The following is a 110452-nucleotide window of genomic DNA, read 5'->3' as shown; positions in this document are numbered from 1 at the left end:
TGAGGGAAGGAGAGGATATGTGTTGGATCTGGAGATATGAAAAAGAATGAGATTTGCGAATATCAGCTTGTGTGTGAATGGTGTGTGCCTCTTACTCTATTTATTTACAATTTTCACATAAAAAGTGATCAGACTTTGAGGACACGTGTCCACTCCTGGTTTGACGTAATTTGATCCGAAATCTTAGATAAGATTACATCAACAATAACCGTTAGATTGAATAGTATGCAAATGATCTGGTCCGTTCAAAGATGTCGGTGGTTGTTTCAAGCGTTTCAAAAAAATTGTCGGTGGTGCCTTCACTCATTTCAAGATAAATTGTTGGTTCATAATTTATCCACCGAAAATATTAGAAAAATAGTAAATTACATAATTATGACATTAAGTATCCATAAATCTCTATTATTATCATTAATTTACATCAAATATATTTTAAATTTTTTCTAAAATAACAAAAAGTAATGAACAGTAAAACACTCAGTGAACAATAGTCGATGAACAGTGAAAATAAACAGTCTTGACTAGTGAAGAAAAAAAAACAGGTGGAAACCCATGTCCAGTTACAGTGAACAGTTATTTAACTGGTCGACGCCTTGACATTTCTTGACTACGGGTGGATATGCTCTTACAGAGCAGTTGGTTTGGAATCTTTAGATAAACGGTCCAAAGGAATCAGACTATACAGAAACAACAAATATGAACAAATCGTACCCAGAAAATTTTGAAATACATATAAAGTCAGCAGGGACGAGTTTATTATATTCATCTGCATGTAATAAAGAAAAGATAACGAAGAAATAGCTGGATTTGAGATGAATATTTGCCTCTCTCGTACCCTAGTCAATGGAGAAGAAGGCTACTAATTATGAGAAGCTTAATATAATAATACCATCCCATGTGAGCTCTTGCCAATTGGACCTCCTCCTTCAAATTTCAAACCTAGGAAGAATAATAATCATATTCTTTTTTATTTTTTTCGATTGATAATAATCATATTCTAAGGAGCTGATTTTTTTCCTTTTTTTTTTTTTTTGGGGTCCTCAAAATATAGTCTGGGTTTGGTTTCTTTTTCTAAATGTTATTGTCAGGTAAAATGTCCCAGGTCAGGTCCTGACAACCATGCAGCATTTCATATTTGAACATGCATACCCTCCACCAGCTCACCTTATCTTGAACCATTTGCCGGAACCATACTTTTCTTCCCACCAAATTTTCACACTCTTCGCTGTCATTCCTTTCCATCATGAGTTCATCTTTCTAGAATTAACAACCATTCGTTTCTTATTACGTTTTTTTTTTCAGTCTATAATGCATCGCGTTTTGTCAACGTTTAAGATAATGTATGTATGAGAATCACATGTCAACCGAAATTTAAAACCGAAAATCTTTATCTTAATTTTCCATTTTTACAACCAACATATTATCTCTTTTCTAAATTAACACAGCGATATAAAATTCCCATCATGAGGTCTTCTAAACAACTTGCAACATCCAAGTTGGCAAATCATTATGGTTACCAATTTGAATGAATGTACGCATCAACGCATGCATGAGAGGAATTGAGAGGTTAGGGAAGCTTCCGATTCACGAGACAGAGAATGAAGAATGAGTAAAAGGATCATGAAATGAAACAAAACCCTAAAAATAAACATGAAATAATCGCCGGCAAATCCATTGCAGACCTTTTATGAATCACGATGTTATTGACCAAGCTTCTCTTACCTACAAATGGCTCTTCTTCTTATATCGACCGTTCCAATTATTCTATTCCATCAAAAATTCTCAGAAAAACCAAAACCAAATCCAACTCTAAGCATCGTAACTATTCTTATCTGCCATTCGGTTAGACGTGGGATTAATTAGAATCTAATTGCTCCTAAAGACGATTATTGTCAAAGCATCAAATGTGATTTGTATAATTGAATTGGTTGGCATGTCTATGTTTAGGTCATGTCCAGCTGCACTGGTATGGTTACTTAGAGTAACAGCTACTGCCCTACTCCATAAAAAATGGCTTAACAAAATTAATTACACCAATTAAAGAAATTGGATCACCTAATTCATTGACTTGATTTATTTGTTTTTGATTATCATAAATATTTTTCCTTTCCTTTGATGCAGCTTTCTGGGTTTACCTTGTTGATGGGGTTTTGTTTGTACAACTCACTTTCATACTGAAACTCTCTAGGTAGACAAAATTTACGCGTATTTGCCTTTATATATATGGAATTCTAGTTATAATGGAATCAATTATGGAAGCAAAGACCAATAGAGTATGAAACTATTAGTGGACATTCCAAGTGAGTGTGAACATGATCATAATCAAGATCTTTTGGGATTTTCACCTTCCTGGTTTTTGGTCTGATATGCATATACATCACTTTCCTATTACAGAAAAAACAGTATAATGATTTGACATGGGTATTTCCAGAATGAAAATGTCGATGACATGATAATGCGTTTCACTTGCATTAATAACAAATTAACTAGAATGGATGTTCGTCTTTTATCCGGTGTTGTGAATCTTGTACATGTAGAATCCGCGAAGTCATAGGTCATGCTTTTCATGATCTATACTTATTGTTCTTTGTTTATTTTTAGTTTATTACTCAAATGACTGTTCATTGTCGTACTTTAAATAAGTAGATCATTATATATTTTGCTCATTATGAATGAATTGACATTCTCTTTATAAAAAATGATAAATTTTTTTAATTTGAGTTGAGACTTGAGAGTGTTGAGCTGTATTTTAGTTTTTTTTGTTATTAGATTGGATGGCATAACCTATAACCGCTCCTCTATTAATTTGATAGGTTTTGATTTGGTCCTTTAACCAAGTTTAAAATTAGGAAGAGGCAACACTTAAGAGAAGCAGCAATTTGGCTTGTGTATAGTAGTGTGGCTTCTGGAATACCTACAAGTATTGTCCCATACATGTTTTGTTTCTTCCTCACTTGGAATTTTGAAACTTAATTTGGAGTTTCTGTCTGGAAAATTAGATCCAACTGATCTAATGGGGGAGGAATGTGATTGGATAGCTAAAGCAAACAGAATCAATTCCAGTACTATCACATGACAATTTTAATCAACTGCTATCAACCATTCCTTGTCATAAAAGAAGATTGGAATTCGTTTATCTTTGGAATCCTATATGTGACCTTTCCTAGGGAAATAGATCACACCCATGGTAAATACCTATTTTAAATTAGATTGGAGATCTTTGCATCATAGAATATACTTTCGATTTTGGGTAGCATTCTCCACATAAACCGTGTTTTGACTTTTGAGGTAGTGTTTTGGTTATAGTAAAAGTGATTTAGGGCATTATTGACACTACCAAAAATACTAATTTTAAAGAAATGATTACAATTCAAGATTGATAAAAGATATAAAGAAAAAAGAAACAAACATCATAAATTTATAGCTTAAAATATGAGATTAATTTGCACGTCAGAAGAATTTAGATTGAGATACAGTGATTAGATAAAGACTTCAATCCAAACTTCTACTACATTTTCAATATATTAGACTTTTGCATTTGGTGTGATTACAAAGAGTCTAGATTCCAATCACAAATGTTCATACTTGCACAATGAGTCGACGACAAACAAGTGTGTAACACTAAACACCTTTCTGTTATAGAACCTCATGATCATTACTCATTAGCCAAGCTCAAAGCCTCAAACTTTAATATCTAATTATTTGATCGCTATCATGAGTGTCATTTTTTCATCTCTCAAATTCTATACTAATTAATTAGCTAATGTAATAAAGTTAGTCAAGCAGTTTAGCATGAAATCTCCATATCTAGCGTTTGAGTCTCAACTCTCACAAGTTTGCGTCCAAACATATTTTAGGGGTTTTTTATTTTGTTTTGCTGTGATGGAGGATTAATTTGGCTTTCCTAGAATACTCTTGTAAATCTCGGTGCGAATATTAACTGAGTGGATATGTTACTAATTCATTAATGTAACCGATGTGCCTTGCTATCTCACCCCCTCGATAATTTTTAAAAAAAAGCAATTAAGAGAAAAAAAAAAAAACAAAAAAAGCCGTCCGAATTTAGTCAATTTACCAATCAAACAAAGGAGGAATGAAAGTCTCGGCGTTAATTGAGACGGAGTGAGTAAAAGACGGAGCAACGCGCGCGGACCAATCGTGTAGACCCCACACCACAACAGAAGAGAAGAGCAGGAACTACTACCCTACACCAAAGCAAACAAACCATCTCTCTCTTTCTTCTCCTTCTTCTTCTTCTTCACAGTCTCACACACCCAGCTGGTCTCTAAAACCACACAGCACATTAGAGCAAAGCAAACACCAGATAGATGAAGATGATGTTCTCTCCTCTCTCCTACCTCACCACGTGAACAAGAATTAGTATTTCTCAAAAAGGAAACACAACCCAAAAAGCAAACGCACCTAAAGCTTTTCACAATTAAAACATTCTCTCCATTTCTCTCTCCTCCTCTCTCTCTCTCTCTCTCTCCTTCTTCAGAGAGAAAGAAAGACTCAATCTTTCCCACATTCTCACACACCCATTAGCAATGTCCACTACTCCGGCGCCCTCCTCGCCGCCGACCAACACCACCTCCCCACCACCCGCCGCACCGGCCCCCACAACCCCAAGCGCTCCTCCGCCAACAACCCCAAGCGCTCCTCCGCCAACAACTCCCGCCACTCCTCCGCCGACGACCCCCAGCGCGCCGCCGCCCGCGACTCCGGCATCCCCACCGCCGCCTTCACCCCCAGCGCCCTCCACCCCAGCTCCGACATCTCCGGGGTCCTCGCCGCCGCCGCCGTCCACCCCAACCGTCACATCGCCGCCTCCCCCCAAAACGCCGTCGACGAACAAGAGCCCTCCGCCGCCCAAGTCGCCGTCGACAACACCGTCGCCGCCGTCATCGTCATCGGGATTGGATACTGGGGTTATAGTGGGAATTGCTGTTGGGGCTGTGGCGATTCTAGTGGTGCTCAGTCTTTGCTGCATTTTTTGCTCCAAGAAGAAGAGGAGAAGAAGAGAGGAGCCTGTCTATTATGTGCCTCCGCCGCCGCCTCCAACCGGGCCTAAAGGTATAAGCTTTGCTTCAATTTGACATAATTCTGTGATCTGAGATTGCTTATTTTTGTGTGTGTAAGTTGCTAGATTCAGTGCATGTTTGGACCCATTTGATTACTGAAAATGTGCTTTCGATCTAGTCGAAAATGATTTGATTTCTACTGATTAGGAATTTAGGATGAAGACTTAGTGAATCTGTTATTGTATAGTTCATATGGATTAATAGTGTGCTACTGTAATAGTCATTTTCTACTGTTTGCTGGTATTTTTCAGGCGAAATTTACTACGGTCCACCACGCCCGCATCAAAATACTCCTCCTTCACCTGCAGATCATCATGTAATCACAATGCCTAAGCCACCTCCTGCACAAGCTGTAGCATCCAGGCCACCGCCCTCGCCAGGATATACACCGCCACCGCAGCCATACAGCAGTGGAGGTTCTGGTTCCAATTATTCAGGGTCTGAAACTGCACTCCCACCACCTCCACCACCGGGGTATTCCTTGGGATTCTCTAAAAGCACGTTTACTTATGAGGAACTGGCTTTGGCAACAGAAGGGTTCTCGGATTCCAATCTCCTTGGACAGGGTGGGTTTGGATATGTTCACAAAGGAGTTCTTCCCAATGGGAAGGAAGTAGCGGTCAAGCAGCTGAAGGCTGGAAGTGGGCAAGGGGAACGTGAATTCCAGGCAGAAGTTGAAATTATTAGCCGTGTACATCACAGACATCTGGTTTCGCTGGTTGGATACTGCATGACTGGATCCGAGAGACTACTTGTCTATGAATTTGTTCCAAATAACACTATGGAGTTCCACTTACATGGTATGCTTTTTCCCTGAGCAAGTAATTCAAGTAAAAGAGAGATGTTTACCATCGTCCACACTTCTGATTGCAATGATCTGATCAAATATTCATATTGTAGGAAAAGGGAGACCTACCATGGATTGGTCCACAAGACTGAAAATCGCTTTAGGATCTGCAAAAGGACTGGCATATCTTCATGAGGATTGTAAGTACTTTGTTGGCATTCACAATCACATGTGCACTCAAAGTAATAGCAATTGACATTGGAACTTGAGGTTTTACATCAAAATAATGTGTGCATGCAGGTCATCCTAAAATCATTCATCGTGATATCAAAGCAGCTAATATACTTTTGGATTTCAAGTTTGAGTGCAAGGTATGAACTGCGCAATAATTAATAAAGGCATTCCATATTTACATTTCGTGAAAAAAAAAAAGTTACCATTTAATCCCTGAATGGCAAGTAGTGGCTTCCTGAATTTCTTGTCGATATAGGGTCAACTCTTAGTTTCACTTATAAAATTGTTACTTAGATTGTTCTGGCCATTATATAGTATATATAATGTTCTGATTTGATCAGTGCAAGGGAGTGTTTACAATTGAATGTCTCTATATCTGGTGCAGGTTGCAGACTTTGGTCTTGCCAAGCTTTCTTCTGATCTTAATACTCATGTTTCCACCCGAGTGATGGGGACTTTTGGGTAAGATTCAAGAGACCCATTCCTTTGTTATTAAATAATCGCCAGTGGAACTAGTTATCATTATTGACTTTAGCCTGACATTGACCCAAAGTATAAACAAATTTTACTGTTGTTGCTAGCTCTTCCCAAATGTGCGTTTCTATGCTAGAGCTGATTCTAGTCATTGTTTATTGTAGAACTAATAGTTTGTATGTTTGGTTTAACACTTGAGACCAACTGCAATCATGTGCTCCCTCTAATTTAGAGGTCTCAGTTTCTCAAATTTTTTTGTAAAAGTTAATAAGGTGACTGGTGTCATGACCAGATCTTTCATCTTTTTTGTTCTAGTCTAGAATGACTAGCATTTTGTGAACCATGTTATATGGCTGCAGTAGATATATGATTCATTAATCTTTTTGTTCTCACTTGCTTTTAGGTATCTAGCTCCAGAATATGCTTCTAGTGGAAAACTCACAGACAAGTCAGATGTTTTCTCATTCGGGGTTATGCTTTTGGAGTTGATTACTGGACGCCGCCCAGTTGACGCATCTCATACGTACATAGAGGACAGTTTGGTAGAGTGGGTGAGTTTGCATCCATGCTGTGGACCTTGAGACTTTCTTTTTCCATAAAGAACATTCCTGATTTCATATTTGTATTGCAGGCAAGGCCCGTTCTGACTCGAGCTTTGGAATCAGATGACTTTGATGAACTGGTTGATCCTAGACTGCAGAATAGTTTTGACCACAATGAGATGGCTCGCATGGTTGCTTGTGCTGCAGCTTGTGTACGACATTCTGCAAGGCGTCGACCACGAATGAGTCAGGTAAAGTTTTATTCACTAAGAGCTTTAGTTTTCAATTTGTAGAGTGTTTTGAGTTCTAACCAATATTTTGCTGGATACGTCAAGCAGGTTGTCCGTGCTTTAGAGGGAGATGTGTCTCTGTCTGATCTGAACGAAGGAATCAGGCCTGGGCATAGCAGTGTCTACAGTTCCCATGGAAGCTCAGACTATGACTCAAGGCCTTATGACACAAAGCAACGCAATCTGGATATGATAAACCACAGGAAGATGGCATTGGAAAGCCAGGAGTACGGCGCTAGTAGCGAGTACAGTGGTGGTCGCACCACCAGCGAGTATGGTTTGAACCCATCTGGTTCAAGCAGTGAAGGCCAACGAACCCGGGAAACCACCAGAGAAATGGAGCTGGGAAAGATGAATAAGAACAATCGAGGTTACAGTGGAAGCTCCGAGTATTAACACAGCCGATGCACCAGTTTTCTTGTAAAAAGCTACCAACCCCCCTCCCCCAATATTTCCACACTTCTAAATCGCCATCAATTTCAACGACAGATTGGTTTACACAACTAAGTCTATTATTGATTATTTTTTTTCACCGTCCGTGTTAGCCAGTTTACCATTGCTTTCACAAGAGTCATATAACTGAACTCGTCCAATTCTTTTATTCGTTGCTTATTCTTTGAATGAATACAGCTGTGTTCAAGTTGTTTATCATTACATTATTGCCATTGGATGCTCTTTCCCACCCAAAATGGTTTGGACTTTTGAACCATTAACACAACACATGCGTGCACGCTTTGAATGATGCTTAGGTCCATTTTTCTTCTTCCATGACCAATTTTGCTCAATGCTATTCATTATGAATCCGGTTCTTTTTCAACTGGTAAAAGCTGATCACATGTGCATCATAAATTCATAACCCAGAATAAAAAACAACTTTTGGGTTGAATGAGATGACTACCCACTCGCCCATGTTTGTTGCCCTTTGGGACTGCAATATTCATGTTAATTAGCTTTTATTTTTTGTCATTACCCGCAAGTTTTAGTGAAGTTTTTTTACACCAAACCCGAGGCCTTCATATTTAGCAGGGGAGATTTGATTCAAGCTTGAAAAAGAAGGTATACCAAGTGATTACCAGCTTGGATGGATACAAACTCATTTCCTGCGCAGCTGACATTAACACTCGAATTAGTGAATTGATGTTACAAGAAAATTTGTGGCAGTGTAATTGTATGAGAAGAGCAATGCTATTACAAATATGAGGCCTACAGAAGAAAAAGGGCTATTGGAAAAATCCTCCAGAACTATAAATTAGAATATCGACCAGAGCTAGATCCTTTTCTTCGTCGTCGTCGCTTCTGTCTAATTCTCCAGAAGCTCAAAAATACCACCAAACCTATACATAGCAGCAACATAACTTAATATAAAATGAAATCTAAATATATGTATATGCTTCTTTTCAGAAACTGGAAAGTCAACGATCACTCACCAGTTACGGCAATTATTGCAGGAACAAGCCAGTGACTAGCAACTAACACAGGCATATCAAGCTGCAAGAGAATCACAGAAAATCCTCAGTATGTTCCACGTTAGACAAAATATATGATTCTCAATCTGAGTATAAAACTACAATAACCATTCTAGCCAGCTATTTTGTTTGCTTACCTCATCCCTATATCCCGAAGGATCACTTCTATTTCCCAGTGTCAACTTGGAATGCTCCAAATGGGAAGCCTCGACAGTAGAATTCAAACCCCTACCTGGATTAGACACAGAAGAGCCTGGTAATCTTCTGTTTGTTCCCCTGACCTGTAAACTGTAACCTTTAGTCCCCCATATTTCAAATACAGAGTCACTCCCACAGATCAATTCCTTCCCCACTACAGCGGAATATGTAGAAAAATTCACATCTGTTCTACGAGAAGGTAATTGGTTATCTTCCATATATAAAGGTGAACTTTGTTTGACCGAGCTTGAAAAAAGCACAGGATCTCTGATGTTTCCACCGGTGAAATCTAACATTTTTCTCAAGAGCCAATAACAATTAGTTACCATATGACTGCTGTCCAAACAGTTAGAATCTCCATACACTACAACACGACCTTCACCCACCTGTACAAGACCAAGAATGGGAGAATCTGCCTGCATTTACCAATTGACACCTTCGTCAAAACCAAATATGAATAAGTGTAACTGAAAATCAACTTTTGTTTAATGACTTGCAAAAATTACTAATGTGAATACTTCAGTTGCAAGTTATAATAACATAGTTATTATAGATAACTGGCCAACACCCTTCTATGGCTCATGATCAACAATAATAAAATTAACAAAAAAGTGAATAAGTAGCTTATTTGCTCACCATTGTCACCTCAGGATCCCGAAGTACATTCTGAGTGGCCCCACTTTCAGAGCTATCCAGGAAAGGGAACTTGTGTACATAACCCCCTTTCGGAAACCTCACAATATCCGTTCCAGATGCATACCGACTTTGCTCACCATTGATAGAAAAATCACCATTCAGAATCTTATCTCCAAATGCAATCCCAAACGGAGCCAGCAGGTCGTTCAACGCTGGAACATTTGCACCTCCAGTGACTGGAGTCCACCAGCTACGTGTGTTATCATCAAAGAATCTCATCTTCACCATCGTGTCTACATTATACCACTCAGAAAACACAACCAATCCCAGTCCAGAATTAAGAACATCATCTCGCAGCTTCTCAATCTCCTCCTGAAAGTACTCTTCTTCAAGATCTACCAGAAGAAGTGTCCCATATCGAAGAGCATCAAAGCAAGTAAGAGGCGAACCAAGTGTTTCTACATAATACCCAGCATCTCGTAACATGTTGAACATAATGTGAAAATTTGTATGCAGGTGATCTCCATGCCAGTCAAGAATGTCATTGCGAACATCCAAAGAGTCTCTAGGGATGTAACCTGGAGGGTATTTAATACTGTGAAACTGGTCCCACAAAACTCGTTTTGATCTTGGTGGAGTTGGAACAATCTTCAATCTTAACTGAAGCACACAAGTGCTAATCCGAAGATTCTTTTCTCCCGGAGATGGAGGACTGTATACCCTAAGAGTAACATTGCCATTAATCTCTCCTGAAAATTGTGCACCTTCGTCCTTAATTTGCATGTGAAGCGCTAAATAACCAGTCCAAGGCCAGATAACATTAGAATATGTAAAGTGAATACTTAGAAGATTCCCTACTTCATCTGAAGGATGCCAAGTTGGTGGACTTTCAACATAGCCAATTACACCCATTCCATTTAGAATGGTAGCATTGAAGATAACAGGCATGGCACCAGCATAAAGTGGCTGACGACAGAAGGGCCAAGAGTATGGGCAGTCTGTATAATCAAGAATACTAGGGAAGATGCTGGCACGAGGTTGGTAATTCTTCAGGATTTCATATGATTCTAACCTGACCAAAATGTTATAAATTAGGACTAAAACCTGCAAATGCTGATAATAAGTATAACAAACCAGTAAATAAAATCTGCACAAAAAGATCATAGGAGACATAAATCAGGGAACTTACAGATCAACCCTCCCTGCACCCTGCTCATACATATTTGGACCACCGAGTTTTGCAGCACCCTCAACCAATGCTTGTTTCATGCTTGCTGGATTTAAAGTATCCTTCCGACTGCTTTCAGGGATAACACTCACAAGCAGACAAACCATACCAGCAACCACAGGACTTGCCACACTAGTGCCAGATAAGCTTTTACAGCCTGTACTGATCTTGGATCCCATAATTTCCCGTCCATATGCAACGACATCTGGCTTAACACGACCGTAACTGTGTAAAGAAAAGTTACACAGTTAACATTTTGCACACTTACTAGAATAGCAAAACTGCTCATAGGCTAAAACATAACAATTGACTGAGTATGTTAAGAATATAAGATCAGGGGGGAAAAGAAAGGAAACAACAATAATTAAAAGAATTTCAACTGCAAGACTTTGTATATACGAAGACACAAAACACCAGAAAGTATATATCAGCATTAGTTTCGAAGGAACACAAAAGGAAAATAAAAAGGAAAGGAAAAACAAATAAAACAACCATAAGAAGTATGAAGAAGCCATAAAAAAAACTACCCGTGCGGCATCTCCCAAGTACTCATGCCTCGTGAGGAAAAAGAAGCAATGTGATCACTGTAGTCGATGCCACCAACACCAATGACATCACTTTGGTCTGCTGGATTATTTAGAGTCCCATAAAGTGGTCCATCATTTCCAATTGCTGAAACCATAATTATGTTGTTTGCTGTTATTTCCCAGACCTGGTGCAAAAATAAGCAACATGAGTTAAGCAAATAAGTTTCACATCATACGCTCACAAGTGCTTGAGTAGAGACTGTATTGGTTGACGAAGGTCCAAGGCTCCAAGCAACCACACTAAAAAGTTCTTTATGCAATTTGGAATATTAATAATAAAAAAAGGCCTACCTTCTCCACAAATGGGAGGTCCAAGTAATCAGGTCCACCTATGCTCAAGTTCAGTACATCCATATTGGTCGCAATGGCATAGTTGAATGCATCAAGGAACCATGATGTGTATGATACCTGCAATAAGCTGAATACAAACTTCTCATAATCTTGCTACATTTCATCAACTAAATGAACAGTATTATTCAAATTAGAGCTTGACGGCAATTGGCAACTTCATAGGGATAGAAAGACAAATGTATATGCAACTTCACAGTTTACAACTTGGTGGGTTATGCATTCTAGTCAGAGTGTCATGCTAAAAAAGTCTCCCAATGTGCGAAGTCATTACCTGTGCATCTGTAAACACACGAAACGCATATATCTCTGTATCAGGAGCAAATCCAAGACACTCTGCATCTACACCAGCAACAACACCAGCAACAAATGTCCCATGTCCAAGATTGTCATTTAATGTGTCCTCATTTGTCCAGTTTGTCCGCTCCTGCATAATCGTTTAAAAGTCAAAACCAGCAAATCAACTGAAAACTTGTATTAAAAGTAACATAACTGTAATTCCCAGGGAAATAAGGGTGATTAACTCCGACTACAAAACCCACAGTGACAAGAGACTGGGACATCTTTTTCCAGAAAACAATACCTTAATATTTCGAAAGTGCGGGTGATTAGCTCGAATACCAGTATCAAATATGGCCATTTTCACTTTCGTACCGGTATACCCTTTTGTCCAAAGAAAATCCGCTCCAAATAATGAAGTTATTTGAGATCTCTGCAAAAAGTAGAACGGTTCTAAGAAAAAGTGAACTAGGCATAAATACTAAGGACCTGTACAAAAGAACCAACGCAGAAAAAGCTCTCAAAACCGAATTCCCAAACAGCCTGTTTTCGAGACACACAAAAACAGACTTCTCCGCATTAACATCTCCAACTTCACTGACAGCAACAAAGTGAACGTAACACTTGAATATGTTCCCCCATTATCAAGTTCGAAATCACATGCATCATGAGCTTCCACCACAATACCAACTATAATCACAATCAAACTAAAACTTCTTCACTAAAATCACAACCAACATCAGCCATTTTCTACTTGATATGATAAACAACCATAACCCGAAAACAAAAAAAAAAGTTGTCAACTTCAAGTTCTTTCTAAATACAGAAGCATCAAAACGACACTCACCTCAGCCAAGAGCTCCCTTTTCCAGCTAACAGAGCCATTACTCACTGCTCCGTCGTCTTCGCTAAACGACATCGCCGTGAACATCTTCCCCGGCCGCTTCTCCCCATCCACAAAGGCCCCAACTTTCTCCTCCTCACTAAGCAAACCCCTCCCATACCTGACGTCAGCATTCACATCCTTCACCATCCCCAATTTCCCAATCTCCCCAATCACCAATTCCCTGGCTCCATCGTCAATCCGCACCAGCCCGAAATCCGTCGGGTAATCCATGGCCGGATTGTTCCTCTCGATCCAGTCCCATCCCTCCGCCGGCACACTCGATTTCAGATACTCCCGGTGATCCTCCCACCTCTTGTACTCGACGAATCGAACGACGTAGTTTTGCGGTGGAGGAGGATCTACGGCTGCGGGGTTCCGGTGGGGTTTGTAATGGAAGAGAGAGATGGAGACGGCTACGGCGATGGAGACGATGATGAAGAAGAAGAAGGATAGTGATGACGTGGCGGTCAGAGGAGTGGTCATAGTGGGACGGCGACGACGGCGGCTACGAAGATTGGCGCCGGGGCTTCATTGATTTGGCGGGAAAACTCCAATCGGAGAAAACAGAAAGTGAGAGTCTTTCCGGTGAAATCTAGCAATCTTCAATTTAAAGTCTTCAGAACACTTCCTACTCTTTATACTTTGTCTTGTTTCGGCGACTTTTTCAATATTGCAACGGCCCAGAATGGCCCATTAAGCCTAATTAAGACCCTCTTCTCAGATTTTATTTATTTATTTAGTTTTAAAGTCAAACGCACCGTTTCAGTGGCTCTATATGCTTCATCTCCTAACGCAGTAGTCTACTTCAGCTTTGTTTCCAATGGCGGGAGGGGTTATCCTATCGTCCCAAACCACAACCCAAACCTTACTCTTTTCCATTCCCAAAATACCCTTCCCACTATGGAAGCTCCCCTTCATTTCCCGCCAATTTTCCTGCAAGTGCTCCCAAACCACCCAAGTCGCAGCAGCAGTGGACTTGGCCAAGTACAAAGAAGCTTTCTCTAGACGAATGGACATGGCCGGCCTCAAGCCCCACCACCGAATCGGTCTGTAACTCTCATCTTTCACTTTAAAGTTCAAACCTTTTGCTCAATTATGCTCTGCAAAATTTGATTTCATAGTGAAAAACTTAAAGGGTGGATTTTTATTTTGGGTCGTGAAATCGGAGGCAATGAAAGATTGGTTCTTTTTTTTGTGATTTTGTGTATTAGCTATTGGAGTTTCTGGAGGTCCGGATAGTATGGCCTTGTGTGCTTTAACTGCGTACTGGAAAGGACAGGGGTATGATGGTAAATGTGATGAGGGATTCATTGATGGGGTTTTGGCTATAATTGTGGATCATGGGCTGCGAGAAGAGAGCACGGAAGAGGCCAGCATTGTTTCCAATCGTGTCGCGAAAATGGGTACTTTTGTTTGTTTGTGCTGATACATTGTTCTGGTTTAAGTTTAAGATGGTGGATTTAGTAGAAGGTGGAAAGCTAATGTGAGGTTTGTGTAGGAATCAGAAGTGATGTTGCCTGTTGTGATTGGGAGGATGGTAAGCCGAAACAAGGTCATGTGCAAGAAGCAGCTCGCGAAATGAGGTGTGTTACTGGGAATGGATGGATGCATTACACTTAATTAGACTGTGAATAGAGCATTTAATTAGCAGCTTTCTTAATTTCTTAATGTTGGATTTGAATACAGGTACCAGATATTTCAGAACGTTTGTATCAAGAACCAGATTGGTGTGTTACTTACGGCACATCATGCTGATGACCAGGTTTCTCCAACAACCACTTAGTTTAACTTTCTTTCTGTAGCTGTGTACGTGTTAATGTGTTTGTTAGTTGTAATCTTAGAATGAAAGACATTATTAGGTTATATTGCAATGATATAGGTATTGCTTCCTCTTCTGTATTGATTTCAATTTTCCAGTGTGTTACAGATGCTAGACATATAGTGATTGCTAGAAACAATGCAGGCTGAGTTATTTGTTATCAGACTATCTCGCAATAGCGGTATTCTTGGACTTGCTGGTATGCCTTTCACATCTCAAATTTTCTCCTCGCACACCCATTCTCATACTGAAGTTTCTAGAAACTATGGTATTCTTCTTGTGAGACCACTCCTGGATTTTTCAAAAGAAGATATGTACAAGGTTAGTTTGATAGAGCTTAGTTAGTATCTGTTATAAGATTATGAAATTATTATGAGATTGGTACCGTTATGAGATTTTGTTTATAATTTCTGAAGATATGCCAAGGGAGTGATCAGGAATGGGTGGAAGACCCAACAAATCAAAGCCTGTTATATGCTCGTAATAGAATTCGAATGTCCTTAAGGGACGCATCATGTGAGTTCTGAGGAACAAAGTCATAAATCTTCTCTTGCATGTTTTGTTAGCTTCATATTACCCCCAATGGACTGTCGTTCTTCTTGTTTGCAAACACAGGCTTGGCATTTTCAGACTACTAACTCTTATTCTATTCCTCCCAGGTGCATTCAAAAATGAGCTACAAGCAGTAATAACTGCTTGTCGGAAAACACGCGTATATATTGATCATGTTTGCCGTGCTTTGATGTCTAAAGCAGTGACCGTTTCTCATGTAAGCATCATTTGATTTTAATACCTTTTGACCATTCCTTCTGATACCTGATAACAACTTTTAGCCAACTAGGCATTTGGTTATAGTGTAAACATGTCTGAAGAATTTTGAAAAATTCATTTAATATTGCTACCTGCAGCTAGGATATGCGGTTATTGATTTAGAGATTCTTAATCAATCAAAAGTGGAGGACATATGCCTGTCAAAGTTCATTTCCTTAGTTTTGCAGGTAAGAAAGTTATTAGCATACAGTTGTTTACTTGTTTAATACCATAGTTACTTTTCTTAGAACAAATTATTTTACGAATTATGTTCATGCTGTAACTGATGCTACTTTGCAGTTCATCTCACAAAGGCACAGACCACTTAGAGGTAATACTTCAAAATTGCTTGTTGGTTACCTGCGTAGTTTCCCATGCAAGGTACGCTTGCTTTCATCAACTGACACTAACCAACTTGATATGCATCATAGTGTCGAAGCTGTATCTGGTATTACTTTTAGTTTCATTGACATTTCATGCTGTTTTACCTATTGTGCAGACATCTGTTACTGCAGCTGGCTGCTTCCTTTCTCCAGCTCCTGGGTCTAGAGGCACAAAAGCCCTGGTGTGCTGTTCTGTTGATTCTCCTCTGCCTTCAAATATAGGGTTATCCCATCAACACTTTCAAGCAGTACAAGAACACTCTACTCCAGATGAGATAGAGCAAATTATCGCTGATGGCAAATCCTATGCAGATCACTTGGTTCCAAATGCATCAGATGTGCCTTTCTTAGAAGTAACATCTAAATCTGTTTTAACTGAAGCGAGGAGGCTTGGTATGATTAGTGAGGCAACCCATACAAATATTCTTTCATTGCAGAAGGAAGAGATCGAGCATTTCAAGTCCAAGAGTGAAGTAAAAGCTGACTACAAGTCAAAGCATGGAGTCAAATCTATTAGTACATCACCCAGTGAACCACTTCCCCCCGGGCAAATATGTTGCTTCATGAACCGATTTTTTATCACATGGAAACTGAGTGAAGTTTCTGAGGAAGCTTTGGAGGGGGAAAGTCGGTGTGGTGGCAAATCTTGTATTGGCCATGACACAGTGCTTGAGGTGCGGAACATGAGTGAACAGGATTGGCTGTATCTTTCCGACTTGTCAAAGTCTCATACTTCGGGGAACCTTCAAGAACAAAGCAACTCTTTGGATAGGAAGGTAGAACAAAGAAAAGAGGAGACAGACACTTCTCTAGACTATGCAAGGATTTCAGCACAAAGAGCTCTTCAATCCCTGAAATCTATTCCTGCTGCTGCAAGAAGGGGCCTGCCTGTTCTGGTCAATAATCAAGGACTTCTGCTAAGCATACCAGTATGTTTTACTCTTTCCCATTTCATAAATCAAACCTCCAAACTTTTCTACATTTCTCAGTTAATGTTGAATGATGTTTCACTTTTCAGAGCATCGACTTCCAAGGCTGCTCATGCTTAATGGTCTCTGCGACATTCAAGCCAAAAGTACCACTTGGGGGAGACCATAGTTCGTTCATCTAGTCACGGTAGTTTTAGTTTACCTAGTCTACCCATTATGCACAACCTGAATGCTGTCACAATCATTGGATTTGGATTGCCTTCAGATTGTGTTGCAATTTGCAGAGTAGGTTTTCATGTACTTAACCTCGGCTTTGCTTGTGAACTCAACCCCAATTTTCCCGGTGGGGAAACATTTTGTATAATTGTAATATTACTGAGGTGATCTACTTGTAAGTAGGATTTAAAGCACCGAGTTCTATTCCGTGTTTACAATATTTATTCCAAGGAAAATGAATTGGTAACAAGGTGGAGCCATACTTATCACTTTGTATGGTTCTAGGGGGAACACCAATATGGGAATAACTAGATCAATATTGTTTTCATTTTTCAAAGTCAGAATATTGAGAAAATACTCAAATAGTATAAAAAAAAAGTCTGACCTAGTTTGGATATTCTTACTATTTGGTAAACCATGATTTTTACCGACCTAAAAAATCTCGACCCCGTTCATTCTTATGATTTTTTCGATTTTCTGATTTGGAAAATCATAAAAAAAAAAATCGGATTGATATTTTTGATGTCCATAAGTTCTAGAATTGCTTAAGAATTATAATTTATCAATTCGAAGATTTTGGTGAGAAAATAAGAATATGAGTTTTTGATTAAAAAAAGTGTTATAGTCTTCACAATTTTGGATGAAAATCATGATTTTAGACAAATTTCCGGAATTAGTTCCCAAGAGGCAGCAAAATCACACAATATCTTTATGTGTGATTAGCCTCGCTTGTTTGCATTTGCCTCCCTCGCTTTCATTGGTATCAAATGTAGTTGGAAAATTTCAATTAGTGAAAATAATGAAATACCAAAGAGGCAATTAATGAGATTATGAGCCATCTCTCATCACTTGGTTGGCATTGAACAGATTGCTAAAGACTATTACATCCAAGCGAATGACCTGTCAAATCAAAGGTCAAAGCTGTGTTGTTTCTTTCATTGTATAAGTCACAGTGAACACATGCAACTAAACAATTACATCAATCTCCAAAATCCCAACATCAAAAATGCAAGTTTTAGCTGTGGTGGGCACTAAACTTCTTTTTTAAACACATTCTCTTGGTTTGCAGTACACTAAACTGAAGAGAAGGAAAGAAAAACATGAGTGGGGAAGATGATGAATCATAACCTACCCTAACCTTATCGGTCTTTAAAAGATGCAAAAGATGTTAACCATTGCTTCCAAGCAGCATCCTTTTGTTGCTCGACCCATGACAAAAAGGCACTGTCCAACAGGCAGAAGATATTAACATAGAGGAGCTGATACCTCACAGGAACATATCTGAAATTTGCAACTTGAACAATTGGCCACACGCCACCCTCCAACATGAGGGCTGGTATGAAATCTCTCTTCAAATCTTCCTTCACTTGATCAGCATTCTTGCCAGTGGAAAATCCCATGTAGGTGAAGAACACCAACAAATCAAGGGGGCCAAAGATAAGACCATCCATTGCCACTTTAGCAGCAACAAACCGGGCTGAGTTAGGTTTTAGGTGAAGCTTCAACTTTATGAACTTATCCAAGTTTTCGTACCTGTAAACATGAAATGTTATTAACTAATACTTTTTATTTTATGGCAGACAGGTCAGATTTCAGACCAGGAGCCTCAAGGAAAAGAAACAGGAAAAGTAAAACATACCAGAAATGGCCAACGGGTCCAACAAAAGCAAAGCCAAATGTACTTGTGATAGCTACTCGTTTCCAGTTAACTTTGAAATCTTCAGCTTTGTCGTGCTGCATAAGATAGAGGATCATCATATATATGCAAAGGAAAGGGATGGTGGAGGAAAAACTACAACTAGTTTCACCACAAAGATGACTTGAACTTATAACCAATCAAGTTCTTGCACAAACTTGAGCTGCATTCTTTAAAGTTAGGTCTACCACTTGCCAAAGTTCACATGTAACAATTCAGTGGAGAGGCAAAAGGCCACAATGCTTAGTCTGATACAATATACGTCAAAAGAACAAAATGAAGAGCTACGCATTTGGATACACCCATACACATACTTACAAGGCATTAACACACACAAAAACAGAGGGATCTTTATAAGTTGTACCTGACCTCATCAGTTCAATTTTCATTTGAAAGACTTAGTTACTAAACTTAAGTTTATTTCTGCCGCCTGATTAAAAGTTGTTCCTTGACTACCAAGTAGAACAGAGCCAAATGTACAAAGGGCATTTAAGAATTCCTTTTAACCATCAATCTATAGAACTGAAATCATTTGTCATAGACTCATGGTGATGCAACCTCACGTTATGTCTATAAGAGCCATAGGAAAGAGGTTAAAGCTCAACCAGAAAACTAAATTATTCCTCGGTTTATTGACACACCCTTGTTCATGGAGAAACAGAAGTTATAGTTCTCCTCATCATCAAAACAACAGAGGTGAAATGAAGGCATTGGTTGGGATGACACCTATTTTCTGCAATGGCACTGCTCGATTCGAATTTGGCCATCATCAATCTGAAATGCTTCTATTTCTATGGTATCCTTATTCTAGATGATCAATATCAATCATTTCCTTAGAAATCTGTATAAATAATGGACCTTCACAAATCTTCAAATGGACTCAGAAACAATCACAATGGCACCTAATTCTGAATAAAGGCCAATGCTTTGAAGCAAAAAAACTAGCCAAATGTTACTACCAAGCTAAAACATGTGAATTACAACACTAGCCAAATGTCAGTAAACTCAATCATCCAAACCACACAAACTCCAAACAAGATTTCAAAGATGCTACAATGGCACTAAAGCAATGCAAAATCAAAAACCCAAACCCAAAATGAGGCAGTTGCAGCAAACCCAGTTGCAGAAACCACAAAACCAAAGTAAAATCAAGACCCACATTCAGGGTTTTCCAAAATGGGGGAATACTCACGGAGAGCTGAAGACGGTTTCTTGTGGTGGAGTGAGTAATGTACTGGGCAGCAATGTCGCCGACGCCCCAGAGGACGCCGGAGCTAATGACCTGGGTCTTCAATGGATGCTGAGAGAGGCAGCTCTGGTACCATTTCCAGACCCTGAGCATCATCCAAAACCCTAAACCCTGTGTTGTGGGTCTGTGACAGACCGATGGCTTTTTGAGAGCGGTTGTGCTATTTATGAACAGCCAACACCTTTACCTTGCTAGGGGTTCTGTTCTGACAATACCGCCTACTAACCTCATTTTGATTTTGATTTTTCTCTCTCTTTTTTTGTAAAGAGGGAATCTTTTATTTCATTATTGGGAAATTTAATAAATATGCACTAAATATTTGTCAAAATGAGACAAATTTTTTTTGTTTATTATGTCAAAAACGACAGAAAATGTTATGCACCATCGATGTATAGAATAATTTCCACCTTATTACTAAAAAAATGTGAAGCCAAAACGATTACAAAACATAATTTGAACAAAGATGATGTGTTTGTGATGATCACATGGAACCTTTTTATGTAACATATTAGAAGAATTTTATCATTGTAATGCAAAAACATTTCACAATTAAAAATAATGATACATTTTAATAAATGTATGGACAGAAGTGTTTCTATTCTAATAATCGGAAAGTTTTCTTCTGTCACAACTCACCCACTAGCTAGGAATTGGTGTGTTTCAAAACTTTGATATTTTCTTTGGACTAAGATGGGTATTTCTATTGGATTTCTTAGATTGGTTTTAAATGGTGCAAATCTTGTAGGAATTCCTTCGCACATTCTCGAAGTATCTCCCTAAAAAGGTACTGTAAAGAGACAATGATGATCTAGGCGACCACGTAGTGAGGTATATAACAGTATGGTCTTCTAAATTTTAGCCACCAAAAGAGTATATGCATACTTTTGTCTCCCTCCTTAACAGCCTCAAAAATTTATCCAGAATTTCATTCTGATAATATTTGTGGATAAGAATCCCCAGTGGATGTCACAACACAAACCACACCGCTAGACTACAATACAGTTCTGCCACTTCTAATTTTACACATTGCAATTGGGTGACATGCATAACTGGGCAACCAACCATGAACCTCCACCTCTCCTTCTGAGCTCTGCCACTCTCAGCTCAATAGGTAAACTCTAGCAGCTTATTTAAGAACATGAAATTTTGAATCCATTGAACTAATTTGCACCTAGAGCTATGTACTTTTGAGCATTGATACTTTGGTAGTGTTGAACTGTGATTGTTTGCAAGAACCCATTTGGTATTGGGGTTTGGATTTCAGTTCTGTTTGTCTTGAATTGTTGGGCAGATATGTATGAGTGGTTATTTTGGCTTTGAGTTGCAGAAAAAGTTTTGAGTCTTGAAAGAAGTGGATTTGGTTTGGATGTTTCAAATATCTTAATATTAACATAGTTTAGTGACTGCAAATCCTCATGCTTATTGTTTTTCTTGCTGCATAATAATTGAGTTCTTTAAATGTCCAATCTTTCCATAACAATTGGCTTCAGTTTACTTCATACACATTTTATTCTTGCTGCCAGAATTTTGGTATGTTAGAACTGGGCTGTGGATGAGTGGTGGTTTCCTTAGTTCTTTTATTCATTCTGAAAAATCTCCTGTAAAAGCACCAAGCTAAAACCTTTTCCTCTTAAAATCAATCATGTTGCTCAAAAGACAAATTTCATCCCTCCTGTAATGAAATCTAGTAACTATACTTTTCAACTTTCTATTATAAGCCTTTCCGTCACTATAGGTTTTTAGGGACCAATGGGGGCCTCGAATAATCTCACAGCATTGTTTTATCACTGAGAGATTAGAACTTTTTGAACTACATACTAGTTACATTTGAATAATCTCACAGCATTGTTTTATCACTGAGAGATTTGAACTTTTTGAACTACATACTAGTTACATTTGTGTTTGCAGTCAATATACCTATATATCTGTGCTTATGCTGTGGGATTCTCATATTGATCTAGTTATTCCCATATTGGTGTTCCCCCTAGAACCATACAAAGTGATAAGTATGGCTCCACCTTGTTACCAATTCATTTTCCTTGGAATAAATATTGTAAACACGGAATAGAACTCGGTGCTTTAAATCCTACTTACACGGAATAGGGACCAATAGGGGCCTCGAATAATCTCACAGCATTGTTTTATCACTGAGAGATTAGAACTTTTTGAACTACATACTAGTTACATTTGTGTTTGCAGTCAATATACCTATATATCTGTGCTTATGCTGTGGGATTCTCCATTTCTCCATAGGTTTCATCTAGGAGGAAATGACCAGCTAACTATCCCCTCAGCTCTAAAGCTTTGACAGATTCCTTGGCATGGTCTGCAACGCGAAATCTAAATTTGATCAGAGAAGGTAGCTCACGAATTGAGGAACAGCTTGGGGGATCTTGGTGCTTGAAGAATCATGGGTAGACACCAAGAGGGAACAATTAGTAATAGCGCATCTTCACTCAGGGTATCATATTGGTCATGAACTCATTTGTTTACTAAATCTTGCAGCTTATTATTATGGTACAATATGCATTCTATTTCTTCATTAACTTTGTTACTTCCACTAATTAGAATGAGAATGACTTGGTTCTTTTGTTATTCTTTATTGGTTTAATTGAGTGAACTCCATTAGGCATAGCTATAGTAACATGTTTTTAATCAAGTTTATTGATCACTGTGAACTTCTTAGGAACCAAACCTGGGCAAGGACAAAGTGAAATCAAGCTCAACTCCGGTGTCTCGCTGCCTTGTTTGTTTGGACAAGAACAGTTGTCGAGTAGTTCGTTCGAGAACAAAGCTGATGAATAATTTGATTTCAAGAGGGAAGCCTCATGAAGCTCATTCCATCTTCAATAATTTAGTAGAAGAAGGACATAGGCCAACTCTTATAACATACACAACTCTAGTTGCTGCCTTGACCCGCCAGAGGCGTTTCAAGTCAATTCCCTTGCTCCTCTCTGAAGTGGAGGAGAATGGTATGAAGCCTGATTCAATACTTTTCAATGCCATGATCAATGCTTTCTCCGAATCTGGAAATGTAAATGATGCCATGAAAATCTTTCGCAAAATGGAGGAGAGTGGATGTAAGCCCACAACCAGCACTTTTAACACCCTTATCAAAGGATACGGAATTGCTGGTAAACCTGAAGAATCTTTAAAATTGCTAGAGCTTATGTTGCAGGATGGGAATGCGAAACCGAATGACAGGACATATAATATTCTAGTTAGAGCCTGGTGTAACAAGAAGAGATTAGATCAAGCCTGGAATGTGGTGTATAAGATGGTTGCTTCTGGGATACAACCTGATGCAGTCACTTACAACACATTGGCAAGGGCTTATGCTGAGAATGGAGAGACCAGTAAAGCTGAAAGGTTGATGTTGGAGATGCAACACAACAAAGTTAACCCCAACGAGCGTACGTGTGGCATTGTTGTAAATGGATATTGTAAAGAAGGTAACATGACAGATGCTCTGAGGTTTGTATATAGAATGAAGGATCTTGGGGTGAAGCCAAATCTCGTCATTTTCAACTCTCTCATCAAGGGGTTTCTGAACATTACAGACACTGATGGAGTTGATGAGGTGAGTTTAATTTTGGATCTTCAATGAACTATATTATTCTGTTTATGTAAATTCTGCTACTTTTTACAGACGAGTACTGAAAGATTGGTTTACTCACAAAAAAGCATAACTTGGCAGGTACTGACATTGATGGAAGAATTTGGGATAAAACCAGATGTGATAACATTTAGCACCATAATGAATGCATGGAGCTCAGCAGGGCTAATGGAAAAATGCCAGGAGATCTTTGATGACATGATAAAAGCGGACATAGAACCAGACATCCATTCATTTGGCATTCTTGCAAAAGGCTATGTGCGTGCCGGTGATCCAGCGAAGGCCGAGTCACTTCTGAGTTTCATGGGCAAATCTGGTGTGCATCCAAATGTTGTAATCTTCACAACCATCATGAGTGGGTGGTGCACAGCAGGAAAAATGGAGCATGCTTGGGGTATCTTTGAGAAAATGTGTGAAATCGGAATCACCCCAAATGTGAAAACTTTTGAGACTCTAATATGGGGATATGGGGAAGCTAGACAGCCATGGAAAGCAGAAGATTTGCTTCATATAATGGAAGAGAAGGGTATTGTTCCTGAAATGAGAACAATCGAGCTTGTTGCTGAGGCTTGGCGTGCTATAGGTTTAATGGATGAAGCGATGAGACTCCTCAATGAGTCAAAAGAGGATCCGGAAGTCATACTAAACAAGGCACCTGAACAGAGTTTAGAGGCAATTAGTCGAAAACAAAGCTTGAATACTTCTTATCCTAATGCTTTGCAGATACCTGGAGTAGTTGTTTCTGATAATGGCAGCTCTGCTGCTAACATTAGAGGCCAGATGATTTCAAAAAGATTCGAGTTTTCATCTGAAAGTATGCAGAATGTTACTAGAACCATGTGTGTTACTCGTACATCTGCACTAAGAGTGCAGCCACTGGTTATGTGCAGGAGGCAGTTTCAAAGTCAAGTTGGGATATGCAGGCAGTTTGAAAATACATGTAGAGTGGTGTATATATGTTAGCGAAGAAGAAACAACACAATCGTGATACCACGCACATATATGTTCTTTCTTATCTTGTTACTCGTGATGTGGAACTCTTACATTCTTCCACATTCCCATAAACAGTTCCATGTGGTTCCTGCCTTTGAAGATTTCATTGGTTCTTAGATTCAGATTGCTCATGATTATTTGGCCTAGCCAGTACTTTTTGATTAACAGGGATACTTCTTTCCCTTTCTATTGGTGTAGCTGATTGTGCAAGTTAAAGCTCCATGAAATGTGTAACACATGTTGGATAGTTCAGGGATCAACCAATAGTTTCTGTTGATATGGAAGTGAAATTAAAGTATATGTATAAAATTTCGAAGTTGATCAGAGCAGAGTCTAATATTTCTTCCAAAATGAGTATGAGACGCATTCCACACTATTTGGCAAATTTGTACTGAAAATGAGTTGTGCTGACCCTTTTGTTCAGTAAGTTTTATGTTTCTCTTAATATTGGCAAAGATGATCTGAAAGAGAACAGGAAAAATACTTTGCTCCACTTCTCATAATCCTAAACTCAGAAAACTATTTCATTCTGTATTACATTGCAGTGAATTAGCAATTACATATGCTTGTGAAGTCCCAAAGTCATTAATTGGCTCGGTAATTCTTCAATGCATATCAAACGGAACATTGATGTAGAAGTTGACTTTTACTTGGTTTTGGGCAACATGTCCATGTCTGTCGCAGGTCGATCCTTGATACCTGAAGTTTTTCCTACTTCCTTGAGAAAATCCTCAACATTGAATTTCAGTCCAACTGTGGCATTGCTCAGCCCAATGCTCTTAATTTCAGATATAGACTCCCTCAAAGAGCCGTATGCTTCCTGAGCAGTAACCACCTTTTTATTTTGTTCACTTCCAGTACTTGAATCGTCCAAAGTTTTAAGCCCTGCATTAGCGCTAGCTAGTTCCGAGTAGTCCCAAAGATCCGTATCAAAACATAATGGAGCAACAGAATGAGGTTCTTCCAGGTCCTCTATCTCAGTTATCCAACTAATCCTATCAAGTCTCTTCTCCTGCTGCACGTCACTACTCTCATCATCAGAATATTCCTGTTTTGACCTACGCCGTGTAAATTCCTCTTCCACAGCTCTTATTCCTTGAAGAACAACAGCTCCTTGTCTGTTAACATCTTGCCGCAAAGTCCTCCACCTCTTTTGATTATTATTCTGCACTTCTTCATCATTTATGTCGTGGTGAAAGATCCCATGCAAAGGAAGATGTGTATGATCATCCCTTTGATCAGCTACCATATCCAAAGTTGGATCAACACGTCGAATCTTCCTACGAGCTTCCCTTGCAACTAGTTCATCATCCTTCAAAAAAACTGCCTTTTCCTCATCCTCAGTAGCTTCTGCTTCAGCCGCAACAACATTCTTTGCACTATACATTCGGACCTGTTCAGCATTGAAATACTTTCTCCAGAAGTCATGCTCTTTGGTCTTTCCGGGAACTACACTGTTAAGATATGCCTGGTGCACAGCTGGCCTCAGAGCAAATATCCGGTGCTTAATCTCTTCAGTAAATGTAACCTTTCTACTAGGCTTGGTGTCAAATATCATCGAACTTTTGTAACCAACTTTTCTACAGCTAAACTCAAGAAGCAACTTGCGTAAAAATTCAACGCATTCATGAAGATCTGGATAACTATAGAGCTCAAAGATGTACCTAGTCCTAGTCACATCCTTATCTGTGTTGAGATTTAGCCAGGCTGGTTTATGTGATCCTTCTTTGGTGTGTTGATGTCCTTTAATATGTTCAAGCCCCACTTCAAATAGCTTTGTGGCATATTTGGGATCGGCACAGAACTCAATTTTATTTTCTGTAATGGTTAAAAGTCCAAGAGTGCCGGGGTCTATGACTGAAGCCTTGTACCTTGCAAACTTAATTAGTTCACCCTTCGACATAGAACTAAGCAGCTACCAAATTTGTAATGTTAGGGTTTAGGGAAATAATCTCAGAAGTATTTATAAAGAAAAGAAAAACAAAATTAGGAATCATAGTCATATTAGGAAACATTATCAAACTAGGAAACTGGAAAACCACCGTGGTGAGATGTTGCTGTAGTATAACCAGGGTTATACCTTCATCACCGAGACAAAGTTCATCTTCATAACAACCGAGAAAATAACCCAATTGGCAAACCCAGAGATGAACCAAATTAATGGGAAGCTCATAGTTAATGGGGTGGAGAGAATTGAAACATTCATCCTTGAACCACCTTCTTATAATATGACGCCTATTGTAAGACTCACTTTAACAGTTTACCTTCTTTTTCTTCCTTTATACCCTTCTTTTCTTTACTATTATCAGGAAACTTGGTAAGATTGTAAAAGAATGTTACAAATGGTTAACTTTGCATCTTTCCGCTTATGTTGCACAGACTGTGCCAGAGAACTTTGTTTTTGTGATGGGTGACAATAGAAATAACAGCTATATATGATTCACACGTATGGTAATGCATTCTAAACCAAGTTGTGAGACCCTTTGGTTTATTCATGATGTTGAGTTTCCTCATGTTGATTCATTGTTTAAGTTGTGTCTATGCTTAGGGGTCCACTGCCAGCCAAGAACATTTTAGGCCGATCTATCTTTTTACTGGCCCCTGAAAAGGAGTGGCGCCACAGTTCTTGCGACCGGTTGTGCTGTTGACAAGCAGGAGAGGTTCCAGCGTCACAACCAAAGGAAGGTGCATCACTGAATTGAAACTTCATGAAAAGGAATAGAGATTGCGCTTCACCCGTTCTTTCTTCGAAATTTGTGTAATATGTCTCTCAGGGGCTATTTTTTTCGAAGGCCGTAACTATTGCTGTACATTGCAAATCTGACCCTCAAATTGAGCAACTTATTTTACACCTCAAAATTTGCTCTTTACCGTGTCTTGCTTTAGCTTTAATTCTTTTCCCAAGTTACTGTGCTTTGGATAGGAAATGGATATTGAAAGAAAAACTAATAACTATTCAATTCCAACTAGTGTAATACCCTCTATGCAGAGGTATGCAACGTCGTATTACAAGATCAAAGTGAAAACTATTCCATGCCAAGGCGCACAATACAACTCACTATCACAAAACTGAACTATAACTATAATAGAATTGTGCTAGTTCCATGAAGAAAGTGCACAAACAAAGTAATTCGGGATGAACTTGCCCAAATCAGGGATGAACTTGTTTCCTTGTTTTATAGCTCGCCCAATCAGGGATCAACTTGCCAATCTATATCTTCATCTTCTTCCACAGCTTCTGTATTGTAACCCTGGGTAGACAGTTGTTCAGCTGCATTTGCCCTATCTTTCATCCATTCCAGCCATGGCAGTGCCGGTTCTTGAACTTGTGTGATAACAGGATTTTCAAAAACCTGTTGTGGCAGCTCAGGTATATAATCATCCATGATGTGATCCTCTTCCTTGATTGGAATCTCAGCGTTGTTCGCTAGTTGACGGATTGAATCTGTTGCTTCATTGTTATTTTCAACGTCAATGATCACTGCTATCTCCCAATCATAATCTCTCTTCAGCTTCACTATAGTGTTCATCTGTCCCATGGTTTTCACTGATATCAATCGGTGCTTCAACAATTTCTTCCTGCAAGTCTTCATCTTCTCAACCTCAGCAGTATACTCAGCCGTAATTAAACGTTGTGCCACCCCATTTCCAACTCCACCAACTATGCTATTATACCTCCTATTATCTAGATAATATAAGTCACTATACACAAGATGTCTTGCCTCTGCATTCAATCCTCCAGTCAACCTGCTAAGCACAACTTTCAAAGTATCTTTACTCCACCTAGCATCCATGTAAGCGAGTAGATGCCCCAAAGCCGTCCAACACTCTTCCACTTTGCACTGAACCAAAACAAAAAAAGAATTAGTATGCATTTTGAAATATTATCAATGCAAATTCTTAGGCATCTTACATCCTACTCTGTTTCTAGTTAGAAATAAGGCAATGCTTGTATGTATGATTATATGAAAATGGATACTGCCCCAAACCAATATGCATAAATTGCTCCAAGATATATATGGTATGCTCTGAATTCTCAGTTGATTCCAACAAATGAAGAATAAATTTCAGACATATGCGCTAAAAATTATGTCATGCAAACTCAATAAACAATATTCAACATTTTGCCAAAAATACGTGTTTTCACGATATTATCGATTAAAAAATCATCATGGCTAAAGGCCAAAGTGCGCATCATTTTGGCCTGAATCTCTTTTCATGTTCCAAATGTGCTGAATTAATGCTAGTGAATCATATAGTTTGTTTTTATGAAGATGAGGATCTAAGAAAGCAAACAGATATATACAGATGCATTAATGATCTACATCATAAAAAAAGAAAAGAAAAAGGAAACAGTTAGTTTTAACAAGCACCAATTAAATCCCAAAACTTTTTATGTTTAGACAGACCAAAATGATGTCAACTTCTGTTTACTAGTTGGTCCAATTGTTGGATCGGTGGTCGTAGTTCTCAAAATAGAACATGTTGAGGCATGGCAGAGTTTACGGGGATAAAAGATGGAAGCTTGACCTTTCAAAAAATAGAAAAAGAAAGAAAGATAGAAGCTTTGAGATCCAAAGATGAAAGCTTTTGGCTGAATACGTACAAAAGAACCCAAATTTGCTGCATTTCTAGTCTTAAAAAGGTTCAAACTTGAAATGCAGAGTTTATGGGGATAAAAGGTAGAAGCTTGAGATCCAAAGGTGAAAGCTTTGGGACGAGGACGTACAAAAGAACCCAAATTTGCTGATTTCAATTCTTAAAGGTCGAAACTTTCGATATTTTCCTCATCCTTTGGTAGCAATAAATTGGGTTACTAAAAGAACCACAAAGAACCCAAAAGAGCAAATGGGTTACTAAAGATTTTACATCAAACAAACAACATGCGTTTAACATAAAGAAGAGAAGAACAAGTACCTGCATTATGCACTCGTCTGAAAGATCAGTGTTTGCTTCCTCTCTGCTAGGGTAGACGGTTTTCTGATCGATTGAAACGGAGTACTTTCTATATGACTAGAAAACGCCAGTAAGACAACACGTAGAAATTAAGAAGACGATTCAGAAAAGACGACTACGAAAGAAAGTACGAACAAAATAGAGAACAGAAGAAAAGATGAGAGCTTGGACAGAGTGGGTTTTGGGTGAGCAAAATAGAGAAGTGAGCAGACAGAGAGGGTTTGTACTTTGTAGGAAGGAAGAGAGAATGAGTAGGTGCTCTGCGGGTTCACCGAAAGGACCACTCGTAGACATGACACCTGGAAGTTCCTTTCAGTTTTACTAATTTACCCCCTTGACCTTGACCCAACCGACCATTTCTTGTCTATTTTCTAAATTAGTCAACTACGAGTGACCTCTTTTTTTTTTTTCCTTCGTGCCCATTGGCATAATTCACTTTCCTGTCAATTCTTTATCTTAGACTTTATTTTAGTTTGTCGAAAATTCATCTATACATTGATACAAAAATGTTCACCTGGTCAGTTATTGACCAAGAAAATAATGCTCAACCACCCTTGGATGTAAATCCAATGGCAGAGAGAATTATTATTAAGTTTAGGTGTTTTGTTTTCCACCCTTGGATGTAAATCTAAGGGTTATTGAGTATAAATTCTTTGGTCAGCAGCTGACCAGGTGAACACTACTCTACATTGATAATGTAAATTACTTAATTTCTAAATACGTTCTCAGCTTTTGATATTTGTTATAAACATTTCACTAAAATATCATTTAATCCATCTAGTTGTATGTTTCTATTAGTACAAGTGCGCCTAAGTGCTCTGAAACTCTTTATTATCTTAGGTTCGTCAATTTGCAAATCTAAGTTTTGAGTCTAATTTACTTCCTAAAGTATGTAATAGGAACAGCAAAAGGGAAGGAGGAGAAAAGCTTAAAGTTTCAGCATTTCTCATTGATACAGAAAACATCAGCAAACTAGATTCTACAAGGGAATGGAAATGCAAAGGAATACCACGAGCGAAATGGAAATAGGAACTGGAATTCTAGACACGTGTACATATCTACAGTAACACGATGATGTCAGCACAAGATAGTGGGCTTTGTAGTTCATCAGAATGGATACTAATGTCGTTCTCAGGTTATTCATTTTCAGTATTCTGACCTGGATAAAACCCTTGGTCCATTTCTCTAGATCTCTAACATGGGGCTTAAGGGTAAGCCTTGGAAGAATAACCCTTGCCCTTGGCCTGGGATGAGGAAGGCTAAGTTATCTATATGTCGCAGAGAGGCAGGAGAAGCACCGTTGAAGTTGCACGACGAGGATCTACAGAAGTCTCTGTATATATGCACCTCTGAGATGGAAGGGGTCTACAATTCTTACAACATCCGCGCCATCAAATTGAGCGACCTGGGCGAACAATCAATTGCAGCAAGTGGCTTATGACCAGGGGTTTCACCTCCCGGCTTTCGCCGGCTGTGGAGTGTTCGGATCCCAGATTGTTTTCGCCGGCGGCAACAGGATCCAAGATAACGGTTCCCTTGAGAGGAATTGTAGCAAAGACTTGTATGTCTTCGACACTAGGGAGCGTGACTCCCCGGAACCTCAACCTGAAGTTTTCAAGATCAAGAAGAAGGAGGCTTCCTTCCGACAAGGAAAACATAGGCCCCTGCTGGTGGAGCTCAACGGAAAGCGCTACTCTCTTTCTGGTAAGCCCATCTTCGAACCCGCACCAGCCAATCCCGCCTTTGAGGTATTTGATCCCGTAAATAGCAATTGGACTCCACTGGCTGAACCTCCATTTTTAGTTCTTGACAATCCGGATTTCAAGTTTGCTCCATTCTCCTATATAGTTAGTGGAACCAAAATAATAGTCTCGAGCAGGGGAATCATAGGGGCTTCAGGGTGTAAGTCTGAGGACGAGTCCTCTGACGAGTCCTCGGAGTCTGAGGACGAGGACGAGGCACTGGAGGAGTTTCTAGACCAGGCAATGCAGGAGTCACAAGAGCAGGCAATCCAGGAACATGCTGATAATCATGTATTCTGTTTTGATGTTGCGCAGCCACACATAGGATGGAGAAAATTATCCAGCTGTTTTGTGACAAAAAATGGGACAATCATTGCTCGCACTCCCTTTCATGGCAGAGCTTTAACACTGGACCTAGATAACTTGAAGTTGGTGTTCACATATGCATTTGATGAAAATGCAATACAGCTCTTTCTTATGTTTTACTTTGAAGAGAAAGTAGTGGAACTCGGCAAATTGTCTATCGAACACTTGCCTCCTGAGTTTACAGAACCTACTGAGTACAGTTTCATTCATCTCCGGGATCACACCGTCTGTCTCATCTTGAGCAGGTTCACCCGAAGCCGGGGCAGAGAGAACGACCATTACACAGTATATGAGCCGGGGACCCAGAAGATTGTTCTAGTGCCATTTACATTTACCTGCCTGGATGACTGGTGGTGGATATTTTCGTTTCAGTTCATGTCAACTAAAGTTTTGGAGTACCAGACCAAGGAAGATTGTGACAAACACCCTGAGGTTTTAGGGTGTTTCGTCCTCTAGCTTTTCAAGTGTTACCTAGCTCTTTATGCGTTACTCTTGCTGAACCTTGATTTTGGTCCATCAACTTAGTAAGTCATATCCCTATTGCTATTCTGAGGGTAGTTGCTTTCCCATTATACTACTGTTAATGGGGCCTGATCTTAATTAGGGAAGCAATGTTTATATTTTGTTGGCAAAGTTACAAGGACTTTCAGCTGTCTTATAGGCAACCCGATTTCAGCAGAGAGAATATGGGTGATTGATATCTTCCCATGTAATCACTTCTATTGTTCTATTGTATCCATTACGGGTGACCTCTAATCATTAATGGTTTAATTAGGTTTTCTTCTGGTTTCTATAAGTTTACCAGTTCTGCAATTCTATAAGTTCATCAGTTTACCACTTCTTCTGGTTTGTTTTTCTATCTGTCTTTTATATGTGTTGTTGCAGTTCTATATTCATTTGTGGATGTTGAGTATTATTGAGTTCTCAAGTTTTGAATGTAATCTGAAGAGTGATAGGCAAGCTGTTTTCAATGTGAAAGTTTAGTTATTTGAAATTGGGGTGTACGTGTGTGTGTGATTACTGAATTCACAAAAGGGATAGGAAAGGAATTTCTAAGTTTGGCATTTCAGGTGTGAAAATGTTTATTGAGCATGAACTAGTGGAAGAATCATTAGTCATTGTCTTAATAAGACACATGCCTATTGCTATTCTGGTAAAAACCAATTTGTTTATGGATTGAAACAAATTAAATTGCTTCATGGTTTTGATTTGTTACTATCAAATCTCCTACTTATGATTTCTCAGTTTCAAGATATAGATGATGCAAGAACACTGTAGAATTTGTTCTCTAATACCATCAGGATAATTATATTTGGAAGTAGAAGGCAAAATTTCATAATACAATTGTACGCCAGGTGAGGGTTCATTGATTACTCTAGATTCCAGAAGGTAGTATAGGATACCCTTTTGATTTCATTAGCTTAATATGTCAAACTGAAAAGGTAGGACTTCCATCTCTGTGAACTGTAAGACCATTGCTGAGGAAGTGTTCTTATAGCTAAGACTGTATGTTGGCTTAGCAGTCGCTTTAAAGTTTAAGGATGGAGTTGAGAATTTAACTAAAGAGCATAGGAGATTAGTCATAATTACTTTTTATGGACTAAAAAACTTGAAAGCTTCAGACCCTCTTCGATAGTAATCTTAGAGGTTCATCTGGTGAATGATTCTCTTCGGTTTGTCTTGTTGGAAAATTTTGGTCTTCTATAGAGCTATAGTCAACTTTGTTTAGCACCATAAACCCCACCCTTTTGCAGCAAACGACATGGAGAGTGAGCTCTCTGAATTATTGCTTCTTGTTCTGGTTTAAATTGGTGATATTGAATTATAAAAATGTAGGCCAAGTGCATGATTGTGCTCTGTTTCATTGTGGCTGGTATCTGTTCTCCAGTCAATGGGTACACACAACGTGTTTGTCAGGTTTTGATTGACTTCATTGATACCTCCAATTGTGTTTAACCTGGTCAAAGAATAATATGGATATATTTTGTTGACCAATACATCAGAATGGTCTTTGTGTTCAATTTGATCTATGATTATTTACTGGAAGCCACCTTTTTTTCCATAGTGGACTATCAAATTATAGGTTCCCAATCAGGGACTGAAATGAATGAGGAAAAGCCTATGAAGGCTACTTGCCAAAAGTGTACTTTTATACCTCTCAATCTTCCTTCTTAGACCTTTAACCAGATTCCTGCTATTGGTAAGGTGGTAGCTTTCTTCTGCTGCATAAATTAATAGTAGTAATAGTAAACAAACCTATGTTCAGATTAGAAGCAGGATATTTTGAAATATTATGCAATAATAATCTCACTGGAAATTTTCTTGATTTCGCCTCTTAGCTTCTGTGGAAAGTTAACAAGCTCATTAATCTTTTTCACTTGGGCAGGAGGAACTAAAATCTGTTGAACGCCTCCAACCTGCTTCCCAATGCTGCAAAGAGTGTGTTAGTTTTTCAATTACCTTTTGAGGCACCTAGTTTTAGAGTAAAAGGAACTGGAATTGAATATCTTTCAAATTTGTTTGTTCTAGCCATGTAAGAAAAATGAGGTGATTCTCTTTATAGTTTATATAATGTTAGTTATCTTCTAGTAGATTGAATATGAATATTTTGCAGGATTGCTGATTTTGTGACTGCAAATCCAGATCCGTTAATACCAACGTAAGAATGTCACCAAATTTTTGTAAAGTTTAGTTTGCATTATGTGCATTGTGATCATTATTTTGTATTTATCTGTCAAAGCAGAAATCGAAAGAAACGACGATCCTGTTGCTTTTGGAAATGGGTCTGGTACCATCTTCTCTTTACTTTTCATTTCTTGTTTACCATTTTCAAGAGAAATGCTGCTCTACTATTAAGATAAAATTGCTTCAAACAAAGAAATTGTTAGCACTATTGAACTGAGAACAACTTCCCAGCAAATGTAAAATATGTTGTGCTAAAAGATCATGAAGCATTTGAATTCTTTCTATGGATAGAAATGTGGACTCAATCTTCATCCTTAGTCCTCAATTGTATTTCTGATAGTTATTACTTATCCATATGCTCAGTCTTGGGTCATTTGTTAAGGAAGTATGATTTTGATGATGCCTAAAACTTACTGTTATTGATGGAAGCAGCAGTAAAGCTAGAAATCATTTTGTGCTCGGTTCCTAAAATAACAAGAATAACCTTAACATTTGATTAGCAGTATCTTTGGCCTCTTCTTTTCCCTCCTCTGTAATGCAGTATCAATCAATTAGACATAATGCCTAAACTTTCTAATAAAGCATTCATGAGATTGCTTGTCTTTATGTGGCCTCACAAGTGTACATTCCTTTTTCTAGTTCTGCATTCCATGTGGGGTGTCTCCAATTTATACTAAGATAGTCAGACACAAAGCATCTTGAAGTTTCTAAACTTTTAAATGCAAAAGAGCCAGATGTTTTACCTTTGAAGTGGATTTGCAGGATTTGCAAAAGCTTGTTTGTACCTGCGTATAGCTTCTGGTCTTCTAGTGCCAGAAGCCAAGCTGTTTCTGCAATTGGATGTGCTTTATGTGGTTAAAGCCAAACCCCATGATCGCAGGATGATGTGTGACTCATCGATTGTGCAAATTAAGTAAGGCTGCATTCTTGTTCTTTGTAGTTACTCTTTCTTGTTTTAGTTATATATGCAGGGGATCTCTGAGCTTTTCCTTTGTAATGATTTCTTCTTTGTTCTTTGGTTGCATTTTGCAGAATTGATTCTTTCTGTAAATATTCTCATTCTAGCATATCATTCTGAATTTCAGTCAGAGGTTGTGAAAGATGACTCGTTGTCAAAGGTAAGTACTGGTGCACATCTTCCAGGCAAATGCTTTTGGATTTCTAAAATGTTCTGTTGGGAACCACGTGAATTCGATTGATCTGGAAATGAATGAATTTGTTCTATTCATTTGCAAGTGAAGTCTACTGTTATTTAATAAAGATATTTCCGGTTTAGTTTAGTAAATTTAGGACATGGACTCTCTTCTAGGAATTTGCATTCCAAATCCGCTCAGAATTTGTAGAGCTGAAATCTTTGGAATTTGAGGAAATCATATGGGTCGTAGCACGTTCTAGGGAAATCTTTGTTGCTTATGGATTATGCGTAACTTGGTCCAAAATACTAAATTCATATGACTTTATTCTCATTGTTTGTAGTATGTTTGGTTTTTCTTTAGTGGTCAAACTACAGTTCCTAAATTCGGTATTTTGTTTGATCTTTAGGTGAGTAATCTTGATGAAGGTATTGAACGACTTGGATCCTGCAATAAAAGTTCATACCCGACAAGTTCCAGCTTGAACAGGATGGAAGCAACGAGCAAATTATGCGTCTCTTTTCTACTATTCTGTTCGCATTTCTAAGGGGTTCATGTGAAAGTTTAGGAATAATAGTACTTGAAAAAGGAATTTCTTTAAATTTCAATAAGATGTGTTAGTTAGGAGGCAGTTGTGTAATTGCATCAACTAGAGGGATTCATATTCGATACGGTACTTATTGGTATGCTAGACCCGTTTTCAGCAATCGTGTATTGTCTTTGAACTGTCGTGAAATTCCTCATATTCCACTAGCGAGCGTCTGATTGTTCAAATCTCCTCCAGTATCTTAGAGCTGTTTATATATTTAAGGACATCTTTGCCATAGTGTCACCAATGGATGTGCTTCTACTATAGCTACAAAGATTGGAACAGCAGCTGCTTGAAGAAATAGAGCTACGTGCTATTCTGGAAAATGCAATTGAGAAAAATGCTACTAAATTCTCCAGTCCAGCATGCCTTCCTTACAAGGTATGTTCTCTAAACATTGTTTAATTTATCGTCTCTATTTCAGCATTTCCTAAATCATCAGCTCAACAAGCGAGCGAAAGTCCTAAAATTAACCTAGGGGACATTTTGTAAATTTTTGACTTTTGGATTCCTAGCGTACTAATATGTAGTTTGCGAGCAATGTGACATTGTCCACTTAATGTTTGATATAAATCATTTATTTTTTAATCTTCTGTTACATAAAACCTATGTACAGGCCTTTTCAAAAAAAAAAAAAAAACCTATGTACAGGCTCAAGAGCTCCTAAGCAATATTGCTGCTTTCGGAACTAGAACAGGAGTTGGTTGCATTGCATTTCCAACTAAGTCAAGAAAGAAATGAAAGAAGGCTGGCAGAATATCGTCTGAGGCATCCATCTCTGTCTCCTTGCCCGTCCAGCATTATGAAACTGCCAGTATAATGTCTTGTCATATATTGATCTCATATTGTATAATGGCCTGGCTGAAACAGAGTAATATTGCTCATTTGATGGATGTTGTCACTGGCATCGTTCTCTGTGCTTATTTAGATTTCATCTTCCAGAATGTCTGCTGACCACCCGAGGTGGATATCCAACTGGGGGATTAACAGCGTGCAATACAGTTGGGAAGTAAATCTGTTTTACTGGCACATGCCGTGCACGTGCAATCGTTTAGATATCTGGGAAGTCGTCCTCTGCTTGAACTTGAAGACATCAGATCTGAAGTGTGGTGATTTTCGGAGCAGTACATTTCCCACAAGTCGCCGTAGATCGGCAAACAGCGGCCCTCAAATTCAATCCGATAGTTGAAAGGAGCTCTGCGCTCTGCGTCCGAAACCGGGTAAGTGAGCTACCAATTGACGATCCATCACTTGTTTTTGGTACGTTGCATTTCAAATTAGATTGCATTTAGATTCTCAGACCCAAGAAGGGTTGAATCGCCTGCGCATGATACTATTGGGTTGTCATACCAATGAAAAGATCTAAAACAAAATATCCAAGGGTGTTTTAGCTGAACCACTATTTAAGTATTTATCAATCGTTTATTTGATTTAGAGATGTAAAGATTCTGAAAAGAAAAAATGCGTTTTAGAAACTTGTGATACAGCACATAATGATGGGTGAAGATTGTGCAAGCAAGACGCTGGCACTTATCTGAATGTAATATAGTGTTTTTTTCTCTGTTTCATTTACAGAACTTGTGGTTGATTGCCTATTACTCTATTAGTAATATATGGTAATGCGAAAAACTTGAAGATAATTTGATGACATGTAAAGGCACTTTCAATTGGTGGATTGCATTTTAACATTTGAAATAACATGTGCCATTTAAGAACAGGGAGGGAATGCATTTGGAATGTTTACAAATTTGGGAGTGCATGTTGAATAAGTTTGCGGGGTGGGGTAGCAGGATAGTGATGATAACCAATTTCTTATAGTCTGATTAGAAACCTAGATGCTGTCAACTAAGGATAGGAAAGACAACAACAAATTGAAAATCAACTCAAAATCAAGGAAACCGGAAACCAGAGGAAAGCATCCCGGTTTTCACAATTGTGTGCAAGTTTTTTATAGTTCTTAGTTTGCTACATTGTCTCATAGACATTTTATCTGTTTAGTTAGTGAGACATGAAAGCTGACGATGTTTGCTGTGCACATTTGCTTATCCCCATGCAACTGTTTTCCAGTGAGCACCAAGCAGAAGCGTCAACGGAGAAGGATCAAGGACGTACAACAGATGGTAGACATCCGACAGAATCAATTATGTGACTACTGAGTAATCCCTTTTGTAAGTACATATGTATTATATACAACTTATGCAATATTTCTTTTGCAGGAAAATGATCTTCATGGAGAAACAGATATGGGAAGCATGAAACTGCGTCACTAGTGACAGGCGATCAGCTAGTGTATCAATAGCACATTGAATTATTTATCATACTAATCACTGCGTTGAATTTACTTAAACTGTAGCCTAAGAAAGACAGCGTTTAGCATATGTACTGAAAAAGCCATTCAGCATTGTGGACTGCACAGAGATGGGTACCTGATCTCTAGAGTGCACAATTTGAGCCTAAAAAGATTTGTCCAGCTTGCCCTGTTATTTCATCTTGCATGCATTGGTGGATACAGAAACTCGCTGTACACCTTTGTGATTCATGGTGACATATTTGCATTCTTGCTGACTTGGCTTTATCGAACCAGTGTTTATAGATTTCTTAGTCATAGATTGCATTTATTTTCAGGTGGAACTCTTTTGTAGGCAACTGCCCTGTATGGAAATTATGTACGACTCATTATATGCTAGGAAGCAGTGCAAGGAAGGTAGTCCTGTTGGGACTCTAGCTTGCAGTTTAAGTAATTTTGTTGCATAGCAAGTGCAAGTGAAGTGGCATAAACCCACATTTTTAGAAATACTGTTAAAACTATAGAAACCAATAGTCAAACTTGAACACCAAGGTTCATTTGCATATGTCTTTGATTGTTGTGCTACTTTAGTTTTGTAACGTTGGCTCACCCCTTTTTTGAGTTTCAAGGAGTGGCATGTTCAAGAGTTTAAGCATTTGAAGTGGAATTACAATGAAAGAGCACATTGTGCAAGTAAAAGAGCACATATTTCCTTCCAAATTGAGGCCACCCCCTGTGGACACTTGATAGTTTGCTCTTTCGGGGGAGCATTGTACTTACAGTTCTTTTTTTTTATTTATTCTTCTTTTCTTTTCTTTTCTTTTTTTTTATCAAACTTATTTATTTATTTTTTGGGCAATTAATCACAGCTTGAAAAGTGAATCTTTTGTTTTGAAAAAGGAATGTCTTTATTTTGCTTAAATATTGGTAAAGATATATACATACATAATTAGTACTAATCAGGAAGAAAAGAAATCTACTTTAATAATCTTAATCCCAAACATACTTGCACATCTATTACTGAAGGAATGTGCAACAATGAATAGTGAACAGGTGAATGTGAACTTGCATATGTTTTGGTTTCTATTTTGTATTCTACATGCCAATGAATTTTTCTCACAACTGGGATCTTTGTTGAGTTTTTGCTCATGAACAAGCAGCCAACTCTGCAGCTCATCAATTGATAGCTCATCTATATCCTTGGATTCTTCAATAGAGTAGACTATGTAATCAAATTTCTCAGTCATGGATCGGAGAATTTCATCTACTATGGTAACATCTTGCATCTGGTCACCACGTATCCGCATATCTTATTTCCAATTGATGTACTCCTTGAAAAGTAATCTGAAACAAACTCACCAGATTTCATTTCTAAGAGTCTCAAACTCTCTACGAAATGCTTGGAGTTGTGAACGCTTGACCCTTGCAATCCCCTGGTACTTTTCTTCATTGAATCCCAAATTTGCTTAGATGTGACCTTCAACAGAATGGTCTCAATGACAGAACGATCTATTGCTTGGAATAGGTGATTCTTTACCTTGAGATCCTTCAGCTTCAGCTCTTCCATTGTCATCCTCTGTGCAGCCGTCATGACCTCTCCAACAGCGGGTTCTGTGATCCCGCTTTCAAGGGGGTTCCAATACTCCTTGGACCTCAAAAAGTTCTCCATTAGCATACTCCAATGATCATAGTGACCATTGAAGCGAGGGATGGAAGGCTGCAAATACTATTTGTCTGCTGACATACTTCCTGCTGCTGCAAGTCATAAAGCTTCAGCTTTATTTTTTTTTTCTACCTCAGGCCCAGTGGGGTCTCTGATACAAGAATGTTGAATAATTTGATTGAAACAAATTGTAAATGACACAAAGCACTATTCATTACTTCGATGATCTTATTCATTGACTGAGGCGGATATAAATGGCAATACACAAACAAACTAAAGACTAGGCAGATTCCTATTGACTAGAACAACTAATAATTATTCACTACAATTGAAATAACAAACAGTAAATAGTAAAACTACTAACTCAACAATTTTAGCACCAGTTGGCATCTGTGTCTACCCTCGCAGTCCCTTCCTATCTATCCCGGACCCTGGCTAGATGTGTGCCACATATGGGGCAGCGTCTATACCATGGTAAGTAGAATCGCGTCAACACCATGCACCAGTTTATGTGCTCAAGAACAGCTCCAGAATACAGGTTCCAAATCATATCTTCCTCTTCCTGTGGTGCAACTCCATCCAGCAGTAACTTACAGACCTCATTTTCGGAATCCAAACTTTGGAGCTTGACGTAAATTGTATGTCTTTCTTCTGTTGTTAATGTTCCTTGTTTCAATTTCTGAAGGACTTCTTCGAGGTTGGTTACTTTCCAAAGGGTATTCCAATACATAATGCTAAAGTACGGCGATGGCATTGGCTCAAGTACACCTAGAAAATTATTCAAGAACATATATCTGTATTCACCAGAGCAAGGATTTATATAGAACTCTATTCCTACTGTAGCATGTAAACGAAACAAATAATCCACAACCTAACAGGAAAAGGTACCAACTTCTTAAAAGTCAAGGATTTGTTTTGATCTATTCCTGCTGCAATAAGGACCAACCTTTTGGAGCCCCGGAATGCTTCAGAAAAAGAGATTTTGTGTGGTAATAAAAAATAAATATTGTAAAAACAACTATTTCTGACGTCAGCTTAAATAAAAATATTGGTAGGACATCTTTGACTTATATTTATATGTACAAATATTTTGATAGAGTACCTTTTTTTTTTTTTTTCCGACAAAATAGAATGCATTAACATACTTTTTTTGTTTCGCGGCATATGTTGAAAGTTAAAAAAATTAAATTCATTAACATACCTTTTACAGTCATCCAAGATCCTTCCGATGTCTGAAAAATCATCTCCATCAACATGTAATGCACTCACTAAGTTCACACAATCACTTTCAACTTCAATTTCTTTCCAATCCTGGTGAATTTGTAATCAATAACCCTGCTCTAAGGGCTTTTGCTTCCATATGAATTGCAGATTGTGCATATTGGACCGTTCTAGCAAAGGTAGCCATGCACATCCCTTCATAATTACTAACTGTTTGGCTCCAGTTTTGTTACAGCTGGTCAACAGTCTCTTTTCTGCGCGGGCGTGGCAGCACCGTTCGTGTGCGGTCATCGGGGGTGTCCCTTGACCTGACTTCTTTTAAGCGACTGTAGATGAGGAGAGCACCAACCTCGTCGTGGGGGTCTTCTGTGCCTCGTGCTGGAGGACTTTGTCTTGTGTCACCAAGTCGATACTCAACGTTGTAGGTTGAGCAAAGCGAAATCACTGGGAAGTAGAGAGAACTTGCCAGAGCATGACTTTAGCTTAGCTGGTTTGCGAGGGTGTTATCCTTGCTTGGCTGGTTCCGTAACCGCTGTGGTCGCTGTACTACCGTTGGATCCCAAGGAGACTAGGATCGAAGCACTTTGACAGAGGGTTTGGTGGCGCTGACAGTCGGCTCCTGAGAAGACTAGGACTGGAGTGTGATCACCGGTAAGAGAAAGAGAGGGGTTGCTCTGAGAGGGATTGATCTAGAGAGGCTTGGATGATCATAGAGATTCTTTGATGAATTGTGTTTTGAATTGTTACTTGTTGTAGCCTCTATATATAGGCTACCAAGCCATAGTGGTTGGCCTTAAACAAATCATGATGGAGCACTTAAACAAATCATGAACTCCTGCGTCACCTAAACCCCAAATCAGTCACATGCAAGGAACAAACAAACCCTAAATGGAAAGAAAACAAACGCGATCACAACATGCAGAACCTATTCTCCGCAACTCTCTCCCAAGAACGCAGAGCTGAGGCAAAAACGAAGAGAAAGAAAAAAGGTCGTGTCCACCGAAACAAACCATAAAAGGAAAACAAACACGATAAAGAAAAAAGGTCGTGTCCACCGAAACAAACCATAAAAGGCAAACAAACACGATCACAACACACAGCACCTATTCTCTCCCTCTCTTTCACTCTATCAACAACAAAAACGCAGAGGTCAGCCAAGAATGAAGAAAGGGAAAAAGGATCGCTTCTGTCACCTCAGCGCCTTTTATACCCAGGCTAAACAGCAAACCGCAATTAAGTAAAGAATGGAGGGCAAAACCGTAATTTCATAGTGTCGACTTGGCTCCAGCCGATATTGTTCATAAGTCGATGAACAGTTAACTGAGAATTAGAAGATTATAAATTTGTTGGACAAAAGTTAAGGGAGAATATTGGAATTTTAGCATTTTGTTTTTTGGTCCAGCATTTTAGCTTGAACTCCCAAAGCTTAAAATTTGCAATCTTCAAACATAGAGAATTACTCAAAACTTTTGAGACAAAGAGAATGCTCTCTCTACAGTTCTTCCCTCCATTACCTTCCCTCCAAAACCCTAATCCCGACCACACCCACTTCTCCATTCCCATCAAAAACCCCAATTTCACATCCCTCAATCTCCGCCCACTTTCCAAAACCCCCAATTCCAAGCTCTCAATCAAAACCCACTTCAGAAAACTCGTCTGCAGTGCGTTGAAGGACTCCGGTAAAGAAAAGAAGGTGTCTTTGGACAGTGGCGGCGGCGGAGACGGCGGAGAAGGCGGCGGCGGTGACGGTGGCGATGATGAGCAAGGGGAGAAGAAAAGTGGGCCCCTGCCGGAATGGTTGAATATAACAACTGATGATGCCAAGACGGTGTTTGCGGCAATTGCAGTATCGCTTGCGTTTCGGTCTTTCATAGCTGAGCCGAGGTTTATTCCTTCCTTGTCAATGTATCCTACTTTGGATGTTGGGGATAGAATTGTAGCTGAAAAGGTTCGATTTTTGTTTCGGTTTTTCGGTGTGTGTGGTTGTGTTTTATGGATTCTGTTTGCTAAGGTTTGGTCATTGTTTTTGGTTTTGAAATTGAAATTGTAATGGCAACATTTCCATTGATGTACATCGGACTTGTGCTTGATAAAGGACCACAATATGGATAACATTTTCGGGGGCAATGCGGGTAACTTTTGCTTGATATGGAATACTTGAGAGTTAGGTTAGATGAGAAGGATGATAAGGAATAGGATATATGAAGCTTAGCAAGAAAAGTATTTCAGGGCAGGTAATTAGACTCGGTAGACATGATCAAGGTGATAGTCGAAAGCAATATATACTGAGTCAGTAGTACTGACTGGGATTTTGTATCAGTTAATATTGTTACCAGTTAATTCAGATATGTGTGGAATTTTTGTTACGATTGCCTTGGCTGAAAAGTTACGAACTTGGGTCTGATTGAGTAGATTAGAACCTAATGTGTTTCTCATAACTATAGAGAATCAAACTCTCTGGGTGGTAGCCTTGCAGAGTTTGCTATGTTGTTCGATTGGGTGTCCACAGTATGGAAATTCCTTCCCCCTGTCCTGACTGTTCTTGAAGCTGATGCTTCTCTGAATGTTCGTTTTCATGATATTGAAATCTAGTTTTCTTGTTTTATGCATATGCCATCGCTTGTAAAACCTTTTATATGTCTGAACTTTTATTTATAGTTGAGTGGATTATATGCCCTCTGTACTTGTGATGTGCCTGTTTTGATGAGAATATGGTGAAATAGATACATAACATGTTTTATTCTTAACATTGCCAGGTTTCATATTACTTCAGAAAGCCATGTGCCAATGATATAGTTATCTTTAAAAGTCCACCGGTCCTTCAGGAAGTAGGATATACTGACCTTGACGTCTTCATTAAGCGAATAGTGGCGAAGGAAGGTGATACCGTAGAGGTGAGATTACTAAGCATTTCCTGTGTCGTGTGCTCTTGCTTTTTTCAATTTCATATTTCTATTCTACTTCTAGTCAATACACTAAACCTCAGTACTTGTTTTTCTCTCATGTAAGAAATGAGAAATCTCAACCAACTTTCTCCAGGATGTCTTCCTAATATGCCATTACTACTTGTCTAGCCCACATTCAATCATGAAACAATGGGTGCCTCTGGCCGGATAAGTTGAATGTTACTTAAAGCTCACGGAACTAACCATTGTCCCTGACTTTCTGGACTTGCAGATTTAACTCTGACATGCATCTAAAACTAATACATTTATCAGTACTCTGAATCTTTTCAATGTTCCTAAGTAGATTCTTTCTTCATTAATATCTAAATAATGGAATCTAACTGCTGAGGGATAACTGATTGCAGGTCCACAATGGGAAGCTCATAGTTAATGGGGTGGAGAGAGATGAAAAATTCATCCTTGAACCACCTTCTTATAATATGACGCCTATTGTAAGAATCACTTTAACAGTTTACCTTCTTTTTCTTCCTTTATACCCTTCTTTTCTTTACTATTATCAGGAAACTTGATAAGGTTGTAAAAGAAAGTCACAAATAGTTAACTTTGCATCTTTCCGTTTATGTTGCACAGACTGTGCCAGAGAACTCTGTTTTTGTGATGGGTGACAATAGAAATAACAGCTATGATTCACACGTATGGTAATGCATTCTAAACCAAGTTGTGAGACCCATTGGTTTATTCATGATGTTGAGTTTCCTCATGTTGATTGATCGTTTTAAGTTGTGTCTATGTTTAGGGGTCCACTGCCAGCCAAGAACATTTTAGGCCGATCTATCTTTCGGTACTGGCCCCTGAAAAGGATTGGCGCCACGGTTCTTGAGACCGGTTGTGCTGTTGACAAGCAGGAGAGCGTTCCAGCGTCTCAACCAAAGGAAGGTGGATCATTGAATTGAAACTTAATGAAAAGGAATAGAGATTGTGCATGACCCATTCTTTCTTTCGAAATTTGTGTAATATATCTCTCAGGGGCTAATTTTTTCGAAGGCCCTAACTATTGTTGTACATTGCAAATCTGACCCTCAAATTGAGCAACTTATTTTACACCTCCAAATGTGCTCTTTACTGTGTCTTGCTTTAGCTTTAATTATTTTCCCAAGTTACAGTAGTGCTTTGGATATGGAAATGGATATTGAAAGAAAAACTTACTATGACTATTCAATTCCGACTAGTATAATACCCTCTATGCAGAGGTGTGCAACGTCGTATTACAAGATAAGAGTGAAAACTATTCCATGCCAAGCAGAAGGCGCACAATATAACTCACTATCACAAACTGAACTATAACTATAATAGAATTGTGCCAGTTCCATGAAGAAAGTGCAAAACAAAGTAGAGAAATTTGCCGGGCAGTATTCATAGTAGTATCAGGTGAAACCCAGTTGCTCACTTGTACGTACATGAACTCGCTTTTAATGTGATGGCTTTGGTTTTATGAGAGTCTACATCCATGGAGCAAGATACGCGCCTCCGGTGCCTTGTTCTCACCAACTTCCCCACCACATTCCCTCGTGACCGAACCTCAAACACGAGTGTCATCGGAACTCCTCCATTGGTATCGTCGACTGCTAAGCTCGCCCCAGCCCCATATAAAGGCACCTTCACTCCTTGGAGGTTCACAGCCACATTCCGGTGGCTCTTTCTTGGTTGATAGTAGTTCTTTAACTGCATCATTTGCAACCAAAATTACATAAAATTGTACAATACACGGAAGCGAAACTACATTAAAGAATAATTGTTTGCAGGCATTCAAGCTCATTTTGATTACTCTCCTAGTTTACGAAATCCAATCACAACAACAGCATATACCCAATAATAATCGAAGCCAGAAATCTTACCTGACCAGTTGCAACAGCAATATCTGAATACATAAGGCTAATTGTGGTGGAGCTGACATGAATACCAAAAAACGTAGCAGGGTTGTACACACTCATCCTCATTGAACAATTCATCGTCAACATCTTCGTAGGCACACCAGTTATGTCCGATCCTTCCCCGAAATAAAAGTTATGAACAGCTAAGCTCTGAAAGAAAACGACCGCTCCATAAACATGAATATGAATACTAGTGCAAAAAGATACTTTGAATACTATGCCAAATGCCAAACTTAAAAGATTAATGTGACTTTAGAAACAGGGTATTATTAAGATTATAAAACTCATTTCTCAATAGAACAGTAATGGAATATTAGAAACAAAACAAGCACATTGTCCTAGACCCAATTCCCACAGGTCCCAACTCCCAAAACAATAAAAATTTGGAAGACATATTATGGTCTTCATCATCATAATCATTAATGGACGATATACCTTAACAGCAACCCGAGCTTTGTAAGGTCTACTAGCACCCCAAAGAATCAAGCAGAAAATCGAAAAGATGACAATAAACCCAAACAAAGCCATCAAAATCTGGCATCTTCTAGAAATGCCCTTCTCCTCATAGAGCCCATTGTAGTCCCCTTCTTCTTCGATCACTTTGCATTCAGGCCAACCTTTATCGTTGCTGCGTTTCCGGGAACCTTTAAAGGTACCGGAGACCCGGCTGGCGGAGGAGGCCCGCGAGTGGCGGCCGTAGGAAGGGTGAGATGGGCTTTCCGTTGGGCTGTTGAAGGCCGGCGTGGCGTGCATGGTGGAGGACTTGTCGCCATCGTTTGAATCCCTAGATGGGCTCTGGACATAGTACACTGGCCGCTTCGGCGATCGCGGCGACGACGGTGCTAAGCTCGTGACGTCGGAATCGGACTTGGCGTGCATTATAATAATGCCGAAATTGTCAGCTCAAAATGTAATTTTTTTTTTAATGGGTGGAGGCAAAATTGAGAGCCCAGTTTGAAGAATTAAGACAATGAAAGACAAAGTTTGAGTGTTTAGAGTAAACTGATCAGACCCAGATGGAAATTCTGAAGCTAAAAACAGACAATTGTATCAACGAACCTCAAAAAGTGAGAGCCTTTTGGAGATGAAACAGAATTGGGGTTCTGAAAGAGATGAAATTGTTAACAACCAGATGGAAATTTTGAGAAATTGAGGGAAATGAGACACAAAGTACGGGTCTACAGAGCAAATTGGGTATCTGAAACTGATGGGAGTGATCAGACCCAGATAGAAATTTTGGAAACACAAAGTTGAGGCCTCAGACCAAATTAGGCATCAGGGATCAGACCTAGATAGAAACTTCCAAACTAAACAGAAAATTTGAGCAAATAAAGTGTTAAGAGTGCTATGGAGCAGAAACAGAATTGGGGCTCTGAAACTGATGAGAGATCTGAAGGAATAGTCGGTGGCAAAAGTGAGAAAGGGACGTTTCCTTCGTGACGTGAATACTGGTACTACCAGTACCATTTCATTTGTTGTTCATGATATTAAGGCTTTGATTGAGTGTGTTAGTTTTACAGTCAACTGACGCCGATGAGTTGGTGGAGTGAGTCAGTGGGTTTTTGCTTACATGTAGAGACACACCGTGAGGTTCGGAAGACGAAGCTGTAGGCTCGTAGACCAAGTGTCGGCAGACGTTTTTTTTCCAGTCGTTTTGGTTGTCCAGTTACCCGCGCGTAACACGCGTTTGACGAGGTTGTGGGGGCTATGTTTAGGTGGCGGATACGGAGTCGTATTGACTACTAGTTATAGTTCAGTACGTGTCTTAGATTTACCCTCTTTTATTTGATGTTTACATAGGAAAGCAACAACATTTATAACTAAACTAACTATGATTACAATGAAAACTGGATTTCATAATATTCTGAAGGAAAAAAAATATATTCTAAAATCATGATTTGTCCCTTAAAATTATGAATTATAATGTAAAACCATATACTCACGCTCACAACATATGCACATAAACTCGACAACAATCACAAAAGGACTAAAGCTTACCTTCAACAATCATAGGCATGGATTCCATCTTCTGCAACTGCAAAACTCGATCACTGAATATGGTTTTCTGTTGCTTACCAACTTGCTTCTCAATGGACAAAACTAATGCAATTATTCGTGGTGGCAACAGGGACCAATTCATCCATATATATATATATATATATATATATATATATATATATATATACATACACACGGAGAGGATTCCATGCACCGTCGGGTCACTTGCACCAGCAGTGTGCAAGTCACGTGCGCTGTTAGTTCGTAGGCTCCGTTAGTTGGTCGTTCGTCGGTGAAGAAAAGTCAAACGAAGACCAAAGAAAGCGAAGTGCAGTAGAAATAAAATTTACCACAACCTAATAGCTGAGGCCCCCCCCCCCCCTCTAAAACCTAATTGAGAAACCCGAACCTTCAAGTTCTTCAACCCATCCTTGGAGTGGAATCGTCGAGGTCGCGATAGGGCAGAGGTCGTGGTAATCGAATTCCGGCAATCTGGTTTCGTAGTGAGTATCGGATTTTAGACAGAAGATTGGAGGTGTGACGGAGAAGAAGATTCCGATGGCGGGCGGGGAAAAATAAATTGGGCACGGCGTGCGAGAAACGAACCAAGTCTGATCGATTAAGTCCAGTAAGCGGATCATCTTCATTGCGAGAGCAGAGAGTTGGGTCATCTTCATGCCTCAAAGTGCTGCCGTCAGCTGCGCCTCACCTTGCCCGATCGGATCTCCACCTCCCTCCCTCCCGACAAGAGCAAGGGATAGGGGCTATGCCGACTGCGGATAAGTATTACATACCTTGTATCTATAGTCTTGAATTTCCTTGTAGATCTTTCAGTCTTAAATTTCTGGCTAAAAGTTTATCCTAACTTCAACTCGATCAAGAAAATGGTTACTACTGAGGAAATGTAAACGTAGAAGGTTGTTGCCAGATAATCTGGTATGTGTTAACAACTTACTGACTTGGTTTGATTGGATGCATGTATATGAGCATGTTTGATTTTGAGGATTTAGTTCATTTTGCTTGCTTCACATATAACAATTGTAGGAGATTAATCTACTGGAAGTACAATGGAGGTTTTGCTGATATGGGACCAACCATTAAGGCAAATCAACCTTATATATAGAGGCTGCAATTTCAGCATTATCAAGGGGTTAAGCAAACTGCACCTAAAGGGCATCTTCAGGTGGATTGTCAATTTCTCATTTGCGTAATTCTCTTTCTTTTTTTTCTTCCCAAGTTGCTGAATTTTCATTGATGTACTAATTTGCTTGCCTGCTTCTCTATATTTTTCGAAATATGTCCATGCAGGAATGCTGGACCACATTATTGTGAAACAAGTGTTTGAAGCTACCCTTGAAGCAGATAGCGGCTGTTTCAGTCATGGATTCACCTTATCAACTAATCCGTTTGATCCAAATGTAATGTAGCTGTGCTCAATTCTTTTGCTGGTTTTTGTTTTCTTCTCCATCAGCATGTGATCTTGTTTTAAGTTATGATTCTGAGATTGATAAATCTTTAGTCAGACTTTGTTTTTGATGTACTTAATTGTTTCTTTATATATGAACATGCCTCAATCATATTCTTATGCACGTTTATGTCCTAATATTTCATAATTGCAATGCATATTTATGTCCCAATATCTAGTAATATTAGAAATTATGTTAAATCTCCAGTTTCTTGGTCTCTATTTTTGGCAATCTCATGAAGAAATGTAACTTTACTCGTCTGGTATTGAGATTTTAATAAACGTTTTTCCTGATATGTTAGTACCATTGTTATGTTCTAATCTTCGTTTGAATAGATTCTTAGTTTCTTTTACGGGCAATGGATAAAGTGTAAAAGTTCTATTCATGCTATCTGAGAACAAATTACAAGTTAACTGTTCTTCAAGAAATATAATGCAAGCATTTCATTGCTCATTGGTTTTTCAAATGGTTACATATTCCAGGTTGATAAAAAGCAGAGGATTTATGCAGGCAAAGAAGCAAACTGCTGGAGGTTAAAAGGTGGTAGTTTGCGTATGTAACTTGATTGCTGGAAGACCCCACTCCCTGCTGAATTCGTTTTTGCTGAAGAGTCTTAGTTTAATCACTATTTGTTGAAACAATTTTATTCCTTTCAAAAATATATGCAATGTCATTGTATAATATAATAAAGTAAGCTCATGTTAAGGGTTTAAAATATTTAAGCAGACTGTTTTTAGTGTAGAAATTGCAATTCAAAATGCTCAGTATGTTGTCTTTGAAGGAGAGTTGCAGAAAACGGGATTCTGATGTTGTATTGTGTGTGAAATTGAAGTTCTCGCCATTGATAGAGCTCTTGTGAACCACTTATTTTGTTCGTTGTTCATTTAGCAATCAACGTAATCTAATGTGAAAAAAGTATGTCATGCATTATATTATGGTAATTTTCCTTTGAGATGGAAAGTAGAGCATGAAAGAAATGTGCTTTGGGTAACTTGAAAGAAACCAAAAAATGTGCTCTCTGCTCAACTTGAAGCCATATGGTAATTATACAAACAAACAAAAAACTATTGAATGCCTATAGTATTTGCACTTATCCCTTGGGATGAGAAGATATTACAGAAACGTTCACAATACAAACAACCGGATCTAAATACTTAAGACTCTACTTCACAGTCTAGACTATTCTCACAAGTCAGTACCTTTCATACTCCATCTGGTAACCGAAAATAGCCTCTTTGGTCTCCATCTGATAACCAGAAACAATCTCATTTCAACTGCATCTTTAGTTCTTTACACGCAATATGCACCTCCTCGGTGGAAGTCACCACCTGAACACTCCAGTCTCACTTATTCCCGTGATGTCTTGTTACCCAAATACTTTAGTAACTGGTAATTAAGATCAATCACTAGTAGCATAAGTAAAGAAGACCAAAACCTGCTGTAGGTTAAACCCAAAGTCTTGAGCTCAAAAGAAAGCAATTTAGAATCATTTTGTCGAACACCTTGCATAACAATTTGATACTGAATAATATAACTAAATCAACAAGTTCAAATAAGGGATAACAAAGTTTCAGTTCTCCTTTTAAAAGCCAAAAGAAATTGAAGTGAAAGTAATTAACCTTCAAAACCTGTTGAGAAACCAAGGAGAAATCGTGAGTACCCAAACCAAAATTCTAGTGTAACAATATGACCCAGTATTTGTCTATTCCAATTTTGTACTCAAAATTAACACGACAAGTTGAAATGTGGATGGCAAACAAGTCAGAGCACAAGCTAGTAAAGAACAAAAATTCTCACCAAGTCATATCTCAATTCAAATCAAACTTTCAAATAATACATTGAAATTAATAAATTATTACAAAGAAGGAACTAGCTGCCAGTCCAAATGCAACTAAAGCAATTAAGAAAACAAACAATGTTGTTTTTTCAAATTCCTAGTTATTTTCTGGGAGAAAGAAGCACCTGGTTCCAGTGCCAGCCTCTTTCATTCCAGAGCTTTCTTCTTCATCTCTTTCCGTTCTTCTGAATCAGCTCACAACTTAATCAAGTCATTAATACAAGTGAAAGGCCAAAAATTCCCTCACCTTGTCCGAGTGAACTGATCGATGTCCCCTCTATCACCGCTCCAATCGAACTCAAGCAAAATCCCGGTGTAATGGACTGAATTCAAACATAATCGCAATCGATCACCGCACTTCGGGATATATCCCAGCTTTCACCTTCCTTGAGAAGTTGCTTCTTCAAGCCTTGCTTTCCGATCTCCTTCTCCTCGCCGACCTTGAGAACCGAGCCGTCGCCGGCTTGATGCCCTGGATGCTGTCGCGGAAGACCTTACAATGTCGTTTTGCTCTTTGCTTACCCAAACCCTTGCCTCCATTTCGAAGCCCAAGCATTATTACCTGCTTGAATCTCGCAGATCTGGAATCAAAAAACATAATCGAAGAGTTACAGAGACGAAATAGAACTGGAATTTGAAAATTTTAAACCTAATTGAAAAGAGATTGGGATAGAGAAAGAGAGCGAACCAGAATTTGGATTTGTCTAAGAGAGACAGAAATGGGGAAGACCCTCTGAGACCGACTTTCTTTTTCTTTTCTCCACCACTTTGTTTAACTCAAATTGAGGGAGCGGGAGAAAACTTTATCATGGAGGGAGTTTTTAAGTTTTAGCTCAAATTTTCGCGGCCTCGAAACGAAAAGGACGACCGCCTGTAGCAAGAGTCTTTTACCGCGTGATCAAATATTCCTGGCTGCTAAAAGGACTAAGGAGAAATATTTTACCTTAAAAATATACTGAAATTGTGCCATAAATAAAACACACGCCGTAAATTCGTATCGTGAAAGCTCTAATTTCTTATAGTGTGATATGTACACATACAATGAAAAATACTAAAAAAGCTACTAGAATATTCCTATGTTACTCAAATGAGTGTATAGTCTCAAATGGCTCAAATATCGAATTTTTAAAGTTGTTTTAATGACAAAAGGTATTTTGGTAAAAGACTAGAAATCGACTGTGCATTGCTACTCAAGAATGAAGGTGTACAAGGCCAATCTTTTCACATTGTGCATATTGCTACGCAAGAAATATATGGATAAGATTGAATCCATCATTTTAAATTTTTTATTTATTTCTTATATCGCACAAAATTTCTATATGCCTACTAAAATTGTCACTTGTTCTTTAGAAATTAATGTATACATTTCAAAATCAAAATGATCGACAAAAAGGAAATTCGTCAAACCAACCGTTGGATGTGATTATCGGGATATTACAAGCACATGGTAAAATTCTTAGCCACTGTCGTCATCTTTTCGCACTTGATCCACGTGGTCAACCGAATATACATTTGTACCTTATATTTATTAATTACAATTTTCGAAAAAAAATTTAATTGAAAGCGAATGTCGGGCTAAAAAATTTTATGCAAGTGGATGGAGCTTGGCCATGTGAGAGTGTGGTCGCGAACCTCTTGAAAACCGAACTAGTGATAGACACACTATCAATGTTTCCAGAAAAATGATATTTTTGTAATTAGCTTAAATGAGGGTTGACCGCCTTGATCCAGGTTGATATTTTTTTAATATTCTTAGCCATTGTCATTATCATTTCGGTCTTGATTCATGTAGTCAACTGAATATACATATATATCCCTATATTTATTCATGACAATTTTAGAAGAAAATTTTAATTGAGAGCAATGCTAGAATAAAAAAATTTATGCGGGTAGATGGAGATTGGCGTAAAAGCGTAGTCATGAAACTGGAGTTGTGGCCTAGCCATTATCAGCGTTTTAGGGAAGAAAAAAAAATTTGTTACTAGCTTCGAGGGTTGAACGACTTAATCAAGGCTAAAATGATGACCTACAAGGCCAATTTTTTCACACTAAGCATATTACTACGGGGTAAGTTGTGATGCCCCGGAAATTCGTATTTATTTTCCGAGGATTTTCCGGAATCTAAATTATGGTTATTGGACAGTTTCGTGGCTCGTGGATGGAGCGGAAGTGTTTCGGGCGAATAATTAATTGAAGAATATGGTTTTAGGGGGGTTGCCAAAGGTTGACTTTTTATTCGTTGGGATTCTCCAAAAACTTCCTTCACGAAAGTTGTAGAGCGCGTCGATACGAGTTCGTGGACATGTGGAACGCAGAAATCGGAGTTCGTATGAGAAAGTTATGGCCATTGGAAGGAATTTCCATTTTGGTATAAATAGAAGTTTCCCAAGTTGGAAACTTACTATTTTCATTACTTCCATTTTCGGAAGTTTACTTTCTCTCTCTCTTCTCTCTCGGCTGCACCTTCAGAATCGAAATAATCCGACTGACCCGACCCGGACTCGGTCGATCCGACCCGACTTTTCCGGCGAACTGCGGCGGTCTCCGGCGACGAAACTTTCCAGATAGGATCGTCTCCTCCGTCTGGTCGTCCCTCTGGTGTCCTCTAGCGCCGATTCTCCTCCACGGCGGCGCTGCAAGGCAGTTCAGTTTGTGGATTTCGGACCCGGTCGGAATTCCTTGTTCCGACGTCGGCAAGGCTTCAAGTCTTCTTGGTTGAACTCAGAGCGGCCTCGTCGATCGATCCTTGGTGGTTGTTTGGATCGATTCACGTGAAACTTCGATTAACTCGGATTGGATTACTGTTCACGGCTTGTGAGGTAGTTTTCGACCCCTTATGCTTGTTTTCTGACTTCGAGCTAGTTATGAGAATTCACAAGCATGCTTAGATGAAGAACGTTGATGTTGGGAGTTTTGTGAAATAATGAGTTTTTGGCCAGCGGCGGTGCACCACCGTCTGTGGTGGCGTTCCGGGGGTGTTCCGGCCACTTAAGGAACTGTTTTTGGTATTATATATGTTCTACTCGTTGATACGAGCGTTTCGATATATAATATGTAAATTTTGGAGTTCGTATGGAATTGTTATGATTTTTGCAGTTTCATACCGATCGATTTATTCGATCCTTGAGGATTCGAGCGTCCGATCGACTTGTGGTTTGGTCACATCGATCGTGGACGTATTCCGGGGACTTTGGGAGGTCTCGGATGTGGTTTCGCCTCATTTGGCGTCACCTTGGGAATTTTGGTTCGATTTAGGGTTTCGAACGTTATCCCTTGTGATTCGTTGATTGAATGAGAGCTGTAATTCCTTAGGTACGTGACGTAGTACTCCTCGGACGGCTATTTTGTGGATTGGCTGCCTTGTTCTGTATTGAAGACGCAGCGGGAGATTCAAGGTGAGTAATCTCACAAGGTTCATTAGTGAACGAATTTCCGTTATCGTTTGTTGAGTATGATCGATATTTGTTATGAGCAGGATCGATATTTATTATGAGTATGATCGATATTTGTTATGAGCAGGATCAATATTTGTTATGAATATGGTCGATATTTGTTATGAGCATGACTACCCTATTGTCTTGGAGTTATTAGGTTAACTACGACTATAGTTGCTATTGTGGCATTCTGAGTGGATGATTATGTGTGTGTGTATATATATTATGGGATGTATATATATACATATGTATTCATGTATTAGTGGGTTCGTGATGAATCTATGTGATGATCGCTATCTATGTGATGACTGGCGATATTTGCGTGAATCTATGTGATGAATCGCTATCTATGTGATGACCAGTGAAATCTATGTGATGAATTGCTATCTATGTGATGACCAGCGAAATCTATGTGATGATCGCTATCTATGTGATGACCAGCGAAATCTATGTGATGAATCGCTATCTATGTGATGACCAGCGAAATCTATGTGATGATCGCTATCTATGTGATGACCAGTGAAATCTATGTGATGATCACTATCTGTGTGATGATTGGCGAGATCTGCGTGAATCTATGTGAAATCTAGGTGATGATCAGTGTGATGATTGCTCGGTAGCGGAGCTGAGTTGTTATTAAGTTAACAAAGATCGAGAGGACTGCTGTGATAGTTGGGGTTACCTACAGACGTCAGAGTGTAGGATTATTATGATTTGAATTGCTTGACTTAATGTGACCTCCTGAACTAAATTATATGCAGGGGTTACTATGATTTGTTTGGCTTGTTTTGATATGTGATTGCCTTGTTTCTTCTTGATTGTATTGATTGATGGTTTGATTTATCTTAAGAGCATAGTGGTGACGAATTGTACTCTGTGTTGAGGATAGGAAGGTGACTCTTTGATTTTCATCTTTGATGTCATGTTGATGACAAAAGCTCCTAGGGGGGAAAATGGGAAATGAGTGTGATTATGAAATTCGCCGTAGTGCGTTAGGATGGCGTCAAACATTGCTTGAAGAAGTCTTGTTTGACCTAAATTTGTGTAATTGGATGCTAGGATTGAGGTTATGAGCAGGAGGCTTTTGTGAAATTTGTGTAATTGGTTTTGAGTTACTCATACGAGCTTCATAAGCTTACCGGGTTTTGTTGTGTGGAAACCCGGTGCACTATTCAATGGAATGGTGTAGGGGTTAATCCTGCAGGTCAGGGAAATCGTGGCTGAAGCTGAGGTGGCGCTTTTGCAGCTTTACGGTAGGAAGCCATATTTGTGACTTTACCGTTGATAAGGACTTCCGTTGTATAGTTACTCTGAGCTGCATTTACGTTTTATTTTGTTGTTGACAATTTAATTCGTAAGCATTGTATATATACTCTATGGAGCGAGTGTATGTTAACTTTGAGGGTTCAGGGCATCAGTATGTACTTGGTTAAAAGGAAAAAGATTTTAGGTATTTTGTATTGATGACTGAACGTTCACGCATGTATAATTATGGGATTATATATATCGATTTTCTTGTGTGTAAAATCAGGGGCGTGACATAAGTACACGGACAAGATCGAATCAACCATTTTTCGTTTTTATTTCTCGGATTGAAATAAATTTTGATATGCTTACTACGATTATCTTCCTTCTTCATTGGTTATATAAAAATGTATATCATTTTTCAATATCAACATGATCGACAAAAAAGAATTGGTCAAATTGACAGGTAGATGTGATGATTAAGATATTATATGCATATGCCAAAAAATTTAGTCATATTCGTCCGATGTATATCATTTTTAATATCAACATGACCAATGTCATATCAATCACGAACCACGTCAACTTTTTCATCTGGTGTATATAACTACATGGTGGATACCTGTTAAGGGTTGAAAACAAAAATTTTCAATTCCGAGTTCGTAGATCACAATAAATACCGATGTGCCTATTAGTGTTGTGTAATTTGTATATTGCATATAAAGTGATGTTGACCTTTCAAAAGTAACAACACGGTGAAAGATGAATTTGGCGAAACCAACCGTTAGATGAGAATATTAGAATGTTTTATAGTTGTTGTAAAAAATTTAGTCAATTTTGTCTTCGTTTTGACTTCAATCCACTTTGTCAACTATGGTTAACTTTATAACACTATGTTTATATACTAAATTCCATTAAGGGCAACCCCATCGAAATAAATGAAATTGGGTGATGGGACGATTCAAATATCTTATGCCTGTTGTAAAAAAATACAACTAATTTCGTCTTCGTTTCAACTTCGATCCGCTTGGTCAACCGAAGTTACATTTATAACCATTGGTCAAAATATCATTTAATTTTGACTTTGTTTCAACAACGATCCACTCGGTTAACAACAATGTATTAATTATTATAACACTAAAACACAATCTGTAACCCTTAACTAATATTATGGTAGTTTTTTTTTTAATACCATTTCTCGTATGGTCTACCTGTGTTATCCATGCACAAAAACTTGAAGGACTTGATCTTTGAGGTTAATTAATTATTCAAAACCTTTTTTTTTATCACATAAAACACTTCTTTTAGACCTAATTACCTTGTGTCTTAGGCTCTTGGCTACCAAAAAAATAACTTAACTCTTTCATTAAAAAAAAAAAAAAAACACATAACTGAACAAAATTAGTTTTAACGCCAACCATGTGGCTCGAATTTGTACAGCCACCAACCATAACAACCATATGACTTCACCACTGTGCCAATCTGTATCAATGTTATTGTTTAATTCATATTCATATAAATATAGTCTATTGCTTAGGGGTTTCGTACAACAACCGGAAAATCTTCATCTTCATCAGCAGACCAATCATCAAAGCAAGAAAACTCCAAAACCAATCCACCCAATTACAAACCACCATGCCGACCCATCGGTAGCCCAGATTCCAGCAATTAAAATTCCCTACCAAGCCGAATAATTATCTTATCCTCATCTGCAAAAACCAAACTTGCATTCCCACCCACCGCTCAACCTCCGACCAGCAAAAGATAAATCCCGCAGCAGTCTTCACCACTAGTCCACTACCTGAGAAGAAAAGAAAACCAGTCGGTGCATCACCATCACCATGGCCCGTCCGGCCTCGTCATTCAAACGCCGACGAGAAGAGAACCCACCGTCGTCGCGGAGACGTCGCCGGACAAGCGAGACAGACAGAACTAAAAGAGTGAACTAGTCAAAATCGAAGACGACTGACCGGATCGTCGATCTGCGAAGATGAAAAGGTCCAATTCGATTTTGCCTACTTCTAGAAATTATCTGGTTTAATGAAATTTACCCATCATACTCAGTTTTTACCTCATTGACTGAAAGAATCAATCTCTCAAGATATGGACGTTGACTATCAAACAGAAGTAATACTCAAGTAAGGGCTGGATCAAATGAATGACTCAGATTGCAACACGTGTTAATTATGCTGCTGGGTCACTTACACCGACGGTGCGTAGAATAATTTTCAATATATATATATAGGAGACTTAAACCTCAAGAAGCTTCCCATTAAAGCAATCCATATCGGTTTAGGTTTCCTAGTTAGATTCTTAATGTATCACATCATTGTAATCTTTCTTGCAACCAAAAATTGGATTACTTACCTTAATGAATTGATACACTCTTTCATTAAGATGTTGATTTTCAGTTTGTATCCATGTTAAACTAGAATTGATATTAAGCTAATCATCATATACATTATGATAATTTGTGACAAGCCCACATTTGATTCTTACAATCTCCCCCTTGGACTGACACATATTATACTTGATGATTTGCACCAGATAATATCAAAACTAATTTAACTTACCAAAGTGCACGCCAGATAACAAACTTGAATCATAAATCCATTCCAACACGGCCATATCACAGTCACTTATGCAAAGCAAGAAACAGTATACATTTTAACAAAAATGCAGAGTTTCAAAACCACAAACACAAGTCCCTGCAATCCACATATGTCAAACCAGAAGTGATACGATATATGCTAATGTGTATCAATAAGAAGGCATATATCAGGTCATACTTTATGTTTCTTAAACAAGAAACTCAAGCAAATTTACTGAACACTGATGGCTTAAAATTATTGTTTGAAGCTTAACATCATGCTATACATGATTTAAGCCATCTAATAGCAAGTATGATATTCAAAACATGATGATAATTTCCAAAATAAAACAATGAAGCTGCAGCAAAACCATAACTAGAAATACCTCCAAATTTATTGATAATAAAAACTGTCATTACAAACAAGTTGTGATAAATGAGCTGGAAAATCACAACTCAAAAGATACAAGAACTCAGGAACTTTAAAACTTTAAATTGCTCCAACTGGACTAACTCTCTATTGTACCTAAGCATCTAGATTAGCTAAAACTCCAATGCTTGCTGTATGCTTCTGGAATGCAGCCACTGACAAGGCCTTGGTGAAAGGATCTGCTAGCTGCGAATTTGTGTCAATGCTCAAAACAACTATTTCACCATGCTTTACTCTTTCTCTAACACTGTAATACTTTTGGTCAATATGCTTGGAATTATTTGATCTTTTACTGTTCTTGCTAAAGAAAACAACTGCTTCATTATCACAATAAATCACAAGTTTTCTAGCCACAATGTGACTTAACACTTTGGTCTGCATCAAAAAATTCTTGATCCAAAGTCCTTCACACATAGTCTCATACACTGCAATAAATTCAGCTTGCATGGTGGAGGTTGAAACCAGAATTTGCTTCATGGTTTTCCAAGCAACTGCACCTCCTGCAAGCATGCATACATATCCACAAGTTGACTTCTTAGAGTCTGGATAATTCCCTGCAAAATCAGAGTCTAAAAATCCAACAAGTTCCAGATCCTTCACTTGTCTATAAACTAGCATGTAATTCTTGGTTCTCTGCAAGTACCTCAACACTTTCTTCCCAGCTACCCAATGTTCATGGCCTGGATTAGATTGAAATCTTGATAAAATCCCTACTGCAAAAGACAAGTCTGGCCTAGTGCAAACTTGTGCATACATGAGGCTTCCTACAAGTCTGGCATAAGGCTTTGACTCCATATTCTCTTTCTCAACTTCATTTTAGGACTTTGCTTCTTGGTTAGTTTATCTCTTTTGGACATAGGAACTTCCCCAGCTGCACACTTCTCCATACCAAATCTCTTTAAAATTTTAGTAACATAATTCTGTTGAGACAAACCAAGTAGTCTATGTGCCTATCTCTTTTAATCTCAATACCTAGTATATAGGATGCTTCTCCTAAGTCTTTCATGTCAAAATTCTTTGACAGAAAGCTCTTGGTATCTTTAAGCAGTTTTAAATTACTGTTAGCCAAAAGTATATCATCCACATAGAGAACTAGGAAAATAAAATTGTTCCCAACTGTCTTCAAATAAACACACTCATCAACAAGGTTTATGTAAATCCAAAAGTAGAAATCACAGAGTCAAATTTCTTGTACCACTGTCTAAAAGCTTGTTTTAGGCCATAAATTGATTTTCTTAAGGGCTAAATACTAGTTAGTACCCTGTGGTTTAGGTCCAAAATCAATTCAGTCCCTGGACTTCTAATTTCATCAAAAACACCCCTCCACTTTCAATTTTGATCTAATAGGTCCAATTCGTTAATATTCTGTTATGGGTTCAAGTTATAGTTGGATTATTTGTTGAAAAACTATTTATTTTTAATAGTAGGACTCACTCCTAAATTGACTATGCAAACCACCTCGACACCACATCATAAAACATAGGCCATATATGAGTCACGTTAACAAGTTAAATAACTCAATTGTCGGAAAACTAACAAATTGGACCTATTAGATCAAAATTGAAAGTGCAGGGGTGTTTTTTATGAAATTAGAAGTTTAGGGACTGAATTGATTTTAGACCTAAACCACAGGGTAGTAATTTGTATTTAGCCCTTTTCTTAACTTGCACACTAAATTTTCACTTCCAGCTTGTACAAAACCTTTTGGCTACCTCATATAAATCACTTCATCTAGTTCACCATTCAAGAATGCTGTTTTAACATCCATCTAGTGCAGCTCCATATAAAAATGAGCCACAAAAGCCATGATTATCCTAAACGAGTTTTTTGTAAAAACTGGAGAAAAAGTCTCAATAAAGTCAATGCCCTTCTTTTGTGTAAAACCTTTGGCAACTAACCTTGCCTTGTGTATCTCTATATTGCCATTTGCATATCTTTTGGTTTTGAAAACCCATTTACAACATGTAGGCTTCTGTTTGAGGTCAGGTTCAACTAATTCTCAAACTGCATTTTGGCTTATGGAATCAATTTCTGCTTCCATTGCTAGTTGCCATTGATGAGATTCACTACTTTCAATGGCCTGATTAAATGTAGTTAGATCATTTTCCTCTGCACAGTCCATTTCAATTTCTGTTTCTTGTAGATAAACAATGTAGTCACTCTCTTCTCCTCCCCCCTCCCCACCATAAGTTGTTTTTCTTGCTCTCTGTGATCTTCTAGGCTGAAGATTTTCAGGATTAGGTTGAACTATTTGAGGATTTTGAGGTTCTGCATAAGGAATTGGTTCAAGTAAAATTTATGGTTCAGCTTGATATGCATTTCCTGATCAGGCACTTGATCTTGTGCATCTTGATTTCCTGTAACAGTTTCTGTTGCTGATGGTTCTTGTTCTAAAGGCAATGCTATACTTATATTCTCATCAGACACAATTTCCTCAAAATCTGAGGTTAAATCCTCAAAATTTGTATTGTGAACTTTTTCACTTACAAACTTTACTTGGTGAGTTTCAAAAATTCTAGGTGAATGATGAGTAGAATATAATTTATAACCCTTAGATTTATCTGGATAACCTATAAAATAGTAACTAATAGTTTTGGGGTCAAGTTTATTCAAGCTTTGATTATAAATCCTAGCTTTTGCATGGCATCCCCAAACATGGCAGTGATGAAAACTAGGTTTCCTACCACACCAAAGCTCAAAAGAAGTCTTTTCTATAGCTTTGCTAGGTGTCCTGTTGCAAATATGATTTGTAGTTTTTAAAGCCTCATCCCATAAAAATTTAGGCAAACCAGTTGTACACATCATGCATCTAACCATGTTCAAAAGAGTCCTATTATTTCTCTCTGCAACACCATTCTGTTGTGGAATATAAGGTGTTGTATATTGAGCTTTAATTCTATTGTCTTGCAAAAACAAGGCAAATGGACCCTTTTGTTGGACGGATTCAGTGTACTTTCCATAGAACTCACCACCTCTATCTGATCTCACTGTTTTGATTTTCTTTTCTAGTTGATTTTCTACCTCAGACATAATACACATTCTCACAAATAGTTTGATGCCTGAATGGACCAAATATATCAGTGTGTATGAGTTATAGTAAATTCTGGCTTCTATATGTAGTCTTCTTTCTTGTATTGGTTATTTTTCCCTTAAAGAATTCCACACAGTCTGTTAGATCAAAAAAATCAAGTTCATTTAGGATTTTGTTTTTCACCAAAATTTTCAGTCTCTCTTTAGACACATGGCCAAGTCTTCTATGCCATAAAAGTGCAGACTTTTCATTTAGTTTGGTTCTTTTAATACCTGTTAAATTGCTAGTACTGTGTGTGTTATTTTCAAGAAGTAAAATTTTTTGTTGAGCCATTGAACAATTTAATTGTAAATAATCATTCATAATAACAGAACCAATTTGAACAGAATTTTTAGAAATAAGAATTCTATTACTATCAATAACAAGTCTACAACCAGATTTGACTAAAAGAGAAACTGAAACCAAATTCCTTCTCATGGAAGGTACATAAAAAACATTGTCCAAAACTAACAATTTTCCTAATCCTAGATCGAGCTTTAAGGTGCCAATAGCCTTGACTGCCACTTTCATGCCATTTCCTACACACAGGTTCACTTCATCACTTTTTGGGATTCTCTTCCTTATGAATCCCTGTAAAGAATTAGTAATATGAATAGGTGAGCCTGAATCTATCCACCAAGACTGTGGTTCAACATTCATAAAATTAATTTCTAAAGAAAAAACTGTATTAGAAAAAATTTTACCCTTTTTGGCTTACCAGTTCTTATAGCCAGTGCAGTCTTTTTTCATGTGTCCTACTCTTTTGCAAAAGTAGCACTTGAACCTAAATGGCCTGTTTTCCTTGGCCACTGTAGCTGTTGAACTCTTAGTTATGGCTTTGGTAGGCTTGAGCTTATTATGGGGCTTTTTCTTCTTAGGCTTCTCTATGAGATATATGGCTGTAGCATGTTCCTTTTCTTCCTTGATCCTAGCTTCCTCATCCACACAGATGGATATAAGTTCATCTAGGGTCCACTTTCCCTTTTGAGAATTGTAACTGGTTCTAAGATGACTAAAACTATTAGGTAGGGAATGCAATGCATAATGCACTACTTGCTCATCCCTAACCCCCATCAAGAGCTCCCTAAGTCTGCCATATATATTGATCATCTTCATAATAGCATGGATATTAAAAGCAACAGAAGAGAAAGACGATATGATTGTGAAAAAAAAAAATTAAAAAGAAGTTTGTTTTCTTGATTATCAACAAGAGATAAAAGAAGGAACCTGGATTTGATCGGCTGAACAAGAGTAGGACTAGTCCACGGAATATTGGGCCGCTGATGTCTTCGCATATGTTTCCGAACAATAGTAGGACTTCTAATTGAGCCCAATTCCCAACAAGAGTAGGATTAGTCCACTCCCATTGTTTTTTTTTTTTTTAAAAAAAGAAGAGTCGGAGTCGGAGTCGGAGTCGTGTGTATATATTAAAGGAAAGCAGGCCCGCGGAGACGGAGTCATCTCTCATCTTAATTGGGAATTGAATTGTCATATCTAATTGTCTATGGCCCCAGAAAACCTCATAACCTAGCCTCCGCCACCAGCAATGGCGAAGAGGAGACGCCCCATCATCGGCTTCGGCCCTGCAGTGTACATCATGGGCAGAAGTCTCATGAGCATGATATGAAGAAGAAGAAGAAGAAGAAGGAGAAGAAGAGCAGCCAAGGGACAGAGAAGGTGAAGAAGAAGAAGAAGAAACTGAAATTGAATGAGGTGGAGGGTAATAAGTCACTCTACCTGTGCACCATTGAATACCAAGAGGGAGAACGAGCGGCTTATGCTGTGCGGTGCATTAAACTATCAGATCTCTTATGCTCATCAGATGATGATCCACTGCAATTGCGCCAAGTGGCTTATGCCGCTGGGATCATCTCCCCGCTTCCATCGGTGGCGGTGTTTTCGGCTCCCAGATTATTTTCGCCGGTGGCGTGAAACCCAGCTTCCCAATAATTTCATTACTTCGTTCCGACTTAGTTTGGCATAGAGATGTTTATGCCTTCGAAACTGACCCCAACAAGCAGCAGCAGCAGCCTCATGATATTACCAAGATGGATGCCACTCTACTACAAGCCAAGTTTTACCCTCTAATCGTGGAGCTTGGCGGGAAACTCTACGCTCTTTCCGGTTTGCGGGTCTCCGATCCGCCTTCATTTGAGGTATTTGACCCCAATGTGGGCAAGTGGGCAGCTTTGCCTGAACCTCCATTCCTCCAAATTGGCTCTCGATATTGGGAAGATGCCGAATTCTCTTTGCCTCCCATGAAAAATGTCCAGTGTTCTGCTTTGACGTCGCCCACCCAGACAGAGAATGGAGACTGGTCTCTACTATGTGCCAACGCCGCCCTTTTCCCTTCTGGCACAAAACTCTAGTCCTTGACCTGCCGGAGGATGACAAGAAGAAGTTACTGTTTGCCTATACTAATGATCAGCGTCTAGGAGTTTATATTCTGTCCTTGGATGAAAATCAAGAGTCTATCACACAAATTGGTGATTGGAAGATCCCTTCGTGGCCTTATGAATTTGGTTACTTATCAGCATTTAGTATTGTGCACGTAGGAGGTCAGAAAGCATGCTTTGTTATCACCCGGTTGGGCGTCCCAAGTGAATACAAAGCTGAATATGAGCCTGGGACTCATAAGACGTGGGGAATTGCCATACCGTTTCAATTTGACCTTGATATCACCAAGGTGGACAAGGACAAGAAGAATTGTTTGACCCTCCAATTCATGTCTCTTCGCATCTTCGAGTACCATACCAACCCATCCAGTTTTCCTGAACCTGGACCGGTTGGTTGCTTTGTGCTGTGATAAGTTTGTTGCATTTCTTAAATTAAATCATGGTTCGAGGAATCAGAGGAGGACCTTGCAACAACTAGAATTATTTGATGTTCTGTAATGATGTATCAGATGTTTGTTTCACTGATATCAATATTTTCCTTCTCTTAATTTGGTTGTGTGATTGTACAAATATCCTTTTTCTGTCTGGAAGAATTGTATCTGCATAGTTTTTCAGTACTGTTAGTTCCTGCTTGTTTACATATTCTTCTGGATGAACAATATGGTTATCTAAATGCACGAACTCTTAACAATCCGTGCCATGATGAAATTTGATTTCCTTAATTTTCCTCATGTCGTGAATCACTGAATCGTGATATTTATATTAAACGGAACCTTAGTTTCCTTATTCTCTCGCAGGATGGGCTCAATAGTTTGCACATCCAAGAGTTGCAGCTAATGATACTCCTATCAGAAGCAAAACCAAATAATTGGGCCGATTGGCTATGATTTGAGCATTGATTACCAACTTTACAAACACCAAAGAACGAAGCGAGCTAAGCCCACAAAGAGAAAGGAACAGATTTTTATCAAATGGGATTAACGTTTGTCTCAATGAAAAACCAAAACGAAACACTACTTTCTTTTTTTTTTTGTTTCTTTTCTAATGTCCAACACCACATCATTTTATATGTTAAATGTATTTAGCTACAAAAATCAAAGGCCAGTCGCAGCCACGGGCCCAACATAAGGTGTTGTAATACATGAATTGCACAGTATCACAAAAATATAACTATCCTAATGGAAATTACAAAGGAACCTTTCCAGGGTGTACATTGGAAAGTTTTACTAGTCATCCTACAGAGAAAAGAGGAAGCGAAACTTACATAAGAAGTCATAAATCTAAAAAGATTAAGATGCATATATGCATCTGAGCAAATACAGTGGATTGTGGAAACAATGTAGAGAAAACAAACGAACCCGCATGATGATAGAAGGCCTTACAGTTTTAGGGCACTTGAACCTAAATGACCTGTTTTCCTTGGCCACTGCAGCTGTTGAACTCTTAGTTATGGCTTTAGTAGGCTTGAGCTTATTCTGGGGCTTTTTCTTCTTAGGCTTCTCTATGAGATTTATGGCTGTAGCAGGTTCCTTTTCTTCCTTGATCCTAGCTTCCTCATCCACACAGATGGATATAAGTTCATCTAGGGTCCAGTTTCCCTTTTGAGAATTGTAACTGGTTCTAAGATGACTAAAACTATTAGGTAGGGAATGCAATGCATAATGCACTACCTGCTCATCCCTAACCCCCATCAAGAGCTCCCTGAGTCTGCCATATATATTGATCATCTTCATAATATGCTCTCTAACTCCCCCCTGTACTTCAAATCATGAAACTCCTTAGTTAGTCTAGCTGCTTCTGCTTTTTCACTTTCTTTAAACTTAGCAGCTATGAGTTCCAAAAAATCTGATGCTAGCTTAGGCTCTTCTATACTTCCCCTGACAGTCTTAGACATAGAGGTACGGATGAGGTTCTTAGCCATTCTATTGGATCTATGCCACTTCTTGTAAAGATCGGTTTCTTTCTTGGTGCTCTTTTCATTAAACTCTGCAGGCTTATCCTCAGTAAAGCAATAGTCTATGTTCTCATGCATTCCCATATAATTCTCTACAGAGTCTAGCCAAGCTCTATAGTTGGTTCCAGTTAGCATCAAGACACTGTTCAAGTTCATGTAAGAGTTACCTAAGGAGCAAAACAAAATTCATGTGAGTTCTCATTTTGTAAAGAAATAACTTTAAGTTTTCTGTGTTTTATTAAGCTTTAAGCATCCAAAACAAGAACATAATGAAAACCTAAACAATCCATACTTGCATTCATGTCAGTCCATACATAAAACAATATTAAGCATCACTTTTGAGTAGAAGCTTAATATCCTGTAGTTCTTTATCAATATGCCATGCTTAATCAAAATATGTTATCCAAGGAGATCACATCTTTAGACAGAAGAAAAATGTTCAAGTATCCAAATATATTTTCATTAAGCATGTATACTGATGTCTTGCATTCTAAGACCATACTTGACCACTTCTTTGGAAGATAAACAAAAGCATAGTCTTAAAACACAAGACACAATTTCAATTTTGTTATACCATATGCTTCCTGCCAACATCAATGAAGGATGCTTTATGCACCATGTTCACTTATGCCAACAGAAAACCACAAAACTCATGAGCTTTTAACTTTATATTCTACCCAAATCGTATTGTCTTTATAAGAAAATTAAGCTCTTGCATCTGTCAATTTCTACAATGTGTAAAGCTTTTGGGAGATTCTTATTCTTCATACATTGTCACACAATCACAGATACAATACCATATAAGCAATCAATTCATCATGCATATTCAAGCACAACCAAAGTTGTTTCGATTCCAAGAAACCACAGAACAATCAAGAAATTGTAAATTCCATCCGGTCACCATCTACTCTAGCCTAACGCACGCCGGGAATGCAACTAGGGTTCTTAACCAAAATAAAAAACTTAACAATTATGCTATGAATCGAAATCAATTTTACAGAAGAACCTGATTTTGCTTTTTCCCCAATTTGCTGCTAAAAACTCAACAGAAGCATGAACTTGATATTCAAATGCAGCAATCGACTCTGTTGGCTTCTTGATTCACAGCGATCGGGATTTTGAATCCCTTCTCAAGATGAAAGCATCTCGCGCGTTTCTGAATCCAATCTCAGACCTTCGTCTTGATCAAAACTAACCATTGTGATACAACAGTCACTTGTTCTTGATGTTTTGGTCGGGTTTGGGCTTGGATAGTCCACGTGCTGTGACTGGGTCTGGAGTTGTTAATAGGCTAAGGCCTGTTAACCCATAAAGCAAAGGAATCTTTTTTTTTTTTTGGTTGTTTTGCAAAACCCTTAAATCGATTTTCATGTCAAGCAAAACTAAAAACATATTTGTGAGCCTATGCTCTGATACCAATTGTAAAACCATATACTCACAGTCACAACATATGCATATCAACTCGACAACAATCACAAAAGGACTAAAGCTTACCTTCAGCAATCACAGGCATGGATTCCATCTTCTGCAGCTGCAAAACTCGATCACTGAATATGGCATTCTGTTGCTTACCAACTTGCTTCTCAATGGACAGAACTAATGCAATAATTCGTGGTGGCAACAGGGACCAATTCATCCATATATATATAGGAGACTTAAACCTCAAGAAGGTTCCCATTAAAGCAATCCATATCGGTTTAGGTTTCCTAGTTAGATTCTTAATGTATCACATCATTGTAGTATTTCTTGCAGACCAAGAATTGAATTACTTATCTTAATGAATTGATGCACTCTTTCATTAAGTTACAATATTGATTTTCAGTTTGTATCCATGTTAAACTAGGATTGATATTAAGTTAATCATCATATACATTGTGATCATTTGTGACAAGTCCACATTTGATTCTTACATATAACACACAAACTGTGGCTAAAATGGCATGTTTTTATTTTTTGATCAAAGTTTTTTCACACTCAAATAATGATTTTAAAGCATTTCTTGAACGAACGGAACTTATTTTTTTTTGGTTACAGGAACTTAAATTTTTTAATGCAATAGTTTTTTAGGATTTATTTAAAGTTAGAAAATAATAAAATTCATAAAGAAAGGTTGATTCATGATTTTGACATTCCGTCAATTAGAACGCGTTTTAAAAATCATATTATACGAGGGGAGAATATAGTATAGGAAATTAACAAAATTTAATATATTCTGACATATATTCCTCATATAGGTTGCTATTTTCAAGTAAATGATATGCAACAATAGTAAGAATCTCATTGTTTTTGTTGTGTTCTCATTCGTTGTATTTCAACTTTTTAGGTTTTTTTTAGGGGTGGGCATTTTGTACCGAAAATGCGGTTACCGACCTGAACCTCACCGAAAAAACGGTTCGGTAACCACACCGAACTAAAACGGTTTCGTTTTGTGATCACACCGCACCGAACCGTATAAAAGCGGTTCGGTTGCGGTTTCGGGTCATAAACCGCCCGATTTAAACCGACCCACACCGAATTTATTTTAATTACATTTTATTTATTTATTATTTCTCCATTGAGGGAAATGTTGGTTTTCAATATATAAGAAATCCATTTTTGATTAGGTTTTCAGTTTGTAATAAGTTGCTATGTTTGCTTGATCATTGATATATATATATATATATATATATATATATGTATGTGTGTGTGTGTAACAAGTTCCTATGGTCTTTCCGCAAGTTGCTTGATATTTGGGTGACATTTGCCGATTTGTGTGGACTCTAAATGCATTCAAAATTTATTTATGTCTTATTGAAATTGTTAGGTAAAAATAAGCCTGATTTTGGCCTTCTCTTTCTAGTTGAAATTAATAAATCGCTCCAAACCGAAACCGACCCGCACCGCACCAAAAAATGGTGTAACCGAAATAATCGGTTAAGCCCTTTTGTAATGCCGTTGCGGTTTGATATATAGGCCAACCAAAAAAAGCGGTTTGGTTGCGGTTTGGGCCTCAAACCAAACCGCGCCCACCCCTAGTTTTTTTCTGTTGACCCATTTTGGGTGCACCATATCTAATATTCTTTGATTTCTTTCACACCACCGCCAATTGTGGTGACGATTTTTAAATCAAATCCTGTCAACAGGCAAAGATGACCGAAGCACATTCTTTCTTCTTGAGTTTGAGCCACAACTAAGTTGGTGTCCCAACATTGATTTGAACCATTGTCGTTGCCAGTTTGTGATAATCTTTGTAACCTCATTGGTGTAAGAGTTTAGCTCTATTTTTTTTTGTTTTTAGACTTAAGAAGGTATGCTCAAGTGCAATGATTAGAATCTGAGGCAGAAGTAGGTAACATTTGACAATTCCTCCTACAAGAATTAATTGATTTCTTCTTGAACCATTGTTGGTGCCAGTTTGTGATAATCCCTGTAACCTCATTAGCTTGATTTTTTTGTTTTCAGACTTATCAAAGTATTCTCGAGTCCGATGATTAGAATCTGAGGTAGAAGTAGGTTACATTGTAACTATCCCTCCTACTAAAATTAATTGATTTCATTGAAGGCACACCAACCTAATGCCTCTATGCCTAAGTTGGCACATTGTTTCTAATATGGGGGTTATTTCCTAATATGGGGGTTATTTCTACCTGCTCAAGTTTATTGAAATCAGTTGTGGTTCATGTCGACAATTATTTAGCTCAAAATGATTCCCTCGATGCTTCAAATTGGTTTCGTTAAGTGAATTTGTTCCAAAATGTCCGCTACAACCAAGTATGATAGTTAAGCTGATATTGATCAAATGTCCCTCCTGAATGACTTTTCTCTTCTGCTCACATCACTACTTCACTAGGTTAGATCAATTGCTCAAGAAGAGCAATGAAATCAGCAAATTAAAGCAGAAAAGCAATAATCCATTGAGGTCGATATAAATTTTGGATATAAAACAAGGACTCAGACTATGGGTGGTGATATATCACGATAGTCGGCAAGTCCCAGAAGAGACATTACGACGAACGAGACCTAACACAAATCATCATTGTCCATTACAACTATAAATATGCAAGTTTTCCAAATGCCAATCTCAAAATTCACTTTTGGAAATCAGAATCTAAATGCCTAGGTGGGATCAACAGATAGTGTTCAAATGTCCATAGTCAAGCCTCATAGATGATAATAGTTTTTCGACACATAGTTTCGGACATATGCTTGTCAAGAAATTTTTTAATCCTTGGCCAATGCTAAACCAAAACAGAAGTCTTAAAACAGAGCAGGAACATGATCCGAAAACAATAAAGGGGTCATCAGATAGGAGCGAAAGACTAAAATGATGTTTAATCACAGATAAACTCATGTGAACTATGCATCAATCATCACATGACCCATTAAATCAAAATTCATACATTTTTCAAAACAAAAAACAATTTTCAGCAAAAAAAAAAATTCGATGGAGAAAAGCGAAAAGCCTCAGAAGGAAGGCAGTAGAGGTATGTGTGTAATCACGGAGAGTCATAAATTACACGATAACCATATCATCATCATTGGCAAAGAAATGAAAACCATATAAAGAAGAAAGAGAATCGGCCTCATAGAGAAGATTAGTGAGTTCAACACAAGGTGATTCAGACATATGCTTGTCATTAATTTAATTTTAATCATCGGCCGACAAGAAGAAAACAAACTAAGATAAACCCTAAATTTCAAAACCCAGATCGGAAAAGATAGATTGAGGAAACAAGGGACTCAGATAATGGGTGGTGATATAACAGAATGGTCGGCAAGGCCTTGCGGCCAATTACGACGAACGAGACCTTATCAATTGAATCGTCACGGTCCCAAATTGAGAAAAGAGAGAAGAAACAGAGAGAACAGTGATGAAAAATTGAACATACAGTCGCAGCCGAACAGAGAGGACTTGGGTGTTGGGGTTGTGCTTCTCTACTTTATATAGAGGCGTCGGGGTGCTTTGGAACTAGGGTTTGTGTGTTGCGAATGGGCTTTGTGGGTTTAATTGGGCTCAAAAGAAGTTTCAGTCGGCTTTTCAATTGGGGCGTTCAATTGGACTTTTACCTGACAAGGTGAAACCGTAAAAAAAAACATTTAGTATTTGAAAAATAAGAGCATCTCCAATGATATGAAGCTATATTTTTACTTGACTCTATTCTGTCTGATCCTTCTGTGATCAAAACTCTGTCTATTGAGAAATTATTCTGTGATCCTGAAGTATCACGTGACATTATCATTTGGTGGTTCATGCCAATCATATTACTCAAATTTGGTCATTTGATAGAGACCTTGTAGGGGATGATAAACAAATTAAATTAATAGAACCAATCAAAAATAAGTATACATCATAGGGATCAATGACATTAACCAGGGCCACCACGTGTATCATGATCCGGGACCATGTAATAATTTTCCCGGTCTCTAATCCTTTGTACTTTCTTGTGCACGGATCATAAGCAACCCGTTTCTCTTCATCTGGATCTCACGGGATTCGCTTTGTGCTCTACTTCAATCCGTTTTATACTTTACTTCCTCTAAAAACTCAGTTTCCTTCCCCCCACTAAGTTTGCTTCTTTTCTACTATTTATAGTGATGCTTTTGGACATCATTATCTTCTAGAATCTTCAAGGAATTTCGGCCAAAGTGATGTTTATTGAATCAGGAATCCTTATTTAATAATATACAAATTCATCTTCTTGTCAACTTTGCATATGTGACGTCATATACTTCTTCTAGATGCTTATTGAATGTTCTCGAACTCTCCTAGTCCAATCAGGTCTCCCGGTGCCATCAGATTAATTTCCTTATCCTAGTAAGACTAGTTTTCTAGTGGACTTTTAATTCCATTTTGAGAGTTTAAATCCAAGTAACTTACGAATCCTACTCCCACCAGGATTCATTTTCTCTATCTTTTCCATTTTCTTTTTCCCCATTTCTTTTTATGCATAGAGCTTATGCTATACTTCAATCTACTTCAATCCATTTCCGTTTTATACTCTACTTCCTCTGAAAACCCAGTTTGCTCTAGTCTGTTTTCCGCAAGGATTTGTGGGTATTGATTCATTATAAATACCATGCAATATTTTGTTGGTTAAGGCAGAGTAACCCAGAAACCTAGAAAGCAGAGAGAGGCAGAGAGAGAAGGCAACTATGGGAGCGAGGAACTTGGAGAAGATGGCTTCAATTGATGCACAGCTGAGGCTTTTGGCACCAGGGAAGGTGTCTGAGGATGACAAACTGATCGAGTATGATGCTTTGTTGTTGGATCATCTCCTCGATATTCTTCAGGATTTACATGGGGAGGATCTCAGACAAACGGTTCAAGACTGTTATGAGCTATCCGCGGAATACGAAGGAAAGAAGGACCCTCAAAAGTTGGAGGAACTCGGAAATTTGTTTACGAGTTTGGATCCTGGTGACTCCATTGTTGTTGCCAAGTCTTTTTCCCACATGCTTAACTTGGCCAATTTGGCTGAAGAAGTTCAGATTGCATATCGGAGAAGGATAAAGTTGAAGAAGGGAGATTTTGTTGATGAAGCAAATGCCACTACGGAGTCGGACATTGAAGAGACGTTCAAGAAGCTTGTGGGGAAACTGAACAAGTCCCCACAACAAATTTTCGATGAGTTGAAGAACCAGACTGTAGATTTGGTTCTAACCGCACATCCTACTCAGTCTGTTCGCAGATCTCTGCTTCAAAAGCATGCAAGGGTAAGAGATTGTTTGACGCAGTTGTATGCCAAGGATGTTACACCTGATGATAAACAAGAACTCGACGAGGCTCTACATAGGGAGATTCAAGCTGCATTTCGCACCGACGAAATCCGAAGGACTCCTCCAACCCCTCAAGATGAGATGAGGGCAGGAATGAGCTACTTTCATGAGACGATTTGGAAAGGTGTACCGAAATTCTTACGCCGAGTTGACACTGCCTTGAAGAGCATTGGGATAAACGAACGTGTTCCCTACAATGCCCCTTTCATTCAATTTTCTTCTTGGATGGGTGGGGATCGTGATGGAAATCCCAGGGTCACTCCAGAAGTTACACGTGATGTATGCTTATTGGCCAGAATGATGGCTGCTAACTTGTACTTCTCCCAGATAGAGGATCTCATGTTTGAGTTATCTATGTGGCGTTGCAACGATGAGCTTCTTGCTCGCGCTCATGAACTTTATAGGTCTTCAAGGAAGTATGCAAAACACTACATAGAGTTTTGGCAACAAATTCCTCCAAATGAGCCATATCGTGTTATTCTTGGTGATGTGAGAGACAAGCTCTACAATACACGTGAGCGTGCTCGTCAATTATTATCCAATGGAACCTCTGACATTCCCGAGGACACAACTTTTACTAATGTTGAACACTTCCTGGAGCCTCTCGAACTGTGTTACCGGTCACTGTGTTCCTGTGGTGACCAGCCAATTGCCGACGGGAGCCTTCTTGATTTCTTACGTCAAGTTTCTACTTTCGGACTTTCTCTTGTGAGACTTGACATACGGCAAGAATCAGAGAGGCACACTGATGTCATTGATGCTATTACAAAGCACCTGGGCCTCGGGTCTAATCGAGAATGGCCCGAGAAACAAAGGCAAGAATGGCTCTTGTCTGAGCTCAAGGGAAAGCGCCCTCTTTTTGGCACTGATCTTCCCAAGACTGAAGAAATTTCTGAAGTATTGGAGACATTCAAAGTCATTTCAGAACTTCCCTCAGACAACTTTGGGGCCTATATTATATCAATGGCAACAGCCCCATCTGATGTACTTGCTGTTGAGCTTTTACAACGTGAATGCCGTGTGAAAACGCCACTGAGGGTTGTTCCATTGTTTGAGAAGCTAGCTGATTTAGAGGCTGCTCCTGCTGCTGTGGCTCGCCTCTTCTCTATGGATTGGTACAAAAACCGGATCAATGGGAAGCAAGAAGTCATGATAGGGTACTCGGATTCAGGAAAGGATGCTGGCCGTCTATCTGCAGCATGGCATCTATACAAGGCTCAAGAAGAGCTCGTAAAGGTTGCGAAACAATATGGAGTTAAGCTCACCATGTTTCATGGCCGAGGTGGAACAGTTGGAAGAGGAGGGGGACCAACTCATCTTGCTATATTGTCTCAGCCACCTGAGACGATTCATGGTTCGCTCCGTGTAACAGTTCAAGGTGAAGTTATTGAACGATCATTTGGAGAGGAGCACTTGTGTTTTAGAACACTAGAGCGTTTCACAGCAGCTACACTAGAGCATGGCATGAATCCCCCAGTTTCGCCCAAGCCAGAATGGCGTGCACTCATGGATGAGATGGCAGTTGTTGCTACGGAGGAATACCGTTCAATAGTTTTCCAGGAACCCCGTTTTGTTGAGTACTTTCGCCTTGCAACACCGGAGATGGAGTATGGTAGGATGAACATTGGGAGTCGTCCATCAAAGCGAAACCAAAGTGGAGGCATCGAATCACTTCGTGCAATCCCATGGATCTTTGCATGGACGCAGACAAGATTTCACTTACCAGTGTGGCTTGGTTTTGGGGCAGCATTTAAGCAAGCCATAGAGAATGATGCAAAGAATCTTCAGATGCTTCGTGACATGTATAATCAGTGGCCTTTCTTCAGAGTCACCATTGATTTAGTTGAGATGGTGTTTGCCAAGGGAGACCCAGGTATTACAGCTCTTTATGACAAGCTTTTAGTGTCAGAAGACCTATGGTCATTTGGAGAGCGACTGAGGACCGACTATGAAGATACTAAACGCCTCCTACTCCAGGTTGCTGGGCACAGAGATCTTCTGGAAGGAGATCCTTACTTGAGGCAAAGACTTCTTCTTCGTGACTCATATATTACAACACTAAATGTGTGCCAAGCCTATACGCTGAAGCAGATCCGTGACCCCAACTATCATGTTCAAGTAAGGCCATCAAAGGAACCAGCAAGCAAGCCAGCAGCAGAGCTAGTCAAGCTTAACCAAACAAGCGAATATGCTCCAGGTCTAGAGGACACACTTATTTTGACCATGAAGGGTATTGCTGCTGGGATGCAGAACACTGGCTGATGCTCCACTACTTATGTTTTCTTTGATATGTCGGACACCTCAAGTCAAGTATTGTATCGGTTGCTCTCTGTTTATCAGTAGTACTTTAAACTTCCATGTAATAAAAGCTTTTGAATAAGTTGAATGCAAATGGACTTTTGGTTTGTGTGAAGTGAATTGGAATTTGCATCGTCAGTGGTTTTCAGATTCCGTGGAATATTGACTTATAACTCTCTCTACATCCCACCCTGATAAATTAGAGCCCCTCGTGTTCTTGAATCGATAACCTAGCTATTTAGGACTCCTTTGGTAATGGTTTACTACTGAGGGCAGCTCCCTCCACTTTTTAGTTCTTGAAATTTTGTACCATACATGGCATGGCACAAACATGAAAGCACTTTTTTTATGACTACATTGCTTGCTTGCTATCCTAATGACCTTACTTACCTGATAAAAACAACTTGTATAGAACCATGCTCATGAAAATTATGACAAATAGATTGGTTAAGCTTTTGTTTTGGTAGAGTATTCAGATTTCATTAACTTATATTAGGGCATGAATATGTCCTGTCAATTAGGTCTCCAAAACACTAGTCTCAATACAGAAGGGTTTCCCCTAGTTTGTGTAAAAAACTCATGAATATATTCACAAAGACCAGTTACTTCACAACCAAATCACCTATATCCTCTTACCTACAAAATCGCTCGTCTGTAAATAATCAACAGCAAAGGTCCAGCACGAGAATCTCGCACACAACAAAATATTAAGCAGAGACAACTCTACTCATAAAGAGGAAACCTCAAACCAAACCGCTTAAAAGCCTGTATAATCATTAATCCATCAAAACTATATCTTCCAAGCCAACACTACAATTTCTACATTCTAACATGACAAACATGTTACAAATGTCACCAGAATCTTGGGTAATCTGATAAGAATTGCATCACATTGAGTGCATGGCCAATCTGATGACACTAGGGAACCAAACAAGGTAATAAAGAAGCAACCAAGCTAATATCTAACACCTTCACTCAGCTAACCACAGGCATAATCCGGGAATCAACCGTTGACAGGATCTGGGGCATCGACATGCCTCCAGACACAACAATTTCTGCATTTAAAGAACATAAAATTAGAGCTTTGATAAATGCAAACTGCTTTCCCCCTTCTATAGCTACTATGCAGTTTGGAAATATTCACTAAGAGCCCACTTGTCATTGTATTTTGATTATAAAAAAAAGTTCCCCTTTCATGCCCACATCATTTTCTTATTTGTATATTTAGACACAAGCAATATGACCCCTACAATAAATGCCATTGTGATCAGGATCATCCAGGACAGGGTCATAGTAACTCCAAGGTTGTAAGTAAATTCCAAGGTAAGAGCTAAGCAGGTCCTTTTACCCCAGCCTTGATATATCTACATAAAGTGGCAAATAGATTACTCACCAATTCCTTCCCGTACAGATAAATTTGGCCTGATCACATCCTTGGTGCTGACCAGAAAGACATCACCAATATACAAGTGGTTCGTGGGAACATAAACACAGCACAATTCCTCATCACCAGCATAGTTCTGCATGTTAAAAGAACTAAAATAAATAAATGATTCACGTACAACACCAGTATTATATTCTAGCAGTGTATATCATTCTGCTAGTATAAAACTTTTCTAGCAGAGAGGACAATGGATCAGAAAACCTATTTTCTAAAACATTTATCATAAGAAAACAGGACAAAATGATAACCCTCATGAAGAGAAATTATAAAACAAATAACAAGGATCAAACTACAGTAAGCAACATTAAATCCAAATATGACACATGCAAGGTAAAAGCCAAAGCTTCCAGTCTTACACTGTTCCACAATCATTTTGAGGCTGAGAAATAAACAATATCATCAACTAGTCTGAGGAACCAAGTCTTTAAAAGCAAGTGACAGAGAAAAGAAAAATAACAGAAGAAAATACTAAAGAAATCAAAGTAAATATAAGTAGGCACCATTTACCGAACAAAGACCATGCTTTCAAGAATTGTGAGTTAAACAAAACATGGATGCTGAGAAAATTAGACTGAATATCAATTACCAACAATAAACATTATTCTCAGACCTGAAGGGTAACTGATGAAGTAATGAACCCAAATGCATATTCTCCAATACGTGGATGCCTTATGATGGCCACTTCCTTGAAGGCTTGCGTGTTTTGATCTAGAATACCAAAAAGCTAAAGATTATTAATTGCCCTCCTATATCCATTCAGTCAAACAAGGGAAAGATATTATAAAGCACACCTGGGGATATGGCGGAACTAATCTGCTTGGAGGCATTGTAGATATGACGAACGAATGGCATTCTTTTGATAAACCACTCACCGAGACCCAGGACAGATGCACCCAGCCATGATGACATGAACACCCCAACCAAAAATATGAACGTAATGGAAGTTACGAATCCAAGACCTAACATGTGCACAGAAGTTCAAAGGTCAAATCGACATTGTGAATAAAGATAAATTATTGATTTTACAGTGGATATATAACTTGATAAAGATACTGGTCGGATTTGACTTGTACCATCACAAGAGGCATCTGATTTGCCTCTCCCTAAGGGGTAGGAACTGTTGTTCAATGAGAACATAGAGTACAGGTATAGAGAAGGTAAGTAGGCTTTTGGACAGAAATTTGTGTCTATGAGGTTTTCCTGAAGAGAGATGACGGACTAGAACTGTATTTATGAGGACAGAACTTTGTGTCTGAGCAGTCAAGGCAGTGTGATGCAGAATAAAATGTACGTACCGAAAATGTTGATTCCTAGCTGAGCATATATTGGAGAGAAGAAGCCATCCACAAAGTGAATAAACCACCAAGTTATGTAGAAAGTGATGGCTATTGGAAATAGGATCACGCTGAAAAAAGAACAAAAGAGTTAGCAAATACTAAGCACTCCAGAAGAAAGAAAATCGTAATTTAAAGCTTTATCTAATCTGGCTACTAAATCAAATGCACACAGTACAAAAAGAAACAAAAAAATTAGAACGCCATATGATTAAACCCAGAAAAATTCATGAACCTGTCTGTCGAACACTCATAAGAGCCTAAGATGTTAATTTCTTGAGATAACCTACCAATAGGGTAGGACACATAGTGTACAACTACTTCTTGGACTGTAATAGAATACAAGAGTTCAAAGAAATAATATTAATAAATGACAGCAGTCTCCTTGATCGAATTCCATTTTAGCATGTCCAAAATATGTGCTTGTGCCTTGAACTAATAACTTTAACAAGTTCTATCACTTCTAATCAGATTTTACCCTCCCAGGAACATGTAATTGATCATTCACACAAAGATACATATATGAACAGGAACTAATACTGCATATGTACATGACTTGGGGATAAATAAGAGCCAGAAGAAAAGACACTCATACCATCCAGTCATGAACTTCTTTGACGCCCAACTTCTAAAAACTTTGTAAAAAGTCTGCAGAGAGATGAAAATGACAGAATGAATATGACAATTTATATAAAAACACACGCACACAAAGAACCAGGTAGGGTGTATCTCAACTTTGCCCACGAAACAAAAGTAATGAATCATAATCTCCTGAACAAAAAATTTCCACAAAACGAAGAAAATCTTTCCGCAAGTAAAAGTTTTAGTCCTGAACTACACACCAAGGATCAAACTAATACTACATTCTAATTGTCCTTTGATACAATACCGAAAAAAATTCAACTTCTAAACATGATTGTGCAGGCAAAACATCTCAATCAGACTAAAACACAGCCATCAAAACTGAAAAAAAATCCCGTTGAAAAGCCCAACCGCACTCGAAAATCAATTATCTGAGCTTCAAACTGGAGCATATGGATTGAATCAAACTCGTGGAAAATCAAAAGGAATTTATAGGCCCATAAATCTGGTTCTTAAAATCAAACAAGAAGCTACAATCCTACTAACAAATATAAACCCACAAATCTACAAACTCAAATTTGCAATTAAAGCAAGAAACTTTAGCTTCCCCTTTAAATTTCCCACACATTTTGGCCAGCAAAACCAAACAGAACAGAAAAGCAATCAAAGAACCCTAATCCAAAATACAGAGAGAGAGCAAAGCAATACAATACAATACCTCGCGGCCAGTGAGGTGGTGCGAGGAGGACGAAGACGAAGACGGCTTGGAAGAAAGGTCTTCATCGCCGGAGTCGGCGACCGGAATGAGAAGCTCTCGATCTCGCGGCTCTCTGTCTCTGCTGCTTGCCATTACAATTGACGACGACGACGACTTCTCATCGCCCATCACCCACACACCCAGAAATCAAAGCGACGCCGTTTCAACGCCACCGCCGGGAATTTCCAGAAGAGCGAAGGACTCTGAGCTTTCTCCTGATCTTAATTTGCTTCTTCTTCCTTTGTATTTTCCGCATTTCAAATCTTGCTTTTGTTTATAATTTTACGGAATTTTTTTAATTTTTTAATTTTTTTTTTCTATTTTTCTTGTGGGGTTGGATAGGATTTTAGGAATAAAAAATAGTGAAATTTCGGTTTAAGGGCGGATTAATCAATGCTAAATCTCTCTTTGTCAATATTTACTGTGTGTTTTGATGAGCTGTCTCAAATGATTGGATGCCAGCCTCTTTGCTCTGCAATGTTTTTGTTCTTTTTAAGTGATGAGAATATTAGGATTTGACTTAATTAGAGAGGAATTTGAACGGATTAGGAGGGATATACTTTGAGTCTATGTTGAGTTATTGGATGTGTGCATCTTTTCTAAATCCTAATTTGGGTCCAACTCAATTTGCAATTTTAAAAAATCTGTTTAGATATGTGAGCTTGTTAATAATAAACATGACATTGAAGTAATTTGTTGATTAAACTTGTCAACAAAGGTGATGACGTCTTAATATCCTTGGATAGTAGAGGCCCATCCTCAATGGGTGGGACGGTGGGTAACAAATCAAACATACATAAATCTAGTCAACAAATAGTCTCCTTCGGTTTTAATTTTTATAAAATCGTAACTCATCCACTAAATTAAGACAATACTACAAAAATGCGAGCAAATATTGAATTGAAAAGTAGCTCATCAAAGATTCAAACCTTTGGTTTAGAGAAAAGATCAAAGAAAATAAAAATATTAGGGACCAAGAAAACGAAACAAACAAAGATGTTAGTTGATTTGGGAATGGAAATGGCAAGATATTCTTCACTTTTGGACTTTGTCATCTCGTTTTCTTAGTCAAGTTAATTTAATTAATGCAACAAAGTTGAATTCCTTCTTTGCTACTTACAGCTGTTGAAAGTTGGAGCCTCAAAGTATTCAAGTTTGAATATTGTTCAAAGATGTGAGCTGGGCCGGACCTAACGTTTTCTAAACCAGACCGGCCAAACATAGCCACATGCTCGAAAGAGCCCACTTAAGCCATGCAGGCCCAGCTCGTTTGACAGTCTCCTAGAATTGTATAAATACATGGGGAATCATGAGGAGATAGGGTTTCAATTATCCAAACCAAAGTCAACAATCACTACGAGTCTGTGAAGATGGAGAACCAGAACATCGAGTCCATGGAGATGGATAAGTCCGGCCCTTCTTCTTCGAACGACGAGACCTCTTTCTCTGCGTTCTTCTCTGAAAAACGACAACTAAAGTTGCAAGACGTCTGGCCGGAGCTGGAGTCGTCTTTAGATGCCTATGGCATTTCATGCGCAATTAATCTTCCCCAGCGCTCAGTAACAATCTCAAGGACCCCAACGACCAAGGGCCGAAACTATTACGACAAGGCCAAGAGTGTCGTCGAGCTTCTTGCAATAACTCAAGTGCCACCGCATCTGGCACTGGAAGTATTGAACGGAAATTGGAGATTTCATACTCTAATTAAGACTGGGAATCAAGAAGGTGGGTTCTGCTCCAAGTTCGGCATCAGCCCGGACCAGTTTGCTAAACGAAGGGACTGGCTTGCCGGATCCCTGGAGGCAATTTCGGCACTGACGCTTTGTCATCTTTATGTTAATGAAAACACTGCTGCTGCGGTGGGTTCGGCTGCTTCGGTGTTAGAGTTTAGGAGGATTGTGGAAAACTGCATTGTTAGTGATGTGAATCCGGCAGAGTCTAACAACAAGATTAAAAAGTTTTTGAGTTATAAAAATCACGTGCTGCAGAAACGTGGGGTGGATTACACGGCAGTATTGGAGAAGTCTGGCATGAGTGAAGTGACATCTTTTGGTGCGTACGTCGCTAAAGGTCTTAGTAGGAATAAAGAGGTGGACCAAGCCTGGCCTTTTGTGGAGTCGTTTTTAGAACAGTATGGCATTTCATGCACATTGCATAGGGTTCTTCGTTCCATGACATTTTCGACTACCAGAGTGACCAAGGATCCAGATGTTATGGACAGTGTTGGTGCTCTTCTTGAAGTTTTGGGAAGTACTAGTGTTCCGGGGTCGAAGGTGATACAGATATTGGACAGCCGGCTGCAGTATGAATTCATCAAGACCGGGTTTGAAAAGGGTGGGCTCTGCTCGAAATTTGATGGGATCGAGAAGGAGCTTGCTAAGAACAAGCAAAGATTGAAGCGCAACGCAAAGAACCTTGGAGACTTGTTGGTATGTGATGTGTATATTGACAGAAGCAGTGTCGTTGTAGTGGGGAGTTGTGCGGCAGGGTTGAAGGAAATGAGGTCAATTGTGGAACGATGTCTGGTTAAAAATGAAGACCCTGCAACAGCGGTGAGGAGGCTAAGATCGTGTAATAAGAAACAGGGTAGTTTGAGATTATCTGATGAGAAGCAGGTCAGTTTGATGAAGAAGCTTGAGGGTCTGTGTCTGTGAAGGTAACATGCTGGCTATATGTATGGGTACATATATATGTCTCGTCTCGTCCCAAATTTCCATTCAGTATGAAATTAATCTTTAAGAGTACTATTCAATGACACAGTATGAATTCATTCCTCGACGTTAGAACTGAACAGGAGAAATGAGGGTGGATATATGACAGTGAGACTATATATCATTATATCGTAACTTAGGGGTAACTAGATATTGAAACTCGCAAGTGATGAGATAAATTCATCTAAACAGTACTTATATATGCTTCTGCAATTTAGATGAATAGAAATAGTGAAAATGGAACTGAAAAATAAATTTGGGTAACAAGTTAAGCATAAATATGATTAAAGGGATTTAAAGCTTTAGGGACGGTCTACTCGCAGCAAAAGAGAATGGTTTTAAAGATGGATATATTAGTGGAATGATATTCCAAACTTGTCCATCGATTATATCAGTGGTTCTCTTTGCATCCCATAGAGATAACTGAAGATTGTGCATGACATTGCATAGTCATTCAACTCCATTGCCAACCACCACAGGTGGTCAAGTTGGTAAGAGCCTCCAGGTGTGGAACCCCCACACCCGGGTTCGAATCCCCCCGACGCTTATTGGAGTTAAATCCCAATATATTCTTGGTGGCCAGGGGGGAGGAAGCGTTCTAACAAGATCTCCCGAGCATGTAAATGAAAGATTTCGAGAGGCCACTAATCATTCAGTAGCTAGCTTCTAGAGCACATCTTTTCAATCGTTTAAGTTGGGTTGCCCTAGAAGTTTTTGTGTATGAATTCTTATGGTAGATTTTTCTTATAAAAAAAAAAAATAATAATAATAAATATGATACTTTGAATGGATAAAACAATCACAATGTTGTTGCCAATCACATCTAAATCACAATATTAATTGTTGCCAATCACATGGAATCGTATGTCAAATAACAATTTTGTGATCATTTTGTATAAAAATGAAATAAGGTTGGGTATATCATCTCAAGTTGATATTCACACCTCAAATATCTCATTCTCACCTCAGTGGCTGTTTACAAAACTATAATGTCTTTTAAGATATTTGAGAAAATTAAATATGATACAAAAATCCATCAACATATAGTTGGAATTATATAATTAGAGTCAATTAATTTTTTAAAATTTCAACTAAAATAGGTTAATCGAGGTGACTTGTTAACCTCACTTTTGATCAAAAAAAATAAAATAACATATACTACCTCAAGTTGGTTTTTTTGTAAGAGCGTACTATTCGCACTTCCAATGGTTGCTATTTACATCTTGCCTCAATGAGTAGAGACATCGTACAGTACTACAATGTCTTTGTAAGAACGTACTATTCACACTACCAATGGCTGCTATTTACATCTTGCCTCAATGAGTGGAGACATTGTACAGTTTTACAATAAGTTTTAAGATATTGGAGAAAATTAAATGCCATTTAAAAATCTGAACACAAACTGAAATTAACAAACTTTTTAAATCCTTAACAGAACTAGCTTCTAGAGTTGGAAAGTTCACGTAAATGTGCCATAGTATGACGTAAAATCACACAACTTAAAATGTAGGTATGTCTTTAACACACATTTATATTTGTTATATTGTATAAGTATTTCCTAGTAATTTAGTATATTTTGAATCAATCCATAAATGATTGTCATTACTCAAGCCATAATGACCATAACATACCCCTCTGCTGCCACTGAATAGACAAACAAGAGGTTATGAGGGTACCACAGTGGTACACATGGATAGATCACTCATCAGACATCCAGTACTCACATATTAAAAAAGCAAATCCTATAAACTATGATAACACTAAGACATAGTAAATAGACCAAATACAAAAGATCTAAATCGCCTGGATCCCAAATATGAATTCAGAAATGCTCGGGTCTTAAAGTAGCCCACATGGTAGCGGAAACCAATCCAGAGAAAGCCTTCCAAAAAGCAGCCCCATTTCTTTTGGACACCCAAAGCCCTGCTGGCTTCAGCTTCCAAATTGAGTTGGGCCATCCAATTGTGTTGGGCTTCCAAATCTCTTTGGGCACCCTAGTCAACTTACTAGGGCCCAGGCCTAGATCCGTCCAAAACCAACTAGGGCACCAAAGTGATTTGGGCACCCAAGCTGGTTTGGGCTTCCAGCTTGCATTGGGCCACCAATATGATTTGGACCCCCATTCAAGAAAGGGCAGCCCTTCATCCTTCAAGACCACCGCAATTGACGTCGAGAACTTCGGCCGGAGCCCTTGTCCCGCCTCCTTGTCGCTAGTAACTGGCCTCAAAGCCGCTGCCCCACTCGTCACACCACCGTCAGGTCGGAGCTCAATCCTAGCTAGATCCGCTCCTCTTTAGGCCCTGGACTCGCTCCTCTGCCATGGTCAATCCTTCAACACTGCCCCACCAGCAAATCGGACCACTGTTGTCAGCCACCAAAATGGATTCGGTGCTACCTGCACTTCAAGCCTCGCCAGCCTGGCCTTCCAATCCATCCACATAATTTCGGCCAGGCCTTCATGCCCGTACCACTGAGAGACAACATTGTGATCGACAGGAGGCTTGAGTCGCCCCCTCCTCGGTCTGATTCGCAAACCCGGACTCCAAGTCTGCCTTTCATTGATCTCGATCAGATCCTCCCGGTGATCATCTGCAGTAGCTGGAGTAGAACTGCAGAGCGGGGAGAACCAATCTCCACTTAGGGCACAGACCAGAGGTGGTCGCCGGAATAGAAAACCATAGCCTAGGCGGCAAAGTTTTAGAGAGAGCCAGAGACTCTTTTTTTTCGGTGTCTAGTAATTTAGTATAGGGTGGTTCTAGTTGGACGTCCAAATTTGATATTTGGACCTCTAATTTTTTTTTTCAATTATTAATAGACTTTGTCAAGGAGTATTTCTATTCATACCTCCAAAATTGGCAGTTAAACCTCCTTATTTATTAGACCTCTAATTTACTTTTTCAAATACACAATATGCTAACTACACCTCCTTATTTTCCCTAAAATATCCTCAAAGCAATTCACATCAAGAACAGTTCATTTGCCCATTCACCACCAATAAAGCATGCATCTAAAACTTGATAAAACTCTTCACAAGAACAGTTTTGTATACATGCAATTCTTTATGTGTATAATATGATATCTATCACAATGAAAATTCTAAGAGAGTTCCATTTCTCAAGAAAGTTGGATTGTATTTCCAGTAATTGCAATACACTAAACTAAAGCATAGAAAACAATTAATAGATCTGGACGATCACCGAATAATTTTAATGCCATCTGTGTTGAAGATGTCAATTTTGCTTGTTGATGATAGATTGATACCACCAAATTAAAAATTTATTATGGAAAAAAATAAACCAAGAATTTTGACACACTATTGATAGAGGAATAAAAGAGAAAATTTTAGAAGATGAAACTGAAAAGTTTTTAAGCATTACCTGGTACAAAAATTCTAGAATGACGATTGTTCCTAATTACTAAATTTTCATTTTTTTTTCCCGTGAATTTTGATGTATAAATTAGGGTTAAATGTTAGAAGAGATGGGGAAAGTAAAATTGTTATGTATTTAGAAATATCATTAGAGAGACTTTGATTAAAACAAATAATATGAGAAAGACGTTGTATTGAACAAATTGGAGGTAACATCTCTGGGCTAACCATGAAGATTACAAAGATGTGAGCTTGAACATGCACAAGGAACACAAGATTTGTTGAACAAGAAAAGGAATAGTTTTTTTTCCTTATGTTTTCTCTCTCTTTTGTGTCCGTATTAGTCATTTTGAATGAGTTGACAAAGTCAATTATCACTCTAAAAAATAGGGAGGTCTAAATGCTAATTATGGAGGTATGAATCGAACCACTATTTGTCCAGTCGTATGGAAAGACAAATAAGGATAATGCGAGAAAAATGGAAGAAAAAAAATACTCTTCGTAACTCCCACAAATATAACATTCAATTAAATTATTTTTTTCTGAAATTTTCTTATATTGCCTACATAGTTTTATAATTTACCTAAAACAATTAGGTAAAAATAATAATTTCTATACATGACCCATCATTTAATACAAAAGTAAATTCAAAACAATCCAATTTGGAATTTTCTTAACTAAATTCATTGAATATTATGATATAGTTATTACTCGATTTTCTAACCCAAAATCCTTGAAATCATTCTTTTAGCAAATTCAAAGGGATTCCAGGAACATATCAAGATTGAGAACTAACCTTTGATTAATTTTAGTGGAGGAGAGACCTATTCATAAAAGAGTAATATCATGTGATTTTGATTCATTTTTATTCTCGTGGTTGAAAATAGATATAAAAAGTAGAGTAACAGATTGTTGTATCTCATGTTTAAGGGTGTTTAGGTAAAAATAAGGAGGTCTATTTAACTTTTCAAGTATTCTAAAAAGTAAATTAGAGGTATACTAAGTATGAGAGGTCCAAATAACAAATTTGGAGGTCTAACTAGAACCACCCTTTAGTATAAATGTATAATAGATGTAGAACATTTTTTGAAATGAGAAGTTCTTCATTATATTTATGGTGATTTCATGGAGTCAAAATTAATTAATTCATTCATATTGTAACATAACCTAATTTTATTATTACTTAGAGATTAACAATTTTTGGTTAATCTCTTAGCATACCCTAGAGATTAACTAAAGATCGTGCATGACAGAACACACATTACAAAGTTATTCAACTCTATTGCGTTCAAGCGCATAGAAAAACAAATTTCATGGCGGATATCTTAGTAAACCTCGGTCATTTTTATTCAAATGGAAGATCTTGGGAGGCCTATTTTAATTTGATTGTTTGTATAGCATTTTTTTTAGGGTCAGGTTGCCCTATAAGCTATTGTGTTTGAACTCTTGTTGTAATTAAAAAAAGAAGAAGAAGTAATAATAAATATGATTAAAGCTTTTATCTTGAATGAATAAAACAATCACAATCACAATGTTGTTGCCAATCCCATATAAATTGTATGCCAAGTCACAATTTTGTGGCCATTTTGTATAAAAATTGAAAGGAGGTAGGATATATAAGTTGATTATTCACACCTCAAATAGAGGTTATTTACATCTCACTTGATCGGGTGTGTACAATACAATAATATATAATGTCTTTTAGAATATTTAAGAAAATTAAATGCCATACAAAAATCGATCAACACAGTGTTGAAATAGATTAAAATCAATCAATTTTAGAAAATGAGAGTTCAAAATCTGACCCTATATCTTGATGTCTCCTTTATCAATCTCTCTCCCACTTTGATCATATAATTATTAGAGTTGAAGCACACAACCTACAATTTAGTTATGACATTGGTTAATCTTGGTGTTTTTGAAGGGTCAAAATGGATTGATTCACTGTAACTTAATGTAATTTTAGTATCCAACCAAACTAAACATTAATTTCATGTTTAATTCATTTATATTGCGTTCAAGAATTGCTGCACCTTCAGAAATAAAATAAAAAATAATTGTTTGGACCATTATATTAGGGTCCAGAACGAACTTCTCAGCAGAATAATCGCCGAACATAGTCAGAGTCAAAATTGTAAACAGCGTATGAACTATGATTAGTCTTCGCTGACGTGATTGGTAACCGGCCTTTTTACAAGTGCGGAGTGCCCACTAAATACTAGTAGATAACGCACCGTCCCTGTAATTCTGGAGAGCCACAGATATTACCAACGACCTCAATCATAGAGTTCTCGAACGAGTTACAGCGCAGTAACTCTACCCTTTTTCTACTGGATTGAAATTTCCATTTGAAGAAAAGCAATCAATCAAGAAATGTCAGAACTGGATTGGAAAGAAGCGGATGCAGACAAAAAACGTGTATAGAAAACGTTGAGCTTACACACATACGTGCCAGCTCGAAAGTTCTCCAAGCCCCGCACACAAACAAAGTCCACTAATTTTAGTAATCTATCAAGACTCCTATAAGAGTCCTGAGTTTCCTGACATTGTAGTCTATGGTCTATGTGGGATTTTGAAGAGAGCGAGAATAGAGAGAGATCAAACTGGGAAAGATGTTGGAAGGAAAAGGAATGATAAAGGAGACAGATATGGCAGATAAGAAGATGCAGATGCAAGCCATGGCTTGTGCTTCTGAAGCTCTTGATCTGCATGATGTTATTGATTGCATCTCTATTGCTGCCCACATCAAAAAGGTACTCCCTTTTTTATATTTTGTTCTAAAGTTTGAATCTTCAATTAATTTCAACAACAAAGTTCTAAGTTTTTGTTTGATGATTTTGAAAATTTTATGTGTGTTTTTTTCAGGAGTTTGACAAGAGGTATGGGAGTGGATGGCAATGTGTTGTGGGTTCTAACTTTGGTTGCTTCTTCACCCACACACCAGGGACTTTCATATATTTCTCTTTGGAGACCCTTAATTTCCTTATTTTCAAGGGAGCTTCTACTTGAATTTAGCACACTAATTCAGGGAGAAGAGATCAGAGATGAAATCTTAGCTAGAGGCACCCTCATCATCAAAGGGGCATTATTGGAATATTCTTATTTCTGTAATGGAAGAATCTATCTATGAGCCTGGTAAGAGGAGTTCTGTGTAAAGTTAAGGGTAGAAGTGGTAGTCTAGTAGATCAAGTGTCCTTATCTTCTGAATCAGTGGAGCCTCACAGTGCCCTCCATGTAATCCATCAGCATTTATGTAATTATATCAGTGCTTAATCATTTATCTTATTGTTCTGTGAATCTGTGGTTACTGTGATGCTGTTGTCATCTGCTTGCAATTCAGACCCAAATTTATGCATGTATTGAAGGAAGAATGTATCTGTCACAGCCAAGAAGTCATTGCAACTAGTCCAAGTCATCTAAAAAGACACTGCTAGAGTAGTAGCTGGGTTCGCTGACCTTTCAACAACTTGTTTATGCCTAGCATTTAGATTTATTAAGGCTCATTTGCCTAGTTGGGTTTTAAAAGTTTGAAAGCAGATGTATACACCCTTTGGACAACACTCAACTAACTCTAGCTTGTTTTTTTTGTTTCAGAAATTGTTATACACTTACATTCATGTCATCCATATGGAATCTTTATATACACAATTGAACAAATTGAATTATTGATATAGTTTCAAAAGTGTAATTATGTAGTGGCATGACTGAGTAGGACTTCTTGTTTATCTGCTGTATGACTGAGTAGGACTTCTTGTTTATCTGCTTTCAGATAACGCAATAATTCATAGCACGCATACAATGATACAACCAAGTCATGTCATAATTTCCTGCAAGGACTGGTTTCAGATTCTTATGTTTCTTAAAGTAGTACATAGGGAAACATTTGAACTTTTGAAATTTATGACCCTAATTTGCAGAACTTCCCTTTATCTTGCCTCTAAGGTTAGAACATGTCATCTAACTGTTAAGACGCATATGTAAAAATCGATAATTGATGATAGCCTCCAGATGCCAATCAAGAGTAGAGTTTCTAGTACTCACTTCCTATTAACTCTAGCGCTGAATATATGTACAGAAAAGAACAAACTGCTATGATTACCTTAAACCTGTATACCAGATAAAATTACGTATGATTATGCAAAGACCTCCTCAATCAGTCCATTGAAAATCAGTCTCTCTATGTCACTCACTACTTGCTCACCTTCATCCCCGGAAAATCCATTTCTCCAACCCAAATCCCATGTTCCTTTTCCTACTCCTTTGCACATTACATCTTTCTCCAACATTGCATACAGACTATCTGCAAGAAGGTTATCACCAGCAAGCTTGCTGTAACTTCTCAGATTCTCGATCCCATTCCAAATATCTTCCACCAACTTGTCCAACGATATGGAAACTTTTGACTTGCCTTTGAATGTTAGTGACAGAGGATCAACTGTTTGTGAAGCTTGAAATATTTTGCACTCGACTAGTTCACTTGCACAGTTTAAAACTAGTCTTGAATTCGACACTCCGAAATTGGAGACAGAAGATGTTTGTAAGATTGTAGAGCCATTCACATCAAGATCAAAATACTCTTCGGCATGACTCAGAAATGATGCATTACTCAAAAGAAATTCTCTGAGATTTTCACCACTTCTGACTGTTTTGCCATCCTTTCCACTCTGACTGATGTCTCCAGAAACTTCTACTGCAGTTTCAGGGTTTGTTTCTTGCATGGAGCTCAGTGATGTAGCTTCAGAAAGAGAACTTTGGAAACTATTGCAGTGCCCTAAGGTTAATAAGGAAAAACATCAATTACAACCTACATTATTCATAAGGCTAATCTTCCCATATATAAAGGTGGAAAATGCCATGCAGACACTTTGAGCAGTATTTAACACACAGATAACTCTACCCGGATAACTTTGACTATTTCCAATATTTTCTTCTGGAAATAATGACTACAGTACCTTTTCATGATCTCATTAAGGTTTTGTAGAGTGCATGTGTGTCTTTTAAGTAAAAAAGCACACTTACTAATGAAACTATAGGCATTTCATAATGAAGTTAATTATTTATATTTAAGAGTCCCATACCTTCACTCTGGGATCCATAGGTTTCCTTTTCCTCTTCTTTAAGGAGTTGATCTCTAGAATCAGTATTGGAGCTTGTTAGTATAGGCGTATTTTCAGAGCTGATCAGAGAAGACTCACTTTTATCACTGGTATCAATTCTCCTGACAATTTCTTCGCTCACAACATTTTTGGCCTGTATGAAAAAGAGTACTAAATTAGTTATTTCTTGTTTTCCAATGTTAATCTGTATGGCAAAGTGTGGTTTTGACACTTCAGTTTCCACTAACAACAGAGCTACACATAATGTTTGAACAAAGTAAAAAAGAATGAAATAAAGTTTGCTAGGACCACTAAAAGGAATTTTTATGAGGAACACTTACAACTGATTTAGCTCCTGTAGGCTCCTTGACTGGCTTTTCCTTCCTCAAATGATTCCTTCTGCGTTCGCTGGAATTACACTCTGCATTCTGTACGGTTGAACGTTTTGAACTTGTGCTTGTCACAGTACTTGGTTGTCGAGAAACTGGAGTCCTTTTGATGTTTGATCCAGATTCAGGCTTTCTTGCCTTGGCAGATGTCACAATGTCTTGATCTTGAGACTTTGACTTTGACACGGTTTTAGCTATCACTCTATCCTTCTCCGCTGAGTTCCTGTTAACAGCAGCTACCTTTTGGATCTTATCAACCCTCTTGTCAATTGCCTCCTTCTGTGACTTGTGAACTACAGGTTGAGAAGCTTTCAACTTTCTCGAAGCCATTTCTTTCGTCTTGGCTTCTTTTTCTCCATGTTTGTCCACTGCCCCTCGATGCTTTTTAGCTCCTTCTTCTTTGCTAGTCTTTCTAATTGATGTCTCTTCTACTACAAGTTTTTGCTGCACTTTGTCAGACCTCAAAGCTCCCTCTTTACCACTCGCTGTTTTCGGAGAAACCTCTTCTTCTGATCTCAATTTCTTAAGCATCCTTCTGTTGTAGAAAGCTTCCTCTCCCCGAACAATTGGTGCATTTGCTTCCATTTCTGGGGATTCAACAGAAATAGGCTTGATCAGCACAATTGGTGGACTATCACCATTGAACCTTTTCTCCGATTCCAATTTATTGGAATGATGAATCTCAAACTTGGGCTCTTCAAAAGAGTTGTTTCTCAGAAGCCCTTTAAACCGCATCGTGTCAAGAACTTCCCTTAAGGACCTCTTTTCTGGATCAACACTTTGCGATGCAGTCAGAGGCTTCCTCACCTTTGGCCTATCAATTTCAAATGCAGGCCTCTGCTGTTTTGAAACCTTCTCACCCTCCTGCACAGATTTTAAAGGGTAGTCTTCTATTCCCATGAGTTTGGCAATCAGACTTGGACCTTTCGCCTTTTGTGATGCAATGCTGGAATACTCACTAGAATTATGATACATAGAAGACTGGCTTGAGCTTGTGGAAGGAGTACTGTCTGAATATGAATCCCTGTATCTTTGAGGAGAATAAGCACAACCCTTCTCAGCAGTGCTTGTATTTTCGAACAATTTTTGCCTCACAAGGCTGTCTCTGATCACCTTCTTAAGCTCCTCATTACTATTCCTTGAAGAGTATCCATCAGAAGAAAGCCTTGGCTTCACATAACCTTGATCTCCATATCGATTTGAGTAAGCTCTTTCCGGCTGTCCCATGTGCTTTTTGTTCAAGTTACTCATGTACTGTGAAGCTTCTTGCAACTTCCCAAGCATAACAAGACTCTCCTGCAAATCAAGCGCTCCTTTTAGCAAATCTTTTGCAATGTCTTTAGACTGGCCATGATCAAATCTCTTCTTCTCATTCGACCAGGAACCAATCATGTGGTTCAGCCTCTGAGCTCCTCTAGAAACTTCCATGAGCTGAAAAGAAGAAGATGATGAAGAGCTCTGAAACTCCTCTTGGGAGATCAACCCCAATGAAGATGGTGATGTACTAATTGAGTTCTTCGAATTTCTTTGGACTTCGATCTTCTTCTGCTTATCCATAATCTGTGAACCACCGCTGCTTTTGGATCTCCTCATTATCATCCCACAATCCACAACTCCTTTAGGATCGTCACATGTGATGAATGATCTGTACAAAGCTGATTTTAGACCGTCCTGAGGCATATTCTATGTGATAGAAAATTACAATCAGAAAAAGTCAGAATGTCAAATTCTACTATTAATTAGTCTACTAATACTACTCAATTCAAGCACAAAAATTAGAACTTGCAAATCACAAATATGGAAAACTTACTTGGTGTTGGATGTTCTGGCTAATCTTCTGGAAGATTGTCTTTGGCAGTAGACATAAATAATACTAGTTTGGTTCTGCTTTAGAGTGAGACACAGAAGAAACAAAGAATTAGTTGCCGCCAACATAAACAATAATTAAAGTTAAATCACGCGAAAAGAAAGAAGATTCCCCTTTTGAAACTTTCAAAATGAGGAAGGTGACGAATGCAGAGAGACTGCCATGGAGAAATTAAGAAGTGAAATTTGAAACAGAACAAAAGCCAAGGGAAAAAAATGCCATCTGCCCATTAATTTATCTAACAGAAGGATTCAAATTACACAGAAAAGATTAAAACCATGCATATATTTAATTAGCAGGAAGAAACTGAGACCCTTTTACCTGAATTGTGAGGTGGTTCTTTCTCAGCATTGATCAAGTCTCAAACAGTAACTACCTGAAAACCAAGACAGAAAATTAAGAACAAACACACTAACTAGCTTGAAGATCAAGAACAAAGCTTGATAACAAGAAAGAAAAACAATGAGTTCCATGGAGAAGAACTCACTAGCAAGTTGGAACTGGAAGAGTGAGGTGGGAGTGACTCAGATCCAGAGAACACGAGCAGAGTTGGGAGCAGTGAGTGCATTGACTTTAAGAGATTGAGTGTGCCCACCTTCACCTGAAAGTTCATGGGGACATTGCAGAGCAAACAGTCTAAGATTTGGTGCTATAGCTAGCTATTCCTTTCTTTGTTTATTAATTATTACTATTAGACAGGAAAATCGTTGCAAGATTTTGGGTAGTAATTAGTGGGCTTGCCGTACATAAATACCAAATCATGGAATATAAGGTCTGTACTGTGCTAGTAAATTAATTATTTTCTTTCATTAAACAACCTTTGCTTTGTTTTCTAAAAGGCTATGCAAAAGTAAAAAAACAGGGACGAGTAAAAAAATATTTTGTAGGATTTTAACTATCGTATTTTTGAGAGTTAAAAATTCACATCGAGTGTAAATTTAAACTGTTCAAGTGTAAGTCAGCGATTCTTTTATGATTATAGTTTGAATACAAAATTTCATATTAAACAGATAAACTAATGAAGTAATTAACTACTTTATCAAGAGTTAATTTTGAATCTGATTAGGGAGGAGAATGAGAACTATGCTTCCTTTTTCTCTTTTTCTTGTCTTTGTGTGAATGGAAAATGAGTAGATCTTGTTTGTAAGGATGTGTTGTGTATCTCACTGACTCGCTTCCTAGCTCCTTCGCATGGATTGTGGACAATAATAGAGAGTATCAAATAACTGGTTGGTTGTTGCGTATGGTTTGGGGTATTGTTATATTTAACTCATACACTATTAATTGTCTCAACTCTCTCATCCATATTGAGTTATTAACTGCCATGGCCGGCTTTGACGATTCTGCACATCACTGCAGATTTAATCACTAATATTTTGCAACCTTGGATATATAATACTACAGTACTGTACTAATATCCCATACCCAGTTGAAACTTTCAACAAAGAGGTTCAATTCGTTAAAAAACACAAACATAAATTCATCGAATAAGCCGGAGTAAGATGAAGAAATTCGTATGTTAACTTGTTTGTTGCATGTGTAAAATTATTTTTATATTAATCAAGATATTTTAACGAATATCTTATTTTCTTTTATTATTTTGTGTACCACACTTCTCGATCATCATGCACGTCTATCTGTATATAGGTTTTTTTTCAAGCATTTTAACGAGTATCATGCTCGAACAATATCGATTCACGTGGATTTATTAAAAACTTAGAACGACTGCAGAAATATATGAGCTGGAAAAATCACACACACTTGGAACCTCACCTCCTTGAATCTGCCCCTACGAGTCGGAACATTTACATTCAGGTCGTATGGACAAGACGACTCAGAAGTATCCCACTTTGGCGTTTCCTGCAGAATGTATAACAGGAAACTAGTTTAGAATCATTACAGGTAGAAAAACCCAGCAAGAAAAACAAAAAACAATCATAGATGATAAGAACATCTTCTAAGTTTTGGCCAGTCATGCAAAACCACGAGGTTTTGGAATGGTTCATTTCGTTTGGATTGAATGGTAAATGCTCACAATTAATAGCCAGCCAAATACAATTAGGACTCTCATTGTTCAGATTGGAATATAAGTGAGGTCACGGGAAATGTAACCAACAGTAGTATAGTTCTTTGTTTTTGAACAACAAATCTAAAACCTAGCTAATAATCACTCTATAGCTGGAGTATAATAATTCAATTTGTACGCGGAGTTATTCGAATTCAAAACTAATAGAAAGCAATCAAGGCATCAAATTAATACTATTGCATGTCATTCCATGCGAAAGGTATTGAGATCCAGAGATTTTATTCCTTTACTCAGTCCTCTTATTGTTTTAAAATCTTTATCGCCGATTTTTTTTTTTAATATTCTAAAACTCTAAACACATTTAAAAAAATAAAAGTGTAGGATTTGTATCTCTTTCGGTGGATTATTAAATAAATATAACATCCATATATCGCATAACGTGAAACATATTTTCATTATTTGATCACTGCAATTTAAATTTATAAAATTGAATAGAATAATCTAATAGAAATTTAGAGATTCATTTATGTTACTATCATTATCAACATCAAAAGAAAATTATCATTCCCCTGAAGGGTTGCATGGGTGAGTATGTGGCACCATAAAGTAGTAAAACCATACCTAAATGAGAAATTTGAATGAAGTCACAGGACTCTTGCATGGTAATTGATGGGGTAAGGAGCAGTGTACAATTAATTTATTAGTTTTGCTGTTTGTCATAAATGAGGTTAGAAATCTTCACCAATTCCATTACCCCTTTTGGCTGATACTTAAAATAATGTTTGGTCCATTCCATACCATATGCTCATGGTTTTGAAATTTGAATTTTAACTACCACTCAGATTTGTTAGTTAAGTCAATAAACACAATGATCTGGGCATTAATTACTAGCCAGGACAATTGTTTTTTTTGAAATGGGTATTATTGGTTAAATTCACTGGCCAGAAAAGTACAAAATTAATGAGGTTTTTGCATTTATAAGAGACCTATAGATTGAGTGACTCAGTCATACTGTTATTGGACCTCAAATCTTGGTGAAGGGAAAGGATTTGAATTTCCTAGTCTAGTACTCTACAACTTACAACAAAATTTACTTTACAAATATACAGTTATTAATCTTGTGTGTAATACCTCTAATCAAATTATTTTAAAGGGTTTCATAAGAAGTTAAAATTTGAGTTTTGTGAAGAAAAAGTAAAAGTTGTGAAAACGTCTCATTTTTCTGAATAGTAAAATCTCCATGACTAAACGGATTTGTATAGCGATAGAATGGGAAAATTTTGTTACAATGAAGAAAATTCTAAGTAGCATAAAGGTGAGCATGATCTGTTTACAAAAATGACTAACACATAAAGTAGGAGTCATGGGTTCGAGTCACCATGGGGGTAGGAGTGAAACCCTTTGATCCTCTTTTTAAAAAGTGAAAAAAAAAAAATTAGGAGTTTGAACATCAATTTCAAAAAAAAAAAAAAATAGGACTTTGAATCAGTGACCTTGTAATTTTTGTTTAAAAATGTTAATTCACATATATTTATATTATAATTTCGAGTCATGTCCATAATCTTTCTCATTCTTTTGGGCCACTGGACAAAACCAGGGTTTAGCTTAGTTCTATGAAGCTTTGCGCCTAGAATAGATGATAGTAAAAAAAAAAGAATAGATGATAGTGAATTGGGCCCTAGGTTTGTTGTTGGGCTTGACTTCAGCGACCCAATAGATACAGTTTGAAGTTCATGGTTTGACTCCTTTTTGGTCCGGGCGGTTGGTTGACTTTTTTTTTGGGACAACTGTATATTGACTTTTATTTGTGGCTGCCGACAGTTGTCTAATTTGGGTGAATTTATTTTTCAAATGAAAATTAAAAAAAAAAAAAAAAAAGATAGTGAGCATCACGTCGTCTCTAAATTTCTGGCTGAAAGAAGTGGGCAGCAACTCTCTCAAAATTTGCAAGCTGTTGAATTCAAATGGATTGGAACAATAATAATTTGGCTTGTATGATTAGGTTTGAAAAGGAAATATTAAGAAAAGGTAAGACAATCTGGTTAATGAAAATAAAGATATGATTGAGGCTGAAGGATAAGATTAAGTCATGTAATTACCGAGGAGGGTAAATGTTGATGGAGATAATCAAGGCATAATGGAGATGATCAAGGCTAGAAATGAATACAATGAACACAATTATGCAGTGAAATGTAGACAATGTATTAATGAATAAGAAGCAAGCGATGAAACAAGGTGTAAAAATGAAATGGAAAAGAAAACAACAGTGTATGAATCGAGTCTTAGCAAGTAGCATTTCTTGGTTCGATCGGTTGTTATTAGGGTTTTGTTCTCGAGTTTTGGGCACTAGCCACATAAGTCGGATTTCCACCCTTTTTGGAAAGAAGGAAAGAGAGTTTTGGTCTATGATTCGTTTGGTACCTTCTTCAATGGTGAATCTCAAGTATTATGGGTTCTTGAGTATTTGAATTTTTGAGGTATGTACGTTATTGATATATTTTCTGAAAAAGTTTAGATGATTTGTTTTGTGCTTCAATTAGAACTTCATCACATCTTATGCATAACTCTTTGATTAGATCGTTATCTTCATTTCTATGCATAATGTTAGAAAGTATCTCATGTGTGTGTCAAGATTCTAATGTTTAAAATTACTATTACCGTTGATTTAGACGTATATTCATACGGTCTTATAAGTGAACACACTATGATTAGTAAAACGAGTCAACGAATTTATTCGTTTATTATTGGCCTATGACCCTTGTATGTCAAAAATAAAGACAGAGAACCACCGGCTACCCGCCATTGACGGTAAAAATAAAAATGCGGAGATTGAGAGATTAGAAAAGTGACCACCATTTTGGTGAACCTGAATTTTACATAAGAACAATAAGTTCGGCCATTCATTTCAAGAAACCATAAACTAAAACCCTCAATAAGTTGCTGCCTGAATTAGATTGGTTTAGTTTGTTCAGAATTCACGACTTTTTCTACTTCTCTCAAACATATGCACCCCACGTTCGATAGCTATACAAACAGAAAATCAAACTGCCCTCATCTGCCCTGTTGCTAATTAACTCTCTTTATTCATCATCCAACACTCTAAATTTAACCCCAAAAGAAAACATTTTCATTTCCCATCTCTCTTTCTTCGATTGGGAGAAGGACTACTCTATCTCTCTCACTTTCTCCTGCTTTCTCCCACACAACAACACATTGATATTCTTGTTGTTTGTATCCTAAGAAAGAGGATTTAATCAAGTGTTTCATTAGCTTTTGTGTTTCTTTCCCTGTTTCTGATTCAAAATGGTCCGAGCTTTTGCTACTCAAAAAACAATGCAGAAGACGAAATCTTTCCAATTGAAACGGATGTTCGAGTTCCAAGCTGGGAGAAATCTACCGGGTTTGATCTTCGACCACGATGTGAATGAGGATGAACAATTATTAAGTCCTGCTGCAGAAGAGCCTCCATTGGAGATCAAGCACCAAACTAAATCACTTGAAGCCGAAAAGATACCAAGTCCTAAATGGTTGCCTTCAGGTCGTGAGAATAAGACAACTTGACAAGCTAGCTATGCATGTGATATTGTTAAGGGGATGAAGATAGCATCTGTGTGAGACTAACTTGTTTGTATTTGATTCTCAGATATGGAATTGATGAAGGAAAGGTTTTCGAAGCTGCTTTTGGGTGAAGACATGTCAGGTGGTGGAAAGGGTGTCTCTTCAGCCTTGGCTTTATCAAATGCCATAACAAATCTAGCAGGTATATATTTATTTAGCATTCAATATTCCTAGTTTTAATTTCTCCTTTACAGATAATGCTCAGGAAATCTCTGGGTTATGTTCTTATTGTTTCTTGTCTTTGTGTCTATGACAATGTAGCATCCGTTTTTGGAGAAACAAGAAAACTAGAGCCCATGTCTCCTGATAGGAAAGCGAGATGGGTGAAAGAGATTGGCTGGCTTCTGTCCGTGACTGATCACATTGTGGAATTTGTCCCTTCACAACAAAATGGAACAAACATGGAGGTTCATATAGATCTGTCTATTTTAATATACATAATTCAAAGTTTCAAATCATTACTCTTGCTAATCTTCTTTTTTATCGGATAATTATAGATAATGATGACTCAACAAAGGAAGGATCTGCACATTAACATTCCTGCCCTACGCAAGCTCGACGCCATGCTCCTTGTAAGTACACCTTCCTTCTCCTTGTTTCATGTGAAAATTGAATTGTATACCTTTTTCTAACGATCGGCTATATGTGGATAAACAGGGCCACCTGGAGAGTTTTGCAAACCCAAGTGAGTTCTGGTATGTGAAAAGAGATGCCCGAGATGATGAGAAAGGTAGCAAACCAGAGAGAAATGATGAAAAATGGTGGTTACCAACTGTCAAAGTCCCATCAGAAGGTTTATCGGATGAGTGTCGAAAATGGCTGCAGTTTCAGAAGGATTCTGTCCACCAAGTACTAAAAGCAGCAATGGCAATCAATGCTCAAGTACTATCAGAAATGGATGTACCTGAGAACTATATTGAATCCCTTCCCAAGGTATATATAAGATTCTACTCTTAAACCTCAATCACCATAAATTGATCAAACTTGAGCTTCACTAACCAATTAACTTTGTCTTTCTTAAATTTTTATAGAATGGTAGAGCTAGCTTGGGTGATACAATCTACAAGAGCATAACAGAGGAGCACTTTGACCCTCTAGAATTCCTAACGAGCATGGACTTGTCCTCAGAGCACAAAGTGGTAGACCTGAAAGACAGGATCGAGGCCTCCATTGTGATTTGGAAGAGGAAGATGAACCTCAAGGATGGAAAGTCTTCATGGAGTTCTGGGGTGAGTTTCGAGAAGAGGGAACGATTTGAAGAGAGAGTAGAGACCGTCTTACTCCTAATCAAACAGAAGTTCCCAGGAATTCCCCAATCTGCACTTGACATAAGTAAAATTCAATACAATAAGGTAAGCAAAGAAAATATGTTCCCTTATCTTATACATATTCATAGGATGAAGTAAATAATTAAGTAATAACCATACAAGCTTATTGTAATTATACACAGGATGTAGGGTTTGCTATCCTGGAGAGCTATTCAAGGGTAATAGAAAGCTTGGCTTTCAATGTCATGTCAATGATAGATGATGTCCTTTATGCTGATAAAAAGACGCGAACGGAGAAATCAAACAGGAGGCTTTCAGTGGATTCATATGCCTCAGAAGATCCTGACAGGTTGAGTTGTACAGGGACACCGAGTTCAAAGACATTGTTTGAGTTCATGGGATGGAATCAACTAGAGGAGACCGATGTGGATAAGAATAACAAGGAGAGCTATTATAAAGAAGACAGTGACAAGATTATGAGCAAACCACCACTTGCTGTAAGCACGAAGAGGTTTTCCTATTTAGAAAAGCTCGAGAAGTTGAGTGGTCTAAGAAGTCCAACAGCTCGCCATTGATTTAAGGAACATGGAAGAGTTGATCAATATATATAAGGACAAGGAGAGAGAGGGCAGATAGACATAGAGAAAGGCAGATACTTTGGTTGCTAGGATACTACTTGTTAGTATTTCTACGTATAGTTCTCTTCCTTCCAACTGAGGATAGTGAAGTCGGAGTGTGAAATATGACTAGGGTGAAGTCGGATTGAAATTTGACTAGTGCATTGGTTTATTGCTTCTTTCTGAGTTTATTGGCTTGTAAAAACAGTAAGGCATTTGTTCAAGTTTTTCTCAAAGGCTTTGTGTGTCTTTTCGTACTGATATATATTCTTTAGGTTTTTCTTTTAGGCTTTTAGCATCAATTCGTTGATTAACGAAAGTAAAATCCAATTTTGAGATTTTATACAAGAAAATTAGAGAGCTTTTCAAATACTAATGGAGCCCACAATGAAGCTGCGGGGGTGCCAAACCAATTAATAATACTCTTCCGAACAAGACTTGGAATCCTTTTGAAATTAGGAGTCAAGGCTTTAGAAGAGTCGCGTGTCTATGAAAAGTAGAAAACCAAAACCCAAAGATAATATATCATGGCCCCCAAAAAATCCCTTAACATAGCCAGAGCCAGCGATGTCGAAGAAGAAAGGCGGCATTGGCATTGGCATTGCCGGCATAAGGCTCATAATTAAGCATAGGCTTAACTTGTGCGTAACGGTGTAGAAGAAGAGAAGCAGATTGAGGGAGAAAGTGAAGAAGAAAACGAAGAAGTTGAAGTTGGAGGAGGAAGAGGGGTTAATAAGTCACTGTACATATGTAGCCTTGAACACCACGAGGGACAGTGGGAAATTGTCCCATTTGTTGGCCTCCGATGATAACTTGCAATTACGGCAAGTGTCTTATAAGGCTGGTACGGATCTTCCCGGATCTGTGCTTTGTGGTGTTGTCCTATGAAACTGACCCCAATAAGCAGCCTCATGATAATAGTACAATTAGCAAGATGGATGCCACTTTGCTATAAGCCAAGTTCTTCCCTTTGATGACGGAGCTGGGAGGGAAAGTGTACGCCCTTTGCCATATGGGGAAGGCCGATCCAACGACCAACGGCATTTGACCCCAAAGTGGGGGAGTTGGTCTGCTCTACCTCAGCTTCCATTTTTCCAATTAAGTTGGCTCTCGATATTACAACTGTGCTCCTTTCGCTTATGCAATTGCTGGTACAAAGATGTTCGTCTCCTATGAAGAATGTACGGTGTCTGCTTTGACTTCGCCTACCCAGACAGAGAATGGAGACTAGTCCCTACTATGTGCCTTTTCCTTTTCTAGGCACAGCTTTAGTCCTGTGGATCGACCTGCCGGCCGATGACAACAAGAAGATATTGTTTGGCCATAATTCGTCATTGTTTTAGTCTAGGAGTTTACCTTCTGTCGTTGGATGAAAATCAAGAATCCATCACACAAATTGCTGATTTGAAACTGCCAAGGTGGCCTTATGAGTTGGGTTCCGCAGCAGTTTCTGTTTTTGTCCACAGAGGAGGTTAGAAAGCCTGCCTTGTCATCACTTAATTCAGCCTCCCATGGGATGAGTGTTAGTATAACTTGTATTGGCATTCCTCACTTTAACAAAACACTCTACCCACTAAGCCCAAGAGTTAGAAGCCCTTGTTTGCAGCCCAAGACCATAATTGCTTTGTTTAATTACCATTGCTGTAATTGTGGTTGTCTTGCTGTCAAAGACCCACGTGAAGACTTGAAGATCAGTTTGCTGCCTTGCTGTCAGCTTCCCTATCTTGGCATAATAGTTTAATTGCAACTTGGTTCTTCTTCTCTTTTGTGTGGCTGTGTTGCTGTCGAAAGCCAAGGCCAAGTTTGAAGAATAAGTTCAATTACAACTTGATAACCTCATCACAGTTTGCTACGTTGCTGCCTTGTTGTCGTGGTTCCCAATCCCATCTCATCTTGCTATCTTGTCCAAGATCAAGCTTCAAACTTGAAGATCAAAAGAAGACCCCTCTTCATCATGGCTCAAGTAAGCTCATACATGGCATCTCTTTCAAAAAGTCAATGGTTTTTTATGGGTTCCTTTCCTATGTCAGTTTTGATTATGAAGCTTGAGTGCTTTGGGTTCTTGAATTGGTTTCCCAATTGAAATTAGGAGCATGGGTTTACATGGGCAATCTGAAATTATGGGTATGGGTTTACCTTCTCCAATTGAGTTTAACGGTTCTTTGAGTGAACTGTTCTTTCTCTTCCTCCTCTATATATAGTGGTTCTCTATTCCTATTCGGGCATTGAAAATACTTTTGTGTTTCAGTCCCTTTGTCTATCAAGAGTTTATCTCTTTGGTTTTCTGTTTTTCAAAATGTCTTGTTCCATGTTGAAAACAATTTGAAAAACATAAAACCATTCATGCATATTCATCTCTTGCATCCCATGAGTTCAGTTGGGAATTGTAAGCTTCAAAGGTGAAATCTCCAAGTCAAACTTGCTGCGTTCATAGCTTGTGTCATAGTTGAGATTTCTGAGTTGTTCACTTGTGTAAACAATTAGCAAGGAGTGATTACAACAGTCTAGTGAGTTAGTCTAGAAGGATTGCCGCGTCAGTGCAATCCAAGTGTTGTAAACTTGTAATCTGTTTCATTAGTGACTTGGTTTTGGTCTTTCAAGAGTAAGGGCCACGCAGATGTTTTCCCTTGATAGGGTTTTACTGCGTCAACAAAACATGTGTTCTTTATTGCTTTAGTTGGTTTGTTGAATTTACAATACAATCTGTTCATTATCAGTTCTCAGGATTGATCACCCTGTTGCAATCCCTGAGAAAGTTTTTTGAACGAAAAAAATTGGCTGTGAGCCTATTCACCCCCCCTCTAGGCTCCTTCTAGGATCTTCAATGAGCAACCTATAGACGTGCCGCCGGGGACTCACAAGTCACTAGGGGTTGCCATACCATTTCAATTTGAAGTTGACATCACCAAGCTGGACAAGGACGAGAAAAATTGCTTCACTTCTCCAATTCATGCCTCCTCTATGACCACTTGTTCTTGCAGGAAACATTTTTTTCCCTCTGATAGTCTGATGTGTACACCTTGTAGAGAGTCATGCTCAGATGTTGGGTGGAATCTCTCGTTAGATATGTCCGGTGGTATGAGGAAGCCTGTTGTGATTTCAAGTTCGCATCTTCGAATACCATACCCACCCATCCACTTATCCTGAACCTGAAACGGTTGGCTGCTTTGTGTTGTAACAAGTATGTTGCATTGCACTTTGAGTTTGAATCTTCCATGTGGATAAGGAGATGAGAAACTGCTTACACGTACATTTATGCCTCCTCAAACATCTTGTCAAAAATCAAATAAACATAGATCGATATTTGGTGTAAATGTATGCGTTACGATATTGGATTATCCGATTTTTCATTTTTAGTGCTGTTTTTTGTTTCTTTTGTGAAGCACATCCTCCATATATGAGTAACAAATTAAGATGCTTAGTTTTTCAATGAATTTGACGTCTCTTGGTAGCATAGGCAACAATACACGTTCAACTTGTGTGATCATCATCTCATACAGATATGCTTTCTAAATATCATGCATTTTCACTGCATTTAATTGTCATTGTCTCTAAAATACTATTCTCCTACTTATTTCCGCAGGGAGTAGACTGAACACAGTCCTTTTCTTCTAGATAGGTAATGTGGGATATTGGAGTTAATTAAGATAATTAACTATGAATTTAGTGCATTATCCATGGTTTATATTTTGAGGAGAACATTGTACACAATATGATGAGTGTTTGGCTCCAGAATTTGTTTGAGCTGGTCAACAGTCTCTTTTCTTGCGCGGGCGTGCCAGCACCGTTCAGGTGCGGTCGTCGGGGATGTCCCTTGACCTGACTTCTTTCAAGCGATTGTGGACGAGGAGAGCACCAACCTCGTCGTGGGATTCTTTGTGCCTCGTGGCGAGGACTTTTGCTGAGCTTCTTGAAAATCACAATCGATACTCGATGTTGTAGATCGAGCAGAGCGAGAACCACTGGGAAGTGAGGAGAACTTGCTAAAGCGTGACTTTAGCTTGGTTGGGTTGCTAGGGCTTTACCCTTGCTTGGCTGGTTCTGTAACCGTTGTGGTCGCGGCACTATCGTCGGCTCCCGAGGAGACTAGGACCGAAGTACGTTGACAGAGGGTTTGGTGGCACTGAAAGTCGGCTTCTGAGAAGACTAGGACTAGGAGTGTGATCACCGGTAAGAGAAAGAGAAGGAGAAGAGTTGCTCTTAGAGAGGTTGCTCTAGAGAGAACTTAGATCATCTTAGAGATGTTTGTTGTGAATGTGTTGGTGTTTTTGTTGTCTTGTTTTTGCCTCTATATATAGGCTTCCAAGCAACACTATTTGGCCTTTAAACAAATCATAATTGAGCACTTAATGGGATCATGATGGAGCACTTATGAGATTATGGAGCACTTATGAGATTATGGAATTGTTAGGTTCAAGCACTTAAAACACTAATGGAATGTTGGGTTTAAGCACTTACTGCTCCAATTTTTCTGCAGCTATATCTCCACCAAGAACTCAAAATGGGCCTTCGACTTCTTCATATCAAATGATCCATAATGAGTGTAGATCATTGTGGCAAATTTTCAGAGCTTTCTTCCATGTGGTTGGGCCGGAAATGCTGCTGGACCTCTTACAGGTCCAGTTTTCCAGTTTTGCTTCTGCAGAAAATTGGACTGATTGTTTGAAAGCCTTCCACTCAAAACTAGTTCTGGCACTCTTCATAAGAAATGATCCTTGGGCTTTCTAGATTTAATCTGGAAAGTTTTAGCTCATTTAGATTTCATTTGATTAGTCTGCCACCCCTCCTTCCTTGTTTAGCTTGGTTTCTCCTAGCCGAAGTAGGAAAATGTGCTAAAGTTGACTTTTCATGTTTCCATGCTTCCACGCTTCCATAGTAGGCTTTATTTAGCCTCTAAATATATATTTCGAGCTTGTCGACAATATATAGCTTGAGCCACTGATATTGGCTCAATTTCTCCAAGACATGCCTTGTCAGGCCAAAATGTTCATTTTGGGTTCAAACAATGAGTGCAACCATTGTCGAGAAAATAACATGCGTATATCACTATGTTTACAGCAAGGTTTGCCTCACCAAAGTGGCTTTTAGTATTGTCCTGACTCCTGACAAAGGTTGAATTTTTCTGCTATATTCATTAAGCGAAATAGTGAAATTACAACTCTTTTCATTTGTCTCCTGTAAATAAAAGGATAGCAATAAATATGAAATTCGGGGGAAAAAAAGAAAAAAACTTGTTAAGTCATGCCACGTTATTTCATGTCCCCATTTGATAAAATTATCAAATTTTAAACTCATTTATTGTTTAAAGGTATTAATGTTCTTATATTATTATCATACTTAACTTCATAGTAGATGTTGAAAATAAAAATAAAAATTGAAAAGTCTCCAACTATTTTCTTCTTCTTCTATATTTATGTTTTCTTACTTTACTTCATCATAATGAGAGAATGAGGGGTTACACGTGGCGGTACACCTAGCCAATCAGTGTTTATGCAATGAGTGTTTTGGGTATTTCATTTTAATTACGCATGGATAGTTTCAGAATACAATTAAAAAACACAAAAATATGATTGGTTGGGCGTATCAGCCACGTGGCACATCGACTATACCTAAGAATTTCTCGGTTGATAAAAGGGTGTAAACACAAACCTACTTGGAGCCAAATTCTTAATACTAATCCGAACAACATTCGCAATCAAAGGGATTGGACTTTCTTCGGTTTAGGTTTCAGAATGTAAAAGGCCGAACCCATCATCTCATCTCATTCAATATATCATGGCTTCCAAAAAATCCCTTAACGTAGCCAGAGCCACCGATGGCGAAGAAGAAAGGCGGCATAAAGCTCATAAACACAGGCTTGACGCCCTTGACGAGTGCGTAACAATGAAGAAGAGAAACAGAGTGACGGAGAAGGTGAATAAGAACTCTGAGGAGGAGGAGGAATCACCTGCGACGGAGATGCAGAAGCAGCCGCTGCTGGACTTGCAAGCTTTGCCGGAAGGATGCATAGCCCACGTGATCTCGTTGACAAGTCCTCCGGATGCATGCAGGCTCTCCTTGCTTTCTAAGGTTATCAGGTCGGCCGCTGAATCCGACGCGGTTTGGGACAAGTTTATTCCGCATGATACACACGAGATTCTTTCCCAGTTCAATTCCCTTTCTTCTTCTTCCCCTCCAAAATCCAAGAAGGAGCTCTACATGGCTCTGTGCGACAACCCCGTCCTCATTGACGAGGGCTATACGAGCTTTTCACTGGAGAAATGGAGTGGGAAGAAGTGCTATATGATAGCTGCAAAGCGCCTTCGGATTGCTTGGGGTGATACTCCTCGATATTGGACATGGAAATCTGTGACTGAGTCCAGGTTTAAGGAGGCGGCCGAGCTTTCTGGTCAAGTATTTTGGCTTGAAATCCGTGGGAGAATTGAAAAGCGCATGCTGTCTCCATCCACGACGTATAAAGCTTATCTGGTGTACAAGTTAACTCAACACACTTATGGACTCAATTGGGCTGCCGTGGTCACAGTTTGTGCAAGAGCTTATGGCTTTGATTATGAATGCCCTGGTTTGAAGGAAATTACTGCAGGCATTAAGAGCACTGCGTTTCTGGCACCCCAAAGAGAAATAGATGGACAGCTCGCAAGAAATAAAAAAATAAAAAAAGCTAAATTTCCAAATGAAGGCAGGGCGGATGGGTGGCTGGAGATGGAGCTGGGTGAGTTTCACTATCAAGGGGACGAAGACGGGGAGTTGGAAATGATTTGTTGTGAGATCAGAGGTTCAAGTAAGAGTGGTCTCCTTGTTCAAGGGATTGAGGTCAGACCAAAAAGGAGATAACATGTATGGATATAGTTATCCATCATGATCATGGTGATTTGCCACCCTTAGTAGAGATACCTTCTTAATTAAGTTTCAAGCAGCCACCGTTGATGGCAGTTATTAGGAAGAGTACTTCCTCTCATATGGACCACATTTCCTAGTGGCTTATAATCCAAAGAATTCTCTCCATTTGCCTTGTTTAATATATTAACTAGATATATATTGTTTGTGAATGATGATTTACAATCCAAATTCGCTTGTTTAGTTGTTTATGTTGGCGTCCAAGAGTTTCTCTTATGTCCTTGGATGAAAATCAAGAATCTATTACACGAATTGGTTGTTCAAAGCTGCCCATTTTGCCTTATGAATTGACAGAAGCCGGTGATTTTGTCCACATAGGAGGTCAGAAAGCCTGCATTGTTATCACCCACTTCATTCTCCCCATCATATGAATACATACCTATCTATGAGCCTAGCATTCATAAAAAGCTGGGTATTGCAATACCATTTCAGTTTGAATTTGATATAACTAAGGTTGACAAGGACAATCTCCTCAAAAAAAAAGAAGGTTGACTAGGACAAGAACTGTTTGACACTCCAATTCATGACTCCTCGCATCTTCCAATTCCACACCAACCCATCCACTCTTCCTAAACCTGAAACGCTTGGTTGCTTTCTACTGTAACGAGTTTGTTGCTCCGAACGGTTGAACGTCTAGTCCATGCCTGTCCCACATGCTTCTTGTCGAAAATCAAATAAACATAGATATTTGGTCTATGTAGCACGTAAAATAGTAAACACGATATTGGATACTCTGATTTTTCATTATTGCAGCAATTTTTTTTGGGTGAGGCTATTGCCACCCTACAATTTTCTTTGTTCACCCTACTTGCTCATTACACCCTACAATTTAATTACAATTATTAGATTTACTTATCCAACCCATTTCTCTTTCTAAGAATACCCTCCATCATATAAAAAAAAATTTTGTTTAACGAAAATTTCTCATTTAATTTATATCAATTAAAAAGACGTCCTAAAATATATTAAAATTTCCTTATAAAATCATAATTTGATTTACTTCTATTTTTTTATTTTTTCCATTCAGTTTCAATGTTCGTTTATTTCAATCCATAATAAAAAAATTAGTAAGTGCTACTATGAGCAATGAAAAAAATATTGATTTTTTTTTCGTGTTTTAAATTTTTTACTTTCGGTGTTTCTAAAAGTATTATAAAGATTTTGATGAAGTTAACACTAATGGTTTTGTGAATTGAATAACAAATTAACGATGAGGACGCAACAAAAAGATAAAAAAGAAAATTGTAATAAATTGAAATTTGGATGGAGAAGGTGAAGATTAACGTTATCAGAATTTTGTATTTAATTAGTTATGTGCATTTGGGTAATATAGTCTTTCAATAATTCAAATATTTGTAGGGTGAACAAAGAAAATAGTAGGGTGGCAATAGCCGCACCCTTTTTTTTTTGGGAAGTTTATCCTCCATATATGAGTAAAGATGCTTACCTTTTCAATGAGTTTGACTCTTGGTTAGCGTAGGCAATAATACAATGTCTGCTCATCATCTCATACAAATATGTTTTCAAAATATCATATATGTTCATTGCATTTAGTTGTCATTGTCTCTAAAATGATTCTCTTTTTCCACAGTGACTAGGAATGAACATGGTCATTTTGTTCTAGGCCTGTAATATGGGATAATGGAGTTAATTACTGTTTACTCCGACTCGCCTAATGGGTAATCGGTGACTCTAGGCGTTTTGGATTTGGGCAGGGGCCTAGGCGGCTTGGGCGGAGGCCTGGGAGGGCACCGAGGCGGCTGGGTGGAACAAGCTGGGCGGTTGGGCTAGGTGGAATTCACCGTGAAGTACGGTGGACTAGTCGGCGTGCGTGTTGAGCATGCAATTTTTGATGGTGGAGGAGCGAACAAGCGAACAGCGTTAGTGGAAGAAGGAGAAATTCGGAAACTGGGGGAGATCATGGAGGTTGGATCGCAAAGGTAGAAGGAGATATTGCTGGAGGTCGTGCGATGATTTTTGGTTCTTGGCTTTTTTGAAAATATTTCTCGGTTTATTTGCAAGAGAGAACAAGAGACGATGATAGAGGTGGCATTTTGTCAGTGTGCGACTGCTAAGGCAAGAAAAATGGATAAGGTATGCATGTGAGATGTGAAGAAAACAATCTGAATTGACGTGCTGTTGTCACGCCCCTGATTTTACACACATGAAAATCGATATATATAATCTCATAATTATACATGCGTGAACGTTCAGTCATTAATACAAAATACCTGGAATCTTTTTCCCTTTAACTTACACACTTATTGACGCCCTGAACCCTCAAAGTTAATATATACTCGCTCCATAGAGTTATATATTACACAAGCTTACGAATTAAATTTGTCAACAACAAAATAAAACGTAAATGCTCCTCAGAGCTCACTACAACGGAAGTCCAAATAACGGTAAAGTCATAAAGATGGTTTCCTACCGTAAAGCTGCTAGCTCGCTGCCTCAACCTCGATTATCCTAACCTGCAGGATTAACCCCTACACCGTTTGAATAGTGTACCGGGTTGCCACACAACAAACCCGGTAAGCTTTTGCAAGCCCGTATGAGTAACTCAAAACACACATGCACAACTCACGCCAAAAAGAGGAAAACAACTCACACTTTGATTCCTTAAAGACACGAAATAAAGGAGAACAACTCACACTTTAATTTCCTTTCAAATCGAAACATAGAAAACAACTCACATCTTGAATTCTATCAATAAAACATAAAAAACAACTCACACCTTGAATTCTATCAGTTATACCATAAGCGTACCATAGAA

At 38.3% G+C, this 110452-nt stretch overlaps 16 protein-coding genes, 2 long non-coding RNA genes and 4 other non-coding genes across 30 annotated transcripts; 10 read left to right on the top strand and 12 right to left on the bottom strand.

Moving 5' to 3' along the window:
* The first annotated feature begins 4231 nt into the window (after positions 1–4231).
* LOC112187430 (proline-rich receptor-like protein kinase PERK1) lies at positions 4232–8062 on the top strand. Its single transcript, XM_024326208.2, has 8 exons — positions 4232–5073; positions 5333–5881; positions 5982–6068; positions 6169–6239; positions 6488–6564; positions 6980–7127; positions 7208–7369; positions 7457–8062. The coding sequence occupies exons 1-8, from the start codon at positions 4548–4550 to the stop codon at positions 7802–7804; spliced, it is 1968 nt and encodes a 655-aa protein (XP_024181976.1). The 5' UTR covers positions 4232–4547; the 3' UTR covers positions 7805–8062.
* A 426-nt stretch (positions 8063–8488) lies between these two features.
* On the bottom strand, positions 8489–13707 carry LOC112187428 (subtilisin-like protease SBT6.1). The gene is made up of 10 exons (XM_024326202.2): positions 12998–13707; positions 12455–12583; positions 12146–12298; positions 11815–11931; positions 11464–11648; positions 10898–11161; positions 9709–10780; positions 9012–9488; positions 8836–8896; positions 8489–8742 (listed from the first exon to the last, which is right to left on the bottom strand). Exons 1-10 carry the CDS (start codon positions 13517–13519, stop codon positions 8651–8653), a joined length of 3072 nt encoding a protein of 1023 aa, XP_024181970.1. The 5' UTR covers positions 13520–13707; the 3' UTR covers positions 8489–8650.
* Positions 13708–13827: 120 nt separating this feature from the next.
* Positions 13828–17411, top strand: LOC112187429. 2 transcript variants are annotated; one of them, XM_024326206.2, is made up of 11 exons: positions 13828–14082; positions 14248–14439; positions 14535–14619; positions 14723–14798; positions 15000–15176; positions 15272–15371; positions 15515–15624; positions 15764–15853; positions 15966–16046; positions 16165–16977; positions 17067–17411. In XM_024326206.2, the coding sequence occupies exons 1-11, from the start codon at positions 13857–13859 to the stop codon at positions 17157–17159; spliced, it is 2043 nt and encodes a 680-aa protein (XP_024181974.1). In that variant the 5' UTR covers positions 13828–13856; the 3' UTR covers positions 17160–17411. The 2 variants fall into 2 exon arrangements, with proteins under 2 accessions (XP_024181974.1, XP_040371205.1); XM_040515271.1 differs by lacking the exons at positions 13828–14082; positions 14248–14439; positions 14535–14619 and having other exon boundaries at positions 14964–15176.
* Positions 17412–18016: 605 nt separating this feature from the next.
* On the bottom strand, positions 18017–20383 carry LOC112188577 (protein Mpv17). The gene is made up of 3 exons (XM_024327720.2): positions 20082–20383; positions 18833–18927; positions 18017–18726 (listed from the first exon to the last, which is right to left on the bottom strand). The coding sequence occupies exons 1-3, from the start codon at positions 20232–20234 to the stop codon at positions 18333–18335; spliced, it is 642 nt and encodes a 213-aa protein (XP_024183488.1). The 5' UTR covers positions 20235–20383; the 3' UTR covers positions 18017–18332.
* A 630-nt stretch (positions 20384–21013) lies between these two features.
* LOC112189322 (pentatricopeptide repeat-containing protein At5g21222) lies at positions 21014–25098 on the top strand. 3 transcript variants are annotated; one of them, XM_024328621.2, is made up of 4 exons: positions 21014–21249; positions 22392–22599; positions 22825–23718; positions 23836–25098. In XM_024328621.2, exons 2-4 carry the CDS (start codon positions 22549–22551, stop codon positions 24715–24717), a joined length of 1827 nt encoding a protein of 608 aa, XP_024184389.1. In that variant the 5' UTR covers positions 21014–21249; positions 22392–22548; the 3' UTR covers positions 24718–25098. The 3 variants fall into 3 exon arrangements, with proteins under 3 accessions (XP_024184389.1, XP_024184391.1, XP_040371043.1); XM_024328623.2 differs by having other exon boundaries at positions 22392–22655; XM_040515109.1 differs by lacking the exon at positions 22392–22599 and having other exon boundaries at positions 21016–21249.
* A 295-nt stretch (positions 25099–25393) lies between these two features.
* Positions 25394–26650, bottom strand: LOC112183510 (general transcription and DNA repair factor IIH subunit TFB1-1). The gene has a single exon (XM_024321893.1). It carries the CDS (start codon positions 26648–26650, stop codon positions 25394–25396), a length of 1257 nt encoding a protein of 418 aa, XP_024177661.1.
* Positions 26651–27710: 1060 nt separating this feature from the next.
* On the bottom strand, positions 27711–29882 carry LOC112185832. Its single transcript, XM_024324155.2, has 2 exons — positions 29665–29882; positions 27711–28589 (listed from the first exon to the last, which is right to left on the bottom strand). The coding sequence occupies exons 1-2, from the start codon at positions 29668–29670 to the stop codon at positions 27939–27941; spliced, it is 657 nt and encodes a 218-aa protein (XP_024179923.1). The 5' UTR covers positions 29671–29882; the 3' UTR covers positions 27711–27938.
* Positions 29883–30901: 1019 nt separating this feature from the next.
* On the top strand, positions 30902–38678 carry LOC121051158. The gene is made up of 10 exons (XM_040513196.1): positions 30902–30914; positions 31105–32335; positions 34198–34470; positions 34555–34599; positions 35259–35409; positions 35529–35614; positions 36039–36599; positions 36835–37438; positions 38286–38338; positions 38435–38678. Exons 1-2 carry the CDS (start codon positions 30902–30904, stop codon positions 32265–32267), a joined length of 1176 nt encoding a protein of 391 aa, XP_040369130.1. The 3' UTR covers positions 32268–32335; positions 34198–34470; positions 34555–34599; positions 35259–35409; positions 35529–35614; positions 36039–36599; positions 36835–37438; positions 38286–38338; positions 38435–38678.
* A 4090-nt stretch (positions 38679–42768) lies between these two features.
* LOC112187291 (chloroplast processing peptidase) lies at positions 42769–45406 on the top strand. The gene is made up of 5 exons (XM_024326034.2): positions 42769–43337; positions 44146–44283; positions 44700–44786; positions 44926–44993; positions 45092–45406. The coding sequence occupies exons 1-5, from the start codon at positions 42873–42875 to the stop codon at positions 45246–45248; spliced, it is 915 nt and encodes a 304-aa protein (XP_024181802.1). The 5' UTR covers positions 42769–42872; the 3' UTR covers positions 45249–45406.
* Positions 45407–45484: 78 nt separating this feature from the next.
* On the bottom strand, positions 45485–47768 carry LOC112187292. The gene is made up of 3 exons (XM_024326035.2): positions 46662–47768; positions 46191–46376; positions 45485–46017 (listed from the first exon to the last, which is right to left on the bottom strand). The coding sequence occupies exons 1-3, from the start codon at positions 47103–47105 to the stop codon at positions 45739–45741; spliced, it is 909 nt and encodes a 302-aa protein (XP_024181803.1). The 5' UTR covers positions 47106–47768; the 3' UTR covers positions 45485–45738.
* An 838-nt stretch (positions 47769–48606) lies between these two features.
* LOC112185431 lies at positions 48607–50550 on the top strand. The gene is made up of 4 exons (XR_002930275.2): positions 48607–49160; positions 49269–49407; positions 49533–49642; positions 50173–50550. It is a non-coding gene; the product is annotated as an uncharacterized LOC112185431 (long non-coding RNA).
* Positions 50551–51467: 917 nt separating this feature from the next.
* Positions 51468–52332, bottom strand: LOC112185432. The gene is made up of 2 exons (XR_002930276.2): positions 52216–52332; positions 51468–52108 (listed from the first exon to the last, which is right to left on the bottom strand). It is a non-coding gene; the product is annotated as an uncharacterized LOC112185432 (long non-coding RNA).
* Positions 52333–70572: 18240 nt separating this feature from the next.
* Positions 70573–70667, bottom strand: LOC112191066. The gene has a single exon (XR_002932781.1). It is a non-coding gene; the product is annotated as a small nucleolar RNA Z43 (small nucleolar RNA).
* Positions 70668–70918: 251 nt separating this feature from the next.
* Positions 70919–71008, bottom strand: LOC112191060. Its single transcript, XR_002932775.1, has one exon. It is a non-coding gene; the product is annotated as a small nucleolar RNA snR60/Z15/Z230/Z193/J17 (small nucleolar RNA).
* Positions 71009–71085: 77 nt separating this feature from the next.
* On the bottom strand, positions 71086–71169 carry LOC112191081. The gene has a single exon (XR_002932797.1). It is a non-coding gene; the product is annotated as a small nucleolar RNA U83 (small nucleolar RNA).
* A 192-nt stretch (positions 71170–71361) lies between these two features.
* On the bottom strand, positions 71362–71458 carry LOC112191065. The gene has a single exon (XR_002932780.1). It is a non-coding gene; the product is annotated as a small nucleolar RNA Z43 (small nucleolar RNA).
* A 1320-nt stretch (positions 71459–72778) lies between these two features.
* On the top strand, positions 72779–75801 carry LOC112185818 (phosphoenolpyruvate carboxylase 2). The gene has a single exon (XM_024324128.2). It carries the CDS (start codon positions 72779–72781, stop codon positions 75662–75664), a length of 2886 nt encoding a protein of 961 aa, XP_024179896.1. The 3' UTR covers positions 75665–75801.
* A 626-nt stretch (positions 75802–76427) lies between these two features.
* LOC112190765 (protein LIKE COV 1) lies at positions 76428–80072 on the bottom strand. The gene is made up of 7 exons (XM_024330245.1): positions 79779–80072; positions 79074–79126; positions 78440–78549; positions 77936–78103; positions 77755–77852; positions 77094–77220; positions 76428–76755 (listed from the first exon to the last, which is right to left on the bottom strand). Exons 1-7 carry the CDS (start codon positions 79944–79946, stop codon positions 76676–76678), a joined length of 804 nt encoding a protein of 267 aa, XP_024186013.1. The 5' UTR covers positions 79947–80072; the 3' UTR covers positions 76428–76675.
* Positions 80073–88510: 8438 nt separating this feature from the next.
* LOC112186612 (dynein light chain 1, cytoplasmic) lies at positions 88511–89520 on the top strand. Its single transcript, XM_024325078.2, has 2 exons — positions 88511–88651; positions 88764–89520. The coding sequence occupies exons 1-2, from the start codon at positions 88511–88513 to the stop codon at positions 88905–88907; spliced, it is 285 nt and encodes a 94-aa protein (XP_024180846.1). The 3' UTR covers positions 88908–89520.
* Positions 89521–89697: 177 nt separating this feature from the next.
* LOC112186611 lies at positions 89698–93910 on the bottom strand. Of its 6 annotated transcripts, none has more exons than XM_024325073.2 (6): positions 93734–93910; positions 93572–93626; positions 93194–93270; positions 91336–93028; positions 90977–91148; positions 89698–90669 (listed from the first exon to the last, which is right to left on the bottom strand). In XM_024325073.2, the coding sequence occupies exons 2-6, from the start codon at positions 93599–93601 to the stop codon at positions 90032–90034; spliced, it is 2610 nt and encodes an 869-aa protein (XP_024180841.1). In that variant the 5' UTR covers positions 93602–93626; positions 93734–93910; the 3' UTR covers positions 89698–90031. The 6 variants fall into 6 exon arrangements, with proteins under 6 accessions (XP_024180841.1, XP_024180843.1, XP_024180840.1 ...); XM_024325075.2 differs by having other exon boundaries at positions 93194–93267; XM_024325072.2 differs by having other exon boundaries at positions 93738–93910.
* A 4316-nt stretch (positions 93911–98226) lies between these two features.
* Positions 98227–101035, top strand: LOC112190611 (rop guanine nucleotide exchange factor 9). The gene is made up of 7 exons (XM_024330062.2): positions 98227–98814; positions 98920–99036; positions 99156–99301; positions 99392–99466; positions 99552–99827; positions 99926–100246; positions 100345–101035. Exons 1-7 carry the CDS (start codon positions 98580–98582, stop codon positions 100735–100737), a joined length of 1563 nt encoding a protein of 520 aa, XP_024185830.2. The 5' UTR covers positions 98227–98579; the 3' UTR covers positions 100738–101035.
* Positions 101036–106953: 5918 nt separating this feature from the next.
* On the top strand, positions 106954–107687 carry LOC112183509 (putative F-box protein PP2-B12). The gene has a single exon (XM_024321892.2). The coding sequence runs from the start codon at positions 106978–106980 to the stop codon at positions 107611–107613; it is 636 nt and encodes a 211-aa protein (XP_024177660.2). The 5' UTR covers positions 106954–106977; the 3' UTR covers positions 107614–107687.
* Positions 107688–110452: the final 2765 nt, after the last annotated feature.

This window comes from Rosa chinensis, chromosome 2 (assembly GCF_002994745.2).
Source record: "Rosa chinensis cultivar Old Blush chromosome 2, RchiOBHm-V2, whole genome shotgun sequence".
Taxonomy (NCBI): domain Eukaryota; kingdom Viridiplantae; phylum Streptophyta; class Magnoliopsida; order Rosales; family Rosaceae; genus Rosa; species Rosa chinensis.
This window is presented reverse-complemented; position numbering and strand designations above follow the sequence as displayed.

Coding starts and splice junctions, on each gene's coding strand:
- LOC112187292 (XM_024326035.2), bottom strand. CDS start 47,105: ATGCACGCCAAGTCCGATTCCGACGTCACGAGCTTAGCACCGTCGTCG. Junction 46,377..46,661: donor AAGCTCGGGTTGCTGTTAAG/GTATATCGTCCA, acceptor GTTTTCTTTCAG/AGCTTAGCTGTTCATAACTT. Junction 46,018..46,190: donor TTGCTGTTGCAACTGGTCAG/GTAAGATTTCTG, acceptor CAAATGATGCAG/TTAAAGAACTACTATCAACC.
- LOC112190611 (XM_024330062.2), top strand. CDS start 98,580: ATGGTCCGAGCTTTTGCTACTCAAAAAACAATGCAGAAGACGAAATCT. Junction 99,828..99,925: donor ATATTGAATCCCTTCCCAAG/GTATATATAAGA, acceptor AAATTTTTATAG/AATGGTAGAGCTAGCTTGGG. Junction 100,247..100,344: donor GTAAAATTCAATACAATAAG/GTAAGCAAAGAA, acceptor AATTATACACAG/GATGTAGGGTTTGCTATCCT.
- LOC112186611 (XM_024325073.2), bottom strand. CDS start 93,601: ATGCTGAGAAAGAACCACCTCACAATTCAG. Junction 93,271..93,571: donor AGAACCACCTCACAATTCAG/GTAAAAGGGTCT, acceptor CTCACTCTAAAG/CAGAACCAAACTAGTATTAT. Junction 93,029..93,193: donor GCCAGAACATCCAACACCAA/GTAAGTTTTCCA, acceptor AGCTTTGTACAG/ATCATTCATCACATGTGACG.
- LOC112183510 (XM_024321893.1), bottom strand. CDS start 26,650: ATGTCGAAGGGTGAACTAATTAAGTTTGCAAGGTACAAGGCTTCAGTC.
- LOC112183509 (XM_024321892.2), top strand. CDS start 106,978: ATGGCTCTGTGCGACAACCCCGTCCTCATTGACGAGGGCTATACGAGC.
- LOC112186612 (XM_024325078.2), top strand. CDS start 88,511: ATGTTGGAAGGAAAAGGAATGATAAAGGAGACAGATATGGCAGATAAG. Junction 88,652..88,763: donor TTGCTGCCCACATCAAAAAG/GTACTCCCTTTT, acceptor TGTTTTTTTCAG/GAGTTTGACAAGAGGTATGG.
- LOC112187291 (XM_024326034.2), top strand. CDS start 42,873: ATGCTCTCTCTACAGTTCTTCCCTCCATTACCTTCCCTCCAAAACCCT. Junction 44,284..44,699: donor AGGAAGGTGATACCGTAGAG/GTGAGATTACTA, acceptor AACTGATTGCAG/GTCCACAATGGGAAGCTCAT. Junction 44,994..45,091: donor AGCTATGATTCACACGTATG/GTAATGCATTCT, acceptor GTCTATGTTTAG/GGGTCCACTGCCAGCCAAGA.
- LOC112187430 (XM_024326208.2), top strand. CDS start 4,548: ATGTCCACTACTCCGGCGCCCTCCTCGCCGCCGACCAACACCACCTCC. Junction 5,882..5,981: donor TATGGAGTTCCACTTACATG/GTATGCTTTTTC, acceptor TTCATATTGTAG/GAAAAGGGAGACCTACCATG. Junction 7,370..7,456: donor GTCGACCACGAATGAGTCAG/GTAAAGTTTTAT, acceptor TACGTCAAGCAG/GTTGTCCGTGCTTTAGAGGG.
- LOC112187428 (XM_024326202.2), bottom strand. CDS start 13,519: ATGACCACTCCTCTGACCGCCACGTCATCACTATCCTTCTTCTTCTTC. Junction 10,781..10,897: donor GGTGCAGGGAGGGTTGATCT/GTAAGTTCCCTG, acceptor CATTTTGGTCAG/GTTAGAATCATATGAAATCC. Junction 9,489..9,708: donor GGGATCCTGAGGTGACAATG/GTGAGCAAATAA, acceptor TGGTAAATGCAG/GCAGATTCTCCCATTCTTGG.
- LOC112190765 (XM_024330245.1), bottom strand. CDS start 79,946: ATGGGCGATGAGAAGTCGTCGTCGTCGTCAATTGTAATGGCAAGCAGC. Junction 78,550..79,073: donor AAGAAGTTCATGACTGGATG/GTATGAGTGTCT, acceptor TTCTTTTTTCAG/CGTGATCCTATTTCCAATAG. Junction 77,221..77,754: donor CTTCATCAGTTACCCTTCAG/GTCTGAGAATAA, acceptor TTTAACATGCAG/AACTATGCTGGTGATGAGGA.
- LOC112189322 (XM_024328621.2), top strand. CDS start 22,549: ATGGGTAGACACCAAGAGGGAACAATTAGTAATAGCGCATCTTCACTC. Junction 22,600..22,824: donor ATAGCGCATCTTCACTCAGG/GTATCATATTGG, acceptor TGAACTTCTTAG/GAACCAAACCTGGGCAAGGA. Junction 23,719..23,835: donor ACACTGATGGAGTTGATGAG/GTGAGTTTAATT, acceptor ATAACTTGGCAG/GTACTGACATTGATGGAAGA.
- LOC112187429 (XM_024326206.2), top strand. CDS start 13,857: ATGGCGGGAGGGGTTATCCTATCGTCCCAAACCACAACCCAAACCTTA. Junction 14,083..14,247: donor CAAGCCCCACCACCGAATCG/GTCTGTAACTCT, acceptor TTTGTGTATTAG/CTATTGGAGTTTCTGGAGGT. Junction 15,177..15,271: donor CAAAAGAAGATATGTACAAG/GTTAGTTTGATA, acceptor TAATTTCTGAAG/ATATGCCAAGGGAGTGATCA.
- LOC112188577 (XM_024327720.2), bottom strand. CDS start 20,234: ATGATGCTCAGGGTCTGGAAATGGTACCAGAGCTGCCTCTCTCAGCAT. Junction 18,928..20,081: donor GAAACCGTCTTCAGCTCTCC/GTGAGTATTCCC, acceptor TATCTTATGCAG/CACGACAAAGCTGAAGATTT. Junction 18,727..18,832: donor GGACCCGTTGGCCATTTCTG/GTATGTTTTACT, acceptor TCATGTTTACAG/GTACGAAAACTTGGATAAGT.
- LOC112185818 (XM_024324128.2), top strand. CDS start 72,779: ATGGGAGCGAGGAACTTGGAGAAGATGGCTTCAATTGATGCACAGCTG.